Source organism: Lacerta agilis, chromosome 9 (assembly GCF_009819535.1).
Source record: "Lacerta agilis isolate rLacAgi1 chromosome 9, rLacAgi1.pri, whole genome shotgun sequence".
Taxonomy (NCBI): Eukaryota; Metazoa; Chordata; class Lepidosauria; order Squamata; family Lacertidae; genus Lacerta; species Lacerta agilis.
In genome coordinates this window covers 50133547-50277725 of record NC_046320.1, presented here as the reverse complement: position 1 = coordinate 50277725, position 144179 = coordinate 50133547, and the positions used below count along the sequence as shown (strand labels likewise).

General features: G+C 41.6%; 1 long non-coding RNA gene across 1 annotated transcript; it reads left to right on the top strand.

Annotated features, from left to right (window-relative positions):
• The first annotated feature begins 36415 nt into the window (after window positions 1-36415).
• Window positions 36416-112500, top strand: LOC117052998. The gene is made up of 3 exons (XR_004427337.1): window positions 36416-36637; window positions 110829-110920; window positions 112426-112500. It is a non-coding gene; the product is annotated as an uncharacterized LOC117052998 (long non-coding RNA).
• Window positions 112501-144179: the final 31679 nt, after the last annotated feature.

Sequence of the window (144179 nt, the reverse complement as noted above, 5' to 3'; positions counted from 1 at the left end):
TCATCACTGTCCTCCTATTGCACTTTTTTGTTCAACATTTCCATCGACTTCAGACACATCAAGGATTCAAGACGACCTTAACAGATTGGAGAACTGGGCCCAAACTAATGAAATGAATAGGGATAAATGTAAGGTTCTACACTTAGGCAGGAAGAATCAGCTGCACAAATATAAGATGGGGGACTGCCAGTGGATCTTGGGGTCTTAGTAGACCACAAGCTGAACATGAGTCGACAGTGTAATGCAGTGTTGCTAATGCTCCTCTAGGTTGTGTCAACAGAAGTATAGTGTCCAGATCAAGGGAAGTCATAGTACCAGTCTATTTTGCCTTGGTCAGACCACAATTGGAGTATTTTATCCAGTTTGGGGTGCCACAATATAAGAAGGATATTGACAAGCTGGAATACGTGCAAAGGAGTGCAGCCAAGATGACCAAGGGTCTGGAAACCATGCCTTATGAGGAAAAGTTGAGGGAGTTGGGTATGTTTTGCCCGGGAAAGAGGAGATTGAGAGGAGATACGATAACCATCTCCAAGTATCTAAAGGACTATCACATGGAGGATGAAGCAAATTTGTTTTCTTCTAGTTACAGGTAGGTAGCTGTGTTGGTCTGCCATAGTTGAAACAAAATTAAAAAATTCCTTCCAGTAGCACCTTAGAGACCAACTAAGTTTATCATTGGTATGAGCTTTTGTGTGCATGCACACTTCTTCAGATATCTTTGTTTTGTTTGTTTTCTTCTGTTCTGGAGGCAAGGACCCAAACCAATGGATTCAAGTTACAAAAAGGAGATTCCAACTAAACAGCAGGGGAAAAAACTTTGACAGTAAGAGCTGTTTGACAGTGGAACAGACTCCCATGAGAGGTGTTGGACTCTCCCTCCTTGGAGGTTTTTAAACAAAAGCTAGATGGCCATCTGTCATATATTATCTAATTGAGATTCCTGCATTGCAGGGAGTTGGACTAGATGATCCTTGGGGCCCCTTCCAACTCTACAAATCCATGATTCTATGATTCACAGAGAAGTCCTAAGCCACGTATGATGTAGGTGGCAAACACATTGCAGCATATTGTCTCAAGTCAGGACCACACAATGTCTTGCAAACCGGACAAAAAAATGTGCCTGGGCATGACCTGATCAGCGCTTAGAAATCCAAGCTTCATCTTGAGGGCTGAGTAGGCAAGTCTTGGGCTGTTTTATCGAAAAATGATCACTTTGTTCATTAGATACTTTTGAACTTGCTTTCTTTGGCATTTGTGTTTTACTGGCACTGTTTGTTTTCAGCTCTTATCATTGCTTACGGTTTAAACTTTTTATCTGTAAGCTTAAATGCTTTTTAGTTTGTGTGTGTGTGTGCACACTGCTTTGGAGCAGCAATGCAATGTTCTTTCAAGCCACTTTACTCTGAACTGTGCTAGTATCATTTCCAGTTGCGTTGTATACATTAGCTGCGATAAGGGCATCCTCTAATCTCCGGGGTCATCTCTTCCTACAGTAGTAAAATAACTTTAGCATGTGTAAAGTAGTTTGAGTTGTTTCATACAAAAAAGATCTGACAGTCATATATAGAGTGTCTATGCATGCAAAGAAAGAGAGAGAGAGGAGGAGGCAAGACCTAAGCTTTTCTTTTTAGGGAAAGCACATACATCAAATAATCTTTTAAGCATTTGCATTTACTATACTTTCCAAAAGATAAGAAAAGTCACCATTTGGTGGGGATTTTTTTTTTTTTTTTTTTAAAAATGTACAAAGTGTTCATCGTGAAAAGTATACAGTAACTATCTGTGTTGATTCCAAGGGGCACCACATCTGCATTTTCTGTTAAATGTTGTAAAATTGGCTCCCTGCTTCACTCGCAAATGCTTCTAATAATGTATCTGGAACAGTCTGCAGGTTAAGAAGCTGTGTAAGAGCTAAGCAGCTTCTCTAAGGAAATTCTGCTTCCTTCTCATGTCGAGTAGGACCCTAAGGAAAAAAAATTATGATGCTTTCTGCGGTGGCTTTGACTGACAATTCCTGTCTGAATTTAGAATAGCACAATTGATTTTCACAAATTTGTGCATTTTGGAGCTGTGTGCTTGCAAAATGTTTCCACACACCAGTGAAAACATCCCAGCCTGTCTTTGTGATCTGCTAATAAGTACCAAGTGACTCTAATAAACATGTTCTGATGCTCTTTATTTGCAGCATGTGAGAAAATTTTAAGGGGAAAGCAAGGGAAAATGCAAATCTGGAGTGAATTTTCACCACCCATCGTGGGTTGTCCTAAGAAAACAGGCTTCGAACGTAAACAACATCTGTAATTTTTTGCAGTGCCTTTCTAAAGGAGGGTAAAGAGCTTGCTCCTGCTGTAAAGCAATGGGTTTCTTAATCTCCTTGTATTGCTTGGGTTTTGTGCAGAATGCAGCCTTTCCAGTGTAGTTAAGCATACATCTCTCAAAAAAACATTTTGCTATCTTTTCCTCAAACAGAATTTCCAAATGTAGATGACTGTGAAATGCACTTTCATTCTCTGTGTTGGTGCTTTAACTTTAGTCTGACTTTAATAGGCTGGGATGATTTCAGCTTATAAATCTTCAACTGGAGGATAAAGTTCAAGTAGATAAAATCAAACAGATGTTGGTGGGAGGATTTCTCCATGACCCATAAAAGTGCTATCATCAAAGCCTGGAATCATTTGTTTTGAATTATTACATTGTTATCAAAAGGACTGTAGCAGTCTGTTTGTTGAGAAATTGGATCTGTTTATCTGAAAACAGGACCAAGATGCCATGCTAAGACGTTCCTGGGAAAGTGTGGTTTAGCTGATGGCTGACACGGCAGGGTAGCTGTGAGACATACTGATTGACAGCTGTCAACAAAACAAGCAGATCTGGCAAGTCTTCTGATAGAAAATGCAACACACTGCATTAGAAAGAACATATTTTAACCTAAAACACTTAGCGGAAAAGTGTATAGCTGAAAATGCAATAACCATTAATGAAGAAACATTTTCAACATTTCATCTGATATAATATCCCGCATAAGCAGAAATATGTTGTACCTGTGGCCAATTGTGTGTGTGTGTGTGTGTGTGTGTGCACAGTGGGGGGAGAGGGGGTTATCACCCCACTCCACCCATCTCTAGCCTTTGCTTATTATATTAGTGCTTGTTGCTTAAGCAGATCTAAGGCCAGTGCTGAGCTTTCAACACACAACGAGTAAAAATAGGAAGAAGTAGCTCTTTTAAATCCTACAGCTACTATTGCACATATGTTCCCCTGCTTAAAAAATAGTTCCATACAGTTAGAGTGGGGAATCCAATGAAATAGTTCCATTAGTGCAAAGATTAGCACAAGGCCTTCCGTCCCCTTTCCTTGTGTATGTACCCCATCTGCTCCAGAGGGTTGGGAGAACCCCAGAACCATTTGAGAGGGGCTGTGGGGAGAAAAGAGGGTGGGGAAGGTTCTACTGTATAGCCAGAAAATTATTTTTATATATTAAATTTGTTTACCACCCTTCATCCATCATTATATTGTATAGAAATACAATATAAAAACACAAAACACATGATTAAAAACAAGAACAAAATACATAAACCAATAAACCTTCTTCCCCATGCACCTCTCCCACAAACACATTTAAAAGGGGTATTAATATTAATCAGCCAAAAGCCTGTCTGAAGAGGAATGTTTTTGCCTGGTACTTAAAGGGGCACCAGCTGAACATCCCTGTGGAGAGTTTTCTACAAATGGGGAGCCTCTGCAGAAAAGGCCTGTTCTTGTGATGCTGCCCTCTGGGCCTCTCATGGGGGAAACACACAAAGAAGGGGCTCAGATGATGGCCACAGGGTCTGGGTAGGTTCATATGGAGAGAGGTATTGAACTCCTGAGCCATTTAGGACATTATGTCAAAATCAGCACTTTGAATTGGGCTTGGAAACTAGTCAGCAGCCAGTAGAGTCAGGCCAAGATTGATGTAATAATATGCTCAGGAACACGTGTGGTGCTGTAGTCTAAACCACTGAGCCTTTTCGGCTTGCCAATCAGAAGGTCGGTGGTTCGAATCCCCGCAATGGAGTGAGCTCCTGTTGCTCTGTCCCAGCTCCTGCCAACCTAGTAATTTGAAAGCATGCCCATGCAAGTTGATAAATAGGTACCGTGCTGTGGCAGGAAGGTAAACGGCATTTCACTGCGCTCTGGTTTCCGTCACAGTGTTCTGTTGAGCCAGAAGCGGTTTAGTCATGCTGGCCACATGACCTGGAAAGCTGTCTGTGGACAAATGCCAGCACCCTTGGCCTGAAAGTGAGATGAGCACCGCACCCCATAGTTGCCTTTGACTGGGTTTAACCATCCAGGGGTCCTTTACCTTTACCTTTTTACCTAATATGCTCAAACAGTCTTGGTGAGCAACCTGGCTGCCAAATTCTGCACCAGCTGAAGTTTCTGAACCATCTTTAGAGGCGGCCCTACATATAATGTGTTGCAGTAATCTAACTTAGAATTTGCCACAGCATAGACAACAGTCGTTAAGCTATCCCTGTCCTTTCACTAATGAAAATACTTTGTTGGGTACCCAACCACCCATGGACCCCAACAGAAGCATTATAAATATTTGCACTGAAATTCAGAATGAAAACTAAAGCAGGATTGTGCTCATTACTAGCAAAGCATTGCTATACCAAACCAAACAAGGACCGTGGATGTTCAGTGGCCACTGAATGCTGACTTTTAGTGGGGTGGGCAGAAAACCAAGAACAGGAGTAATTGGTTTGAGTGATTGGGATACTGAACAGGGAGGACCCCACACTGCTGCTCCTACACATAAGTATCCTACATATACTTATGTCACAGAAAAAAATAGTAACTTCACAACTGTTTAGCTTTGGTTGTTTGTATTTATGTTTGATCTCTAGAATCTCCCTTTCATGTGACACTGCCAAAACAGATTTTTGCCTGATGCCCCGAAGAGCTGAATTTCCGACCAGTCAACTAAATGGGTCATGGGAATTGTAAATGTGCTTTACCGTTTTCATGGAACTATGCCAAGCAATTTCAATTTAGCCAGGGGCATAATAAAATACTTAAGTTTAGATATGATGCACTTCTCTTTTAGATGGATTCTTTCTTGAGAGAATTGGGGCTTTTTGGATGTATTGTAGTCTTTGGACTCTGCTCCAACTTGAAGTATTCTTGATTAAATTCATGTTGTATATGAAACTCCTTTATACTGAGTCGGACTATTGCTCCATCTAGTCCTATATTGTCCACTCTGACTGGCAGCAGTCCTCAAGGGTCACCAGCAAAGGTGTTACCAATCATTTGCCATTTAAACCATTTAACTGCGGATGCTAGAGAATGAACCAAGCATGCTCTACAACTGAGCTATGGTGCCTTGTATTGTACTTGTCATTTTTGTTCACTAGTATTGTTTCCATCTTGGGTAAGAAGCAAGATATTCCAGCTTTCTGTACTGCCACATTTTGGGCTTGCCATGTGCTAGGTTCATAGAGTGAATGCATGGGAACATATAACATGCCGAACTCTCTGTATTAGTTTACCAGCACCAAAAAATTAAACAGGGTAGGTAGTATATTTTTGCATTTTGAAATAACTAAACTCATTACATTGACCTACATAGGATAGGCCCTACTGAATTCATGGTTTACCTCTGAGCAAACATGCATCAGGTGTGGCTGTATGCATTACATATGAAAGCACTTTTGAAAATTTATCAGGCTGTGCTCTATCTGGCAAAAACGAACTTCTCTGTAAGCCACAGCAAGAGACAGGCTTGGTTTTTAAACAACAACAACAACAACAACAACAACATTGGAACTTCTTTTATTCCAGCGATTCCTATGTGTGAAGCATAGGACTGCATAGTTAACTGTGTCTAGGTTGCTATGATTGTCTTGAAGAATGTCCAAAAGCACCTTAAATCACACCCGCACAGCTCTAAAGTTGACAAGGAAATTGGGCAGTATGGTTCATTGCCATCTCCACTTAAATGCCCACTTAAAGAGTAAATTATTTCCCCTCTTTAATTTGTGATGCCTGGTGCAAACGTTGACAAAATGACAAACGAAAACCCCTTCTGACTGTCTTTGATATCCTAACACCGTTGCCGGTCTAAGCGGAAAACACTGTGTTGAAATACAGCTTGCTGCCTTTTTCTGTGTTAACAAGAGTTCTCTCTCCCCACACTCCAATTCCCTGAACTTGTTGACAATGTGTGCATGCAGTGTTGAGTGGAGAACTTGCTTTGAATCTCATAGCAACACTGCCGAGTTTCTGCTTTCCTTAGCCAGAAACAGAAAACCAGCTGTGGCTGCTCAGATATCTTTTTGCAGAGTATGTGGAAATGATAACTCAGGTCTGGCCCTACCATTTGGCTGCTATAATAGGTTACCTGGCTCATTATATTTGCCTTAGCAGCAAAGGACACAAGCCTTTCCATTTCTGATACTGCCTCACTAATGTTTTATTTTTGGTGAAACAAATGCACCTACTGATATTCAAGGGGAGGGTGGGAGAAGAAGGGAAGTCTGACCTACCTACTTATTTTAGGTTTACTTTATGTTTACTTACATATGAATATAAGACTGGGCTGGTATCTACAAGAGACATTTTAGGATCTATTATGACTTACACCAGGAATTTGGAGTAAAAAAGGTATGGGGATTCTGTGGTCCTTCAGATGTTGTTGGACTCTAGTTCCCATCAGTTCCTACCAGCACTGAGAGATGATGAGAGCTGTAGTCAAACAACCTGCCAGTTTCTCATACCTGGACTAGATGGTCAATTCTTATTCAACTACAAAGTACCTTCAGGTATTCTATGAGATCCAATGGTGCCCAGATCAAATTAACCACATGTGGAGTCCCGAGTGAGTGTTTATATGATGAGTCTGCCGCCTATAATTTTCCTTGAGACTATGGTCTGACTCAGATTTTCACTATGGGAGCCAGAAACAACACATTTCTGTTTGTATTCCATCTTGCTAATCAGGAAAAGATCCCAGTTGAACCAAAACCAATAGACATTAATTGGAGATGCATGCTATGGAAGCTGTTATTCTCCCCATGACAGATTTGCTGTACCCACCATGGGCCAGCTGGATGCGAATTGCTGCAGCTCAGGTAGAATGGCTAGAAGCTCCCAAGATCCTGTGGTTCTTCCCTTTTCCTGGTGGCTTATTTCCAAAATAAATAAATAATAATTTCCTTATGTTAATCTCGGCCCTGAACCATCAAGTTCAGCAAACAGCAGAGCAGTCCAAAGGGCCCAAAATGGGTGGCAAGGATGGAAAATTTGATTTTGTGCCACTCTGTGCAGGTTGCTTGAACCTTTTAGCTGAATCACAGTGGTGGCTATGATTGGCATCATCATGTTATTCTGGTGATAGGATTTATTTATTTATTTAGCATACCTAATAAGATGCTGAATAATGCGGAATCATAACATTACCAGAAATGCTGAAATGTGTCAACGTGACCTGAGTAAAGAACTGCTGGGGTTCTGAGTGTACATTTTGCTAGTTAAATGATAAAGGGACCCCTGACCATTAGGTCCAGTTGTAGACGACTCTGGGGTTGCGGCGCTCATCTTGCTTTACTGGCTGAGGGAGCCGGCGTACAGCTTCCGGGTCATGTGGCCAGCATGACTAAGCTGCTTCTGGCAAACCAGAGGAGTGCACGAAAACACCATTTACTCTCCCACTGGAGTGGTACCTATTTATCTATTTGCAGTTGGACGTGCTTTTGAACTGCTAGGCTGGCAGGAGCAGGGACTGAGCAACGGGAGCTCACCCCGTCACAGGGATTTGAACCGCCAATCTTCTGATCAGCAAGCCCTAGGCTCTGTGGTTTAACCCACAGCGCCACCCGCGTCCCATAGTTAAATGATGGATGCTCATAATTTACATCTTAGATGGGTTTCCCTACGTAACTAAATAAATTGATGTGAAAGATGAAGTATTCTAGTCCCTGATCAATATAAAATATATACAGATAATCTCTTTTCTTATTGTTGCTCATCCAACTCTTCTTCACATGTTCCTTCCAAGCTGTGGGAATAAATGGTCACTTTATTCCAAAATGCTAGGCATGCTAGGAAATTTAGAAATTAGGACATGTGGGATTTAGAAATTAGGTGGTTTGGAAGAAAAGAGTAGGCTAAATCTTCAGCTAGAATAGGAAATAGAAGTCTAAGATTGTTATTCAACTAAGTCTCACTTATTGCTTTGTCAGTGTTGAACATTGAAACATTTGTGCAAGGCAGCTGGAGATTTAAGAATCCCTGCAAAATGTGCATTTGGATTCACCTCAAAATGAAGATATAATTATTCATCTGATTGAAATCAATGAACTCCAAAGGCAGCAGGATGCATGTCTGAATGCATATCTAAACATGGATCCTATCCATACATGCTTTGTATGCAGTAGGTCTTGGGTTCAATCCCTGTCATTTCCAGTTAACAGGATCAGGCCATAGGTAATGGGGAAGACCTTGAAGACCCCGGAGCAGTGCTGTCAGAGCAGATGATATTGGGATAAATCAGGGGTGGCCAACTTCCAAGAGACTGTGATCTCCTCACAGAGTTAAAAACTGGCAGTGATCTACCCCCTTTTGGGGGGTTCAGTTCAAAGTGGTTGAGCTTTTTTTTTAGAAAGGAAAGCCCTGTTTGGGGGGCTTCTTTAGGGAAGAGGAGAGCGACGTTGAGCTTCTTTAGGGAAGATGAAAGCGATATTGAGTTTTTTGTGTGTTTTTTTAGGAAGGAAAGCCCTGGTTTTGGTGGTTCAGGTCATTTTAGGGATGCAGGGCAAAGATGTTGAAATTTTTTGGGGGGGAGCCAAAGTTTTTTAGCTTCTTTGGGGGCAGCCACTGATCTACTGGTGATCTACCACAGACATCCAGTGATCTACCGGTAGATCACGATCTACCTGTTGGACATGCCTGGGATAAATGAACAAATGAACAAATACAAGGCAGGTTCCTATGTTACTATACAGCTATACAACATCCATATTCAAACCCACATCTGATTTATGCCTACAGTTCCCAAAAATGAGGATACCTGAGGCTGTTGGGAAGAAATGAAATGAAGATGCAAGTTTTATACACCCCTAACTTTAGCATGTTTTAAAGCAAAGCATTGCTCTCTGTCTTTGACAAACACAATACATAAAGGTATTACAGTCTTTATGAATCACAGAGAAATTGTCACTAGCTAGACAGTGGAAGAAAGTCGGGTGATAGCCTAATAAATGGATATTGCCAACAAATGTGGACATTTGCTTTAATGGGGAAAAAGCAACTCATCAAATTAAGTTACAGGTAGGTAGTCGTGTTGGTCTGCCATAGTCAAAACAAAACAAAACAAAACAATTAAGGTCAGAAAAGACTTGAGAGAAACTAAAGACAAACTTCAGGCAACGGTTCTTCTTTATCCTGGCAGCCTCCATTTGCTCATAGACTTCTATGGAAAGACAATATAGGATAACTCCTTACGAAAAATGATTCTTACCGGTGAAATCCACTTAACAAGAATATGAGGAATCGTTTTGTAATGTACTATGCTCTAGGTCTGTAGATTGCTATTGTTTTATAAGGATTGTTAATGTATGTTGAAAATAAAATAACAACTTATTTAAAAAACAACAACATGAAAAAAGCTTTCGAAAGGTATATTGTTAATGTGATTTGGTAGCCGCATTTTATAAAAGAGAAATCATATAGTTTCAAAACAGCTTTCAGGCTTTCGGCATGAAACTTGTCATTATTGCATCAAGATATATGGGGTGCTTTTATGTTTGGCCCTGCCAATACTTTATAGAATTGCCAGGGTCTCTGGAGTTGGCCCCAAGAGATCTGCATTATTTTTTATTCTGTTTTGTTATTGGATTGTCACTCTGTGTTGTGCAACTGCTCGAAGGACTTGATTAAGTTGCTACGTTGCTGTGCTATGGTAGTAGATTTTCATAGCGCAATCAGTTCTTTTTATCCATCAGTACATGAAAGCCAAGGACCAAAAGCCCCAGCCCCGCAGCTGTGTTTCCATTGAGTTGGTTGCTGTGTAGTATAGACAAAATGCTTTTGGATGGGGATGGCGGGGGAGTGTTTGGCATTTTCAAGCAGACCCATCAAGAAAATAGTTATGACTATTCAATATGCAAAAAAGAGTGCTGAAAACTTACAGTCTCTCTGGGAATTCGAGCTTCTTTCCATGAAATACTAACAAAAACCATTGTATGCTATGCTTAATTGAAAACAATTTGGAGTTTTGAAGCAGATGGAGGAAGGGGAAGTTTTCTCTTTCAGCGAAGCTTCATTAACTTTATTATATTTTGCATAACTGGAATCCTTTAGGCATTATTCTACAATAACCAAATAATTATATGCTCAGTACTTGCCATGTGCTGGCTTTTGTAGAGGAAGTCAATTGAAAGGTATGCTACATAGGAAGTGTCTTATATTTAGTCTGACTATTGGTCCATTTAGCTCAGTGTTGTCTACACTGACTGGCTGCTGCTCTCCAGGTTTTCAGACAGGGAACATTCTCTGTCCTACTTGGAGATGTCGGGGATTCAACTGAGGACTTCCTGCAGGTAAAGCCAATGCTACAGCCTTTCCCTATATGTCAATACGAAGACTAGGACCTCTGCGGAACACAGGCATTACTCTTCTTTGTGGCTGTCAAGGGTTAGCTGGGCAGCTCCCAGGTCTGACTCTAGCGATATGTCACCAGTTAAGGAGTGTGACTGGTGTCTTCCAAATGTCACTCACTTCCACACCTGGCCCAAAACAACATTAGCAGAATAGCACCCCCTTCCTTTGCTGTTGCCATGAATTCTTAGGGGCGAATGAATGAGGTTGCAACGTCCTGTTCAGATTGTCATCTCTGTTGACCAGGCACAGTACCAGTGGGTAAGGATTAGGGTGAAGGGTGATTCCAGTAAATTGTGTGGGGGTTTGGAATCATAGAATTGTAGAGTTGGAGGGGAGCCTGAGGGTCGTCTAGTCCAACCCCCTGCAATGCAGCAATCTTTGGCCCAATGTTGGGCTGGAAACCATGACCCTGAGATTAAGAGTCTTATGCTCTACCAACTGAGCTCTCCCATTCCCAATAACAAATGTGCTGCATTTCTTCATTTGCACAAGAGCCCAAAGTGAGATTTTCCTGGTACTGTTCCAAATGAAGACTTGTTTCTGACAGCCAGAGTAAGAGTTGAGCTGGGTGGGACCAATTCTAATTTAATGCTGCTGTTTTTGGTATTTTAAGTTATTGAGTTTGTTGGATTATGGCTTTTGTCTCTTTACCAACTCTAAACCCTTGGAATGGAATGGGCTAGAAATCTATTTATACAAACCCAGTTCCCAACATTCCGTCCCGTTCTCTTGACATTCCATCCCACTGTATTGCGATGGGGGTGGGGGTGGGGGACAGGACGAGGCTGCGCATATTGGACTAGCCTTGAACCCTAATGACTAGGATCTGCAGGGCCATGTTTATCCCAGCTGTGTCTCTGAGTCTCTTTATATTTTCCCCATTTGTCAGGATTGCAATGGATGGGAGCAGCGAGGCTCTGTGTGAAGTTTTCAGAGTGCACTGTAGCACCCACTCTCTTCACGAGAGAGCCAGTGTGGTGTAGTGGTTAGAATGTTGAACTATGACCTGGGGGACCAGGGTTCAAATCCCCACACAACCATGAAGTTCGCAGGGTGACCTTGGGCCAGTAGCTGCCACTCAGCCTAACCCACCTCACAGGGTTGCTGTGAGGATAAAATGCAGAATTTAATAACAATAGCAAACCAGCATACTGTACCAGCAAGTGGCAACACAATAACGGGTCTTTTCTGTAGTGGTTCCCTGTTTGTGGAATGCTCTCCCCAGCAAAATTTGTTGGGCGCCTTCATTATACATCTTTAGGCGCTAGGTGCAAACATTCCTCTTCAACCAGGCCTTGGGCTGATAGACATTCTACGGCATTTTAAATGTATTTGGGGGGTGTTGTTGTTGTTGTTGTTGTTGTTGTTGTTGTTGTTGTTTTGTTTTAAATATTTATGTTGTGCTTTTATCCTGTATGTTTATCTTGTCAACCACCCTGAGATCTTCAGATGAAGGGTGGTATATAAATTTAACACATTTAATAAATATAAATATAAATCGTACTTCACCAAATGTCAGCTGGTATTTAAATATCCCAACCATAAAGGAGAATGAGGAGCTGGAGGGATATGCAAAGATAATACAAAGCTGTTCTTGAAGTGGACTGCTTCATGTTGCTTCATGGGAAGGCTAGCCCTGACCTCAACTTGTAACAGCTGGACAAATGTGGTTGTGTGGAATTAATTTGTTAAAAGGGGTGCCAAAGCAATTGCACAAAATGACATTAAACTTGACTCATAAAGACTGCTAAGCAACAATCCTGGAATAATTCCACAGCAGTCCATAGTGTTTCTCCAAATTAAGTAGCTTGATCATTGCAGCTTAACTGGTTTTAAGAATTATAATACCAGAACTAGACTCATAATTCAGTACCAACCATTTAGAAACAGTCGATCCTCTCCAAAGAGCTAAATTTGAAATGTATTTTCTATAAAACAAAAATATGTATCAGCTTAAACTCCAGCATTAGTTTATTTCTTATAGTTTCTGACATATGGGAAACTCAGTGGGATTGCAATGCTTTCTGTTGTTGGTGTATTTACACACCTATTTGTGCTCTCCAACTTGCTGATGGAATATACTGTAATCTGTTGCACAAATTCAATTTAGGGAATATTTATCAGTGCTTTCATAATAGATGCTTGGTTATCTCAGTGAGTCAAATTTGGGTCTGTGTGCACCCCCTAAAAAGGTTGCCCAACTGCATAAGAGCCAACTCTTAGGGGCCATTGGGGCTTCGGCCCCCATAATAAAATATTTGAGGGTGCTGGGCCCCCACAAAGTTGATGGGCATTCTCATTCAACTGGTATGTGTGCAAATCTGATCAGATACTGTCAGCAAGACAGAGAAAGGTGCTTTTCACTGTGATTAAACTGCTAAATCTGATTGAGATGCCATTATCATTGCCTGAACAATCCCCAAATGACTGGGATTGCATCAGAAAGAAGCCCCACTTTTTTAATGTATTGAAATTGCAGATTAGAGTTGGGGGGGGGCCATCATAACACTTTCTGGCCTCCCAAACAGCACTGCTATTCTAAATGTTCGTGGTGATAATGTTGTGCTCAAATCTGAATCCTAACGTTTGCACAGATATCTGCCGCAAGCGTAACACTGATGTTTCCTGATATCACATTAGTTGCAGTGATCTGGGTACATGAACCAGTTCTTCTGAATTGCCCTCCTGATGAAGCTGCAGATTTTAGAATTGCACCTAACTTGCTTGTTCTCAGTCCTTATTACATTGCTTCTTTTATTCCTGGCATTTCCATCTATACTGAACATACGATACATGTTTAAATATCTTCTTAATGAACTGGGAGCATTTTAACGATGTGTCTAGTGACTTCTACAGATTTGCTTAGGATAAAAGAGCTATTATCTGTGAGATTTAGTACCTTTAACTTGAATTAGAAATGGCAAGGAATATGCAGGTTTGCTTCCTTTGCAGTTATATGGCCTTCTCTTCTGACATGATATTTAATAGGTTTTGAAACAGTGCTAAATGTTGGAAGGAAGAAGATAACTAGAAGATAACAGTCACCTTTAAAAAAAAAAACAGAAGCCTTTTACCATTATATGGCATATGAATCTTCAAAAACTTATTTGCCAAACTATCATATATCATTCATCTAGTTTCAATGTTCTTTTCTCTCCCTACACACCAAACTCACACATTTGTTGACCACAAGGCACACAAAGTCCCCATCTTGCTGAAGGTCTAAACCTTGTCAGAGCTTGGCTGGATGGTTCCATGATGGAAGGCAGGTAGGGAATAAAATAAATAAATAAGAAGTAAAATACTCTTACTCCATTCTACCACCTGGGTTGGTGTTTTTTTTTTTTTTTGGAGTGGGGATGGGTGGGCAGTTGTCAGCAGTGGTGAAATGGTCCAGAGTCAAAAACCCACCATTAATTCTGCAGAAGGGTCCCTGTCTCCAGTGTCCAATTTGCATGAAAGGGGTACTTTTCTTTCTTCCTTCCTTTCTTTCTTCCTTCCTTCCTTTCTTTCTTTCTTTCTTTCTGCTGTCTGCCCAGCTTAGCATTGCTCCCTGGGGCTCAGGGCCCGTCACAATGGGCCACAACCTTCTCCCATCCTGGAACTGGACAAGTAGTTGCTCTAGCATTGCCAGCTAACTCATCTTGGCAACGATGAAGCCAATCAATGCCAACACCCAGATTCAATGGTGCATGGGATGGCTTATGCCACCCTTCCCCAAACTGGTGCCCACCAGCTGTTATATATTACAACTTCCATCAACCCCCCAGCCAAGTGATAAGAGTTGCAGTCCAAAGCATCTGGAAGGCACTTGGTTGGGGAAGGCTGGCTTATGTCAACATTCCTGTGTGGATATTTCCATTGTCAGGCCAGCTGTGCAAATCCATAACAATGTTCTGATGCAGCCAGTTCTGCAGTATGACAGTTAATACGATTGCACATGGGTGATTCATCCCATGGAATCATTAAGAAATGTGATTTTAAATTTATATATTCAGCAATGTGGCTTCAACTACAACTTAGATCATGCAAAAAAAAAAAATCTCTTATTCAAATGAACATCTACAGAAAAATATATATATACAGCTGTATATTGAAACTGTGCTTTAAAAATATAACAAAGTTATCTTCTAATTTTGTTCCAGTCTAATCATTTTGCTCATTCCAACTGGTGGTGCAACAGCTTGCATAAAATACAGCCAGTAGCATTTGGCCATTGACCTGCTCCATTTTTCCAGACTGCATAAATTAAATATCCTTCTGAGAAAACAGCCTAGGCAGTATTTTTCAGAAAAATAAAAAAGTCGTATTTCTATCACTGAGCCTGCACATTTTGAAATAAAACGTAAAAGAAAATATTGGCCACTGGCAAAAAAGAAGCAGCTTGAGAGAATGTGTTGGGGGTTGGTGTGTGTGTGTGTGTAAATTAACAGGGTTTTTTCACATAATGAAGATAGATTTTAGCACTAGTTTTGCATCTTAACAGTCCTCATACTAAAGTAGGAGATACATTAGATGTTCCAGAATGGCATGTACTAGGTATCACAGACCCTCCAAGTGTCCCTTTTTTCCAGGGACATCCCTGATTTAGAGAAGCCACCCTCAGTTTCTGATTTGATCCTGGAATGTCCCACTTTTCTTTAGGTTGTCCTTATTTTCATTGGAGAAATGTTGGAGGGTATAGTGTTATCTGACCCCCGAGCCATCTGAAGGCAATCCTGAATAGGGAAGGTTTTTTTTTTTTTTAAAATGTTTTATTATGTTTTTATATATGTTGGAAGCTGCCCAGAGTGGCTGGGGCAACCGAGTCAGATGTGTGGGGTATAAATAGTAAAATTATAATTATGGAATGGGATGTCCCTATTTTCGTCAGAGAAATGTTGGGGGTGGTGGTGTATGGGTGCCATAGTGTCACTATGATGAATTTTCTGGTCTGATTTCTAGAACTCAAGGGGGGAGCAGGGGTGTGGGGGCAGGAAACACCAGTGAGGCAAAAAATAAGAAACCAAAGTTGTGAGGTGATATTGCTAAAGAGGAAGATTCTGCTGCTATTTTTATGTCTCTCTTTACATATGTCATTGCTCAAAAGGCCCCGCTCTGCCTGGCAAGGTGAGCCAGAAGATAGAAAACGAAATCAAGCTCAAAAAATCCCCACTTGGCGCAAAGCAGTGGGCCCCACCTGCTATTCAGCAAGTTTGGGGGTCTCCTGACATTATTGACACCAATCCTTCCTCCACTTCTAATGTAACTGAAGTCTCGCAGTACTGTCCCTATTGAATTGGAAGCAAGAGTGCCAAGAAGATGAGGATGCTACACAGGAAGTTGTGCTGGCCCCAAGGGTTTGTCCATGAAGCGAGGTCCAAGTCCAGTCCTGGGTCTAGGGGTCCAAAGGAGGTCAATCCGGCGGGGAGCAAGGCAGGGAGCAGGTCAAGGTCCAAGGCAGGTTCAGGCACAAGGTTGCAGGTTGAGCACACGCTTGCAACTAAGTTGCTCACGCAACTTGGGCTGGGTCTGGCTGGCTTTTATCTGGCCCTATGCTTAGGGCGGTCCCGATCCTCCGGAGACTCGCCTCTCCTCCGGGCCTGGAGGCGAGCACTCCTCCTGCAGACACTTAACTCCCTTCGCCTCTCTGCCCTGAGCCTCTGTAGCTCAGGAGAGGCTGGTGGGTTACTGGACCCAGGGGATGCCTCAGCTTCCTCTGAAGAGGCTGGGAGTGGAGCACCTGCAGGCAATGGGTCCTCCCTCCCATCAGGAGCCAGAGCAGACTCTGCTGATGCCTGCACCTGGGGATCCAGCACAGGTGGGGATCCTTCAGGCTCAAGCCCTGGCCCCGGCTCAGCTGGTTCTGGAGGCGGGGAATCCTGTGCAGGCTGGGATCCCTCAGGTTCAGCATCAGAGTCTGACTCCCAGGCCATCACACCATCCCCCCTCCCAGGCCTCCCCCTCAACCGAGGGGCCGGACCAGGCTTGCTGGGGTAAGTTGCATGGAAATCACGGAGGCAGGCAGGTGCGTGGACGTTTCCCGCTGGTTCCCATGAACGATCCTCAGGCCCATACCCCTTCCAGTCAATGAGGTATTGGAGCTTCCCCCTGCGGTATCGTGAGTCGAGAATGCGCTCCACCTCGTACTCAGGCTCCCCCTCAACCAAAACTGGCTGCGGTCGTGGATTGTCCGGGTGGAACTCGTCGGGCGGGGCGACTGGACTAAGTAGGGACCGGTGGAATACTGGGTGAACCTTGAGCGATGGAGGTAACTGGAGGCGAAACGCCACCGGCGACACCTGCGCAGTGATGGTGAATGGGCCGGCAAACCGTGCATCCAGCTTTCGTGAGGGCCGAGAAGGATGCAGGTGACGGGTAGAGAGCCACACCCGATCGCCAACATGGAGTTCTGGCCCCTCCTGACGATGTCGGTCAGCCTGGGCCTTGTATGCGTCCTTGGCCTGGCGCAGTTGCTCCATCAATAATTGTTGCTGGGACTGAAGCTCCTGAAGCCAGTCTGTCACTGCGGGGACCGCGGAAGCTGGCAGCACGTCCGGGAACAAACGAGGATGGTAGCCGTAGGAGGCCTGGAACGGGGTCTGCTGGGTGGAGGCGTTCACTGCATTGTTGTAGGCGAACTCCGCCAATGGCAAGTGATCGACCCAGTCATCCTGCTGGAAACTGCAGTAACACCGGAGGTACTGCTCCAGCACCGCATTTGCCCTTTCCGTCTGGCCATCGGTCTGTGGGTGGTGGGCCGAAGATAGACAGACCTCCGTCCCAAGGGTCTGGTGCAGGGCTCGCCAGAAGTGGGATGTGAACTGGACGCCGCGGTCAGAAACCACACGCTCGGGCAGGCCATGCAGGCGGAAGATGTGCTGCAAGTACAGCTGAGCCGTTTCCTTAGCTGTGGGTATGGACGGGCAGGGGGCACAGTGCACCATCTTAGTGAAATGGTCCGTGAAAACCAGGAGGCAGGTACAGTGACGAGATGGGGGCAAGTCCACCACAAAGTCCAGCGAGACCGTGTGCCAGGGACGCGGTGGGACTGGTAATGGCTGGAGCAGACCGGGGGGTCGCCCGGTAGGACCCTTGGCCCGCCGGCAGACGTCGCAACCAGCAACATAGCGTGCCACATCAGCCTTCAGGCGGGGCCACCAGAACTCCCGGCTTACCAGATGGGTGGTCCGGTACCGCCCAAAGTGCCCTGCTGCTGGGGCATCGTGGGACATCTGGAGAACCTCAGCCCGCAATGGTCCTGGTGGGATGTATAGACGACCCTGGTGCAGCAGTAGGCCCTGGTGCAGGGCCAGCCCCGGATATCGAGGGCATGACCCGTCAGACAGTTCCCGGAGCCGTTCCTGTGCCCAAGCATCGACCCGTTGCTGTTCTCGCACCCGAGCCTGCAGCGGCTTGGCCTCCTGAGTGGCCAGGAATGCGGCTGGTGGTAAGATAGTCGTCGGTACTGCCTGCTGTACAGTGTCTGCGACGTCCTCAGGTTTCCGGGACAGGGCATCCGCTTTCCGGTTTTGGGAGCTAGGGATGTAGCGGATCCGGAACTGGAACCGGGAGAAAAACAGCGCCCACCGGATCTGCCTTTGGTTCAACTTGCGGGTGGTCTGGAGGTACTCCAGATTCCGGTGGTCCGTTCTCACTTCCACCGGGTGTCGTGCCCCCTCCAGATGATGGCGCCAGACCTCAAAGGCCACCTTGATGGCCAGTAGTTCCCGCTCCCACACGGTATAGTTACGCTCCGCCGGAAGGAGCTGCCGGGAGTAGTAAGCGCAGGGTAACAGTGGCGCATCGGGTCCGTGTTGCTGAGACAGGATGGCACCGAGAGCCGTACTGGAGGCATCAGTCTCCACCACGAAGGGACGAGAGGGATCAGGGTGCTGTAAAATCGGCGCCCTCTGGAAACAGGCTTTCAACCCCTGAAATGCCACTTCAGCCTCCTCATCCCAGGAGAAGGGCGTCTTGGGGCGCAGCAGTCGGGTTAATGGGGTGGTGCGATGAGCATAATCTGCAATGAAGGTCCGGTAATAGTTGGCGAACCCTAGGAACCGCTGTAAGTCCTTGCGGTTCCGGGGCGCTGCCCACTCTCGAACCGCAGCCACCTTCCCAGGGTCCATCTGCACCCCGTCAGGGGAGAGTCGGTGTCCAAGGAAGTCCACTGACCGCTGGTGGAACTCGCACTTGCTGAGCTTGGCGTACAGGCGGTGCTCCCGCAAGCGCTGCAACACGGACCGAACATGACTCTCGTGACGGGCTGGGTCACGGGAATAAATCAGAATATCATCTAGGTACACCACCACGTATTTGTCTAGCAAGTCCTGGAACACGTGGTTGATGTACCGTTGAAACACGGCGGGCGCGTTGCATAATCCGAACGGCATAACCAGGTATTCAAACTGCCCATACCGGGTCCCGAATGCAGTCTTCCACTCGTCCCCAGCACGGATCCGAATCAAGTTGTAGGCCCCTCGGAGGTCCAGTTTGGTGAACATCTGCGCCCCCTGCACCCGCTCCAGCAATTCTGCAATAATGGGCAAGGGGTACCGGTCTGGGATGGTGATCTTATTCAGGGCCCGGTAGTCATGGCAGAGGCGAAGCTCCCCACACTTCTTCTTAACGAAGAGTACAGGAGCGGCAGTGGGTGAGGTAGAGGGTCTAATGAACCCACGTTCCAGGTTCTTGCGAAGGAAGTCCTGCAAGGCTTCACGCTCTGGCTCCGAAAGAGAATATAGGCGGCTCACAGGCAGGGGCGCCCCAGGCTGTAGGTCTATGCCGCAGTCGAAGGACCGATGAGGCGGCAGCTTGTCTGCTCCCTGTTCCTCGAACACGTCTAAATAGTCCTGGTACACGGCAGGGAGCGTTGACACAGCCTGCCCCATGGGGGCAGCTGCTACTAACTCGGACTGAGCACGGGAACCCGGGTCTGGGAAGCGTACAGTCCGATTGACCCAGTCGATCTGAACATTGTGTGACTCCAGCCAGTCCATCCCAAGCACCAGGGGAAACCGGGGCATGGTGGCAATGTCCAGGGTTCGCACCTCCCGGTGCTGCTGGTAGCACAGGACCAAGGGCTGGGTCTCCCGAGTAACAGCGCCCGAGCGTAGGAGCCGTCCGTCAATTGCCTCCACCTGTACTGGTTCCGGCTTGTTCTGAAGCGGCACCTGATGCTGAGTGGCGAAGGCAGAGTCCATATAGGAGCGGGTTGCCCCCGAATCCACCAGAGCGTGGGTGAGAATCCAGGGCCCACCGGGGGGGTATAGACGCACCGGTATCATGAGGTGTTGCAATTCCACTGGTGAGGGCCCATCATGCGATGCTTGGGTCCCCAGGTAGCCTGGGCCATCGGCTACTGGGGTTGGCAGTTTTCCCTGCGGCTGGCGTTTCTCAGGGCAGGTTCGGGCGTAGTGTCCACTCCCACCGCAGTAGAGACACAGGTTCCCCTCCCGACGCCGAGTCTTTTCCGAGGGGGAGAGGCGAGGCCGCGCTGCCCCGAGCTGCATCGGCTCCTCCAATGACTCAGCTCTGGCCACGGAACTGCAGGGAAGCACCGGCGCCGGGAGCCCGGAGTGCCGGCGGCCCCGGGCCTGGCGACGGTCCTCCAACCGATCGTCTATCTGCAGACTCCGTTGGATGAGGGCATCCAGTGTGGCAGGGCGATCCAACGTGGCCAGCTGATCCAGTATCTCGTCTGAAAGTCCCTCGAGATACTGGTCCCGCAGGGCAGAGTCGTTCCAGGTCAAGTCCTGCGCCAGCAGCCGAAATTCCGTGGCGTAGGTGGCCACTGTGGACTTGCCCTGTTTCAACCGCCGAATTGCCCGATTGGCTTGACTCCCCTTCTGAGGGTTGGCGAACGTGGTTTCCAGATGATTGCAAAACCCCGTATAGTCTGTCAGCAAGGGGGAGTCTTGCCGGAGCAGCGGCAACGCCCACTTGGCCGCCTGGTCCTTCAGCAAGCTGATCAGGAAGTGCACCTTGGTGCGGTCGTCAGGGAAATCCCGAGCTCGCCCCTGAATATACAGCTTGGCCTGGGCGAGAAACATGGGAAAGCTGGCTGGGGACCCATCAAATTTCTCTGGCAGGGCCACTGGGTACTTGCCAGGAGCTGGGGCGGCGGCCCCAGGAGCCGGTAGGGCATCCAAACGCTGCTGAAGCGCCGTAACCGCATTGCTTAGCTGCTGCACGGTGTGGGTCAAGGCCTGGTTCTCCTGGGCCAATGCCACTAGCGCAGCCGCCTGGTCAGCCATGGCTACTAGTTCCTCCCGAACGCACCCCAGCGAAGGGGGAGTGCGGGTGTGGCGTGAGCAAACTGTGCTGGCCCCAAGGGTTTGTCCATGAAGCGAGGTCCAAGTCCAGTCCTGGGTCTAGGGGTCCAAAGGAGGTCAATCCGGCGGGGAGCAAGGCAGGGAGCAGGTCAAGGTCCAAGGCAGGTTCAGGCACAAGGTTGCAGGTTGAGCACACGCTTGCAACTAAGTTGCTCACGCAACTTGGGCTGGGTCTGGCTGGCTTTTATCTGGCCCTATGCTTAGGGCGGTCCCGATCCTCCGGAGACTCGCCTCTCCTCCGGGCCTGGAGGCGAGCACTCCTCCTGCAGACACTTAACTCCCTTCGCCTCTCTGCCCTGAGCCTCTGTAGCTCAGGAGAGGCTGGTGGGTTACTGGACCCAGGGGATGCCTCAGCTTCCTCTGAAGAGGCTGGGAGTGGAGCACCTGCAGGCAATGGGTCCTCCCTCCCATCAGGAGCCAGAGCAGACTCTGCTGATGCCTGCACCTGGGGATCCAGCACAGGTGGGGATCCTTCAGGCTCAAGCCCTGGCCCCGGCTCAGCTGGTTCTGGAGGCGGGGAATCCTGTGCAGGCTGGGATCCCTCAGGTTCAGCATCAGAGTCTGACTCCCAGGCCATCACACCAGTGCTGTAAATCCTTCTGCAACGTAGAAACCCTATTTCTTAAACAGGAACAAGGCGATCGGCCAGTCTTTGTTCTGCTGGGAATCACCTTTCCAGAACTATCCCACTCACAGCTTTGATCTTGTATCTGTGGTTCCATTGAATACTTTATCTGGGCACTCTACTATCCTGACTAAACAATCTGTGTTTGGGTTAAAATATGCTAGTGCTAGAGGAAAGCTCTAACAAACAAGGCAGCAGCCTGTCCTGACATAGAGTCAAGGTATTGTGGGAAATGGTTCCCTTAACACATCAAATTCCATTTCCCCAAGCAATTTATTTTCCAGAAGAACTTTATTACCCTGAACATGGCAAGAGAGTCTGCTGACATACTTAAAGACACATGTTCCTAAGAAGCTTTGGGACACTGGGAAAGTGGGAGACCAGGAAAAAGACAAATTTCAAGGGGAAATGTAGTTAAACGTGCAAAAAGAAAAGGTGGAACTTAATTTAGCATGTAACAAATATCTGCTGCTTTTAAAACTTATTTTTAATATTATGTTACTTTTTTTTTGGAAGGTCAAATGAAACTACATTTCTTCCATGCTGACTAATTCATTGATTTTAAAAGCATTCACAGTAATCTGAAAGAACAAATTGTTCCTTTATTTTGTTTCAACTAAGTCTGGATTTCAAAATATGGAAAGATTAATAATTAGACATGGATGATAAAGAAGGAAAACTGGTGTGTCCTTTGAAGAGGTCCTGATCTGTGTACTTCCTATGTCCTCTCTCATTCATTACCTGTCTCATTCATTGCTGAACTCATATAAAATAGAAGAAGGAATGATGTACAGTATAATCTTATATTTTTCTACCTGGAAGTAAGCCTTGTTGAGTTTACTGTCACATAAGCATATCTCTGATTGCAGTATAAGTTACGTCCAATTAATTTCCATAGGAGAAAGATGGCCTTTTTTTGCATGAGGTTATGTATATGAAAATACACTAAACATTAAAAATGCTAATGTAGTTCTCTTTACTGCTTGTGATCCTAAAATATAAGCTCAAAGATCAGAAAACTATGTCAGCCAAATGCTGGATGTTTGTAATTAAGGCTTTTCATGTTGACAATGAAAGTGGCCAGATTTTAAATTGTACTGGTGGTGCCCATACTGAATTCTTTATGACACTGAACATTCAGCTTAAGAACTGCCTAATACAATTAATTATTTTCTTTAATATATATAGCAGATTCACAAAATGGAATATTTTTCATCTTAAGCACAATAAAGAGTGTTGAACCAATAAGGATGGTAGAAAGCACGTATATATATATATAAACTTTCAGAGTATAAAAGTAAGAATTGAACTACAGTAGAGCTTGCACTTCTGTTTAGATCTCTGTAATGTGTTTTACAGTGGGCTTCTTTGAATACTGTTCATAGCCTTCAGCTAGTCTGGAATGCAAGAACCAGATTTCTAGATGAGGCTGATTCTAGGCATCATATCGCACTTCATCTTAATGAAGTCTACTGGTTACCTTTTGCTTCCCAAGAACAATTCAGTGTGCTGGTTTTCACTCTGAAACCATTTGGGTACTTGAAGGAATGCCCCTATCCCAATGGCGCCCTTCTTATGCAGGTGCTCTTCCAAATGAGTCCTGCTTGACTTTGCTTATTTTCCTACTTATTTCCCAGATTTCTCTCATCATGGAACCCAAAGGGGCATGCATATTGTTCCCAGGCACTCTCCCATCCAGGCACTCACCAGACTTGGACCTGCTTTACCTTAGAAAGGTGGCCAGTTCCCTTACTATCAGAGGTTTTGCAGGTGTCTACAAAATTGAGGGCCTCCTCACCGGTGTTACTCCAGTTACTGAATCCCTTGGCAAAGGAAATTTGGCGGGTCAACATTCTCTGTAGGTTGGTGGAAATTTTTATTTCCCCTTTCGGAATCTGCTGTAACGTATTTGTTGCTGTTGGCTATTATATTTTTTGGATATTTAAGCTGGAAGAATGAGAGCTTGCATTGACACACACACACACCATTTATGGGTTGTGTTTTGCTGTCCTGTTGTGATTCTGCTCTGTTGTATGCAGTTTACTATGCAGTGCTTTGAGAGCTCGGCCAAGAAAAAGCTTAAAAATTGAAACTCTGTATATCAAAAGTTAATGCATTCTCCAAGTGCTGAATCTTATGCAGTCATAGTAGTACCATCTATGCACAAGAGGGAGGCAATAAGCTTGGAGGAACCAAAAGATTTGCAGAGGAACCCCCACAAATGGAGAAAAGCTAAAATGGGGGGTTACAATGAGAATTAAGCATGTTCTGTGACTGTAATGGGGGGACACAGAAAGGCAGTGGGTAAAGGGAAATGGAATGTCTCTTGGTAGAAGAAGAAGAGTTTGGATTTGATGACTAGCCCAAGGTCACCCAGCAGCTGCATGTGGAGTGGAGATGAGAACCCGGTTCACCAGATTACATGACTACCACTCTTAACCACTACACCACACTGGTAAGGGACACAGTTGGTTCACTGGCTGGAATCCTGAACAGGAGTATTTATAGCTGCAACATTTTGTTTCAGGTTTCACTTGCAAAACTTACAATAATGAAGGTGCACGTCTGTAGTAACAATACCACATGCTATTTCAAAGGGCTTGTTATTTGTTAAAGAAATAATAATAATAATAATAATAATAATAATATGGTGGCCCAAGTGTCTGATGAAAGCATAAGAAAAAGCAGTAGTGGCCTCTGGGCAGGACCATCTTAAGCATACCCGGCGCCGTGGTGCAAAGCTCCCTCCTGCACACACCCCTGTTTCCCAGAGTTTTTTTAAGGAGGACGCCACTGTTGGCGGGGCTGGAGGAGGTGGGCAGTGGCTGGAGGGCAGCTCCTCTGGTGGGGAAGAGGCTGAGGCTGGCCACGGCACCTCCTGGCTCAGCTGGCCACTTTGTGCCATGGTGGCCAAGGCAGACGGAGGCTCTGGGTGCGGCACTGCTTTGGTGCCGCATGGCGGAGGCGGGCAAGGGTGGCGAGCTGATGCCAGGAGGCACCGCGTCCAGCCTCCGCCTCTTCCCTGACACCCTCCCTGGGAGCCAGTGTGGTGTAGTGGTTAAGAGAGGTAGTCCCGTAATCTGGTGAACCGGGTTTGCATCTCCGCTCCTCCACATGCAGCTGCTGGGTGACCTTGGGCTAGTCACACTTCTCTGAAGTCTCTCAGCCCCACTCACCTCACAGAGTGTTTGTTGTGGGGGAGGAAGGGAAAGGAGAATGTTAGCCTCTTTGAAACTCCTTAGGGTAGTGATAAAGTGGGATATCAGATCCAAACTCCTCCTCCTCCTCCTCCTCCTCCTCTTCTTCTTCTTCTTCTTCTTCTTCTTCTTCTTCTTCTTCTTCTTCTTCTTCTTCTTCTTCTGGCTTGATATTTCAAAGAGGTAGAATTTCAAGTTTACAGGCACAAACCTTTGATATTCTAGAGGAATACATTTTCATACACTTCTGCTTTGAAGGTGGTGCTGGGCCCCAGAATATGGACCTAAGCACACTAACATGGGACTGATAGCCTTTAAATTATGTGGGATTGGCTTCCCAGGACTGAGCTGCAAATTCATTTTTTCAGCTCAGATATAGAGTATCAACCACCCCATGCATTGGCCTGTGTTTAGTTCAACTCCAGTCCCGTAAGTATAATTGCATATTCTAGCGCTCTGCAAATGCTGTCACTGGAGAGGCTGTGTATATAGTGTGAGATGAAGCAGGAGACATTGTGCGGATGTTTTGTCTTCCATCTTAATGATGCTTGCATTCTTTACCTTCTCTGCTTCCTTCACTATTCGCCCCTCCTTGCAGCCCCAAATACAAAGCTTTAATAGTGTGTATGATGGACCCTGAGAGCTGCAGAAAAATATGGCCTAGATCAGACATTTGTTTGACGCACAGGATATTGGTAAATTTCACCCAGAGGCATTGTGGGTAGATGGGGTTACACTCACACACAAGTATTATAACTTGTGAAGTATTATAGCTGGCGTCAATTTTTAAATATCTGAAAAGGTTAAATCTGGTTTCTTATATGTGAGTGGGAATAATGTACCATCATGAAGAACAATTCTATGAAATGTAAGCACCTCTAAGATCCTGCGACCCAAATGGAAGTGATTTAAGCATGTGCTTAACTTTTCTGTTGAAATTAATAGTTTAAATGTGCTTAACCTTGGCTAGTTGTGCCAGCACTTGGTTATATTAAAAAAACAAAACATTATGTCTGTAAAAGGGGACAAATCTCAGTATAGGTTTGTGTAATGTGAAATTATGCTATGAAATACTGTAGTGCTACATTTGGAATGGTTTCATTTGTTTTTAGAATTGTATATTATGTTGTGGCAGCCTGCCTGGAGAACTTATGGTGAAGGTCAGGAAAGAAATCTAATAAATAAAATAAATGTCAATGTTAATGTATCCTAGAATTGTAGCAATATTAGTATTACGAGCAACAAACAAACAAGCAAACAAACCAACAAACCAAAAGACCTATGTCACCATAAAAACTAACCAATTTATTGGGTATGGGGTCTTTATATATATATATTAATACATTTCTGTCATTCTTTACAACATAGGTGTTCAAAATAGCTAATAATTAAAAATAATCAATATAGAATAAATCTTGAATATTAATTTCAATAAAATCATAGTAACAGCATGAAATACAGAATAATCCAAAAATAAACCCTTATGAAGCTTTCCAAAACGGCTAGGCGGGAGAAATTAACTAGTCGTCTGAAGCGGGGAGATAGTAATCTGATGCAACTCCCTGGTTAAATGCCTTATTATTGAACTTATTTTATTGTTTTAAATAATAAAATTTATGGGATACATGGCATGGACTGCATGCACACACACTGTACACATGCCCAGATTAAGAATTTTTTGGGCCTCATTTTAATTGGAGAATGTCTTAATGTACTGCCTATTGCAATAAAGAAAGAAATCACAGCCATCCAACAATAAAATCAACAATATATTCAAATCAGAAAGAAAACCTTCATGCACAAATTAATGGGCAAAACAAAAGCTTTGAGGTCTTAAAAAAGACACTCAACAGAACAAGTTAGTAAAGACCTGATGTTGTGAGTGGATTGCTGTGGCCCATGTCTTCTGCAAACTGTGGAGGTTTGGGCATTTTGAAATGCTCCTTCATGTTAGCATGCAAATAAAGAACCAAAGCCCTTCCTATATGCATTATGTAGAAAGCAAGGAGAAAGGTTCAGCAGTCATTTTCCTGATGTTTTAGCTGCAGGCTGTCTATAGTGGAAAAAACCACTGTAACCAAGGTTGGAAAAAAAGCTATTGATTTTTGTTTCACTTAGTTTCTTATTTTTCCCAAGGTCACCCAGTGAATTTTGTGGCTGAGCTGAGAAATTGTGGGCCTAGAAGACATGAAGGTCTATAAAGCTATAGCCTTATCAGCTTCATAGCTAATCCAGCCCCAATTATATGCACCATGAATGGACAACTTAATGAAAGAGTAACAATGCACCCTGACACTAAAATTCCCCATTCAATATTTACCCTGAAATGATTGATCCAAATAGAGTTAACAGATCCATTGATATACATTTTCCATCTTTCATTATTGGTTTATCCACCAAGTTCCAACACTATGCATAAATAACTTTGTATAAAGAAGATCCCATGTTGAATCTCTGGTGTCTTCTGGTAGGGCTGGGCACGACACATAGTCAGAACATGCCAGGCAGTGGAAATGAGTGGAGATGGATGGAATAAAGTTCTTTCTTCCAATCCATTGTCATTGGAGCATGTTTGCTAAACCAGATGACTTATTTCAGAAGCAAAGGGTAATTGTAATTCAGTGAATCTTTACACTGAATTTTCTAACGGTTTTAAGAACTCCAGGAAAACAAGATTCAACACTTTTAGTTCCTAATGAAGTTGTTGAAAGTTTCTTACCAACATCTCTAACCATGCATTTGATAGAATAGGGTTACCCGCAATTATGAATTTTACTTGTTAAAATATTCTATATGGGGTTTGCGAATTTTTTTTTTTTTAGGAATTCAAACATTTCTTTTGTGCTCACTGGTAACTGTGCATCTCCACATTTATTGCTTTGTGATCACCTTGGACTAACTTGTTGTGGGGGGGGGAGTGTATGGACCTTTAAATCACTCTTTCTCACAAGAACCATTGCTGCAATTTAGCATTCCAAACACCAGCAGCGAAGGTAAAATGAGTCCACAGAGACTGTGAGATACAGGCATATAAAACACAAAGGACAGGTCAGGGAAAGTCCTTTGTATATTTGCTCTTATGATGATATATTTTTGATGAACTCCAAAGTGTGTTGGGTCTTGCAAACAAAAACAGAGGCAGGTCTCAGCAGCACTCATTTTCCACGGAAAGATCGAACACTGCTGTCAAAGGACCAAGGAATTTATCGTGTTCTTAGTAACTTATACATTATTTTCAAAATACTCGCTGTGATATATAGAAGGGTATGTACGTGTAACCAGGTATTAACATCAAGAATGGAAGCAGCTGGAAGCCTTAGAAGAAATTATTTATGTTATTAAAGGGGTGAAAAGTAAACTTTATGGAATTGAAATGGAGGAATCATAAATACATGAAATGCACACAATATTAGTTGATTTATCTAGTTAGCAGTGAGAACAAATCACACACATTTTAGACAGTGATCAGTAGAGAACTTTAGACTTCCATTTGAGGTGTACAGGACCCAGAAGGGGAGAGTGAAATCCCCTGGCAAATGTTTGAATGGGAATGATGTATTAAAAATCTTGCTGCTGCCCAGGAGAGGAGCTATGCCACCCCTCCCCTCAAAAACCTTCTATAGCAGTCTTCACTAATGTGCCCTCCAGATGTTTCAGCTGTGCTGACTGAAGCTGATGCGAACTGTGGTCCAAAAGGTTTGGAGGGCATTAGGTCAGTGAAGACTGCTCTAGAGTGATGATATAGCATTTTCTGATGGGGGCATCTGGGACAGGTGAATGGCATTCTCCCTCTGGTGGCAATGATTTCTGCCAGCTCCCTGCCCACACCCACATTTGCCCCCAATTGCTGGAATGCTCCACATTTTGCCATCAGCAGATGAGCTTCTGAAACTTGTTTGTGTGTATGTATTTCCAAGTATCTGTATATATGTCACTTACATTCCTCTGTATATTGCTTGATTTATACTTTTTTGGGATTCAGGGACATTGGTGTTTTAAATGGATGATTTAAATATGGTTGTGGAAGGTTGAAAGCACAAAAAAGCAAGAATAATATGGTAAAAGAGCGGCCAGCAAAAATTTGGGAAATTGAGAACTGTGTGGATAAGGTGTGGTAGACAAAAGATTGAGAATTTCAGAAAGAAGCAAGTTAGTTGGTGGTAAGGAAGAATATATGTTTTAATTGCAATGTTTATTTAACAATAATATTTAAATAAGCAAGTTGCTATTAATTACCTATTTAGAAATTGTACAATATCTACTTTTGATATGTATCTAATTTAATGGATTGGTATTTCTTAATATTTATATGAATGATGTAAACTGATGTTTCTTTAATTAAAAAAAACAATTTAATGAACCAAAGATGGAAAAAGAAGACTGATTTTAATTCAACAATCAGTTTATTTTTATTTTTCAATCAAGTTTTCAATTTTGAAATGCATTGATTATGAGCGTATTAACTTGCTGCTATTGGTTGGCAACTAAATAAACTATACTTTTGATCAAGGAGCCCATGCTTTATGTATCAGCCCATGCAGGATTATAGGACTGAACTTTCTTTGTGGGGCTCATTTTCATAGCAGAAGTCCACATTCCGGAATGTAAGGACACAAACATCTTCTTCAGTGTTCTGTTTCCCACTGTGGTCCAACAGTTGCCCTTGTGACCCACAGTAAGGACACAGGAGTAAAATGCCTCACCTGGATTTGTTCCCTAGCAAGTGATATTCAGATGCATGAAAATTTCCCTGAAAGAGCAGAGCCATGGGGTGGGCTGGGGTGGGCAGGGAATTGCCCTTTTCACAGCAAAAGTGGTGTCTTTCTTTTCAGTAGAGAATGGGAGGAATCCTAATGGTTCCACATATCACTGCGGATCATCATCTCTCATAAAGTGGCTCCTCCCAGCCACTTCAAGGTAGACAATCTGCACTGCAGATTAATATATAGGCGATGGACACCACATGCCACTTTGAATTGCTTCCTCTAAAGTGGGGACATGCATGCAAAACAAGGAAGCCACTCCTCACTCACCCTCTCTCGAAAAGAAATTGGCAGATTGGTTTGTGCTTCATACAGCAGGCGGAAGATGAGGCAACCCTTGTTCAACCCTTGTTCAACTGCCTCAAAAATTGTCAAATATTTGTTGCTGTTGTCACTGCTTAGCTTCAGAAGTCAAGTGTTCCACAGTTTCTCCCAACAGAAAAATAGCTTTTAAATCAGGCTGTGTGCTAAATGATAATGATTCAGTTTTATACACTTTAACTAGATGTCTTAACTTAGAATTTCTTTCTTTTTAAAAAAATGTAGATTATTTTAGGGGACTATAGCTGATATTAATAAGCTGTAGTCTGCACCCACTGACCTTGTAGAAAGACCAATTGAAATCAATGGGACTTGCTTTTCTGTAGACATGTATGGAATCACATTGAAAACAAATACCAAAAAAATTAATTTCAATTTTTACCTTTATTCAAATGTTTGTTTGGTAGGACTTTGGCACCACTCCCATGTTCATAATGGTGGTTCTCTGATGGCAGTCTCCCTACCATAATGCCTTCTACAAGTGACAGTTGAATAGGGAACATTTGCAGAAAGCATAACAAAAACAAGCTCATATTTGCCTTTGTCCCAGCAAAGTTATTCTGAAGGTGGGAATTCTACATGCACTTTAATGAACAAAACACAACCCCTTCCCCCTTTCTGTCAGATACATATTTGATATGGAATTTTAATGTCTCTTGTGGGCCAGCTGATTATCTATTTTGGGGCCTGGAAGAATTCTTTGATCTCAGTTTGGCTAAGGGCATGGGAGGATTTCTGTTGCTATTGGCCTTTCTCTTGGAGCATGAAACTCCTCATACTTGTGATGTTCAAGAAGTGATAGTGCCAGAATTTGTAACCTAGGGAGCGGGAGAGATATAGAGTGAAGTGCTTCACTTTGGAAAAGTCAGGTCAAGCCAAACCCAGCTCATAATTGGTACAGCTTGAAGTCAGCCATCCCCAGTCTTCCCAGTGCACAGAGGTGAAGAGCAACCACTTCACACACCACATGACATGTATCTTTGGAAATAGAGTGGAATTTCCTAAGTGGTTTGTGATATGACTTGGAGACCTGCTGTTCAACAGAAAATACTCAAATATTCCACTGGGCATACTTGGGGCACTCCTAACTAGTTCAGCATCTCAATCTTTGACCTTCAACTTGTTAACAATCTTCTTTTTTGTATTTTAAATTGAACACAAAAAAGAGAGCATTTGAAAAAGCCTAAGAAATGCTTCTTGAAAGACTCACATAAGCTTGCCTTGTTGTGCTTGCTTGCTGTTTGGTTAGCTCTCTTTGGCTGTTGCTTCACTGCCATTTGCTGGCAGTGCCATTTCTTCTACTGATTGAATTAGATTTGTCTATGTGACACCATAAAGAATGTGTGCTTTTATTTAAAATGCATCTCTGGGTTATTTGTGGCGCATAGGAATTCGTTCATTCCCCCCCCCCCAAAAAAATATAGTCCGGCCCCCCACAAGGCCTGAGGGACAGTGGACTGGCCCCCTGCTGAAAAAGTTTGCTGACCCCTGCTCTTGAGAGTCCCATGGACTGCAAGAAGATCAAACCATTATCTTTGTTTGTCCTTACTGAGATTGTATTTAATTATTCATTTATTGTTATCTATTGATTTAGAATTAAAGTTTTGGGGTTTTTGAAGAATATTTATTGATCACTCAATCAAAAATGTTCTCTGGGTGAATCACAGTTTACTTAAAATATTAAATCATTAATATTTTCAGTAAGAAGAGCTGCAAATAAATTCATGATGCAGTGCTGCCACCGCCTCCAGAATGCCAGATGCCGAGACAAGTGGGTGCGCAGCTTACCTGGACATGTGTGGTACAGCCATGTGCCGAAGTAATTGCTTTGATAGCATCCCCTTGTCAAAAAAAATTAGCACAAAGAAAAAATAGATGAGCCTGAAAACTCCAAAAGGGAGGAGAAGTTTTCACAGAAAAAAATTATTTGGGCAAATGACAGACACACAACCAAATCCCCCCCCCCCAAGCCCTAATTCTAATAAAGTCACAATGTGTGTTTTTTTTAAAAAAAATGTCCAGTTATGTCCAGTTGTTGTTATGTCAGGTTATTGTTATACAGTACTGGTTCCTCATGTTTTATATTCTTGGTAACAAGTAAAATACAGTGTATTTCTTGGAAACCAGCACCCCCATCCTCCATTGATCTGTGAAAAACTATGTGAGAAATCACTGAGTTCAATACACCGTAATTGAGGTGCACCTATATCCAATTGAAATAAATGAAAGTATGCTAGATAATAATTGCACATTAAATGTATTATGTTACATTCATTTCAGATGGCTTTAGGCACACCCAATGTGCTGGATCACACCCTGTATTTCCATGAATAACACCACTCTCTCACTTTCAAGGACTTGTTTTAAGGTAAAGTGAGTTTGGTTATTCCAGAATTACAAGAAATGGGATTGCACTCTCAGTGATATGGAATGAATCATCTACTTAAGGGTCCTGTTGCATCCATCGTACGTAATCTATACTGAAAATAGAGGTGAAGGCAATGAAAATGAGTATATACTTTTCTTGTGGGAATTCAGTAGGCACTTTAGCACACATTTGCGTGATGGACTATCATCACTATTATATTTCTGCTAAGCAGTAAAATATACGTACATAAACAGAAGGCTTAGTTCATGTAACAAAAAACTGAATTGTAATACACAGATTTTTTTGGGGGGGAGAGGGGGTTGGTGGGATGAGGTTTCCAAAGTTTCTAAAATGGGTGAAGGAGTTTTAAAATAGTGGGGTACAAGGAGGCAATTCCCTAAGGGTTGTTTTAATGCCCTTAATTTGAGATGGAGTGGATGGAGATTTTTGGCTTTAGAACTGGGAATTCCAGGATCAAATCTCTTTGGGTATAAAGCGCACTGGGTGGCTTCAGGCAAGGCAGAGTTAGCCTAGTGCACCTCACAAGGTGTTATAAAGAGAAACAGGATATGCTCTTTGTTGTACACTGCACTCCCGAAATGCTATAGCGTTTTTATAGAAAAAATGCCAAAGCAGGCAGGACTTGGAATATGTTTTCCAGTTTGAAAGGTTCTTATTGACTTAATTGTTGAACTCTTCTGGAATATTTCTCTGTGATCAATACAATTGCAATTAGTATTTTGACAGCAATAAAAAACGTCTAAATTAATTCTGGGGTATTTGAAGCTGAAACTGAGTTTTGCATTTCCAGTTTCCTAGTGACACTAGTTTGCTACCACAATCTCCAGCCAACACTTCCACATATACACAGAAATGGTAGATTTTGAAACTCTGAAACAGTGATCACTTTGAAAGATAGACACACACTAGAAAAAGACAGCAACAAATCACGTATCGAAAGAAAGTAGCTTTTGATAATTCATCTCTTCTGATATTTTGGAATACAGTGTCTCACTTTCTTGCTAAGGAAAGATGTGAAGTCAGCAGACTGTGCAATAATGTTTAGTCTGCATGTTGCCCAGTAAACTAAAATACTGCAATTACAGGGGCTATCTCTAAACTATTGTTTCTGTTTTGCAATATCTTCAAATATTAATTCTAGTGGTGTTTTCTGTCTTAATATTGTTTCAACAACAATTTATTTATTTCTGTAAATCACTATGTGTAAACTATCTGGGAAATTCAATGGGCATCATCTCCCATCCTATATTTTTATGGATTAGGGTGCAAGCCTTTTTTTTATGCAACCAGAATTTTATTTTTCATGGGTGCACGCCCACAAGTACTGTGATTGCATGGCAACTAATTTAATTTGACCCAGCTAATAAAAATAATTCAACTATGTCTAATTTTTTTAAAAGTGAAAATGGTTATTAAAAGTTAGGTAAATGTATTTTCTGAGTAAGGATAAGGCCTTAAATGCATGTTGACAAAATTGATTGTGTTATGATTTGCTTTGAACTGCTGGTTTCATCAGCACTGTTCAGCTGAATAAACACCCTGGGCATTTTATGTTTCTTCGGACTCAGCCAATGTAAGTGGATACACTGAATTTTAGTACTGTTTTCCATTTGTTTTGTAGATGCTAAATGGTTGTTTTTGTTCTTTCAGTCTATATATTTGCTTGTCGGAAATAAAGGATACCTTTGAATCCCCAGCAATTTCCTCTCTTAAAAGTCAGTTTTGTTTCCCAATGAATAGAATTTCTTTTGTCTGTTTTCTTATACACATTAAGATTTTGCTCTGATCTTTCCTCGTTGTAACATTTGTCCATAAATATTTTAAAATACAAGATTTTTCAAAGTGATGATCACTGCAGTACACAATGGAGAGTTTGTTTTGGCAATCAGCAGTACTGTTACTGTATGTTTTTAGAATTTGATTTGTCATAATTTAAACATGTATTTTTGTTCAGTAATACTGTAGAAATCAGCAATTAAAAAGGATGTAGAAGTTATACATACACGACTACTTAAATAACACACTAAATATATACTAGACATCTCTATTTATAATTGCCTGCCATCATTTTATGACAATTTATTTATTTATTTTTTTTTGAGCAAGCTCTATATTAAAAATGGTGAACTTTGGAGTGGATACCTTTTACTTTTGTCTGCTTTGTGTACTTGTCAATTCATCATCTTGGGGACATGAGAAATAGGTTTGGGTTTGGGGCAAAGATAATCCATAAAAATCCCCAAACAGAAATCAGACTACTAAATGGTTGCAGCAATAAATTGTTCTTTCTTACATACTTGTTACTGTGGTTCTTAATAATAATAATAATAATAATAATTCCAAATCCCTTACATAAAGTCACAGGAAATATGACTCTTGGTGGGGAGGGTGTCTTTAAATTAAAAGGTGCAATGATGTGATGTTAAAGATAATTGATAGCAAGCTGAAAGTATGTGACATGATTCCAGTTTTTTATGAATAAAGAAATCTCACATTCTGTAAGCACGAAAAGCTAAACATAAGAGTAAGTCCAAGAGCGTGTCTGATTTTATTTTGTAAAATTATGTATATTTAAAATACTTTAAAAACATAGCATGCAGCCTTTTATTTCTGTAGGTGCAATTGTCCTTTGCTTTCTAACTCTGATAGTTTTATGCTATGGATGCACTAACTCTGCAGATGTGATTGCCATGCATGTAAGGCATACAAGGTCATTCTTAAATCATACTTGAATATAAAGCGTGTTAATTATTTTCAGCAATGAGTTACATGTTCCGCAGAAGCTCATTGAAAGAACAAGTTGAAAGAATTAAAAAAAATTAAAATCTAAAGAATGAAGTCAGAACTACTTATTAGTTCAGCTAGAAGTCTCAGGATGCACTTTTGGAAAGATCAAACCAATCTGTTGGGTGAGTGCATTCAGCTTGTTTTTATTCACCACACACTTAAAATGACTGGTGTGAAATTCTGAATTTCCAAATAAACATTTTAATAAAGTAAGAAAGCAAACATACAACTACACTTCAGGAAAGTAGTGCAAGAGAAGCAAATGTTTCGCTGTGATGTCATTCAGCAATGGCTTCCCAATATTAGTCCAATCATGTTTAAAACACATGGAAGATCCAGTAAGAAGTATGCACATGTGTGATGGTGCAACTTCAATGTTTTTGGTAAATACAATTATGTAAATTACTGCTATATAAATGTATTCTCAAAGGGAACTAGGAAATTTGGTTAGGAAATGTTAAATGATGTAACTTTTTAATTAAGTACCCAATGAAGTGTTTACTGCTGATGCTGCTCTTGTTTATTCTATACTTCCTAAAAGTGTACTTGGTACTCATTGATTGTATAATAAGTTTGGATTTGTGACAGCTTACTCAAGATAGGGAAGGCACATCTGATTTATTACTAGCGTGAAGTTTGCTATTATGCAAACCAAAAATATTTGTTTTAGGACAAAACATGCAGAATGGAAGGTCTTGGTTATTTATTTGATTAAATGCAAAAATGAGATTGCATGCAGGATGATGTTGTGTGGTGGAAGAACTTATTTTACCAGTCACTTTCATAACCTTTAAAAAGCCTTAAATAGTACATATGAAAAACACATTCATATCAGGTTCCCCTTAGGGAATTTTCTTTGGTTTAAGAAAATTTTATTAAAGATTGGCATTGCAAATAACATTTTTCATAACTATATGTAGACCTGTTAAATTTTTTATTAAAACTGGAGTTCGGCCTGTTCTTTTTCATCATTCTATCAGATATTAAACTCTAGAAGCAGCTGTAGGAAATAGAGAAAGGGATTTTCAAAGGGATTTGAGTCTCCCTGTCTCTGTGCCTTTAGTGATCATATTATCATACCTATCACACATAACAAAGCCCTAAATCTGTAATTCAGATAAAGTAGTCAGGACTTTGAAATACAAAAATCCAAACAGATGCTGTAACATTTTTTCCCTTTTTCTCCCCCCTCTTCCTTACGCTGGTTCTTTTAACTTGGAATTTGTAAACCTGAGCTGGCGTTCCACAGATTTTTTTTGTATACTAACATATACTAAAGGCCATTATTACTTGTTTGGGAAGGGGGAGAGAGAGGGAGAGGGAGAGGGAGAGAGAGGGAGAGGGAGAGAGAGAGAGAGAGAGATTTAATTAAAAAGGTACATTTGACTATATCTGCAGCAGCTCCATTTAAAAATCCTAGAAAAGAGTTCAGCTAAACCACTAAAGGTTAATAAGACGGGATGCTAGAAGCTTGTTTTGAAGTGAGTTATGTAAGCTTAAACCCACTCTGAAGGCAATGTCTGGCTGCTCAGCAGTGTGGGGGTCTCATTTCACGAGGACACAACTCAGCATAAAGGAGTGCTAAACTGGTAAGTGTGGACACAATTTTCTGCTGAACAAAAAAGTGCAGTGCGATGAAAGTTGACTAGGGTTAGCTCTGGATGGAAATACAAAAGGAATTGGCTGAAAAGGACTTTGGATCACTTCTGTGAGATTATTTCCATTGACAAGGGTGGTTTGGGAATTGGAGGCTGGGGGGGGGGGGACAACAATCACTGTATTGTGAAAAGTTAGTCAAACTTCCAGTCTCTATTTCAAAACCTGCTTGTAAATGAGAGCAGTAGCATATATATTTATTGTAACAGTGCCTTCTGCTGGTCACACCTCATTTAAGTCAATGTGCCTTCTGGCAATAAAATGCATTTTCTCCTAAAGAATCCTCAGATGCAGAGTATTCCTCATTATTAGCCTGTCTTTTAAAATTGTTGTCAAAAGGAAAGTGATGTGCATATAATATTCCTCAGATTACTGCAATGTATGCTGTTTTTAATTCTGCAGCCAGGGAGCATGTACATTTGATAAATTTACTTTACAGGGGAAAGCATTATCCAGAGAGGAAGTATGAAACTTTCACATTCTGAGATGAATTTAGCTCACGTTTCTTTCATATTGACAGAGATCCAGTGCATTTAACTGTTATATTTTTCATCCAGAATTCTTTTGCCATAGGTGTTACTGGGTTAAGCTTTTCAGCAGAATTAGGTTTGTGAATACTCCATGCCCTGAAAAGAAAAGCATAAAAACCATGGTGATTAGATTTCCCGAAACTTACATTTCTGTACATTGATATAGGAATATCTGTGCATATATTTAAACTATTTCATAATATATTTGATTTATTAAAAATGTTAAGCAGAAAATAGTTACAAACGAAAAGGCCCCTACCATCACTCTACTTGAAATTGGCACCATTACAACTAAAGAGAGAAAATTCTTGAACAGTCAGTAAATTAGATTTTTCTAGGAACATGCTGGTTAAGAAGCCATGTATTTCATAGATATTGGAGCTAAAATTCATGACAGGGAAAAATAGATCAAACTGATGATGGGTATGTGCATAATCGTTTATGTACATCTATGTGTATATGAAATATAGCAGGATATTTGGCTATGTACTGTGTACAACAAATGCAATTTCTGAAGCTGTTAAAGTGATGTAAATGAGGTGCATTTAATGCAGCAATCTAAACTAAAAGCCAAATATTTGGTTGGAATTATCCTGAACAGAAGAGACTATAATGGTTCAACCACAAATTTATTCAGTTGAAAACACAGGCTTATGTATTTGTTTTCACTAACATTAATGACTAGAATGTGCAGTGTGGGAATTTTTTTTTTTTTTACATTTTACTTTGGTTTTTCAAGCAGTCAAATCCTGCTTCAGTTGCCTGAGGCAACATTTTAAAGCACCTTTATTGCAGCACGGTTAAAAACCTAGATATCTGACAAAATGCATTCTACTTTATTACAAAGGATTACTTCAAAAAGCAGAATTCCGTATGTGGTAGGGGATAATTGAAGCAAGAAGAATCCCCTACTGTATGCTATATCAGACATAATTACACATAAATGCATACTGGAGTTGCATTTTAATGAGCCCATCCTGAGAAAGATGAAGACTTTCCCATCTTCATGAAATTTCAGGGTGCTCATTCCGCAACCCAACTAGAATCAAGTCCCAAATGCATTGCTGTTTGATTCTTGACTAAGGAATTGAAATATCCACTCCCAGGGTCCACAGAGGATTGCAAGTGTCCCTTAAAGTCTCAAGTTCATGAATCTTAAGTCATCCATAATCAAAGGCCGAATGACCCCTAGTTAGTGTGTGTTTTAAAAAATAACCAGCAGCTATGTTGCGCGTGACATTAATTAAAAAGTCACTTCTTAGATAAAACACATAATCAATCTTGTGGGTGAATGTACAAATTCAAACATGCAAGCGTCGATGAAGCACCTCTTTTAGAAGGCTGTGTTAAGGATGGATAGAGTAAGAATGAATCCTGCCAAAAGGCAAATGGAACAAGGCGAAATAAAGTGCTACTTGACAGAGAAAGGAATATTCGTGGTGGAATTAGTCCTTGCTTCCTATTTGAATGTCACTATGGCTTGTACAGAGTAAGTCACAAACCCCTTAAGCTCGTGTAGCATTTAAGTGAATCTGGACTCACTGGCTGTAACAACTCGGCGCACAGTTAAGCATGCTTAAGACAATGAATTTCAGTGGTCCTTAAGTGCATTTAATTTTGTGCTGTGCTGCAGCCAGCCTTCTCAATGAAGATGCACTGTGCAGGCATCGAAGCTCCGAAGAGCTCGTAAATACACCAGGGCTTTGGAATTCACAACAAAGTCAGGGACTCTCTATCTGCCCAGAGCTTTCTTCCCACTCTCCCCAATCCAGAGTTTCCACCATCCTCTTCCCCATTGTTGTAGTGAATGGGAAAGCTCATTCACCCTGAATCACCTGTGGAGTTTTGTACTTTGGCCGTTGACTATGATTGGACATGACGAGTTGAACAGACTTATGACTATTGCTACTGAGATAGGAGGGTAGATGCAGCTATATGCACAAAACGGCAATGGCTTTGTGTAATTTCCAAAGCGTCTGCTCGTAACTCTGGGATGGTGGTGGGGATAACTGAATATTATTAAATATAGCATTCATTTTCCATATCCTGGATGTGGATTTCTGATCTGTAGGTAGGCACATGTAGGTTTGATGGAACTCTGAGATAGGTATGGGAGAGAAATTTGGTTTAATTCACATTTAAAGGCAAACCTCTTTAATTCAGACTTTCTGAAATAATATGTGAACTAAAACACAGCAATCCTTCAAAATTCAATTTCTCTGAATTTTGCAGTGCAAAGTAAAGTAATACAAGAATGCATATTCTAGAGTGTAGACTGTATAAAATGTATACCCTGGAAAATAACATACAAAAAGGCATTATATTGGGGGAAATTGCTTTGCAAAAATGTGTATATTATAGAAAAATGCACTTTAGAATGTGTATCGAGAGAAATTCACAGTAAAATGTTAATGAATTTTCATGAGAATTTTTTAAAAAGAAAATAACAAACTGGTATGGAAATGTGGTGAAGTGAACTGAACATTGGAAAAATGAGAAACTGAAAGAAGCCAGAATTTACAGATTTCCCAAGCCCTACTCAGAGCCCTGGTTGGTGTTTTTGGTCAACACTTCTAATGTTTAGTTAAACTGCCCGCCCCCTGGTGTATAAATTTTGCTCATAAAATCCACCAGGACCTTTTCTAGAGGGCAATGCTGGGGAAGGATTGATTGCCCTGGATCTCACATAAGAAAGTGCCACATTAGCATTTCAGCCTTAATGGGTGCCCCTCCACAAGAGGTCCCACCTTCGCTGTGGAAAGAGCAGCAGGAGTCTGCACTGGGGTTGATGGTATCAGGAAGGCCCCTATGAGCTTACCTGATCCAATGGGAGTGACAAGAAGCCAGCAGATTACTGCTAGGCCTCCAAAGGGGCTAGACTTCACTCTGTAAAGGCAACAACTGCATTACAGTCATTCCAGTAGGTTGGGCCACCAGGCTATTTCTCAGGGGCTTTTTTTTTGAACTGCCCATTTCCATCCAAACTGGTAACTATAAACACTTTGTAACATCAAGACATAGGTGTCTGACTTGGTTTATTTTCCTCTTCCCTTCCCATCCCTTTCCCCTTTTGTGTCATGTCCTTTTAGAGGTATGGTTCAAGGGCAGGTATGGTTCTTTGTATAGGTTAGTAAGTCCCTGGGAGCTTTTCCAGATGAAAAGTACGGTATAAATACTTTGAATGAATAAACAAACAACCAGCCCCCTAATCAGGAAACATAATAGGGAACAGCACAAAACAAAACCCACAAGGGATGGTGGTGCCCTTTTGCCATGGCAGCACAAGCCACTGATAGCTGCAGGCATCACTAATAGCAGCAGTCGAGTCCAACTGAACGTTAGTCAGATACCAGGTTGTCCTCCAGGCTCTCAGTGCCTATCACTTCCAAATTCTGATTGGCCAGCAGACTCAGAAAAGAGGCGGTAAGATAGGAAAGAGTTTCAATTGGGCACTACCAGGAAAGAGAAGAGAGGGAAAAGTTCTGATTGGGTGCTACTGGCAGAGAGGAGAGACAAAGAACAATTCTAAGTGGACATTCCCAGCACATGGACATGTGGAGACTTAGAGGAGAGAAATGGAGGCAGCAATGAGAAGCTGTGTGTCCGCTCCTTGATGGAATAAAGAAAGGTATGCTAAGGGAGAAAGGAAAAAAGGAGGGTTAGACCATGAGTTGGAGGAGGAAGATAAAACACAGGACTTGCCAGGAAGAGGGAATAAAAATGGAAATGGGAAAGTGATGGGAACTGAAAAATGTGGGATGAACAAATAACTAACAGGAACATATATAAACACCCCACACAAAAAATCAGGATGAATGTAGGATGGTTGCTCATTAACACATAACTGCCCCACAAACGAATCAGGATGAATGTTCAATAAATAGCTACACATAAATGTTTGCAACATGTAGCCCATTTTCTTTTCTTTTTTACACTTGAAAAGCCATTGGGGGGGGGGGGTTGAGTTCACAGAAGAGGAGGGGAGCGGGTTGCTTACCCCTTTCTCCAGCTGCTGTTTCTCTGTTCCAAAGAACTTTTAAGAAGACAAACACACGATTTAAAACTTGACAGGAGGAAAAGTCACAGGGAGGGGATGTAGAGTAGGAAAACACTTATCCCTCAAAACCACCCACTCCCAATGCAGAGCTTTTGGGCTGCCGTTACATGCATTCTGCATGCAACATACTGTTTTTGGCCTTTAGATAAAGTCAGAAAATATCACACATATTTTCCCAAACATGGCTTATGCACAAATATTGCATAGAAGTGAAAGAGACATTGCTAGTGTATGAAATAGACTGGCTAAAGTATACTGTGCACACAAAATGCCAACAGTTTTATAGACAAAGCATTTAAAGTCACTTGTGCTCACTGCTTTGTGGTGTCTTGAGGCCATTGAGTCAATCTTTCTCAGGGCAAGTCTGCATGGCAAGGGAAGTCATTGCCATTTAGTACAGCATTTTTGTGAGCTAGTGCATACCATTGAACAACCATTTATAATGGCCTTCTCTTGTTTTTCTTTTCTCTGTCCCCCTATCAGTGATGTTGAATACTAATAATAGACAGTAGCCATATAGCCCTGCATGTTATCTGTTTACAGGGAAATTTCCTCATCTGTGAGGTCTGGGAACAATCACTTCTCTTGAACTTTTCTTTCTCAGAAACAATGCTGATGTTGATGGATCTGAGAGACATTTTTTCAAAAGGTCCTGTAAGGAAGATCAGCTCTGATCTTGGCTAAATGTCTATTACAGATCCAGAGTTCTGTTAAACAGTGGTTTTCAACCAATAAGCTTTTCTCCCTTTTTTGTTAATTGCAAGAAGGATGTGAATTCAGAGGGTGGGGGGAAATTCATCAAAACAATTTTGCTTCTTAGATGCATATGAGGGTTGTCACTCACAGAACTGTTGTTTGCGTTTGGGGTGCATATTTGGAGCTATCGATCAGCATTCTTCAGTGCACATTTTGCTAGGCTGGCATGCATATTAGTTGCAAGCAAAGAGTCCTAGGTAGAGCACAGGCTTCCATCTTGTCCAAATGACTTCATCTAATGCAGTTCCTGTGAGGAAACTACATAAAAAAACACAGGCAATATGATGATGGGTTGCAAAACATCAGATTTGGTGGCACTTTGAAACAGTGTCTGTACAGAAGGGAGAGAGGGAAAGAAAGATGTTTTGGACAGTCTTGGAGAAACTTGAACCAAAGTTATGTACCTTACGCAGAGGTCAGCTAACATTTTCAGCCAGGGGCTGGTCCACTGTCCCTCAGACCTTGTGGGGGGGGGGCGGACTATATTTTGAGGGGGAAAATGAACAGATTCTTATGCCCTACAAATAACCCTGAGATGCATTTTAAATAAAAGGACACATTCTACTTCTGTAAAAACATGTGGATTCCCGGACCGTCCGCGGGCTGGATTTAGAAGGTGATTGGGCCAGATCCGGGCCCTGGGCCTTAGTTTGCCTACCCATGCTTTAGAGAATTCCTGACCCAGATCCATTTAATAGAAAATGAGCAGACCTCAGAAGTTTGGGGATCTATTTTACTAGAACCTCAAGGTCTACCATCTGAATCAAAGTACTATGGCTTAGGATGTGGGTAGTGAGGCTGTATTCAGTCCAATCATATGTTTCCAATATCAGAACTGAGCTTTCTGTTTTGCCACATAAAAACCCACTCCTGGTTTTCCTTCAAGCTTTCTTCAGCTCTGGAAACTAATATGGGGGGGGGTGTTACATTGTTAAACTATTGAGAGTAACCCTCCCCCCTTTATAGGACATGCTGACTTCCTTCAGATCTTTTTAAAAATCAGATGGATCCAACTGCTCCAATCGGACCAGGGCTTCTGCTCGCGATTGGTGGCCCTCTACCTCACAAACTGGAAGCCTTATTTGTATTGGATAGAATTGCAAGTTAAAGGCCAGGAGTCATGGACAAGCGGCCAAAGGAGGCAACACCCTTTTTAGGATGAGACATATTTCCTTGGGTTTGTAAGAGCATGTTTCTGCATTGTCTCCCTTCCCTTGTTATGCCCTTGGTTGCAGGCAGGCACCTTTTCAATATAATACAGTGGTGCATGCCACTGAAATAATGTAGCAGTGTGTGTCAATATAATACATAAATATACATAGTGAGAAAACTCTTACAGAAGCTTCAAAAGGTATTGTTTTACCCCCACCCCCTATAAAACTGTATTGAAAGCATGTAACCAGTTATTGATTGTGACATGCATAAACCTGTGTAATATTTGTTAATTTCCCCCCACCTGGATTGTCAATATGTGTGCTCTTGCATACGTAGCTAGTGTGAATGATATGCTATAAATTTATCTCTGGCAAAGAATACATTTTACCCACACTCGGGGGGGGGGGAGTTGAAAAAGGAAATCCCACAAGTTGTTCATTTTCTAAATGGAAAAGTATAATTGCAGATTTTCAGGAAAGTTGTTGCTGTAAATCTCATAGGCAGTGTTTCTGTGATCATTCTTGGGCATCAGACAGGTATTTAACAGTTGAGTTCAGGTTGTCTAGGATAACAGGAATGCTGTTATGCTGAATCTCTCTGCTGCTGGGATGAAATGAGTTGTGACATACCAGTGAAGATTAAATTTGTAACAGAGAGAGCACGTCTGAAACACTAGCTTATGATTTCACAGTGGCATTACAAGTCTTACTGCAGTATTTAAGCAGTTAGGAAGAATGCTTGTCATTAGGGTTTGAATTTTATAAAAGAGGATTTTATTGTCTTTCTAAGAGCCGTGAAAGTGGCTTGCATGAGCCAAGCGCAAACATTTCTGTTGCTGCTATGTTACTGCTGGTGAAGTCTTGCTTCACACTCCTGCATATAGAACTGTAACGCTTAAACAAGGCAGATGAATGTTGTTTCATATCCCCCCCCCCCACCAGCCACTACTGTGGCTGATTTAAAATAACATTGCTGATGAGCTTGCGCATTTTTGCTGGTGGGATGAACAAAGGGGAAGCAACACCCCCCCGCGGCCGCCGCCTGCTGCCCTTGGCCTCAGCTTACATTGAAAGATCATATCTCCAAAAATGGACCCATCTTGTACAGTTATACATAGATTTCCCTCATTTAGAAAACAGGGCAATTTGAGCTGTAGTTTCTGTTGTTATGCTAAAGTTTTCTGATGCAACATTGGCAGTATATGTGTCTTTGCATCTTTTCATGTAAATAAATGCTGCTAGGTCATTAGGTTACTGAAACCAGGACTCCTTTGAACCAAAAGGGGGGGGGGGGTTTAGTTGATAAGCCACTTTTTTAAGATGTCCGGTTAAAAAATCGTATTTGCTGTATAGAAGCCCCTTATGCCTTAATTGCATTTTAATGTAAAGTGTTCTGAGGACCTGGGGGTGGGACACACACACACACACACACACGTGTGTGCTCATTTATTTAAACAAATATGATAGTATGATACTTTCATGCTGCCTAGTAAGATAAATTGCCCTCTTTCTAACATGCATAAATCATGCACTCTTTATTCAGTTGTTGTAAAAATATGGTGTGGATTTAAAGGCATACAAAAGATTGTAGCCCAATACACACTTACCTGGGATTAAGTCCTAATGAACTCATTGAGACTTGCTTCTGAGTAAACAGAACTGCAGTGTTACACACAAGCAAAAGGAGCCGCTCCAACTGAAGCTTGCTTTTAAATCCAAATTCTTGAGCTGCATGACGACTAGGCTAAATTAAGGTTTTAAAAAGTGGCTCTTGTATATGTCCCATTGTTTTTAATAGGATACACATATGGGTAAATTGTGTGTAGGGTACAGCCCAGTTTGTTACTCTATGTACGGATTAATCCAATTAATGGGTTTTTAATCCTAATTTATACATAATTTCCTTTTGGAATAAATTATGATAGGACTATATTAGTACAATTTGGGATTTCCAGAGCTCCTAATTGATAAAGTTTACTTTAAAACACTTTTAATTATTATTATTTGAGCCAATATAATCTTTTAACGACTCCATCTGGACACCAACAGGTTAACTTCTCAAGGCTGGTTGGGTTTTATGCTTATATTTTCTTAGCCTTGGTCAGGAGAAGTGCCTTTGCTTGCTCTTGTGTTCTGCCAAAGTGATAGGGTTTCATTTGTTTGAAAATCTAGCACATCCCAAGAGGTTACCTTGGTGTAGAGTTCTTTCTCTCTGTATTAAATCGCTTATTGTCACAAACCAGCTAGTGCTGCTGGGCTTTGAAAAGAACTTCTAAGAAGGTTTGAGGGGGGAGCAGGAGAGCTTCTGTACTGAAGGGTTTTTCAGCCCTGCAGACTGGAGTACAGTTTGCAGCTGTTTGACTTGCGACAGTGATACGGATCCAATTGTATGCCCTATGCTAAGGAGCCATGGATGCAGCTGGGATAGAAGTTATAAATTTTGAAAGCAATGCAGATTTGGGGCATTAATTGGCCCCTAATAAAAAGAAACTCGGCTGCTTCTAACTGTGGGAGTCTGAAGCTTTGTATCTGATAACAGGAATTCAGTTTTAGCGATTCAGACCACGACTAATTGAAATATGAGGCATAGTGATCAAGTTTAGCTTGACCAGCGTCATGTACTCAGGGTTGGGACTGTGTGGCGACAAAGTAGCATTTATTACTTATTCTCCATAACAGTGCCTGATTGAATTGTCTGGCTGTGTTGTCAGCAGAGGTCCAGCTATGTTCAGAACAGCTAATTAAGTCATTAATAGTGGAATCATATAAATGTCTACTCATAAGTAAGTCCTACTGAGTTCAATGAAGCTTACTCTCTGGTTAATGTATAGGCCTGCATTCTAAATGAGAGGTCAGATCATGTAATGTTTGCCTACTAAATGGCAAAATATTTATGTTATTCTTTTGTAAGTTCTGCATTTTTAAAGAGGGTTGTTTTAGTAAGAAACATGTTTTTATTTTTGGCTCTGGAGTCAGACCAAAGGGGCAAACCATTCTGAACCTGTTTTAAACTGATTTAAATGTGATGTGCTATGCTTAGCTTGCTTTTGATAGGCATAATTTCTATCTCTAACAGTGCAGTCCTACCATGTTTACTCAGAACTAATTCTACTGAATTCAGTTAGGATTACTCCTAGCCAGGCAAATGGGATTAGGATTGCAGCCTTGTTAATATAGCTAAATTCAAGATGCCTAGAATAATTTTGAGTTATGGCAGCATCACTGCATCCCTGGTAGAAATGCCAAGGGTTAATCCTGAGACCTTTTGCATGCAAAGCATGCATTTTGCCACTGAGCTGTCTTGCTTACCCTGTGGTTCTTGTCTGCTAAAGAAAATAACATGAACTGGTGGCTTGCTAGTTAGTTTAGTGTAGTTAGCTGGTTTGTGCCATCTCATGTCTATAAATTGTTTCAGTAACATAAATCAAAACATGATTCAGGGAAATAAAAACAATGCAATCCAAATGGAACCAAGAATAACAACAAAACGGAGAATTGTCAGAAAAGAACAGCAGCAATGGGAAGATGAATTAGAAACTGAATGCATGTCAAAACAGAAGTGTTTTTTTTTTATTAAAGATTTTCTTGGTTTACAAAGTGTATATAATGTCTCTCGTATTTTTCCATAAAACATTTTTACAGATCAATTTTAGTCGTTGAGACATTAGGGAGAGAGGGGGGGGGGAAAGGAAGTTGGTGGGAGGGTGGGGTGGGGAGATGATGTTTCTATTTTCCTTAATATATGTAGGAGTTGGTATCAGCGTCGCTTGTGTTGGTTCTCTGTTGTTTGCTTGTGTTTCTTTGGCGGTGAGAGGTTGCGATCGGCGTAGGGTTTGATTGTTCATTTGTGGTTGGCTGTGGTGATCTTTGGTTTCCTGTGTGAGTGGGGTGGGTGGATGTTTTGGGTCAGGTTAGCCATATTGATTTGTATGCTGTCAGTAGATTTTTGTCATTGTCTTGTTTTGACTGGCCTGAAGAATGCTGGAAGGGAATAGGACAAATGGCATTGCTCAGCTCCAGGGCAGCAGCCAAGATGACCCTCTTTCTCATGGAGACTAGCCTAGGCTCTTAATCTAATGGCACCTGAGGCCAGTCCCCCTCAGTCAATGTAAAACCAAGGAGAGGTTCTTACAGAAGCAGGTGTTCTACAAGGTAGACCATTCAGGGCTTTCACACCCTCTAAGCGTCCCAATGTTTCAAGGACAGTTCTGGAATTATGAAAACCATTCCACTTTTGATTTGATCCCAGAATGTCCCTATTTCCATTGCCAGGGCTGCCACTGGCAAGCTCAGCAAGGAGGATGAGCCGGTGCTTGTCCTGCTGAACCTAAGAAAAGCCCTGCTGGATCATGCCAGATCTATTTACCTCAGCCAGTGAAGGGTCACCATCGGCAGCACCAAGGTTCCGTTTGTAGTTGGTAATAAGCTGAATCCCCTGCCACACCTGCCTCGTATTGTTGCTGCAGAAGTTATCCTCAATCCTCTGTCTATAATCCATCTTTGCCTGTCAAATACAGTACCTCTCTTCAATTTTGCTCTTGCCGCACTGTAAAGCTGCACCTCGCCCAACCTAAAAGCCTTGAGTTCATCACAGTGGTCTTGTCTTGTATCTGAAAATGTAGTTGCCACACCTGTCCAAAGTTGGTCAAAGTTACCGCAGGCCAAAGTTGTCACCTGAGAATCCATTTTTGTTTCACTGGTTTTCAGCTGGTGGATCAGTACCCCAAACTGAATTATGGGTCAACTGTAATAACCATGGGCACATTTATCCTGTCCTATTACCCTTTTCACAATTGTGGTGGAGGCAGAAGGAAAGAGAAAGGGGCTTGAAGAAGGGCAGATATTTGTTTGTTTGTTCGTTTATTGGACATTTTTAATTAAACCTTTTTTTTGCATAAATGCACCACTCAGGGCAGGTTACATCATATGAAATAACCGTCTCATTAAAAACAATATAAAACAATTTTAAAAGGAAGCAGTTGAAACAATCATAACATTGATTGTTATTCACCTGCTGGAATAGAATTGTTTGCAATAACTGGTGAAAAAACAGTGAGGAAAGGCACTTCAAGTGTTCCATAATTTTGGTGCAACCACTGAGAAGATCCTCTCTCTCCTCTCACCCACCCAGGCTTCTACTCCATGGAGGACACAGAGAAGGACCTTGTAGCCTTTGGAAACAGGCATGACGGTATGGAAGGAGGGAATTCCTTCTATTTCATGGACACAAACCATTTAAGGCTTTATAGTGTGTCCAGAAGCAAACTGGTAACCAGTGCAGCTGCCACTGGATCAGTGTAACATGATCCCTTGGGCCAGCACCCAGGAGCTCATAATAAAATAAAAATCTGAATCCCATGGGCTGAAGGCTGCCATTGCATCTAGGAGCTGAAAGATCACTTCTAAATAGCAAGAAAAAGAATATTGGGAAAGATAATTTTTGAGCTGGGTGGGAAAGGGGACAGACAGTTTCTCCTCACCTGTCCTTCCACCATTTACACCAGGGATGGGCCACCAATGGCCTTCCATCATCCTAGACCACTGGACATGCTAGCTGTAGCTGACAGAATTTGATGTTTGACAACAGCTGGAAGGCCACAGATTCCCCACAGCCAACTGGTAGACTCACAACCTCCTTGAAAATGATATAAATAAACAATATGTAATGTGACCATTGGTTTTGTCTAATTCATGCAGCACTTTACATCTCAACACCCATTCATAAAATACAAAGTGAATGATTTTCTGTTTCTTATTCTTCGTTGCCATCTCCCATTCATAGTGCAGACATGGGGGAGTAGGGAGCCAATTCTTTAGAATACCAATTTATTAAACCAGAGGGTATTCCCCCTTCTTCTGGCAGCTAACCCTTTTGATTTCTTACAAACTACAGGGTTGTAATTCTTCAGTGAATACAGCCAGGAGCAGAACACAAAATGACCTTCAGCAACACGACTGGATGTTATGATAAAATATAATGAGATAAATTTTGGAAGAGACAACTTTTGACTGAAAAATTATAGCACTTGTAAGATGAAAACTTCAGATACTTGAACAAAATGTTATCAGTGCTTGAAATCCAAAGGAATATATAATTAAATGCCATTAAGGGGTCTCTTTCCATGTTGTTTATACAGTAAAAACTCTATGGAAATGCTGTTAGTTTCATTTTAAATTGTCAGTTTTGTTCATGAGCTTAATACTTGCATAGAATTTTCTTTCTGCTAATTTTTTTTTTTTAAAAAAACCCAAACCTGCCTTACACACATTGGCTGAGTTGGGACAGAATATACTGCCTTCCAGATATTAGAGGACTACAACTCCCATCAGCCCCCACCAGCATGGCCAATGGTCAAGGTCAAGCAAGACCTGGAAGGTACTACATTGCCTATCCATGGATTAGGTTAGCTGTGGAGAACATTTTAACTACAACTCCTATAATCCCTAGCCATTGGCCATGCTTGCTGGGGCTGCTGGAAGTTGTAGTTCACAAACATCTGGAAGGCCAAAGTTTCCCCACCCTGGCACTAAACTATAGTTTGGTAGTACTGGATTTCCTGAACTTGCAAATTGGGTTCTGAACCATATTTCGTGGTTCCAGCATGCATCCCTAGTGCGAGCACAGAGCTTATTCCTGACCCTCCTAGGAGGACTGGAAACATTCCATATGAACCTTCCCCATGAATGATCTCAAATCAGCTTAACTTAATTGGGAGTCCCCATGTTTGAATAGAATAGAATAGAGTAGAGTAGAATAGATCTTTATTGTCATTGCCCCCTTGCAGGAAACAATGAAATTCCTCGGTTGCAATATCAACTCAAATAAGGCACTCCACATAATTTAAAAATACTGATAAACACAATACGATACAGAAGAATCTAACAAATAAAATAAGATGACTCCAGAGTCCAGAGTTTCCATTTAAGGCCATAATTGCTCTAGGAAAGAAACTGTTCTTGAGACAGCTCGTTCTCGCCTTCATTGTTCTGTATCTCCATCCTGATGGCAGAAGCTCAAAGTAATGGTGACCAGGGTGCGATGGGTCTCTTGATGTATCTAATGCCTTTCTGTGGCACCTGATGGTATAGATACGTTCTAAGGTAGAGAGTGAACAGCCAATAATGCTCTCTGCTGTTTTGATAATCCTTCGCAACACAATCCCATCACTGTACTGATAGATGTAAGAATCCCCCCATTGCTCTCTCTATAACCATTCATAATTTTATAAGCCTGTAGTCATTTTATTCTAATCTAAAACAGCTCAAACTTCACAGCCTTCCTTTATAGAAAAGTGTGCTAAACACCTTGATAATTTTAGCTGAATTTCTGCATTAAGAAAAATCTCTATTTTTGTTTGAATAGAATTACCAAGATTGTACAGAATATTCCATATGTTAACAGACTGCAGATTTATATATTGGCATTATTCTTACTGATCTCGACTGCTCGGAGAAACCTTGTAATGAGCTAAAAATTTTGTTTTTGTTTTGTTTCTGCTGTGCAATTCAACATATAAAGAATATATGAGACTGAAATTAATTCTGTCCATTCACTGGGTTTGATTGACAAGCATTCTAGAGGATGCCATGTTGGTACATGAAAATAGCATAAAAATATAGCTATTCTTAAGTTAAATATTTGTCATTCTATTCATCTGTTAGCAGCATTGCAGAGTTTACAGGAGGTTCAGATGGATTGCACCCATGGATTGATAGAATTTATGCAGACGTTGCAGGGCTGTATGGACGAGCCCCGGGTGGGGAACTCCCCCCTCCCCCCCCCCCCCGATATTGCTGAACTACAGCTCTGGTCATTCCTAGCTTTCTGGAATCATGGAGTTTTTAGTTCAGCAACATCTGGAGGGCCATTGGACTAGCCCCACATCTCCTCTATGGGCTAGCCTCCTATCAATGCATGCAGCAGCCGCGCCCTCTGCCACCCACAAAGAGTGGCTCTTTGTGTTCCAAGTGTCAGGGGCAGTTGGAAGCAGAGAGACATCTTCCTGCCTCTGAGTCCATATCATTGCAAGGCCCGAGATGAGCCATTGGCTGTCTATGACATTGGACTGGGTAAGTTCCACCAGTACATATTTGTAGCTGATAGGTGCATTTGTGGTGTGAGAGTACTTTGCATGCATTGTCTCAACGGGGCCATTTTACATGCACATTTCAGCTCACAGTAGCGTTGTCAGGCTCCTGGTAGATCCAGTCTGAGTTTAGCCCAGCTTGGCTACTTACCCTTTATCACAACTGACAGCTATCAACTATCTTTCTCTTATGGTAATTCTGCTCCAAGACTCATTTTTGAGCTCCAAATCAGGAGTGCTATAGTTTCCATTTTGAACATAGACTCTGGCCTTGTATCAATCAGCACCCTATGTCCAGTCATGCCCAGTTTTGTCTACTTCAACTCAGTGGTGTAGCTAGCCGATTGGGTGCCTGGTGCGGGGGTATGTCCTGCAGCCAGGGCCCATGGGGACAGATCAAGCCTCTCCGATGCTTGGAGCCTCTCCGACACCTTCCCCTCAGCTGTAGGGTGGCTGCGGGAGAGGCAGTAGGCAGACGCAAGTCCCATGCTGCCATTTTAGGCAGCGTGGAACCTGCAGGCACCTAAGCCACCACGTCACTCCTAAAACAACAACAACTCATTTTGTCACACACCCACACACCCCAGTGATGCCACCTGGGGTACAGACCCCGCATCCCCTTCCTCCACCACTGCTTCAACTGTCAATGGTTCTTCAAGTTCTCAGACAGAAGTTCTTCACATCCCCTACTACCTGATTCCTTTTAAAGTAGATATGTCAGGGGATTGAAACAAAGTGCATGCACTAACACTGAGACACAGTCCCTTTCCTGCTACTGTTTAGGGGAATCTGCATCTCACATTTGCCCCAGTATCGTTTAGTGATGGATGAAAATTTGGTTTTAAAGATCCACTGCCCAGTCTTTAATAAGCAGTAGCTCTCAACCTTCGCACACAGACTAGGGATGGGGAACCCTGTGGCTCTCCAGATGTTGTTGGACTACAAATCTCAACATCCCTGACCATTTGCCAAGCTGATGGGAGTTGTAATCCAACAGTTGGGGCTGATGGGAGTTGCAATCCAACCGCATATATAGAGCTATGGGATGCACATCCTTGACATAGAAAAAAATATGCAAAAATATGGCGGACTTATGCAAAAGAGAGCCAGGCACATCTTATTGATGTAGGGAATTTCTGCACAAAGAATGGCCAGGGCTTTAAAATCTGCAATCCTATATATACTGCAATCCTATACACCAAGTGTGTATAGGAATAGCCAATGGGTCTTAGGTCTTACCTCTGAAAAGTCACACATAGGATTGTACTGCATGATACATATGAAAGAACAATATTTCTCATAGGGATTAAATGCTGAACAAAATGTCAGAAGAAGAAGAAAGAAGAAGAAGAAGAAGAAGAAGAAGAAGAAGAAGAAGAAGAAGAAGAAGAAGAAGAAGAAGAAAGCCTCACCTTGCCAATCATTTTGCTGAAGTTTTAACCCTAGAGAGACTGAGTGGAATTTGCAATTGCTGGATGCTAATATAATTGCAGAAATTAGTCAAGCTCCGAAAAATATTTAATCCAGTTTTTAGATTGGCAGCTGAAGGCTTGCTGACATGAAACTTTGAAAATTAATATTGTGATACTGTTTGTGCTTTAGGATTAAAAGTATAAATGTTATAGTGGCTTTACTCTTCATCTCTGTGAGACTTTAGAAGCCTGAAATGTTTAAAATATGTAGCATACACAGTTGCAGTATGAAATTTCAGGGTAGAATTCAGACATATTTGGAATCTGTTGGCTATTGTATTTAATGTAATTTTATTTGTAAACAGTTTTTTTGCTACAGTATTTCACACTACTTTGTAGAAATCAAATCACATACAGCAGCACATAAATTCTTTGTCTGAAATGTTTTTTTTTTTAACTGTCTGAGAATATTTTAAAAAAATCAGCTGTGGCCTTTTCAGTTGTATCGTATTTCAAATACCTTTTATTCAGTCTTTTATGACCAGTTGCTTGACAGCATATAGATATAGTTACTTCATGTGAACAATACCCTTGTGCAATTGGCGTTGGTATGAGGTTCTTTTAGGGTAGATGTCAATATATACAACGGTTCCCAGCTGAAAGACTTTTTAAAAGGGCTTTGATGCAATGAATTTGGCATGGCAAAAAATGATGTTTTCATTGAAACACTTCCATGCTACACTCTTTTGACTGCATCTATTTTATGAGCCTGGTTTTATGAATCTTGAGCGTGCCTATTCTAATGGTACAGTAGTTCAGCATTTAAAACATCCCTCCGTGACCATATGGCTGGCAATATGAACTACCAGGTCTGCAGTGTTTAGCAAAAGCATCTTTACCTAATTTTTTTCCCTATTATGCTGTACGTGGAAACAAGCTTTTAAATAAAATTCTCTTTGTAATGCCTACAGTTGGAGGCAGATTATTGTGTTGTTGTTTTTCCAGGGAGTTAAACATTGTTGGGATGTGAAATGACAAGAGCTATGGTAAGTGGCTTGTGCCTTTATTCCATTTTTGTATGCTTCTGCAGGTTCTGCAGGGTTTTGCGGTGCTTAAACCCCCCCAGTATAAACAGAGTTTTGTGTTCGGTCAAAAGAAATGTGTGTGCTCCATGGCCAGTCATTCTTCTGTTATACCAGAGTCCAATGTGTGCTCTTCATAAAAGAGCAAAATAGCTTCCCCAAAAGTTGCCAAAGTGGTAAGGAAATTTTTTACATTGCAGCCTGCTGTGTAGGTGTGTTCATATATATATGTGGGGTACACTATGTATGTATTTGTGTGGACAGGCAGAGTCCCCCAAACCCTAGGCAACCCCTGAGTGGAATAATGACACAAGACAACGTAATATGGGATTAAAATTGGCCACAACTTTATTAAGATTCAGATGTAGGGAGACCTTGGCTCAGGCATTGGGCGTTTATCCTCCCCAGCCCCCTGCCGGGGATCTGGGAAACGTCAGGGTTATCCAGAATGTGTGGGGATTGGGCTAGCTCTGGAGAACATATGTTCAAGCAGAGAGCCCGCCCTCCGTTTTGCCACCACTGGTGGGGGAGAACAATGACAACCCCTTTAACGGGGAACCCTGTTATCGCCGCCACACTGGGGGCATGGAGTCACTGCTCCATGCCCCCCCCCCATTTAGGAAGATGACTAAAGGATTCCACCCAAGGCCTGAAACTGCCAAAGTTGTGATGAATTGCTACGGGAAAGGCGAAACCTGCTAGTGCAGGGAAATTCCTTTCTGGCCCTTCAACAGCAGCCTTGGCATAGCAGCGCCTGCGTGCCTGTGGAAAAAAGGTTAACCTGCAAAGTAAGCGTTAATTGAGGGAGTGGAGGGTGGGAGCAGCTCTGGAGCTGGCTGCTGCTTCTCAGGTAAGCTACACACTCTATTGTGTGGGCTAGTTGGTCCCTCCCTTTACCTGGCCAATCCCTTGGCAACGCCTTCCCCAGGCGGGATTGGACGGTGAGCTGGGTAGGTGGAGACCCCAGGTATCCCTTCTGGGGGAAGGTGCAGCCAGCCAAACTACCAGGTGTCGCCCAGGAATTCAGGGGGCTGCACGCGACCACACAAACGTTGCCCCCCATTTGATGTGGGGAGCGGTCATTATGTTTGTAGTGTGTAAGAGAGAAAGGCAGAGCTCTTACAACCTGTATGACCTACTACTAATTGTTTACAGTCATGGAGGCTGATATACAAAGACAGCTCCCCACATGACAAGGGAAGCCATTCCCTTTCCTTTCAGTGGAGTGGGCAGCCCCATGCATGCATTCCTCTGAAATGAATGATGTAGCCGGCATATCTAGGGAACTCCACGCACATAGAGAAGTATAGATTATAGTTATTTTAGAAGTCTTAATTGGAATTTAGTAGTCATCCTTAAGCTTCAGAATGTTGTTGTTGTTTTCTTTTCAAAATACAGCACTCAATTATGCATTACTTTAATAAAAACAACACAACCCTATGAGCCTGATGCATATATTTTATTTATTCATTTATTACTAAAGTTCTGTGACAGTAACAGTGAGTGCAATGGTGTGTGCTTCAGCAGAATTGGGGGAACAATTAACCTGACTGCTTTAATTTACACGTGACACATGAGTTCATAGATAAACATTGCTTTAAAGGATTGTAGCAAATTGTAAACAAGGTAAACAAGAGGTTGTGTTTGAGACTGTGTTGGGCTTGCATTTTTACTCCCCTTGGGATTTGTGTTTGTTGTCATAATATGCTTGGAGTTACCCTTAGTGTCCTCTTACTGTTTTCCAAGCCAAACAGTTAAACGTTAGAAACAAAAGTATAATACAGATTTCAGAAGGTAAAATAATCACCAGTTGTATTTATTGAAGAAGGAGCTGTATATTCACCTTATTAGGAGATATATTATTTTGATGAGAAGGATCTCTTATCAGCATGTGATTTCAGCAAATAATTTGAGACCATATTGGTCTACAGAGCTGATCCACTGAAATGCTCCAGATTGTCTGAGCGATCCAGTTTATTTTAATTTCTCTGCCTTACATCTTAAAGTGTGTGGGTAATGGTGTCTTGTTGTTCACCAGAGATTATATTCATGTTAAGGAGATGCTGTTGCCAGTAAGTGCAGAGAGCTGATTCATTTTCAAGGAGGACTAGACTTAACACACTTGTGTAGGTGATAGATGTGTTTGAAATATAATCCTGATTAAAAATGCATGTGTGAAAGCCCTTTGAAAGGAGTGTGTGTCTGATACCATGTTCAGAGCTCTTCTACGTGAGAGGAGAAGGCGAGTTGTAATAGCCGCTTACCCTGTTTCCTCATCATTTCCTGAACACTTTGCTTTTCCAGGAGAATTTTTGTAGCAGATGCAGTTTTGCTGAAGCCCAAAGTGAATAGTTAATTCTAGGCAGTAGGAACAAAGGGGAGGACATCATTTAGTAGGCCTAAAGGAAAGTAAGTTAGAAATTAGAAGTTAGAAGTTAGAAATTAGAAATTAGAAATTAGAAACCTGCCCATTTTTTTAAAAAAAGTTTTTTTTAAAAAAAAAATTTACAGATAAGAGAAAGAACGGGGGCGGTGTGTGTGTTTCTGACCTCGTTTTGAATAATTGCCCCTAATTTTAAATGATGATCTTCACCTGGCAATTGTTATGGCCTAAATTTATATTTGCGCCTCCTGCGTGTCTCCATGGATATCTGTCAGCATCCTCATTTATCTGAGCAACATAAATCAGCTCTTGATTCAAGCCAGGACAATGATAAATATTTGCTGAATGTCTGTTTTGGTGATACAAGAGGCCAAAAGGGGCCAGAAAAAGAGTTTTCATTAGTTTTGAAGAATCATCATGATGTAAATTGATACTGTAAGAAAGTCAAGGGCAAACTCCCCCCCCCACACACACACACCTTATTCCAAATGGTGGAAACTAGACTAGGGTTTGGGGAAGACATGCTTTTGCAGTTCTTCCAGTAGAAACACATTTACTATTGCTCAGTGAAATAAATGCTAGGAGGCCCTGGAAGTTAATATTTGATTTATGTGTGTATATGTGGGTTTGTGTTGGTTTTAGCCTATGGTCTGAAACACTTCAGGGCCAACATACAATAGGGTAGTAGCATCATGCCACAAGTTGCATCAAAGTTTAAGATAGTGCCCTGTGGGTCTGATAGTACATATGACTGTGCCTTTAGTCCAGGGTTGGGGAACTTCAGCCCAGGGGAAAAATATGGACCTCCAGGTCTTGCTCTCAGAAAATTTCCCAGGACACATCCCTGCCCAGTATAAATGTCCTATTCCCAGGCTACATCTCTTAGTGGTTCTACTCTGTACCTTCCTTAAATGCTTTTGCTGGGTGGAATGTATCCTTGAACTGTAATTATGGCTCCCTTGCCTGGTTTGAGGATAGAGATATGTGTGGAATATAGAAACCTTGGGCTTTTACTGTACAAAGGTCACTTTTGTCTCTGGCCCCATCCCAAACTGATATGTGGTCCCCAGAAAGTTGCCCATGAGATAATGTGATGCTTCAACTGAAATTTTGCCCCCCTCCACTAGTCTAGAGGAGTAGTCACCAGTGGACTGTGGCAAAACCGGGACTTGGTAGGCCTGACTCTGCTCTCAGTATCGCCAGAAATTAATTGTATGCTACCTGTGGCATCTGTATTATATAATGGTTATGCACACCTTGAGGACCACCACCACCAGGTACCCCCAGCAAACTCTGAGATCACCTGAAAGCATTTTCTTAATCTTTTTCTGCATTAGAGTGGATATGTGTACTACTTTACAGAGGATGGTATTCTATTTGCAGGGCTGTTGGAGGATACCCACTCTCTGAACGATTTTTCAATTTGAAGGACTTTCCTGTCAAAATCTGATTTAAAAGTAAATATTAAGAAAGGAGAGCAGGGACTTAGAAGCTGCTGGAGAAAAGACTGAGCAGGCACACAGGTCACCTGGTTGTAGTAGTCTTCCTCATTATGGCAAAATGTATTGTATTTCCGTTTGTGAAGCATCATCCATCAATTGCTTCAGATGTCTAAAGACACATTTTTACCCAGGCTTTCCCTAACCCATAAGATCAAACCCCCTTAGTGCTTAATTTTTGATTTACATTGTAAATGTTAGAAATTTTAAATGTCAAGCAGTTAGGTCATGCTTCTAAATAAATAAATTGAATAATTGCAGTGATTTCTAAATTTGCATCTATACATATAAATTGGTATATGTGAATTTTCTGTAAATCTGTCACCTCTTTTGTCCTCTTGGTGTGTGATGTATTTCCTGCTTTTGTGTAATAATGTACAAGCAGCCACCAACCTCCTATACGTCATGTTTTAAAAGGGAGCTTGTTTGAATGGCTTCCGCTTTCATGCTAGATTTGACAATTTCAGTGACTCAGTATCTTTCAAACACATTGAAGACCTATACCTTTGAGGGATAGTATTAAGCCAGGCTTATATTAACTGAAGTATAATATGACAACTGAATATAACTGACTGTATCTTCCTCGTAGGCCAATGATCTTTCTTAGGCTGACTACTGTCTAAAACTTCCATCCAGTTGAGAAATGGAAAAATAGACTCATCACATATTGAGATCAGCGAAAACTAACTGGGAGTCACAGTAGGTGCCTGGAGAGATGGGCTTGATACCTTCTAGGGCTGGCTAGAGCTGAAGATAGATAAAAATTCCATTCAATTGGTGTACTGGATAGGAGGCTATGCATCCTTATGTCAGCAAACCCTTATGCCTGAGCCATTGCCATTGCCTTCTACCCTACTAAGCGAAGTTGGAGATCATGAAAGGTCAGCCAAGCAAGCAGTAGATCAGGCATAAGCAAACTCAGCCCTCCAGATGTTTTGGGACTACAACTCCCATCATCCCTGACCACTGGTCCTGTTAGCCAGGGATGATGGGTGTTGTAGTCCCAAAACATCTGGAGAGCCGAGTTTTCCTATGCCTGCAGTAGATCTTTGACTGCCTCATGTTCCACACAGGGAACAATGAATGGTTCATCTAAGAAGATCTTCCTGGTGACAAATAATTGAAGAAAATGAGGAAGAGATGGCCAGTCCTCATCTTCTTGGAAACATTTTCACTGCACTCTACTGTAAAAACTGTAGAGCCAGTCTGAGTCGCCAGAGCATCATAACAGATTGTGGCAACCAACCCTGCCTTTCTTTTGAATCTGCTAAATGCCAAAGCTTGTGGCTTGGTACCATAGAAATTGACCTACATTTATTTCAGACCACCAATCTTGTCCACCCCTTGGTTGCCTAGTACCTTGTATTCCTCCCTGCTGGGCCATGAGCCTTAGTCCTGATCCAGGAGGAATTACCACTAGTCCCTTCCAGCTCAGTATATGAAACTGACACTCTCCCTTGTGTTGATTATCTTTGTTGAAGGGCTCTGTGGATTATAGCCCTCTCTCGAGCTTTTGGCAAGCTTTTCTACTTCTTCAGTGTCCCTGCCAGCAATGACCTTAAATCATGCACTAGGTCTGTTTTTTTCTTTCATCTGCTTGCACCTGGTCCGAGGACATGAGAGTGAATGCTGAGTGGCAAACCAGCTGCCTTTGTTTTCTCTTACTTACTGCTGGGGAGACCAAGGATTTTTTTCTACCTAGTGGAAGCCACCTCTGCTGAAGTTTGGGATGGGACCCACCAGTGAAGAACAGGGTGCAATCTCCCTTGCTGTATCAGAGTACCACTATGTAGTCAAGATCTGAGATAAGAAAAGACACAGGGATATCCAGTTGCTTCCTTCATTCTTCCTTTATTTGTTAGATTTATGACAACAGGTAGGCAGTGAGGCACCCACATAGTTTAGAAGCCTACACTTAAGTAAATGATACAGATCTGGCACATTACAATTAATTATCCTACAGTTTGACCCTGTGTATTACTAATGAGAAGTAAGTCTCGTTGGGAGATATCCAGTTCACACATTCCATTAGGGCAAGGATTTACACATGCACAATGGAACTTCTTCCCTCATCTGTCGCCTCTGCATGTACCCTGTACCCCTTAAAACTGTTCTAGAGGTCCCTCCAACCTTTTGAAACAGACCTTGGGTACATGCACTATTTTGAATGCTACCCATTGAGTTCAAAAGGGCTTGCACCCAGTTAAGTGGAAATAAGATATCACCCCTAATTAACTTAGTTTGTGCCAGGTGGCCATTTATACCAGGGATGAAACCTCTAGGCCTCTTGGATGCTTTTGGGCTCCAGGGCCCATCATCCAGAGCCAGTATGGCCAATGGACATGGATGATGGGAGCTGGGAGTCCAGCAACATCTGAGGGCGCACAGGTTTAGCCCCTTCATAATGTTTTGCATTTCTGATTGGCTTATTTATTTATTTATTTATTGCTACAGATTATGGTGAGGAATAATAAATAGACACAAATCTGAAATGTGAGAGTGGGAAAGTAACATTATTTATTAATTTCATTTTTCTCCTCTCAAACGAGCTCAGAGCAGCAAACAACAACTTAGTATATATATATATACTCCAAATAAATGTGGAACCATTTTCATGATTCTGTTATGCTCTGTAACTGTGACCATGGATTTACTGTCACCTTGACCAAGAGACTGCAGCAAAAAATGATATATGGCAAATTTGCTACTCATTTAGTATAATTATGCTATGCATAGTGGCTGACAACCTTCAATTAACTTTCATTTTTTTGAAATAGAGAGGAACAAAGAGAACTGGTCTTTATCACTTGCAATATACTTTTAATGAGTTATGGAGGTTGCAAGTTATCAGATGCTAGAGGCCAACACTAGTAGGTAGGAACTGTGCATGCTTACCTACAGGTATGTCACACCTTATATACTCATCCTTAATACACTGAGCAATTAGGATTTCATTTTTTTCAGTTCAATAAATGCCCCATGTAAGAGACAATATTTTTCTGCTAGGTTTGAATGGGCAAGGGGAGATACCACAATCCAATATTTCTTTTAAACTATATAAATAAAGTAGTATTGATTAGTTGACTGATAAATGTCTTATAGTTTCTTAGCTGTTTCTTTTGTGCAGCCTGAGTGCTTCTGTGTTTAGTCATAGTAATGCCCAGTAACTCAAATAGGACACCTCAGCCTGAATTTCATTATTTTAAAATTTGTGCGCACAGCCTAAAATACATTCTCAATGTGTTGTTTTTTAATTTTTTTAAAATGTTATTATTTAGATCACCAACAACCCAGACAAAAACAGTGAATCCCCCCAGGCGGCTGATACATCAGATACACATGAACAATGAAACATATTCAAATCAACCATATGTACAATTCTATATATATTAACAATCCGCAAGGTTTATTTAGCTTTTAACGTTTTGATTACCCCAAATTGTTCAAACCTACCCAAATAATTCAGTAGGTTCTCAAGCTAATCCTTCTCTTTCTCACTGACCTTAAACCCTTTCATTCTGCGTATCTTCGCAGTTAGGTATTCCAAAATTACAATATTATTCATTTTTTTCCTCCGTTGGTTCACCCCTAGCTCTTCTGCATTTTTCCAATTACTCGCTATAACCTGTCTGGCTACAATTACCATCAAATTTACCCATTTGCATTCATCTTTCGTTTTTAACCTGTTGCTACCCAAGCTAATGAGAACCATTAATTTAGATATTTCCACTTTTCTACCCACAATTCCCGATATTTCAATACCAATCTGTTTCCAAAAATTATTAACTATAGGACAATCCCACCACATATGACTGTATGTTCATATCACTCCACATTTCCTCCAGCAATTTTTACTTCCTGACTTTGTGATATGATACAAACAAACTCAATGTTGAGTTTACATGTGGGCATAAAAACATCAAAGAGAATGGCTACAGTGCTGATACATGGATTATTATTATTATTATTAATTAAAAAACATTTTTTTCATTCAAAAACCTCATATGCTACTTTGAGTTCCTCCAGAGCAGTGGTTCACAAAGGATGTGGCAGGAGAGGATAGCAAGTGTGGTGGGAAGATTTTCAAGGGCAATCAAAAAAACATTTAAACATTTCAGTATAGTATAGTATAGTATAGTATAGTATAGTATAGTATAGTATAGTATAGTATAGTATAGAAATATTCTTTCTTTGGAGAATATACATGGGTATCTTTTCAAAATCAAGCACTGCTAGGAGTTGTTTCTTTTTGTTTTCCAATGTATTTCTTATCAATAAAACTTTGGCACAAGCAGGTTTCTACTCTTGAAGTGTGGCCCAAAGGGAAAAAAAAGTTTGAGAACCATTGCACTAGAGGAAGAAAAGTGGGATAGAAACTTGCAAAACAAGGAAACAAATATGCCAGTGGACAATCACTTTCAGCTACAAGTCCCGCCAGCTTCTGTATGTGGAATGGAGGGTGCGCCATCTTGTCCAGGCTTGGGCTACCCCTGCAGCTGTTAATACTTCCTGGTTCCATGGGAACCCTGAAACCGATGTACTTATCAATGCAGCGTGATACTGTTGATTAGGTGTTCCATCAATTTACCATGTGATGGTGGTCTGTAATGCATTTTTGGATATTAGAGTGGGAAGAGGGGCTTGCAGGACTGCCCCATGTATTCAAAATATATGGTGTACATACATCAACCAAGTATTTCTGCTAGTGCAAGAATTTCTGCTTGCAAAATAAAACATTCATTACCATGTCTTTCCCTCCGCACTCCTGAGCTTTCTCCAGAGTGCTGGGGAAAGCCCCGGAGCAGATGGAGAGGGAGCGATAGACGATGCAGGGGAAGTTCTGTTGTATAGCCAAAGGTCCTTGCACTAGAGCAGGATTTCCCAAACTTTGGTCTCTGGCTGGTTTTGGACTACAACTCCCATCATCCCTAGCTAGCAGGACCAGTGGTCAGAGAAGATGGGAACTGTAGCCCAAAAGCAGCTGGAGACCCAAGTTTGGGAAATCCTGCACTAGAGGAAGTACCAGGTTGGATATTGCCTAAAAAGGTAAAGGTAAAGGACCGCTTGCAGTTAAGTCCAGACTTAGAATGCTCTGGGGTTGCGGCACTCATCTTGCTTTATAGGCTGAGGGAGCCGGCGTTTGTCCACAGACAGTTTTTCCGAGTCATGTGGCCAGCATGACTAAGCTGCTACTGGAGCAACGGAACACTGAAACCAGAGCAGTGCATGGAAACGCTGTTTACCTTCTCGCCAGAGCGATACCTATTTATCTACTTGCACTTTTGGGCATGCTTTCGAACTGCTAGGTTGGCAGGAGCTGGGACCGAGCAACGGGAGCTCACCCCGTTGTGGGGATTCAAACCACCAACCTTCTGATCGGCAAGCCCAAGAGGCTCAGTGGTTTAGACCACAGCGCCACCCGCGTCTCTTGGATATTGCCTACAGTGTCAGAACCATACTGCCCCAAGTGGTGCTGTGATCAGAAAAGGAAGGCCTGGGTTCTAATTCCAAATCAGACATGAAATTCAATGGGTGACCTTGAGCCAGTCACCGTCAGCTCATAGGGTTCCCTACTTCACAGGGTGCTCATGATAATAAAATGGAGAAAACTCAATGTACATCCCATCGAAAACCTTAGACCAAGAGCAGCCAATGTCATATCCTCCAGATGTTGTTGGACACCAACTCCCAGCAAGTATAACTAGAGGTCAGGGATGCAGTCCAGCCACATCTGGAGGGCATCTTGTTCACTATCTTTGTGGCACACAAATAGGATTTTTAAAGAACGAAACAATTTAGGCTATCAGTCACCTTGTGCTAACTCAAGACCACACAGCGTGGTCGTCAATGAATTACTATGGCTGTACTGTTATCAGTATTCTTTCTTGCATCTGACTACATGACTCAAAATAATATCAAAGAGAAGAAGTATGTTTTCCTCTTTTTTCATGCTGTCTCCTGTCATTGCTGGAGGCATCTAGTTTTGTCATAACTTATACAATTATCAATAGCCCTTTTTTAATTTGACATTTTAAGAGCTGTGTAAGGTAAGGGATAATTAATAGCACTTACTTGCTTTAAACTTGAGCTTTGATTTATATATAGCATAATTATGTCTAAAGCCTCTAACTCAGCGCTTACTCCACTAGGTATTTCATGTGTGTTTTGCTTTAATATGTCTCCTTCCGTATAGCAGGACTAATCCTTTACCTGGCCATCTTAAGCTCAGAAACACTGATTACATATTGTGATCTTCTAGCAAGCACCTTAATTATTTCCTGATGTTTCTCCCTTTCCTCAGTTATTTTGTGTTTCAATTCAATATAAAATAAAATAAAATGGTGGATGAAATTTCATAACAAAATTTGTTGCAGGTAAAAAAAATCCAATGCATAAAAATTACTGTGTCTTCAAGACCAAAACATACCAATCTTCTAAAACCCTGAATAATTTTTCCACCTAATCCCTCGGTGCCTTTTAACAAGTGAAACTATTTTTTATTTTTTTTAATAAAATTGTCAATGGCTTTTCTCTAGATTTATTGTGGCTTCTGTTCTGCCTCATTCCTTGTCTGTTGTATGCCAGGATAGGCACAGTAATTCATCTGTATGTGGGGGTGCATTTTCCCTTTTTACTTTACTAAGAAAGAATAATTAAAAGTTTGAAACTCCAGTGTAAATTGGCTAGCCATAAACCAGAACAATTATTTATTCATTTGTCATGCTACAGAAAAAAAGCCTTACAATAAATTTGTGCCTATCAGTGGTGATGAAATTTAATTCATCTTTAACATTCTCTATATTTTCTTTTGCAATTAATACTAGGTTATATTCATATTAATATATGTTTCCTCTCAAATTCTAAAGAGAGTAGTGTCTCTAATTTATTTCCCATCTAGGAGCAGTTTTAAGCAGGGTCTTAATGCTGGTGATCTCTTCCTTAGTTACAAATACACACTGTGAGCGTTCTGAGATTTATATAAGCAACTAGAATCCAGATCTGGGGCTTTAATCTGCTTCTGCAGTTAAGATTAATTAGCCATTATTAATAACATTCACAAGGTGGGTAAAGTGTTGTCTTTGTGGTCTCGCAGTCTCTCTTATTTGGATTTCAAAATTGACACACAATGAAGAAGCTTTATTTCTGTGCTTGAAAAAATAGTATTATGTGAAGGAGAAGCATGTGCTGTTTTAAGCCATAAAATCTATAAGGTTAATAACTGCTATCATATTTGGGGAGACAGGGGCTGGATTAGAAAACCCAAGAAAAACAGAAGCATTGTGTGGGTGTCAAATTTCTATGTCCAAGTGTTTAGTATTAAAAAATAGTATAGTATTAAATATAAAATGCAACTTTAAAAAACTTTTTTAATTCAGTGCAAAATGTGTTTTTAAAAAGAAGGCAATACCTATGTTGACTTCTTTTCTTCTTTTGTGATTCTTAGCCACATCAGAGTATATAAGTGGACACAACTCTATTTCCCCCCTCATTTAAATGAACAGAATAAAGGCAAGAGAGGGCAAGGAAGGAAGGGTTAAATTAAATTCACAACGAACAGTAACAAGGAAACTCTTACATTGTTGAGTAGATTCTTAGCTACTGTTCCTTGTTTAAACAACATCTGACTAGATATCATTGGAAACTCTATGTTTGGGTAGCTGTACCTTTGTTCTGACTTATCAGCAACTGGGCATTTTTTGTGTCCTTAATGTGATCTGCAAACAGATTCAGGCTGGTTACAGAAGATTAACAGTGCAATTCCATCTATGTCTACTCAGAAGTTGAGTTCAGATGAGTGTATATTGGGCACAGCTTAAAAGTCACAGTTTTGATTTTATTTTGAAGACTTCACACAAACATGGTGGAGATTTTACTAAAGGTAAAAAGTCTTATCTAGAAATTTCTGGAAATAAATTATGAATAACTGCCTGAAATTAAGCTTAATTCCCCCCCGCCTTATATTCATCACATCCCACCATATTTGGAAACTGTACATAAGCAGTGTGCTAATGTTTTGTGCTCACAGTACCTCACTGTCTCATAAAGGCATGTGAGTGGTTCTGTGTATATTGCAAATAAGGGTCAGACCCTTTTGGTTTTGATTAACCTTTCTAGCATGAGCTATGGAGCTTGGTCACACGCTGTAAATAGCTTTATATACCCACCCATTTATAGAATAACACTTCCAAGCCAACATGTTTGGTCTTACCCCTAACCAATACCTTTTGGGAATGGCAACCCTACCTACTAGTCCGCAGTCCTTAGTTAAATCATCAGTTTGTTAACTGCTGTTTGCAATCTAAACCCTCCCTCTGGAATGAACTTCTTTAAAGCAAAATGAAATAAAATAAAGGTAAGTAAAAGTAAATAGATTTTCCTATTGAAAGTTATTACTTCAGGAATGAAGAAGATGGATATTGATCTGCCCCATTCTTTGCCATTACAGTCAGGTTCACACAGATAGCTCAGACACTTTATTGTAAGCAAACAGCCATTTTCTCTTCTGACTTGGATTCCAGTGAGAATTGAAAAAAGTAAAAGGTTTGCAAAAACATTTTTCTGTCCTTCTTACAGGGACAATTTAAGTTGAAGTAACAGTTTTCTGAGATACCTGCACCGGTTATTGATTTATTTCTTCTATGTCACAAACAATCTCCTGTTTTATAATACCCTTGTATGCTGCCCTGAGGTAGTTAATTAGAAATAGTTTTGGTTGTGTGTGTGTTTCTGTGTGTGTTTTAACTCTGGGAAAAGTGGGGGAAGCTCAAAAGATATGGAACGTTCTGAATAAAGCAGATACATGGGCCTGGATATGTTTATATTCTTATGTGGTCTCCGTTGGTGCTTAGGCTTCCAACTATAATAAATGGTAGAGAATCTGACTGTCATAACACTGCAAGTGGTACTTGAAATCCATAGGTGCCCATTGTTCTGTGGTGTATTTCCAGCTAACCCTCACAATATGACCTTGAGCATCTCTTGTACAGGAAAAGTGTAAACCCTCCCCCCTCCAGTCATGAATAAAGTTAATATTCAGTGCCCCAACACTGTTCTACTCCTAGTAGGAGTGAACACGGTTGAATAAAAGTGTGTATGAATGAAGAAAATGCTGAGGTGTCTTTCTGAATACACAATCACTTCCTAGTTTGAATACAGTTTTTGTTCTTTCTTTGTAGCTTACTGTTTTATACTTGAGGGTTAATATATGACCTCTGGCTTTTCAGGAAAAGCATGCACAGCCTGGGGTGGGGGACCTCTTTCTGTTTTTACTTTTTATCGCATCTTTTGACATTTTCGCAAATAAATATTTGACAGCTATGAACATCTGCAAAAGTTATTGTTATCATAACTTGAGCTCAACAGAGCTACTGGTGCTGGTGCTTGGCAGATCATATTGCAGTAAAGACGAGGAGTCCATTACAGCCTCTCTCCTCTTTTTAAAGTCCTCTCAGGTTTACAGGAATAACTTCTTTTTTTCTGTGTTGAGGATTTTTGTTTTGTTTTCTTCAGAGACATTTTGTAAAAAGCACGACTTCTGTTGCAATTATGTTTGCCTTTGGGCCTCTACTACTTTTCCTTTATAAAATATATTTCTGTGTCAATTCTGAATTTTGTACAAATGTGATGTGAAACAAAGTTGTTGTTGTTGTTGATGATGATGTTTAGGTCAATGGGACTTAGCCAGCCTTAATCCCCAAAGTAGCTTTGAACAGTATAGACCTCTAGTTCTATTAAAAGCATCCCACTTTATTATTTCTTTCTCGTATTCAGTATGCACCCAAAGGACTGAATGCATTATGTTCTCATTGAAGAAAGCAATAGAGACAGAAATATGCAGTTAGTCATTTATGTGCATATTACAGTATAAATCGCAAAGATTAAGGGGAATCATATTTGGGAGCACTGCAATTTTGCAACCAAAAGCACTTAAATAATTACCTTTTAAAGCAACTTTTATTGACTATGCAGGAGGATAAAAAGTAATCTTACTTGTTTTAAATGGTATAAAGTGTCCAAATGCCATTAACATAGTGTTACAATTCTTATTTCGCTAAGATTCTTGAAGCTTACCAGAAAGAGATAAAAAATGTATAAATTCAGGAGCACTGGCTAGTAATATCCCAATTTCCCAAACCATTGTCAGTGGACTCCTACTTTCCCCAGCCAAAATATGTGGAAGCATGCATGGATTGTACTAGATTAGTAAGAGGGGCTTGTTTCCGTGGCATTAGCCAGGTATCTTAGCAACAGGATCATACCAGATTCTAGCAGTGCTCTGTGGTGGTGCATGTAATATCCTGGACATAATCTGTCTTTTAATTTTCTTTGGATTGTCGTGATATTACAGATACATGTGTTCAGTTATAGATCTTTATTTAATAAGAGGAATGCTTTAGCTGAAGATTTGTACTATGTCAGAAGTGGGCAACTCACAATAATGTTACAGGAGGTTTTAGCCTCAGCACAGCCTTGTCTCACATAGCAGATTGACAGGAAAACTTACTCCCATCATTAAGATGTGCCTCGTAGTTCATATCTTTATGCTGTAGAGTGGAGCGTGCTGCCTGAATTCATAATAGTGAGAACGTTATTTAATGTCAGATAGAATGCAAATAGCTTGTACAATTGAAATGTCATTCGAAAACATGCCACCGTATGCAACACCACTTTATTATAAGTCACTGAGAGCAATATCTTAAATTTGGAATTGCACTAATCCTTCATCTGCTTTTGTTTACCTTTCATCTATAATAGAGATGTTGAATTTCCTGCAAACTTCATTTGCATGGTTTATCTGCTAGCTGACATAGTGGGGATGTGTGAGGCAAAGCACCGGCTCAGAACTTCCTTTTCATTTTTTGGTTGTTTGTCTAATACAAATTAATAGGTAAAAAATACAAGCTAAAATGCCCTGTCAAGCTTTTTTAGGGAATAAGCAAAAGCTTAGATAGGAGCATTTCATTATTTAAAGGACAAATTGCAATACAAATTTGCCATCGGTTTATTGGTAATTGATTTTCTTGGTAATTTAGTCTCATGCAAGTAGTTTGTTTCATTTAATTGAAACAATAACCAGAAATTTGCAAGATAAGCTCGCTTCACAGCATAAAGACAAAGGAATGTATTTAAAATAGTTGGCATTCCTTGCATACAAAAACATATCCAGGGTCCTCCCCCCCTCAAATATATATATGTTCATGTGGAAAATATTGCATGTGAGCCATGACTCTGCTGTCTTGCATATAAATATCCAGTGGAATTGGGAAATAACACCTAGTCCTGCATAGATTTGTACTGGTAAATGAAAATAATAATTGATATACTGCTTAATGCCAGAATAGTCTTCTTAGCAGCTTACAAGTGTAAAAATCACTTACATGCATATTAAAAAATGGCACTTATACTATCCAAACTACTTTCTTCCCACCAACAGTTGGTACTCTGGTATGGTAATAACTCAAGACTTCATGACACCATGGGGCTGTGCCAGTTTGTTTCCTCACAACAACTGTGGCAAGTCCCTCTCTCAATCTTATTTTCTGTACTGGACAGGAGTAAGATGATCTGTAGATGGAGGAGTGATTAATGACTCCATTATCAGAATGAGAAAGTTTGGTTTCCTGGATTCTCTCTACCTCTGTAGAGCTGGTGAACTAATAAGCATGGCCTCCCTTTGAGGGCTGGTGGATCCATGTAGCTTCCAGGTTGCTCTAGAGTGGGGGTGAGGAACCTCTAGGCCACTGGCCTACTTAGGCCCACCAGGACTCCTCATTGGCCCCATCAGACCAATTTGGTCAAGCCACACCACGGTATATAAAGCTGTCAACAGCTTGGGACCAGATTACTTAAAGGATTGCCTTACCCCATGTGTACCCACAGAATGTACATTCCAAATTTACAAGGAACTGATCCTTCAATGTGACACCACCTATGCTCTTGAACTTCCTGTACATTAATATAAGGCAGGCACCTTCATTTTATTGTTTTTGAGACATGCCTGCCTTTATATTCACAAAGAGAAATCCTTTTCCAAAGCTCTTATTCACATTCCAAGGGTCAGGACACCCCCCCCCCCATCCTTAGTCCTTTCTCTTTAGCTTGCAACCTCTGTCCTAGCCTGCATTATCTTCCTCTGGACCATAACCACCCTGTTTTCCCAGACCCAAAGATACTTCTGGAGCAAGGCACCTCCAGCTTTCTATAGCTCCTTTTCATTTCCTGATCAAAAAGTCCTTCTCAGGCCAGGCTCTCACCCACATGATACCCTTCCATGTTATACCTTCTTTTTGTTTGCACTATGATCTGTATTATGTAGATTACTGGTGGGTAGCTTTTGGCAATTTATTGGACTGCCATCATTCCCAGACACCATGGGATGTTGGGAGTCATAGCAGCTGGAAAGTCAAAGGTTTCCAAAGGTGGGTTGATTCGGGAAGACTGGTGGATGGTTACTGTTTCCTGGTGTGTCAGAGTACAAACATTCCTCTTGCTTTATTCATCAGTAACTGTGGTTTTAGAGTTTTGAATAAAACAACTCTTTTAATCTAGATCAGGGTTTCCCAAGCTTGGGTGGTTCTCCAGTTGTTTTTGGACCACAAATCCCATCATACCTAGCTAGCAGGACCAGTGGTCAGGGATGATGGGAACTGTAGGCTAAAAACAGCTGGAGACCCAGGTTTGGGAAACCTTGATCTAGATAATACTATGGGCTATGTAGCCCAAGGCTAACACAATAGGTAACTGTGAGGGATGGCGTACATTGTGGAGAGATTGAATATACTATACCATGACTAACACTAAAGCACTGAACAAGAATGAGGCAATGGGAGATGGTGGGCACTATACTTGCTCCAAGCATTTCAGTGAATGATGTATACATGACGCTACTTCCTTGTGGCCATATCCATTCAATTCCTTAATCAAATCGCAAAGCTTGCTACTGAAAGCCAGGTACTTTTCTTTACAAATGGAGAACATTAGTGTAGATAAACTGCCTCACAGGATTAAATGATGCTTTGAAAAACGTATTATTTGAGTTATCTACAGTGAAACACATTGCCTTCTTGGTTGTAGGAGTCCTTTATAACTAGGCTGTTCTGTCTACTACCTTATATTTCCAAGGTGAGGATCATTGTATCAATCACTCTCATGCAACTGCCTTAGAGCAGTTATTATAGTTGGCCTCACATTGGAGCTATGAATGGATTACTTGGTGGGCCCTGTAGAACTCTGCAGTGGTGGTAGGTGGCACCAGTAAGTGCTCTGAGCAACATCCAGCAGTTGCTTCTGTCCACTACTTAAATAGCTCTGAGCAACATCCAGCAGCTGCTTCTGTCCACTACTTAAATAGCCCACAACCTTGCATCAGTGGTGTTGAATTGAGGGTTCTTTGGGAAATTAAAATGGTGGTTGGTTGTACCACGCTCAGAGCTGGTGAAGAAAACATTTTAAGGGGAGGCCTTGGCGCAAGGGTTAGCCGAGGGTCCTGCCAAAGTGCTAGGCAGATTCCTAGTGATGTTGTGAGATGACACCATCCTTTCCTTGTGAGGGCTGTTTTTGTCTTTTTCCTGTGGTGGCTCCCTAATAATCCATTCACCACAAATGGTAACTGCAAATATGTTTGCTGCAGTTAAAGTATTGATGAACAACGGCATGCAAAATTGCAATTTCAGCTGGTGACAAAAAGCCTGGTCACATTTGCAGAAAAATTGGCCATTTTTTTTAAAAAAGAGCATTGGATGCATTGGTCCTTTCTTCTAAATGTACTTCCTAAATCAAATATTTACCTTTTTTGTATATAGACCTTTATGCCTCATTTGTTCCATCTTTCATGGCAACACAGATAGAAAGTCAATAACAAGTAGATAGAACTGCCAATGTTTTGAAAAATCATGCCCTCCAGTTATCTTGGAACAGTCCCACTTCAGAATGTGGCCACATGATTGCATGACTATTTCCGAACTAGGAGTAATTGCTGGTTTGCAAAGGTTCTTTCAGATTAAAAACAACAAGAATCCAGAATTCCTGTAGGTGGAAAGCTAACATATCAAAGCAAAGACTTGGCTAGAACCCTTGGGCATGAATCCCCCCCCCCTGTTGAACAGGACTTTTTTTTGGGGGGGGACATCAATATAGCAATGCCCTTGTATAAAACTATACTGTAACATTATTTGGAATACTATGTACAGTACAGCTCTAGTTGCTGTGTCCCAAAAAGGATATTGTAGCGCTAGAAAAGAGCAACCAACACAGTCAAAAAGTTGCAGCAGCTATAGTTGAGGAAAGGTTACAATCTTTGATAATGTGCCTGTGTGTGTTTCTGGATTCTTCATTGTTCCTGAAATTATTTGCCTCAACATTTTATTACTAGTAGGACCTACTTGATATGGATATTAGATATCCTGTCAGTATGAGAGATGAATCGATAACTGGAACACATTTTAATACTATCAATTCAGAATTGTTTGAACTTTCTTTTATTGTTTGTTTGTAAGACTCCATAACCTCCTAGGGTCTTAATGTAGAGATTGCAGTTGGAAGCATAGAAGCATAACAAAAGCACACTGGGTAATATAATATTTGTCCATATTTTCCTTCTATACCATTCTTTTATATCAAGGCCTAATAGAATAGAGAGTTCAGCAGCATTCAGGATACACCTGCATAAATATAAAAGAGCACAACTGACCATTATATAAATGGTGCTAAAACATTATTGTAACCATCAACATACTCATTTGAATGATGACTTGCTTAAAGCTAGAGGTGGCCTATGAAACAAAGTCTAAGGCATATGAAAGCCTGGTTCACATACTATGTGAGATGAGAGCCATTTTCACATGATGGAGTGTTAATTGTGCCAGCCATGAGTGGCATCCAGAGCAGTCCTAAGACACAGAACAGTGGGAAAAGGGCTGTGGTGGGCATAGCAAAGAGACAGTGTGTAAGCTAGGAAGGGGATAAAACATGGCTGGGGAATGTTTTTCAGGTCACTTTCTGTTCTGGGCAACCTCCCAGTGGGGGCATGCCAGTGGTGGGTGGGGCCAGAGGCAAAGTGGGCGGAACAACAAATGTACTTTTTATCTTTGTAGAAGTAGTTTCTTTTTTGTGGTATTTTTATTAAGTTTTCAACAAAAGTAACAAAAAAGAAAAAAAAAACATTAACCAATGCAATAACATCCATAAACAAAGGAAATTATACACAAACCATATCACTTCCATAAAGTGATATGACCCCCCCCCCCATTCCTGGTTCCCTAAATTTCTTACCAACTGCATATCATTTCTACTCCAAATTTTTCCTAACCTCAGATTCCTTATACTATTTCTAAAATTACAAGTGTTCTTAAAATCCTGCCAATGCATTTATCTGTTTGCAATACCTTAGAAGTAGAGTTTCACACACAGTCACACTTATCTATCCTCCATCCAGACAAGTAAAAGCAAAGTTCAAGGATATGTTCTAGTGAGGCAAAAACACTTGAGGAAGCTACAAAACAGGACAAGTGTTGGGCATGGGCTGGGGAAGAGGGTGTGGAGTATTTCTGCATTTCTGTTGGTTGAATAAAATACGTAACTTGCCAAACTGCGTCTTCCATCTTTCTGTATCACGTATACGAGCAACTAAGGGAAAGAATGTGGAACCTTTCTTGTGTGTTTGTGTGTGAGAGTGTTGGACTGTGTATCTGCTCCTCTGGCATGTGGAGAAGATTTGCCAGGCCAAAGTTTCTCAGATAATGGTTCTTGGTTCCCTGAATCATTAAAACCACAGGAGAACAGATAACTGTGTAATCTCTGCCTTCCAGAAGCAGCTCTATAACTAATAAACACTTCAGAAGACTATCCAAGTTAAAATCAAACACACAAACTAAGTGTAAGCAGAAGGTGATCATACTGTTCTACTCAGATTCAGATGCCTTTGCCACACACCCTTTATGAAAAATCAGTTTTTCGTAAATCATTTTTAAACAGCAAAGCTCCCTTCTTTGCCACTCCACCTCACTCGAATAAGTCATTTGTTCAACACTGGCTATTTGACACTGAATGTCAGTGCATATTGGTTCCAATACAATCATCACACCTGCTGGACTTTGTAAATCAGTGCTCTCCCCTCTTCCCTCACCAACACTGTTCAACAAATACCAACCTGAAAAGAGATGACCCTTTTAATTCCTTAATATAGGCTACAGTTTGGTTTGATTTATGGAAGACAAGCAGCCTGTTCATAAAATATGAATTTGCGAGATGCAGTTTATGAGAAACTTGGCTTTTGGGACACATTAATTCTAAGTGCAGATCCAACTTTCATGTTTTATAATATAAACTCTGACAGCTGTAATTTCAGATTAAAGATTTTTCATTCACATTCCCATCCTGATTGCTCTGCATGGACCTTGTATTACCTTATTGTCAATAGCAAGTGTTCGTCCTATTGGGAGTCATTTAATAACCAGCTGCCATTTAAAGTGGAGACAGAATATTTGTCTCAGACGGCTCATCTCAAGGCTAGTTTCTCTGCACAGAAAGCTGGGACTCCTTCAAGAAAAACAACAGCTGGACACTCACCATTGTCCTCCCCTTTTCCTTTGTAAAGAGCCTAGTTAAAACCAACACCAACGCTCTTTGTGAGTTTTTTCCCCGGAATGCTGTCGTTAGCTGTGGGTTGCTTAAAAGTTACTGACTAATACTTTTGTGTTGAATGCTTTCATCTTCCCTTAATTGTACAACAGGGTCGTGTTCATTTTGTTTTCTTCCCACATATGCTTAAAACAATGGCTAGTTTGAGGTGTCAACAAAACCCCACCCATCATCTGCGTTTCCTTCAGGTTATTAATTTAATTTTGCATTCTGCATTTTTAAAATTGGAAACAAACAAACAAACAAAACAATGAAGCAACAAACTTCTTTCAGAGAGGCCCTGTCTCTGAAAAATCAATACAATTGGTCTGTATAAAAATAGTTTCATGAGTGGCAATGCCTTTATTTAGAAGCTGCTGTTTAAATTTTCTTAACTTGACAGCTAGGGATTATCCTCTGTGGCTGTGATCTGTAACAAAACAAGAAGAAAGGATGTTTGTGTGTGCAGGAGATCGCAGGAAAAAAATTGGCCTCTTTCATGGCTAATTAAGCTAGAAAACAAATCAATCAGCAGAAATAGCTGATGAATTTATTATGTCTTCGGAAGCTTACTCTATCCTAATGTTCTTGATGTGCACTAAAAATTACTATTCCTACCATCTTATAGGATAAGCATTTACCTTTAAGCTTTACATCTATCCATAATATTGATCGGAGAATCTCGGGTAAGTAATGGAAGCTTGGGTTTATATAAGTGTGTTGGATATAAACATGAGAGCTGTGAAAACTTCGACAACCGAACCCTGGTGAATAAATTCACCTCCCCTTTAGATCATTTTTTATATTAGTGCAGGGTTTAAGAGCCTGTGGAAAAGCTAAGTGAAAGTTAATGGCACTGTGGAAGGAGAGGTGTAACCGCTACGTCCAGACCATTGTCATGTGTTCACAAGCCACACATGCCTATTTATCATTTGCCAGTTTGCAAGTGCTCATATGCTTTTTGAATACATCATGAGGTTTTTGAATACATTAGTAAGATAGCCTGGGAAAATATTCAGCTTTTGCGGTTTGCAGTGCTAAATATACTGTACACCACAACATTGATGTTTCCCATTGAAATGTGAATACTTGAACCTGGTTGTTTTCCAACACTGGAATATTGTGGTCCTCTCAAAGCCAACATGTCATTTGCTGGTTGGTTAAGTATAATGACATACTTTTCAGAAAAGGAAGATAAATATTTCACAGATGAGGTGAGTGTTTCATTCTAAGCCTTGTAAACATGCATTGGATTGCGGTTCTTAGTTTTTAAGAAGTCCACAGATCTCCAACCAGGGAAATTATATCTGCTGTATCTTACTATTTCTGGTTTTTCCTATTTATTTTAATTTATGCTAACCGACTGCTAACCGACAGGCTGTGCATCAGTTCATGAGTCTCAATAACCAACTAAAAATATAGTGAACTTAATGCCTCAGCATAGTGTCTACATGGGTTTCCTGAATCTCATCATCTTAAACAAATGATTCCCTCTTTGTTTTACCTTTATAATTAGCCCCCACCAATCTGACCATCTCTGTGATCTCAACATACCCTTTTCTTTCTCTCTTCATATGCCCAAAGAAATACATTTCCTTACATCACCATGATTAAAACTGCAATTCCTAACAATGAATTATAAGATATTTCAGGGAAATGCTTTTGAAGGTGCTTTAAGGTTTGTTTCACACACGGACAACCACACACCCCTTTCTTAATATCGGGCACCCATTTGCTGTTCACCACTATGCTGTGTGTCACACAGCAAGTCTAATAAAGAATCAAATCGGCTGCTCGCTATGTAAATATCTTAGGATATGAGGGACATCTGCATTTCAATTACACATATGTGTGAAAAATAAATTATGCTGTCTTCATTATCATGATAGAGATGTTGCCCGTCCTGTATAACTGAAGGAAATAGATCAGTTTAAGGGACTGACACCAAGGATGTATTTTGAGAATAGTTTGTTTATTTCATGGATTTTCTTAGCTGCCTTTCATTACAAGGACCCAGGGTGAGATACAGCAACACAACAATACTATATTAAAATCAGTTAAAAGAATTTGCATCAGAAACATATAAGAATATGTGCATTATTAAACATTATATGCAATACTGCATATTTTGTGATACAGTTATTTTAATGTATGTGTTTAAGACTCTTCATAACAGAATTGTCACATATGATGTAGAACCTCAGTACATGCTAGTCTGTAGTAAAGGTTTCATTTTACCAGTTCAGAACTAGTTCTTTGTGCCCATGAGGATTTTTCCAGACATGAAAAAGCTATGGTAGATGCTGTATTCCAAGAGCACAGTCCATCCTACCATAGCCACATTGTCAATGGCATGCTGTCCTTGACTACCATCTAGTGTGGGAGCTGGAGACAGAGCAGGAACCAAGTCAGAGTGTTCTGGAGCTGAGCAAGTTACCTGGACATTAAGGAGCTCAATAAAGAGTTGTTAATGCAGCAGTAATCCAGAGGAGAAGAGAGACGATCCTCTGTCCTCCCTGTCAATTCCTTGTTTTCTTGGTCATCTGTTGTGTCATTGTTAACAGCTCGATCTTCTTCCACCCCTGTAGCTACTTGCTCCTGAGGAGACCCTTATTGGTAGAGCCTTCTGTAGCTCTATGCCATCTGTTGGTTTCCTGCTGGGTCCTCTTGCTATCTTCAGTGTTGAGACCTGGGTAGCCAGGAAGGAGAATCAAGGTTCAAAATGTGGCTAGATGGGTTAATTGGTGGGGGCAAGTGAAACATTAATGAGCAGTGGCCAGTCTGCCTTGGGACTTTGGGGAGTTTCTCCAGGTCCTCAATTACACAGGGGTTCTCTGCATTCTCATGCTTCTTTCTCAAGAAGGAGTCTCAAAACAATCTCTCAGAGAACAGGCATTGCTTGTTTGCTCAGGTTTTTAGATATCTCAAAATGGAATGCTTCCTCTATAGACGTTAAGCTTCAAGTCCTTGTTTCAGTGGTGGGTGTGCCTTGCTTCCTAGATCCTTCCTGGCATGCTTTGAAATCTTCTCCATTTGATTAAGATGTAGAGGCTGCTTTCTCAGAATAGTCACTGGGTTCTTGTTCCATGGGAGAAACTGCTTCCCATGTGTTTATCCTATTGTGAAGCTCTTCATTTGAGAGCAGTTTCCCAGATTTGTGGCGGGGTGGTGGTAGGCTCAAAAGTGTCACACTTTCAATAAACAGAGCTGCAAGCTTTAATTTGTTTAAACAATAAACAACAAAATATTTATTGAACAGTGGGGGCTAATTTTAATTGGCATGGGGAATGTTAATCAGTACAGTTGAGGGTACAGCAGTGTAGCTCAGTGACAGAGCACATATTTTTTCCATGTGCATCAGGCCCTATTGCATCCAAGTAGAGCTCACAAGTAGCCCAAAAACAGTTGGAAGAGCTCATTGGGTTAAGTCATGGGTAGGGAAACTAAGGCCCGGGGGCCGGATCCGGCCCAATTGCCTTCTAAATCCGGCCTGTGGACAGTCCAGGAATCAGCTTGTTTTTACATGAGTAGAATGTGTCCTTTTGTTTAAAATGCATCTCTGGGTTATTTGTGAAGCATAGGAATTGGTTCTCCCCCCCCTTCAAAATATAGTCTGCCCCCCCCCCAGGTCTGAGGGACAGTGGACCACCCCCCTGCTGAAAAAGTTTGCTAACCCCTGGTAAGTCATTCCCCTGTGCATGAGGCTTAGGTATAAGGTATATATATAGGTATAGGATATAGGCCTGGATCATACACTTACAACAACACAACCTTAATTGTTGGAAGGAATGGAGGAATGCTCATCTTCTTTTCAGTATGAATATAAAGTATGAAGTCCATGTGGAACAGCTGCATGAAACAGCTGCATGAAGTGAATTTCCGTGTGTGAATACGCAGGGGCGTCGTAGGGTGGGGGCGGTGGGGGCGGGCCGCCCCTCGTGCCGCCCCTAGGCGGGTGTGTGCAGTGCTGCTGCTCCCGGGGTGACGGAGGGAGCGGCGGCGCGTGGGGTGACAAGCGGCGGCCCCTCCCACCACTCCCATGCGCCGCCGCTCCCTCCGTCACCCCGGGAGCAGCAGCGCTGCACGGACGAGGCTCCCGAAGCGGCGGTCCGGCATCCCCGGGGGCGGGGCATCGCCGCATGTGTGTGCGTCATGACGCACACGCAGCGATGCCCCGCCCCGGGGATGCCGGGCCGCCACTTCGGGAGCCTCGGTGGGCTGCAAAGAGCCCCGAAGCCGCAGCCTGGCACCCCTTTGTGCTACGGCAGTGGCTTCGGGGCTCTTTGCAGCCCGCCAAGGCTCCCGAAGCCCCCGCCTGGCATACCCCGGGGGCGGGGCGTCGCCGCACGTGCGTGCGTCATGACGTCATGATGCACGCACGCGCCACGATGCCCCCGCCCCCCAGGGGTGCCTCTTGGCTTCCTGCCCCGGGCAGCCAAGGGGCTAGGAACGCCCCTGTGAATACCCATACTCATACATACGGTTTTGTCTGGATGTTTACATGTTCCAAGGAGGTCCTTCTCAGTTTCCAACCATCAGTGACATGGAATTGGGCCTCTTCCATGGTGGTTCCCCATCTGTGGAAGGACTTCCCCTTCTGGAGTACAGTTGGCTCAGACTCACCTTTTGGCACCAGCTTAAAACAGAACTATTCTCAAAAGATTTGGAAATTGTTAGCTGTTCAGCTGAGTCTGAAGTAGTTATTGTTCTGCAGTTCTAAGACTGATGTTATTTATTGATTTTACCTGCTTCTGATTATTATAAATTTGCTGTTCTAATTGGAATTTTATTGGACTCTGTCCTGTGATCATGGCAATGAACTGTGAGATATTTTTTAAACATAAAAATATGTGGCAGAAATAGGTGCAGCACCTGTGTGCTGTTTCACCACATGAGGAAGTTTGCTGACTCAATAAGTCTTGGGGTTAAGAGAATCCACATTAGATCTACTTAAGCAACCCATATGTTGATATGCTTGTATATATGCTATGTCTATATTATAATTAATTATATTATTGTTGTTCCAGTTTAGGCTGATTTTTTTTTTTATAGAAAGCAAAGGACTTTCCTCTTTGTCAGGCCATGTTGTAGACTGTCACAGACTTAATGAGGTTCTATAGGAATATGGAGCTAGGCTTCATTTGAAGGTCCCAGAGTGGACTGAAATGTTAGATTGCCAGGGAGATAATTATCCTAAATCAGAAATGGGAACCTATTGCCCTCCAGGTGTTGTTAAACTACAGCTCCTATCAGTTCCATCTAACATGGCCACTGCTGGTCAGAGAAGATGGGAGTTACATTCCAACATCTGGAGCACCAGAGATTCCCCATTCCTGTATTAAATCATAAGTACACCCCAAACCTAGTCACTTTTACAGAGCTTTCAGTAGAGCTTACCTTGAAAATGTGCTTTTAGGATGGCAGCAATTTTAAAAGAGCCTTGGGAATATACTAATCTTATTGATAATCCCCTGTGTGTTAATTCTGTTTTCATGTCTAGACTTTCTCACGTCAAATAACAATAAGATTCACAGTTCCTTGTTGTTCAGTCTAATTCCAGTATGGAGCTCAGCCAGACATTTTCTGAAAACCAGGTATGTCGTGTCCTTAGACTGAATTGGGAGTGAATGAAAGAGACCACTAAAAATGAAATACTGCCCTTAAAGTTATGTACAGCCAAGCTTTTGACACACACACAAGTACACACACTCCTACCATCTGCAAATAAATAAATGCACACATACACTAAATGGCAAGAGCTGGTGTTTCCTATTTAAACACAAAGTGGAGCACATTTGAATCAAGGAAAATTTGCAGAACCTCCCATTCATCCCTGCCCAGGCTGTGCTTGAGTATTTACTGTAAACAAACTTAGCAGACCTCTGGAGGCTAATGGGTCTGTTGATTGGTGTTTGTTCAGCACAGCAGGGTCTGGTGTGCGATATCTGGGCTTCTGTGTATTGATGAGTGTGGGCTGCTGGTGGGAGGTAATAGTCTGTTTGAGGGTTGGAAGAGGCTTGTTAGCTCTTGGTGGCTGTGTGGAATGAAAGACTCTTGTTTATTTAGAATTCTTAAGTCCTCCAGAACTGCTGTGAAGTCTGTTAAGAGTTTCTCTTCTTCCACAGTGTTGCTCAGTGGAAGTATCAGGTGATGAAAGGACTAACATGATTTATCTGTGCTATAACCTCAGACATCTACAGTACCTTTCTTTTCAAAGTTTTCCTTTTTAAGTTTCTGTAATCCACAAACTATGAACTCCAGACACTTGATGGGGCTATTCCAAAGCAAGCAATTTAAGGGGTACCAGCAAAGATGTCCTTGTGAAGTAGTGTGTGTGTGTGTGTGTGTGTGTTATCTATTTAAGTATTTTAGAGTAATGAATCAAATAAAATGCAACATTTATGGTCTGTAGACCAAATAAACTGAAGAAAATACAGAATTTTCCACAGGTACAAAAAAAAAAATGTGCCCAATTTTTTTATGATGCAGAAGTGTGTAATTATAACCAGAAAAGCAGTAAAGGAAATAAGGGGAGTGGTAACATGCACTGTCTGTTTTGTTGAGCTTTCAAGAAAGTATGTTGATACCTGATGAACTTTTGCAGTGGATGCAAGTTTACTGCACCATATTTCAAATTGAACCAGTTGGAATATATACATGGGCGTAGCCAAGGCGGGGTAGGGGGGCAGCTGCCTCATCGAATGAAACAATAGAAATACTTAACAAACTGACCAATCACAATGGTTCTGCCCCCTCCCCCACAAGAAAAGTCCTGCCTTCCCCTAACAAAAATCATGGCTACGCCCATGCATATATATGCATTTATAGTTTTCCTTTCTCAAGAATCAAACCATTCCTTTAGTTGTCTAAATGTGTCTTCCTAATGTGTTAATATCTAAAATCAGTCAAATGCCCAAGGTCATTTTACATTTATACAGAGAGATCTGATCTGCTGAAGCCATTCATTTTACCTAGGAAAAATATAAGAGGGCGGGGAAATGAAAGCTTTTATTCTTACTATTTGAAGTAGTTTTCTGATCAAAATATTTTTCAAACAAAATGAAAATCACATTGTCTTGTACCCTTCATTGTATTCTGTTACATTCATTTTTATTACAGGTAGGTAGCCGTGTTGGTCTGCCATAGTCAAAACAAAACAAAATAAAAAATTCCTTCCAGTAATTTTTTATTTTATTTTATTCATTTTTACGTTTACCATCTTCTTAATACCAAGTTCATTTTAAGCAAGATTTGGATAAATCTACTTAAACTTTTTTAAAAAAAGAATTTAAAAGGTTACTTACAAAGTACGAGATGCATTTATTTAAAATCGGGTGTAGGGCAACTCACAGCAATTTCATCTGGAAGATGTACCCTCAAAAGCCATCTCATTTTAATGAAGACTTGTTGACCTTGTTGATGTAAACCAAATGTTGTCTGCAACTTAGTTCACTCAGGCAAAAGTTTGTGACCCTTAACCAGCACATTAACATGTCTAATTGTAACTGACAAGGCAATTTCCTGGTTGCCATTGTTTGAGACAAGCAGAATCCACAAGCTACCAGCAATCTAAGACCTTTGACTGTCATTTTAACACTTTTAATTCTAATTGACAGAGCACTTAGGCAAAAACTATCCAAACACAGCTAGGTAACAAAATGAAAAAAGAGGAAAAATAAAACCTATTGTTCTGCTTATTTAATAAACACATATTCTTGCTTGATATTCAGCAATTCAGAACCCAAAAAACTTGGGCAATCAATTTTTTTTTCTGAAAGCAAAGAAAAATATTTTTCTTCTTAAAGTTTCCTTAAAGCAAACTGTTGACAATTATTTTCAGATTCTGTTTTAGTATCCCCATAGCTGTTTTTCGTATAGCATTTGCAGTTGCTGCGTTGCTGCTGTAGATGTAAGGCTTCTGTCACAGGTTACCTTTCCCTGGAATTACTTAGTCAATGCATTCAGCCAGTCACAATCAATGGGGGAAAAGTTTGCTCAGATAAGTGAAATGGAATTCTTTAAATGTATCCCATAAGAAGCTATTCTGATGATTTCCTAAACAGAATAGATAAGCTCTGTATTAAAAAAAAATAAGAGGGTAATCCATAATACAACATAATGTTGACTTGTACAACATTTTCATGCATGTCAATCATGGCGTAAAACATGAATAAAATTGTGTTTGAACTGTCACCTTTTTTGTTTGATTATTTGATTAATTGTTTTGTTATAATTTCCAATATGTTTCTATTTCACTGAAGGACTTTAGAAGAGAGCCCTCCCATGGCTAATGCAAACCCAATAAACTCCTTTGGTTGTAACCAAACATTGAGTAGCTTAGCGGATAAGATATCCACTTAAAATGGGGGGAAATGATACAGTTCTCTTTTCAGGTTTACTCACACAAGTAGTCTCAATGATTTTAATGCAGCACAAGATGATTCCTGACAATGAGGTACAGATGTCTTCCCATCTACAAGCAAACTTAGCATTATTAATTAACACAGCTGGAAATGTTTAATGCAAAGGACCCTAAATCGGGTACCTGTTCTCTTATTGCCAGTGCCCTAGCTTTGCTTCTGAAATATGATCTAGATCCAAATAATCTTGATGAAACTAGTTCTGCTTGCCCACAGGAATTTTGGACTTCAAACAGCATAAGTTCTTTTGATACTGATGTGAGTTTTTAAAGCATGATAGGACATGACGTTATGAACATAAGTAAAGCCCTGTTGATTGGACAAAAGGCCTATCTAGTCCAGCATCCTGTTCCAATAGTGGCCACCCAGATGCCTTATGGGAGGCCAACAAATTGGTCATGTGTGCAACAGCATTCTGCTCACTTGTACAGGTACTCTCCAGGAAGATGCCTCTGTAATCGGTATTCTTTGTGATCACCATTCCTTTGAATGCATCATTATTATTTGCACTTATTATTGACTTCTTCTTCTTTTACAAAAAGTAACTCAGAGTGAATTGCAAAATAGTACAAAGATTAAAAGCAGACTAAAATGAAAACAAAAACCTTCAGACAGATCAGTACATATAAAACGTAGATGTAAGATATTGTACCTACTGAGAAGAGTCCACAGATATCCAAAGACCTCCCAATGGAAAGCCAAATGCCTGGGCAAAAAGAAATGGTTTTTTCTGGCCCTAAAGGTAGGCAGTGATGGCACCAGCATGCCTTCCTGGAGTGAGCATACAGCAAGCAGGGAGCCACCACTGGAAAGGCCTGTTCTTGCATCACCACCCTCTGCACTTGACTTGGAAGGGGCACATAGAGAAGGGTCTCAGATGCTGAATGCAGTGCCCAGGTTAGCTTACTTGGAAGAAGCACTCTTTGGGGTCTTGAGCCACATAAGGCTTTATAGGCCAATACCAGCACTTTGAATAGAGCCCAGAAACTAATTGGTGTGCATTGCAATCCTACCAGAATGCCTATATCAGGCATAGGCAAACTCGTCCCTCCAGACTACAACTCCCATCGTCTCTGACCACTGGTCCTGTTAGCTAGGCATGATGGGAGTTGTAGTCCGAAAATATCTGGAGGGCCGAGTTTGCCTATGCCTGATCTATATACTCAGACCATCTTGACCCGGTCAACAATCTGGACACTAAATTCTGAATCAGCAGTAGCTTAGTATGCACAACCCCCAAATGTTCCAAGTAAAAATCTAAACACAGCTTTTATTCTTCCTTGATGGGAAATCTCTTGTTCTGTGTTACCAGGTTGTATTTATCATGTTTGAATGGAAAACAATCAAACTTGGATTAAGGAAGAAAGGAAGTGAATACAATGAAGCATTATAATAAGTATTTGCAAGGCAGGCCAACATTTTTGCCTTCAAAATGGAGAGCGTAATATTAGGCGGCAAGTGACCAAACATTCTCTGCAGTCGGGCTTTGATGTGCAATGGTGGGTGGGCCCCCAGCCATCTCAAGTTATGTCAGTGCATTTCCTTTCTAACATTCTCCCTCCCTAACGCATCATCCTATTTCTTGAACCTAGAAATACCCAGAGGTCACATATCTCTGGATTTTGATGGAGTGAGCATTTTTAATTCTTTCTCTCTGCTTTATTTTCTGTCACTTAGACGTTCTTGCACTGACTGTTCTTTTGAAGGGCAAGATTTCCTTGCCAGGTGGGTATTCCCAAATTCTCACAACTCTGCTCATATGGTCTTTTATCAGAATGTCTCTGAGCAGTGAGAACTCATAACTCATATGAATGGGAAACAGTTGGGGGCTTGCCACACTTCATCCCACTTGATTGTTGACATTGTTAGCAGCTGCTACTGTCGATCTATCTTTTACCAACTGGGAGCATATAAAAATGTTATACATACAGCACCAGTCCCTCCTCTCTGTCTCTCCGTTTTAAGCTAACACAATCATGGCTACACATCAAGGGGAAAAATACATCCTGAAATTGTTAAGTTTTCCATTCATGTTCATTGAAAGCCACTCAAGTGTATTATTGGAGTATTGAAAACTTTGCACCAGTCGAAAAGCCCGGTATGAAAAACATACAGTGCAGTCTCATTTAGAGACCACCTCCTTTCCTAGGACACTTGGGGAGTTCTGAATCCCCAGGTCTTCACAGTGTTAATCATCTGTTAAAATTGACAGATGGGGGCCTCATGGTATCTCTCACACAGAACAGGGAACTGCTTCACGTATTAGCAGTGGGACAAGAGGTTACCAAACCTCATCAAGGCATCTCTATAAATGATGGGAAAGGCAGAAGGGGTGCAGAAAAAAATATTTCCCATCGTACTGGGGATACATCACAACAGGAGGTAGGCAATGCTCCTTTCTCCTCTTCTTTGGAGTAGAGGTGGGTAGCAAAGGCTTATCTTCCATCTTTGTGTAGACTACGGTGGCTTATCTTTCACAGTTCAAGCGCTACATTTGCCGTTGTTCAACACTCAGAGGGTGACATGCCAGTGGATAACATGGCCAAACATATTGGCTACCTCACCCACTGTCTCTTACACTCTCACACATTCACAAACAGATATGCAGACTCACCCATGATCATATACCCCCACACAATGGTCAACAGGTGGGGTTCTTCCTCATCACAGCACTTCAGTGGGGAGGGAAATGGCTCTCTCAAACCCAGCTGGCTAGGAGGCTAAACCGCTACCAAAGAGATAAAGATGGAGAAAGTGAATTAGCAGCTATTCTGCTGGAAGGGATAAGCTTCATTAACTACAAACCCTGAAATTTAGGATCCGCTCTGAACCCCCGTTTTGAGAATCAGTTGCTCAGTTTGTGGGGCACTGACAAATGTGAGAATTTTGCTGCAAAATGCTGCAAAACTATTGAAAAATGTTGGCACCGGCTTGGAGTGAATTAGACAATGTTGGGTTTCAGGGTGTTAACTACAAATCCTGGATTGATATGTAAATTATTCAGTTTGGGGGTCGCTATAACAAGTGGGAGTTTTGCTGCAAAACCACTGCAAAACTTAGGCAGTGGTTTGGAGGGGATCCCAAATTTTGAGGTTTGTAGTTAATGAAACCGAAGGGATGCATCCTTCCCTGGATGTACCTTGATGTTACTGAAAACGAAGAGGCAAGAGAAGCTGCTAACTTGCTGGATATTCTAAGCAGGATCTCATCTTAGTACTTTTTACTAAAAACTCAGGACTAAACTCACATTCTGCCAAGGATCCAGTAGGATCATAGTCATGCTGCTTCCCTCACACCCAGCAGAGCTCTTTCAAGTGGCAAAGAAGGTGGTACCACCTGGCTTGTTTTATTGCATAGTTTAATTAAGGATGTTTTAATGTTCTGATCAAATTATTATCATATATTTTAATGACACCTATTTTATACTTGCTTTTACAGCTGCAAACCCCCTAGAGGCTATTTTGGTGCATAAAGCTGTATATAAATCACCCAGGCAGTAATGTTGCTGTAGGAGAAAGACACCGGTGTGTTTAAAAGGGCAGCTGCAACCTGAACATCAGTTGATTATTCCATTCCAGTGGCCTCTTTAAACTTGGCTGGGCTTTCCTTCCCCCTTCGAAATGCTTTGTGGAAATCTTGGAATCCCTCAAGCATCTAGTATAGAAGAGAATTTATTGTCAGCAAATTAGACACACCATCCGTGCACTGTGAGTCTTCTGGTTTGTTTGTTTTTAAAATTTTCTCCAAGGTGACCACAAAAGCATGGGGAAGAGTACTTGGAACAGCTTTGCATTTCCCAGTTTCTTCCAGATGAATTCATGTTTGCATGAGACTCCATTTATCCACACTGGAAATGTTCAAGGCTTCTCAGCAGTCCCAGCTCCACTGGAACCCCTTGCAGGAGGGAAAAACAAACAACAAAAACCCCAACCAATTAGCAATCAGTTACATTAATTAAGAGGTTTGCCTATTGGAAAAAGGCAAGCCTTAAACAATTAGCAGCTAGGGGTTACCTTTTAATAAACAAAGCTCTTTAAAACAAACAAACAACACCTGTATGAAAATGTTTGTTTTCTCAACACAACCAAGTCCCGGCTTTTCCATCTTTTCCTAACCCATTTCAGATGTTGATGAGGGACACATTAGAACCCCTTTCCTAAATAAAATCTCTTCACTGGAAAGGGATGCAGTATAAAGAACAATTGTCTAATGACTGAAGTATGCTCATTAAAATCTGATATAAAAGAAATGCCAAGCAGCTACAGCTGCTGTTGACATCACTTAGGCTGCAACCCTATATGCATTTGCCTGGGAGTAAGTGCCCTTGAACTAAGCTGGTTTACTTCTGAGTAGACACACATAGGAGTTCCCTGTAAAAGAGTTAGGCGTTTGGCACCTCTGAAATTGCATAGGTCCTCAGGCTGTTCGTATTAGCCTGGGAATGGGAAAAACAGTAGATTTAAATCCAATTTCATTTTCATTTTTTTTAAAATAAGAAATTATCTAATTCACACTAAATGAAGCCAAAGGTATCCTTTGAAATCTGCACTTCCCCAAATTTTCTGATCCAGTTCGCCAACCAAACAATGTGTATGAAACTGTATATATTAGGGGGATGTGTGCATAAAGGGCATATATTAGTAAAAACAACAAACATATTACATAAATGCATTATATCAGGGGGAACTGTATGTGTGTACAAACTGTGCGATAATGTGCATTTGGTGTTGGACGGAGGTCCTGTGCACATGATGCCATCTCCATGTTGTCTCTCTCCCACACTCTTCATTGCTCTCAAATGCATTCTTCTGGAATGCTTGTAATCTCTTTTCTGCAAATAATGTACTTTACAAGCACTTTTTTGCCTACATGTGCACACAGAAAGTGCTTTCACTGGGTACCTCCTATTGGGGCAGACCTCTTGCTGTTACAGGGCTGTGCTACTTCCCATCACCATGTTTAACTTGTCTATGGATGAAATAGGCAATATAGGAAGTGGCACAGTAACTTAGTCACCTCTGTATACCCTCTGTATATTAGTATATCCATACAGCATTTTCCAGGCCCTCGCTTTCAAAAGGCTGCAAAATAAATTAGTTGTTTTTTTAAAAAAAGGCTTGTGGAATTGTTTGTTTGTTTGTAATGAGGTATGCACTTTTAAAGGCTTAAAATTATGGACACAATCTGGCCAATGTTAAGTGCTCTTGGGCAGTGCTTTTTTCAGGGCTTACTCAAGGGTAAGCAGTACCCTCTTTTGTTGTTGTTCAAAAGTGTGGCACTTACTGTAACAACTTCATGGTGAGTACCGGCACTTACTTTTCTAGGAAAAAAAAGCACTTCTCTCGGGTCTTCTGATGCCCATGCAAAATTCAGCATGAACTTAAATCTGTCCTATTGCAACCAATGAGATGGAAAATAGCTCCTGTTAGTTTTGCATTGAGGGTTTTGTGTTTGACGGCAATTTTTTGGTACCATGTTGAAATAAAAGAGAGCTGTGCGATAATTTATGCCAGTCATTTCCATCAGTCTTGCATGAGAACTGCTCCCCTAGTGAATTGCACTTATATGTAACTTCAAGCAGACCCGCTTACAGAGAACAGAAGTACAGTAGTACAATAGGCAGCAAATGCTGCCTGTGTACAGAGGCAGCTTCAACGGGCCTTGGTGGTTCAGAAATGCCGGCACGCTGCCAAGCCTTATGCAGGGAAACATTTAACACCTTTATAACTCGGCTAAATCTGGATGGAATTATATGGGGCAAAGAAAAGGTTCTGCTGTAGCCAGAGGGACATGGGGAATTCCCTCGAAGAAATATCAAAAACAGGCTGCGTTTAGAATACAAAAAGATCCAAACTATAAAAGTGTGTGTGTGTGTGTGTGTTTGTGTGTGTGTGTGTGTGTGTGTACACTCACAAACATACACACACAGAGAGAATGGTGTGATGTATAAATTGTTACTATTAATCATCATCAATAATAATAATAATAATAATAATAACAATAATAATACAAAAATTATTTTATAATGATAGAGAACACCACTTGACTGCCAGCTGCGCCCACAAAATCTGCTTCAGAGGGTCCACTAACCCTCTGATAGGGATGCCAAAAAATTATGATGGAAATGGAAAAGGGGATTGTCAAGGTTCACTGATTTGTCCTATATCCAGAATGGAAGTCAGTCCAGCAAACATAATCAATATTCTCAGTCCACAAAGAACATGTAATTTATAATTTCATCCCATTTGCACTGTCCTTCCTTTGTGTTGAAATGACTGGTGTGGAATAACATAATGCTAATGTAATTAATAATGTAAAATTCTACTACCATTAACATAGTTTTTTGTTGGAGGGTGTACTGCACTGGAAAGGAAAGAGGGCTGCATGGAATGAATAAAAATCAATGTATTCATAAATCTCTCTTTTCCAGAGCCAAATGTGAGAGTTCTGAGGTGATGGGGAAAGAGAGACTGGAAGAGGCAGGAGGAAAATAGGAATTTTTCCTGCTCATATGGAATTCTGTTTCTCAAGCAGAGCTGCAGCATTGGATAAAGCCAATTAGAAACATTGCAGACTAGAAAGGGTGACCCATAGATCTTGCTGGGTTGTTTTGTTTGTTTTTGTTTTTTTTTAAAAAGAAATCATATTGGCAGAAAAAAATTAAATCATAACTGATCAGAAAATCAGGTATTAAAAATGGGAGCAGAGATCCTTTTCATGCTATGGAAACCAATAAGAAGCTTAAAGGTAAAGGTAAAGAGACCCCTGACCATTAGGTCCAGTCGTGGACAACTCTGGGGTTGCACGCTTATCTCACTTTACTGGCCGAGGGAGCCGTCGTTTGTCCGCAGACAGCTTCCGGGTCATGTGGCCAGCATGACTAAGCTGCTTCTGGCAAACCAGAGCAGCGCACAGAAACGCCGTTTACCTTCCCACCGGAGTGGTACCTATTTATCTACTTGCACTTTGATGTGCTTTCGAACTGCTAGGTGGGCAGGAGCTGGGACCGAGCAATGGGAGCTCAACCCGTTGCGGGGATTCGAACCGCCGACCATCTGATCGTCAAGCCCTAGGCTCTGTGGTTTAGACCACAGTGCCACCCACATCCCAATAAGAAGCTTAGGAGGTACTAAAAAGTTCATAGGTATAGCACAAGCGTGTCTGGATAAAATTGGTAAAACAAGGACACAAACTCAGCGTACCTACTTTGGAAGATATTAGAAAACACACAAAGAGCCTTTACAAACAATGCTATCAGTAAAAGGAAGACAAAGGATCCGTTGGGTCAGCTCAGAAGGAAAGACACAGCAGAGCATTAACAATAAGCTGAACTACTTAATGCTTCTGATGCCTTGTAGAAAGGGAAACATGCAATGAGACTGACAGAACAGTGGCAACAATGAAGATGGGGAAAGGTCACAGTTCTATATAATGAAGGAGCATGTCAAGGAATATTTCGACACACTGAATGAATGCAAGTCGGTGGTGCCTCATGACGTTTGTTATTTAACCAAGAGACCTGGAGGAGTTAACTGGGTGAGTCTCAGAATATAAGAACTCATTAAACAAAAGTGGCGTGACCTAGGCCTGTTGAATGTATTGCTCTCACACTTAGTGCCAAAAATATCCTTGCAATAGCTTCTGAATAGCAATGTTCAAAAAATCTTACAGCACAGATCGTCTTCACTGTGTTGGGTGGTCACACCCTGACTCCATATTTCTGGGCACAGACTCTGGGCAAGCCTCTCCTGCCAGGGACAGAACTGGGACAACCAATCACAGAATCTCCAGCAGGAAACTGTTGCAGCTTGCATCGTGTCTGCCGGGAACAAGACTCTCTGAAGCAGTAGGGACTAGTAGAACTGTGCATGTGGGGCTGCATTGCCGATCCTGCTTCCAAATGCCGAGGGCCACTGCCCGTTACTGAGACAAAGGAAATGCAAGGCAGTGGGGAGCAGCTCAGTGTAGGCACTGCATCAGAGCAATACAATGTTCCTGATGCTACACCTGCACCATGCCAACCTTCCTGATGCCTTGTCCCTCTCTCTTTCAGTAATTGGCAAAGGCACATGGTGCTGGGAAGCCAAGACAGCAGCATAGTCCTGCCTACCCTGCCCCACAAGGCAGTACTACACTGGAGGCCTCAGGGGGCCTTCTCCTCAGTGAAAATGAAGGGTATAACAGGGGATTCTGGGACGAGCAATCGCCCAACTTTTGCAGGTAATGTTCTGGGTCATTGGAAAGCAGCTAAAGGGAGAGGTGGTTCTGGGCACTTTTCACACACCACCTAGCTTTTTCTCAGGCATTTGTAACAAAGACTGGGATCATAGGCATAGGAAGGGGGCTGCGGTGGGTGCGGTCTGCCCCGGGTGTAATGACTGAGGGGGGTTACAAAATGGCAGGCGAGTGGGCAGCACAGCTCGTGCCCACCGGCAGCAGCTCTTCTGACCCAGCTGCAGAGAGCAGGAGGAGAGTGAGCAGCAACTTCCCCGCCCGTCTCCTACCCTGAACTGTGGCACCCTGCTCTCCTCAGGAGTGTGCCCACCCTGGGCAGTGCAGGCATATGCTCCGTCGCTTACTGGGATACTTAAGCCTTCACAAAAACATGACAAGGATCCCTAACTTAGATTACTGTTGTGGTAGGTAGGTAGGTAGGTGGATGGGTAGTTATTGGATTTTCATCCTACCCTTCTTCCCAAAGGAGCCAAAGGCAGCAAGCAACAAAGCAATAAAAATTCAAAAAAGTTCAAAAATTATATCCTCACAACTAATGTTGTATCCAGTGCTGCTGTTATGCTTATGCAGCATATTTCTGCTTGTGCAACATGACTTGCCCATTCCCTCACTTCCTGCAGCCCCATGTGCATTCTCAGCATCTGCTCCAGAGCATATTTGGGGGTGGGTCACACGGGGAGAGGCATGGAAAGGGAAGTTCTGTTGCATAAGTGGAATGTCCCTTGCACAGCATTGGCTACACCCAGTGCTTTTTTTCTTAAAAAAAAAAGTTTAGAGGTACTCTTATATTGAAATACTGCCCCTCAATTAGGCCAAACTTAGATTCACAAAATGTTTAGGGATATGCGTACCCCTGTGTCCCCCCCCCCGAAAAAAAACACTGGTTACACCCCCAAGTTGCCAGATAAATCAATGGCTTTACTCAGTATAAGCCAAGGGTAGGCAACCTAAGGCCCGGGGGCCAGATGCGGCCCAATCGCCTTCTCAATCCAGCCCACGGACGGTCTGGGAATCAGCGTGTTTTGACATGAGTAGAATGTGTCCTTTTATTTAAAATGCATCTCTGGGTTATTTGTGGGGCATAGGAATTCGTTCATCCCCCCTCCAAAAAAAGTAGTCTGGCCCACCACATGGTCTGAGGGTTGGTGGACCGGCCCATGGCTGAAAAAGGTTGCTGACCCTTGGTATAAGCAGTTTCACATGTTCATATGAAAAAAGGAGAACAAATAGGGTGAATAAATGGTATACTGTAGTTTCCGGCTATTCAGCTACAGAGTAAATTGGACTGATATGATCTTCAAGTTGTAAACAAGTAATGCAGGTGAGATGGTGGCAGGGCTTACTGTGTTAGCTGTTATTAATGGACTTAAGCATTAATTTGGTTCTAACTGGTTTAGCATCTCATACATAGAATTGTAGTTGGAAGGCAGCACAAGGGCCCTGTAGTCCAATCCCTTGCAATGCAGGAATCTTTTGCCCAATGTGTGGCTCGAACCCACGTCCCTGAGATTAAGAGTCTCGTGCCCTACTGACTGTATACTTGAGTGATGACTCCAAAACACACATTTCCTTTGGCAAGAATGGCTCAGATTGCACAAGGTGATTTTATTTCATTTCATTACATTGATACCACCTCCTTTCCTCCCTTATGAAACACAAGGTGGTGTACCAAAGGTTCCTAGGAACACTCCCATCTAGGTACTGGTCAGATTCAGTCCTGCAAAGCCTTGGCCTCACATGTCTTCAGCCACATCCTGAAATAGTCATGGCTTCCATAAGTAAATAAATATTCCGCTGTGAGGACAGGACAAATTAGGAAGGACCTAGACATTCAAACAGTGCAAGCTCTTCAACTGTGTACCCCATTTTTACTATCTGGCTATTGACGTTTCCTAAAGAGGAACAGCCACAAGTGAAAATCAGTTTTTACTTCTCCCAGAGCATTGTTGGAGGTAAAGAAGAAACAGTCTAGACATGACAGTGGATTAAAAAGTAGCAACAAGAAGTTAGAGGATTATCACAGAAGGCAAGTATAATCTTCAAAATCCTTTGTTGGGCTTACTTTGTATCAGATGTCATTTCTTCTTCTTGAATACTTTCTTAAAGACAATGCCTTTGTTGATAGTCTTCCCCGAGCATTTGCTCAGGTACTGTGTTGGGGCTGGTTTGCGCTTGGCATATCTGGGTGTGGCCGCAGTCTTAAATATCGGAAAGGAAATGCCAAAGACTTTTCTTCAACATCATGTCTGTTTACATTTTTCCCCTTCTGAAAAAGTGATGAGTTTAAACCATGAAAGAAAGCACTAAAAATGCCCATACGTCATAAGAGGTAAGTGTCACACAAGTAGAAGCTTTATATTGTCATAGTGATGAGTTAATGCTCTGTTAAAGATGTTTGAACAGTCATAGCACCTTGGGCAGCGATCTTGTCAGGACCTATATAAACCCAAGTAAGGTCAAGCACACTTACTGCTTCATTTGGCTGCCTTCAGAATGGTCAAGGTGCTACAGTAAAAGGATAAGCACACTCATTAGCCATCTTTATCAGTGCTGACCTCACACCCTTTTGCAGTGATACAGGAAATGACATTTCCTGGAGCAGGGTGAGATGTTGGATGTGATGGCTGCTTCCCTAGAATTCAGTGAATGCTGTATGTTCATCCTCTCTAAGGAAGCTGTTTCTGCATTTCATTCACAAGTCATTGAAAGTGCTGGTGCATGTCTGTTAAACATAGGGATGGGCAAATCAGTCAGTTTTCTACTTTTTCTGTTCTTATATTCAGTTGCCCACATTTCTGCATCAGTTTGCGGTTTAAAAATAAATAAATAAATCAGCATTTCTTTCTTTCTTTCTTTTTTAGAAACAGTATTCGCCAGCAATTTAGGGCAAATTTTTCTAAGACACACATTTTTGTGTACAATTTTGCCTAATAAACACATTATTATTTTTTCAAAGAAGTTTTCCCTAATAGAATTATTTTTAGCATTTTATTGCCCCCAGTATATGGATTTTCATGCACACATTACCTTAATATATATGCATTTTTGTACACATTACTTGGCTGGAAAACTCCACTGCCCAGTTTGGGGATGGGGAAATTTTGAAGAATGACTATATTTCCAATTTGCATATTGATTCAGAGGGATCTGTTCGCTTTTGCCCAGGTAGGCGCATTATCTGACCCATGAGAGCAGCAAAATAACCAGACTGTACAACAGTGATGGGATAAAAGCAGGCCAAATCTTTATTGACAGCAGCAAGCAGGGCAAGGGTAGGCATGGCATGGGGTCCCAGGATCAGTTCATCATTCCACAAGCCCCATGTTGATGGAATGGATCCACTGGGTTTGGATCATTCCAAACCTGTACGACAGGAGTTGACCAGTGTTGACCTTACCATGGTGCAAGCCAAGCAAGCAAGGTCTCACTAGTGGACCAGGGTGCAGATTCCAAACAGGCAGATACCGAACCCACGCTTGGGTTTGCCATGCTCAATCCTCCCCTCAGGCCCCTTATGGGCCCCCCTATACTTTGTTGATCCTGACCAATGCCATTTCCACCCTAATACAAACAATGTTTTCCCGCCTAACAAAGGAAAGCCATAATTTTGCTGAGGGAGAGGCGAAAAACCCCCAATCAAATGCCAGTCAGGTTGTGAGGGGGGGGGAATCCTTTCTGGCCCTGTCAACTAACGACCCAAATTGTTCAGCGAAGGCTCTAACCCGAGGGTGGGCGGCCAGGAAGCTCTCAAATCAAAATGTCTGTGAGCTCCTGGGGAAGCAGCCTTATATAGGCTTCCCCCTCCCCTCATCAGCAAGGGCTCATGGGAGGGCTTTTTCCCATGAGCCCATCACACAGAGAAGATACTGGGCAAAAACCTTGCTCAGTATTTTGCTGCAGTCTATGGGCCATAGCTCTGCTAGCCAAAGGCGCCCCGTGCTTATCGGGCACAGCAGAACAGGGCTTAAACGCAAACTGAATCAAATCCCTGCCTTGAATCGCTAGTAAAAAGCAGCACCAACAGTTTTTAATATGTGATTTATGCCATGTCTACAGGAAGAAGGCTTCTTTAGGTATTGTGCCTCTCCTAATTGCGCCCCCTTTCCCCCGACAGTGCACTTCCTACCACTGTGCTTATATGTTGGAGGACATTCTGAAGTGCACCACCTGCCCTAAGTCTGAGGTCAACAGGGGTAGCATGGAATCAGTGAGCATGGAATCCCCTATTGCTTTACACAATTGTAATTCCTTGAGACTTAAAGCCTGCAGAGAGATAGAAACTCTTCCTAAAAACCACCTCAGTGTTAAAAGAAAGAAAATGCTAGACGAGCGATGTCACTGCTAAATACTAATGATGGAAAATGGAGAAAATATAGGTACCGTATATTTTAAACAGCCATTTGTAATGTATGTTGTGTCATAACTTTTCACTAAGAGAGCTTTTGAGGTGACTGTCTCCGCGGGTTGGGAGTTGGAAGCCTATTGTTTACATCTGGATCAGTCTATGCAGAAAATGGAGCTGTGTAAGCTGGACAAAGATTGGTCTACTTGACCCAAACTACAAGATGTTTGAAAGGAGGTGGCTTAAATTTGTCAATGTTCAAATAACAGAACAGAGCAGGAACATAAGCTCAAAGTTCTGGAAGTGATTTACAAAACCCTATACAGATTGGGACCAGGTAACATTATATACCCAACTGAGCTCTGTAGGAGAGGACCTCCTGCAGATACAGTCTCATCAGGTCCCTCCTGAGTAATGCCTAGGTACAAGCCACTTCTATTAAAACTTCCAGAGTTGCACTGTGCTTCTCCCTTCCATTTTCTTCTATGACTGGAACCCATGCAGATCAGTGGACCACCCTGTTGACATTATTATACTAAATGTAAAGGCACAAGGAAAGCATTATGTTTTTGCATGTTTTTATGTTCAGTGTGATATTTAATTTGTGACTTTGTCATGGTGTTTCTTCCCATCCATTTTATCCATTTAAAATTCAGATGAGCTGTAAAGTGTAACTTTTTATTACAGAAAGATGGACAACTCGCAATTGAGTTAAATCTTTGCAGAGACCCAAACTTGATGTTTATCTTATTGCTCTACTTTCCTAATGCCACGATGACTCCCCCCCCATTTTCTTTCTTTTCAAGATGTGCTTATATGTTTTAAACTATAACTTTCACTTCGGAGAGCTGTGGGATGATTTAGCACGCACCTTTTAACAATGATGACTTCATTCGACATGAATTAGAATGTGGGTTTCTAAACTCAATAGCACTTACGTTCTCCATGTTAAACATGAAGCCTAACTTGTCTGCCCTGTGAAATGAGTGAATCTGAACACATTAATCATAATTATTAATCTGAAGGCTGTGACATCCATTTGAAAAGAAATAAACAATGGCTCTTCTGTAGCATGAGTAATTTCAGCCCAGTAAAGAATTGTTTTGATAATGCAAACCAGAAATTGCTCAGGATGTTGAACATACATTGGGCCATTTCACATGGGGTGTGTGTGTGTGTGTGTGTGTGTGTGTGTGTGTGTGTTCTACTTTGCAACTTACAGACACGATTTGGAGACTGGAATCATTTGTTCCAGATCACACATTTCTACAAGCATTTGTCAGCTTGCTGTTGTCTCTTTTTCTTTTCTTTTTTCGGTTGTATCAGACAGTTAAGGAAAAGGTTGGTGCTAATGGAAAAAGATTGTTATGTGAGGGCAGTCATTCTCGGACAAAGCAGAACTTCAAAGAGGAAGCACATATGGTTTAGACTTCTATAGAGATGGCAGGTGGACATGAAAAAGGTTGATTTCAAAATTTATTTTCATGATAGCAGGAACTTCTTAAAAGTCCAGGGGGAAGATTAATTTTCAATTTGGAATTCCTAATAACTGAAACAAGATCATGGTTTTACAACTTCCTGAGGTAGAGTTTGAGAGAGGCTAGGTCATGTTGATATAATAAGCCAGTGGTAGGATAAAATGTAAGAGCCCAGGGTAAGCAATGTTTGGGGGGAAAGCTGTTCTAAAAGCAAAGCATATGTAAAGGCCAAGTCATTCCATTATTCTTTCTCCTGTAATATACCTTGAACAGAAAACAGACTAGTTCAAATGAGTGTTCACTGCAGGAACAAGCCTGGAGAATGCCTTGTCTCTTTAATTAAAATACAATCTAAATATGCCTAATTTTGTTTGTCACATTAAATAAATTTTGGTTTTAAGAATCCCCCCCTTTATATTCAGCCCATCTGTTAAATGCATTATCCAATACTTTCCAATGTCTACTTGCACCGGATGCAAAGCATACATTGGGAAGGAGGAGAACTACCGGTAACCTCCACATGACAGCATTTCATTACTGTTTTATGGTCAGACTATTGGAGTAAAAATTGTTCCTGTGAATTAATATGCATGTTGCATAGCTTATTTAGGTATTATATGTTCACATTTTCTTTTTAAAAAAAATGTAGAGAATTAAGACAAATACCTTTTCACAGGAAGAGTCCATGCCACAATGGGTGTCAAATACGAGGATGGAAAGGAGTCTGCTTGGTGGTCCATTTGCAATGCATTCCTCCAATTGTGGTAGTTTTGAGAGCCAGTGATGGTTATTTTTCCCTTCTGAGATGCAGCACCAGGAGTGTGAACTAGGAATGCAGCCCAAAGAGGTAGCAGTTTTATGACCCAAGTGCTGTCTTTCATGGGTGCAGTTTAAGGAATGGGAAACAGGTATCAAAGCTGCATGAAGCTTGGTGTATTAGGCTACACTGGCATCATTGTGGGGCTTTAAAAAAAACACATTGTAGCAGTTCTCAAATTTGCATAAATTGAAGTCAGCAATGACTTTGGCATAAAGTGCGTTGGGAAAGCATCTAGTTGCCATGCCACTTGGAACTATGCATATTCCATTGCTCCAGGGGACTACTGCACCAACCCAAAATACAGTCGTACCTTGGAAGTCGAACAGAATCCGTTCCGGAAGTCCGTTTGACTTCCAAAACATTTGAAAACCAAATTGTGGCTTCTGATTGGCTGCAGGAAGCTCCTGCAGCCAATCGGAAGCCGCAGAAGTCCCATCAGACGTTCAGGTTCCAAAAGAACGTTCACAAGCAGGAACAATCGCTTCCGGGTTTGCAGCGTTCAGGAGACAAAATGTTCACGTTCCAGGGCTTTTTGGGATTCAAGGTACGACTGTACTGATACATGATATCCTGTGAAGCTCAGCTTTCATTTTTCAATGGGAGTTTCTGGCTCTTCTAGATATGAGAAAACATCTGAAAATGTGTTGACTGTTGTGGAATCTACACACATAATATACACCATTCTGAAAATGCTTAATTATTAAAAATATATAATTATTTGCTTTGAGAAACTCCATTATTCACCTACAGGTACAGGTATATATATACCTGTATATGCATCTTGAGTAAGGAGAGTAGAATATTTGATGCAAAGTTGACACCAGAATCACTGCTTAATTTACAAAATTCTGGTTGCAGAATTTGGCTTTCCTTGGTTCAGCAGTTGGTATTTTCCCAGTGCAGAATTGCAGAAACTTTACACTCCCCTGCTTTTGGCATCCCCTTTCCTCGTCAGTGGTAGAAATCCTCCCCCTTAGGCATCATTCCAAAGAAGACACTGGGGAATATCATTTCATTCATCGCTTATCATATCCTTGTGGCCCGTGGCAAATGCCAGCAACAGATCCTTCCTGTGCTCAGTGCACTATTTCTTCTTTGAAGCTGCTCTGGAGATGGTGCAATCTTGTGTAAAAGGGACTCCCCTGCCAAAGAGATATTAAGTCAGCTTTTCAGCTGCTGCTTGCATATCCCTTGGCTTTTGATTTATTGGGCTTTTGCTTTGAAGCTCATTTTATTTCACTAAAGCCCATAGGAATCTCAATTACTCTGCTGCATTTATTATTTTCTTTAAATGTAGCTCACCCTGTCATTAGGGACAGGTAACAACAGCTCCCTGCCCTATTCATCCGTACTGTCATACTGCGAAGTGCCATGCTGTTGTTCCCATTTAGCAGATTTGCAACCAATACCAAGAGACAGAAATAGGATGGGGTGAGACCATCAGATTCGTTTCACCTCAGTTTCCATTTTTTTGCAATTTTACGTTCAGTCTACATCAGTTTCCATTTTTTTAAGTGCTCATGAAAATTTGTCAGCGTTTTTTGTACGTCTCCCCTAACACACACATTTTTGTATGCATTTTGGCACATTTTTACAAGCACCCCCCAAATACAATGCATTTTGGTATATTTTCACTAATATATGCATTTATCCACACTTTCCCCCAAGCATATGCATTTTGTTTTGTTTCTTGTTTTGTTTATTATTAGGTTGGAGAACTGCATTAAAAAAAATTCAGAGAAGTGTAAATTTCAAATGATGGTTGTGTTTCAGTTCATATATTGTTTCACGTAATGTGAATTATGTTGATACACCTTTATATGCAAACTGGATCAAATTTCTTCCCCATTCTTGGGCAGAAACCTATGTGAACCATCCACAGTGAATGCATGTATAAGCTGCAATTTGAATCCAATTCTTCACTGGAAAGCACTGGCTATGACATCCAAATTCACCTGAGCCCAATGTTCAAGTGGGCATTAACGAGGGAAGCTAAACACCAAATGACCTCATTCAATGGGCAGTTGCTACACCCCGAATATTTGGGGAGGCTGCCACTACAAATGTCACAAACCTTTTGACAAGATCTATTTTATCAAATGGCCTCTGGCCTTCAGAGGCCCCATTCTACCAGCACCTTCCATCCACCACATTTCGAGCCAAACATTATCAGTGAAAAATGTTTAGCATAACCTTAGTCATGACATTTTCTGGGTGGTGACATGCTTTGCATGTTGATGAACAGGTACAGATTTATCTGGTGGTAGTAATGTGTGTGTGTGTGTGTGTGAGAGAGAGAGAGAGAGAGAGAGAGAGAGAGAATCAGTAGTGGCTCTTAAGAAGCAGCAGAGGCAGTCACATGTTCTCCTAGCAACTGGAGAAGAGGTGTGGCTAGCTATGGGTTGGCTATCCCAGAGCTCACTTGGACTTGCCCTTCTCCATCCCTTTCCTGATCCTGAGGACACATCTATATCCACTCCTTCCTTGCCACAAGCCACTCCTGTTCACGATGGAAAGGGCTTTGTTCATGGCACATGGGAGGACATGTTTGAAGGGTCCCGATTTGCATTTCTGAAGGGTCCTGATGTGGTAGCATTCTAGAGCATGAGGCCTTGCCCACCACCAATGAAACCAGTGCCAGTTAGCTTAGAGTGGGAAATGCAAGGGAAGCAGACTGACCCAAGTGCCAACTCCATTATGAGTCATGCCAAACTTTGGGTATGGTGTTTAGCTCACAATGGGCTCAAGGATTCAAAATACTCCCTGCTCTGGCATTCACTGCTATCACTAAATCTATGATAGTTCTCTGCCCCCTTATCTACTATATTATATGCAGACATATTACCAAAAGGAACATTTGTATGAACTGCCTTTCATATTATTTGTGTGAGAGCTGCCCCACCAACCTTTCCAAAGGATGATTTTTGTCATGCAAACAATTAATTTTGTGTTTCATGACTTTTTCCTGTTTTTAATGACTTTTTCATGCTGCAACATAAATAAAAAGTATGTATCTGTTCTTGTAAAGTGATAGCTCTTTGGGCAAATCTACACCATATATTTAAAACATGTGGCTTCTCCTAAAGGATCTTGGGAAATGTAGTTTGTTAAGGGTGCTAGCGATTGTTGCTCTGTGAGACGAAAACCGTATGCTTTAAATCTTCACTGAATGAGCTTTAAATGTGTGTGATGGATCTGTACTTTCTCTGTCTTACAAATATACTGTCTTGAAGGTTTCAGAAAGTGACATCATTGGAGAATATGGATGTGATGCATTTTAGTACCCTGTTCTTCAACACCTGTTAAAGTATTTAGTTGAGTCACGGGGCCTCTTTCCCTATAATAGCAGGGTGGTTTTTTTTTTAAAAGCCAAATAAAATTATTGGTTATAAATTATCAAAATGATTCCTGAATGGAAAACTACTTACTAAAAATTATTTCATAAATAATCTTGGGATTAAATTAAAAGAGTAGTGTATGGGGGCCATTAAAAAGAAAATCAACCATAAGATATTAACAATATGTTCTCTTTAAACCTAAAAAAATATTATGCAAGCTGGAACATTTGCCTGCCCTTCCAAACCTTATTCCCTCCATGCCTGTTCCAAGACTTAGCCATTTGCTTTGGAAGAGAAACACACAGTGTTGCTGAAGATTGGAAAAAGAGCTTGGGGTCAAGGGTCGACACAGTAAGGGAGTTTGCTCTTTAAGAGGTTATCTGTGGATCTGCAAAGCCAAAGTGTAATTGGGTTCTGTGATGTGATTTTAGTGTGTAATTGTATATGATCTTGGCTAGTTTCAAAGACAAGCTTGGAAGATTTTTCTGGCTGGTTTGCGATAGCAATATTGGGCAGTCTATGAAAGCCTCTGATGGACAATTCAGCTACTTTGGGGCAGGGGGAGGGGAGAAGTATCTCAAATCATAAGGCCAGGGCTCTATGTTAATTATAAATTTAGCAGGCAATTTCTAATACAGATTGTGCTACCATCTGAAAATGAGGCAAACGCTGCAAATTAAGACACTTGGCTTGGTTTAGAATGATTGCAAACAATGTAATCTCCCATTTGCTCCTGAGCATCAGCCTGTCCATTACACATGGGATGATTTTGCATCTTTATTAACACTACATCAGAGTTAACTGAATTGGTCTCCCTGGTCTCTTCCTCTTGCCTTTTGGGTTTATCAGATTTCAAGTTCCTGATTTTTTCTTCTTCCCATCTTGTCCTCCCCCTAACAATGTGAAACAAACATTTCCTATTGTTTTAGTTGTTTAGGCTTTCCTTGATTAAGCTGTCACTGCTGTCAGTTATGCTCTTATAAGCCTGGTTGGATCTATTTCATGTTAAGAAAAAGCTCAGATAAATCCAGGAAAGCTTAATGTTTATCCAATGTGAAAATAATTACTCAAAAGTGTTATTCTTAATCCAGATAATTAGAGTGAGGAAGGAAAGATCAGTGTCATTGTGAATTATGCCCTGGCAATTGACTCTTGGTCCTTGTAAGTTTCAGGTGAAGATGTGAATGGATAAAGGTTAGATTAACCGTAATCCAAAGTATCTGCAACCTTAATCTGTTATGATACAAGGATGATCAGTTAAAAAGAGCTGGATTGTGGGATTGTTTCTGGTTGGATAAGATGCTGCTCAACTGGGACTCATCTTAAAACATGCTTAGTACCATGTCACTGCAGCTGTAAGCACTTCTGCACAACGGCAGACTGTCACACAGCTAAAACACAGCCAGCCTACTGGCCTCATAGGCAGCACTTGGTAACATTATCCTGCACAGTAGGATCTGTGTTTTGAATTAACATGCCTTAATGTTGGTCGTATGGAAAAATGGACAGGGATAGTTAGATAGAAAGGCTTTGCTTGATGACAATTGGAGTGTGTTTTGTAGAAAAAATGACATTCGGGACTGATTCCCACAGACATAGGCATAAATAAAATAATTTGTAGCATTGCACATAATCTTGAAAACTTTTTTTTTTTTTTAAGTAACTTGCAGACTGAAATTTTACTTCAGGGAAAGGTGCTCTTCTGAATGAATGAATGAATGAATGAATGAATGAAATTTATTACAGTCCCAGATCAGATTCACATACCGTACTAAGCAAACTTAAAACACAATAGAATTAAATTTGAATTAACAATCAATATAACAATAAACAATACGAATATGACAGCCATTAGAAATGTGGTTTAGGTCTTAGTCTTGGCAGCCGCGCAAAATTTGGCTACCCTTAACGTGATCTCTGGATCCTTATCCTCTATCAGGGATTTTAAGCATTGAGGCTCAGACCCACTTGGAATTTTCTGTATAACGGGGTGATAAAAACTGAATTATTTCTTGATAATTTGTTGAGCAATTCATTAGGCATGTTGTTAGCCATGTTGTTTGGGGCTGGTGAGAATTGGCATCCAGCAACAATTGGAGGGCACCACTTTGGCAAAGAGACCAAGCTGTCAACCAGTGAACCCCAGCTTCAGATCTCACCACCACACCAGACTCCCTTTCTCTCAGCCATAGATCCCTCATTCCATCACTTCCTCCCACCTGCAATATGGGCATAATAATACTGGCCTATCATAAGAGCGGTTGGCAGGAGCTGGGACCGAGCAACGGGAGCTCACCCTATCACGGGGATTCGAACCACCAACCTCCTGATCAGCAAGCCCTGGGCTCAGTGGTTTAGACCACAGCACCACCCGGGTCCTGCCAACCTAGCAGTTCAAAAGCACGTCAAAGTGCAAGTAGATAAATGGCAGGAAGGTAAACGGTGTTTCCGTGCGCTGCTCTGGTTTGCCAGAAGAGGCTTAGTCATGCTGGCCACATGACCTGGAAGCTGTCTGTGGACAAACGCCAACTCCCTTGGCCAGTAAAGTGAGATGAGCGCCACAACCCCAGAGTCGTCTGCGGCTGGACCTAATCGTCAGGGGTACCTTTACCTTTTTTATCATAAGAGAGACTTGTAAGGTTTCCTGAGATATGAATGATTGGGAACCCTCTTGCTAAGTATTACTGAAATAGGTAATTAACCCGTTATCTGCATTGGCTTTGTTTGCATTGTCCATTATATTACTCATGCTGACACAAAACCATTTAAAAACTCTTAGTGTGAGTTACTAACTACAGCATTAGCTACAAAAAGCCACTTATTAGTCATTTAATATCTGTGGTGATATTGCTTCTGGTAGCAAGCCCAGCATGTGGGACCCAGGAGGTGCCTCAGTCAAGGGAATGGAATCTTCTGACAGTTTCCAGCTCCTCTAGGCCCTTGCCAAACATGCTACCTTAATGTTCGAGGGGTTTGGAAACAGAATGAAGGAAAACATAAACTTGCTGTGAGAAATCCTATTGATAGCTGGACAGAATGATCATTTAATACCCACAGGGCACTAGGAAAGAAGAAAATGTCCAAGACAACCATGGAAAACTGTACAGATTAGCACAGATTAGTCATAGTTCCATCTATCAGGTGTCTCAGATGTTTACTTTTTTGTTTCAGACAGGACGGGCCTGAATGGAATTCTGTGCATCACATTTAGTTTTCCACTTCTTCTTTTTTCTTTTTTAAAAGGGTACTTTTCTAAAATGATTGTCAAACGAGCATTAGAAAAATGAGCGAGATATAATTACCTTTCACATTTCTTGAAAAAATTGTAGCATTACTGTGGAGAAAGGAGGAAATGGCCACTTATTAAAGCCTAATGTACCTAGTAGTGGTAATAATCTAAGGTAAGTTTTCCTCACCTGGTCTGTTCCCCTCTCCCCAGGGATTGGACTACAAAACCCATCAGCCCTAGCCAGCACAGTAAATGGATAACAGGTTTTTCTTCTTCTTCAAAGAAGAGCATCTGCTGTTGGCCAAAATTATGAATGGAGGGCCAGTGGGTATGAGGCAAGGAGCAATAGCTCTGTTCAACCTCCTGGATTGTGTTTAAATATATAAAAAATAAAGTACAAAATAAGTCATGTGCACTTTTGCATTGAGTCGATTTGGAGCTATTTCCTTGAAATCTCAGAGAAAGTTTAAAAACATAGGAATAGCCTCCTAAATCAGGCCAAGGGTCCGTCTAGTCCAGCATCCTGTTCTCACAGTGGTCAACCAGATGCCTATGGAAAACCAGCAAGCAGGATTTGAGCACAAGAGCACTCTCCTCTCTAGTGGTTTCCAGCAACTGGCATTCAGAAGCATTGCTGCCTCCAACTGTGGGGGCGGAGCTTAGCCATCATGATTAGTGGCCATCAATAGCCCTCTCCTCTATGAATTTGTCCATCCCAGTTGGTACCCATCACAACCCCCTGTGGAAGCACACAGCTCAGGTATCAGAAAGATGCTTTGAAAAGATAGGAAGGAGATTTAGCAAAGCAAAGGGGTGTGATGGGTTCCTTAGTTTTTTTCAGAGTTTGGAAAGTTCATTTTTTTTAAAGGAACTAATTTCAACATGCTCCAAAAGGAACTAATTCCAGTTCACACCCATCCCTTACAAAGTGAACTAGTTCAGGTCATGTTCAGTTCGCAGTTCAGTTCAAGTTCATCCAAAAGATCCTTGGCATTTTTTGGTCAGCATACAGAATGTTACAAGCTGGGGTGCTAAAATATAAAATATACCAAAAACAAACAAATCAAACGTACAGGTGAATGTGAATAGTTTATTTTAATTCTCCCCAATGATTATGATCTTTAAACTGAAAGTCCCAAAGAGTCTAAAAAATAAAAAGTAAGAATTAGCCTGAAGATGAACCCCAAAATGAACTTAATCATCATATTCACTTCACCCAGCAATTATGGGAACTACTTTGGGGTGTAGTCCAGAGCTTTTTGGACTTATTCAGTGAACATTAAACCAAACTAGTTCATTCCCCAAAGCACTGCATTTTACTTTTGCAGCCCAGAGATGTCACAGCCCTAGCTTCTTTCTAAAGGAGAAGTCTATCATCATGAGCTGGCTTACTTAAGAAAAGTAGATTTGAATAAATAATGGGAGGTGTTGGCCAGTATGGAGCAGAACATGAGTGAAATATTACCTTAAGCGGTTTTTAGCTAGAATAACTGATATTGCCAATTTTTGACAGCAACTTGAATCAGATGAATGTACTGGTTTTGTCAACACATCGCTCTGTTTGTGCCACACCATCTCATTCTTTATAGTCCCCCCTTTTCTCCCTCTATTTTTTACATTTACGTTGCTAATGTATAAAACACATGCACCCCTTGGACTGATGCAGGGTTTTTTGTGTCTTTGTCTAATGGGGAATCAAAACTTTAGTTGGAGACAGAAAATATTTATAGGGTTGTCACATTAGAGAAGTGATGACAGAAAAGTCCCTATAGTCACAAATGAATGTGACATATCACACTCAATTTGGTGGTCTCTTTGGCTCCTGCCTAGCTAGTGTTTCCCTTGACATATATGTTACCATGCCCAGATTCTATTACTATTACTATTTTAATAGTTCTTTGATATGGAGAAAAAATGGTAACTAGCCTAAACACTTGAAAAATGAAATCAGCTCTATGGAATATTCAATATGCTGGGTTATATGTATTGGCATTTTTTTTAACGTCCATTTAGACTTATCCCAGTCAAAGGTCTTTTAGCACAATATGAGTCCAAAATGGATTTAACATTCTGATAATGTAAAAAATAAAATAAAATTACATGTTGCGTGTATATCCCACATTTTTTCCATGATAAAATGAAAGTGGTACACAGTATGTCCAGGTAGTCTCACATCTAAGCAATGATCCGATCCAGACCCGCTTGGATTCAGCATAGTGGCTGCATCATGTGCCTGTATACCAGTATTTCCATTCTCAATGCAGCCACTTAAAAGGAAAGAGTAGTTAATGTGACCAAACAAATGGGATGGGTGGTGGGTCTTGTGCAGCATTAAGGCCTGTTCACATTATTATTATTATTATTATTAGTAGTAGTAGTAGTAGTAGTAGTAGTACTCTGCCCATCAGACTGGATTGCCCCAGCTTCCAGCATGTATAAAAACATAATAAAACATTAAGCATTAAAAAGCTTCCCTATACAAGGCTGCCTTCAGATGTCTTCTAAAGGTTATATAGTTACTCATCTCCTTGACCAACTAACACATCCCATCAATGCAATGTTTTCTTTCTTTTTAAATTTCAGTAAACAAAAACAAAACAAACATCAAGCTAAAAAGCAATAATAAAAAAGTCATAAACACATGAAGAATACAATTACAAGATGAGAAAATAATAGCCACAACAGTAATAGAAAGCTTAAAAAAAAGAAAAGAATGGGTAGTGTAAAATATATCCATAGTGGAACACAAGGTTCATATTGATACCAGACATATAAAATAATTATGTATGCTGCCAATTAAACTCTTATTTAGTGGGAATATGCCATCTGTAAGATTGTTGAGTTATACAAATCACAAATGGTTCCCAAATAGAAGTAAAATTGGTGGGGTCTGCATCACCTCTGGCAGCATGTATTTTATGAGTCAGTTTCTCAGAAATGGCAATGAACATGGCTTTTTAAAACCATCATTCCATAGATCAATGCAAGGATTTCCACTTACACGATTGAACTTCCTTCCCTTTCCTCCACCTGCATCTCACCTAGATCTGTTCTAGGCATTTTCCCAACCCCGCAGAACAGGGGAGGAAGTGGGGTGCAGGCATGGGGAGGGTAGAGGGAAAATTCCACTGCATAAATGTTAAGTGGGAGCCTGCCTACAGTTTACATTCATTTGTTGCTGGCTTTCAGCCAACCTACCACAAGCTGGGTAAGATGGGTAAGTGTCCCATTGTTATGCAGTGTACTCAGTATATATTAAGCTCTGACAGCTGGAGGGAAACGGCAGTTGCAGTCAGGTGCAGCTGCTGCAGTGCCAGGCACTCTTCTGGCTTCGGCGTGATTGGGGAAGGATATCACTTCCTCCTCCACTAACTACACTGGCTGCTGGGGTTTGCCGCAGGTAAGCTAGGGGGTGTGGTTTGGGGAGGGGACCAGAGGGAAAACTTCTTGCCTCTAGTCCACTCCCTGGCTATAAAAGCCACGTGCACCCAGGACTCAGTCTCAGCTGATTCCCCACCCACCCTAAGCATTATGTTGCAGGAATTACCATGGGTAAGACCATGCTGTAGCAGTCTTCAGTTGCCATATTCAGGACCAGGGAGGAATTTAAATCGAACCTACTTCATAGCAACTGTCACAACTTGATGGCGGATAAGACACTGGGTTGGATCCTTAGTCAAGTGTACGGGGGAGCCCCTCCCTCTGCTCTGAGGAATCAGGGTATCCTGTTAAAGGAATGAACTCCCAATATGGTGATCTTGAAGGGGTCAACCTGATTTGATGTACATCATGGGGCCATCCTTAACCTTGGTTAACCTTGGTTTGGTGATTAGTTGCAATTCAGCCACTTCTCTTTCCAGTCTATTTCTGAAATTTCTTTGTATTTAATTGCTCATCTTCCAACATTGTGTATGCAATCAAATGCCAACAGTGCCCTTCAGCTCTCTATATTGGACAAACAGGCCAAACCCTACGCCAAAGGATAAATGGACATAAATCTGATATCAGGAATCACAAGACAGAGAAACCAGTAGGAGAACACTTCAATCTCCCAGGACATTCTATAAAAGATCTCAAAGTAGCTGTCTTAATACAAAGAAATTTCAGAAATAGACTGGAAAGAGAAGTGGCTGAATTGCAACTAATCACCAAACTTAAAACCATGGAGAAACCTGGTTTGAACAAAGACATTGGATTCTTATCTCATTATACATAACAAAGCCATCTTTAGCCATCTCACCCCTTGCCTTCCCTGCAAGACTAATTGCAGCCGTTTAGAGTCGTCAACAGGTTTTCCACACTTATCAGCCTATCACCCATTCCCACCACCCTTCTGAGTAATACCCCTCCCCACTCCCCCACTATATTTAAGGATCTGGTGACTTCTGTTTCAGTGTATCTGAAGAAGTGTGCATGCACACGAAAGCTCATACCAGGAACAAACTCAGTTGGTCTCTAAGGTGCTACTAGAAAGAATTTTCGATTTTGTTTTAACTAAGGGCAGCCACACTTCAATATCCAAAAGTTAAAACATCCAACCTCTCAAAACACTACAGGGTGATCCACCATTACAAACAACAAATTAACAAACCTTATACCAACCACTGAGAAAGCACAAGTAAAGATAAACTCTTCCTCAATATATGGAATCCCTGTTCAGCCTTTGGCTTTATTTTTTTCTTTCTTTCTTTCAGAGATACATTAAAGAGTTTAATAGTTCACATTGAAAGTCAGCATGGGAAAGACAAAATACTTTTATTGTATTTCACACTGTGCTTTATGGCAATTTATCAAATTAAGAGCATAGTTTTCAAGTGACCCTTCTGGCCTACCAAATAGTGTAAGTTACATTGGAAAAGCCCAGCTAAACTTCTCATTTTTAATATCACTTTCCTACCAAGGGGCAGCAAAGTCTGAGAACTCCACTGTTAGCACCCGCTGGGCAGGTGTTAGTTATTGACTGTAAATATCAGTAACACATAATAATCTAGAAGCACTCTGTAAAATCACTTCTTTCCCTTTGTAGCTATTCCTGTGGATAGGAACATAAAACGGTTACACCACATAGAATTATAATGTGCGTGTGAGAGGCACCAAGGTTGATTCCCAGACCTATTCCACCAGAGCCACCAAAAGAATGCTCTTTGTTCAGTACTGACCTGTGGTGCTTAATTTCAGCTGGATCTCAGCACGGCTTAACCCTGGAACACCATGGAAAATATTTCAGGATCAAAAACCCATCCCTGGAAATGTGTGTCCTAACCAAAATGGGAGGTTTGGGAAGACTAAAAAAAATAAAATCCATAGGGTCAACTTCCTTTGTCAATTGAGCTCCGTATGTCTACTCTGCTTGGCAGTGGCCCTCCAAGGTGTTAAACAGAGATCTTTAACATTGCATCCAAGTTGGGATGCAATGCAACTAAGTAATACTACATTTCTAGCACTTGCTGCACAGTTAAAATTGGGGAGAGGGGCTTTCAGGACTGTAAAGATTTCTTATAAGCAGGTTCGATTCCTAGCATCTTATTATTTGAGAGCATTTTATTAGTAGGATGGGTGCCAGGTTGTAAGTTCCACTTCCTTTGCCTGTTGCAGTTGGGTGGGATCTTGGCTGCCTTTTGAACAGCCAGTTATGAGCCCAGATGTGGAGGGCGCATGGGATTTCACATCATTATAGATAATCTGATTGGCTCCTGGCAGTGGCTTGTTGTGCTTCTGTACACTGACTTCATTTCACACTGAAAATATGTTGCACCAGGATGCTGCTCCATACACATTAGTGGACGCCGTCCACAAAGACTATTTAACAATGTTTACCCCTGAAAATATTGCTGCTATTTTTAACAGGAGGGTTCGTACATAAGGTTTCTATTGTCCATGCAAGAAAAAGAGGGAAGCAGAATCAATTTCCTCTTTAACATATTGATAAACAACTCCAGATATAGGGTCTGGAGTCAAGGGTGGGGGAGAGGGACACTCGATTTACCTTTGTATGACCTGCGTAGGAATGCTGGAAAAATTAATTCCAGAATATTATGTCAACATTCCTTGAAGTTGTGGATATGATTTACATAGTAGGTCTTCTCCCTTTGTCCAGCTTCTTTCATCTTGATACTGTAAATTGCTTTCATTTCCCCCCACCTCACCCCACCAACCACCCCACCCCAATCTGTATGCTTGAGGTATTGTTGTGATAAATTATAGAGGTACAGAACTGAAAATGGTGTGTAGATTGTCTAAGAAATTGAGTGCAGTCAGCCTTAAAAGTGGTGAATGATGTGCTAAAGCAGCTACCTTACCCTGGTCATGTCACACATGTCGTCAATGAGCAGCTGCTTTTAACTTTTGCCTTTGCCCAGGGGCACTCAAGAGCAGCTGGATTTATTGAATTAATAACTGCTCCATTTGGGGGTGTTTTGTTTTCCTGTGACCGTGAAATCTGGCTATAATGTTAGCAAAGTGTAAGACAGGGCTCCTTTCACCCAAACAAGGTGATGTCTTCTCTTTTCTCATCATTTACCCCTGATTCTTCAAAGTGGAAGATAATTGGGAAATCCCTGATGAGTTGTGGAATGAAATCATCCCTGGAATCGCGGGAGGATGGAATTTAGCGTGGAGCAGTATGTCCACCAACAAGCGGGAAGCGATTACGCAGAACTCAAGAGTTAACTGGTTTCTCCAGCAGGTTTCCAGAGACTGTTGTACCTGTTTGAACATTCCCACTTTGTAATCGGATTCTTCATGCTGACCTCCTCATATCCCCCAAGTCTTTCGATGGTAAGTTATAATCAGCTGTACCCTAATCTCTTTATGCGATTTGGGCACATTCTTCAAGGGGGAACCAAACTGAGCGGGCCGTCTGGGAAACGGTGGCAATATGCCGCACACATGGAGAAGGTTGAATCAGTGACCTCTCATGCCTTTGACCACAGAAGAGTGAGGTAAGCGCCCTACCGCAGCGCAACAGGGCAATTGTGATTAATGGGCTTTTGTTTTGAGTTACTATTATTCATGGCGGCTCATTTTTCAGAAACAATACATGAGGTAACACTTTCAGATTTCAGTGACTATGGTGCATATTAAAGCCTGCACCACTTTACATGGTTCTTATATCTCACCGAAAGTACTGGCATCACCTTCGTTTTATGAAGGAGGGGAAACCTAGGGAGATTCAGTTTGCTTTTTTCTGGTCTGTAACTTGTTTTATTTACACACGGGGCACTGATTTTATTCTATGTGCGGTGGATTTTGTTTGTCTTATGTATGCGCTCTAATTCCTTTATTTAGTCTGTCTCAGCAAAGCAAGAGGTCTACCGAGGCCACACCTATTTGATATTGAGCAACAGAACAATCTGTCTGGCACAAGAAAACTACGTGCTTGGTATAACCATTTTCAGTGTGGTCCTCCTTGTACTATGACAACTTATTTAAAAGATCTAAGAGTTTGCAGAAACAGAAAGGTTTTTTCAAGTGTGCAACTGAATGTACTGCGTTCAGCAGTACTTGAAGGCTCTTTGAAGAGAATTCCTTTTTTATAATTTTTTTTATTAAATTTTATAAAAAACATTACAAACACACTAATAGAAAACAATACAACCATAATAGACAAAAAACAAAACTACAAAAAACAAAAAACTTATACCTGTAAACATCTATCCTTAACATTGTATCCTGATTTTCTCCTATCTCCACTTCCTGCGTTCCTTGTGAATCATCTTTAGTAACTTCTTACCATCATTAAACATCTTACTTTACTATAAAATATCACTAATCTTATCTAATATCTTAACTCATACCTTCACAATTCCTACAATCATAACCAAACTCTAAATCTACAGTCTAGCTTTTCTTCCAAGTTATATCTAGTTTTCAATCATACAATAGTTTTAAAAAATATAATTTAAATTTCTTCCACTCTTCTTCCACTGCGTCATCTCTCCAGTCACGAAGTCTCCCGGTCATCTCAGCGAGCTCCATATAGTCCATCATTTTCATCTGCCATTCTTCAATCGTTGGTATTTCTTCTGTCTTCCAGTTTTTAGCCAACAAAATTCTAGCTGCTGTTGTGGCATACATGAATAAAGTTATATCACATTTTGAGAATTCCATTCCAGAATTGAGTCTGTCCATGTGGAAATGGCAGTGTTGAAACACAGGTTCATATACTGCTATTTCACTCTTTTTTTTTTTTAACAGACATGTCCATAAAAAGGAACTTATTCCATTATTGTTATCTTATGCAGCACATGCCTCTCATTTTTATGTGACCTTTTCCCTTGCAGACCACAACAAGCTGGTGACAGAAGAGTATGCAAAATGTCTAGCAGTTGCCATTAAAGTAAGGGTGATGATGGTGCGGTCTGATTCTTAAATTTGTATAGTTTTAAATTTGTGAACTGTGGGTGGTATTCACCACTAGCCCTCTTCAGATTAGACCCTTTGAGGTTAGCAGACATAGCTAACTAAGGTTCCTAATTTCAGTGAGTCTAATCTGCAAAGGACTTACTGTTTATTTATTTTTATTTATCAAATTTGTATACCACCCTTCATCAATAGATCTCAGGGCAGTTCTCAGCGTACCTACCACTCTGTATCTCTTCAATTCAGTTTTTACATGTTTGAAGTACTCTCTCTATAAATTGCAGTAGCTGATGTAAATACATTGTATGTCTATTTATTTTCCTTATTGTCTGCATTCGCGATACATTATGTTTGTTAGAAAATTTTTATATGAATTTTTTTAATGTTTAGAAATAATAATAATAATAAAAGTTTTGTGAGGGTTGCAAAAGAAGGGGGGGATTACACAGCAGATGTATCACCAGGGCTGACTCCTAGTGATTCTTTCCTAAACCTTTATTTTCATAGCATATTTTCTGGAGGAATCAAAACTGAAGAATGGAGAGCTTTGTGTTAATGTTTGTATCTGTTTGTTTTGGGGCCATCTGAATTGGCTGAATACTTGTTGCCAGTGGCCAGTTGCCATATCAATAATAAAGCGGGATGTATTTATTTTTAAACATGTCCAAACCTCTTTGTCTTGGGACTGACTTTAAATGGGGTTCACTTCCTCCTTCTGTGGCTTCCCAGACCTCCCTGCTGGCCACTCCTTCCCTGTATTTTATTCTTAACCACACCTGAAACCAAGCTATGTAAGCCCAGTTCCAAAGTTGGCTTGGTTATGCATCCATGATGGCTATGCTCTGCCTCCACAGTTGGAGGCAGACAGCAATGCTTCTGAATCCCAGTTGCTGGAAACCACTGGAGGGGGAAAGGCTCCTGTGCTCGAATCCTGCTTGCTGGTTTCCCACATGCATCTGGTTGGCTGCTGTGAGAACAGGATGCTGGACTAGATGGGTCAATGGCCTGATCCAGCAGGCTCGCCTTAAGTTTGAGAATAGCACATGGGTACTCCTAAAGCTCTAAACTAACTCAAAAAAGGGCCTTCTCCATGTTGTGGAATGATCTCCCATCGAAAGTGTGTCTGGCACTCACAGGATTGTACTGCTTATTAAAAATATCCCTGTTTTACTCAGGCATTCTCAGGTCCTCATTCGTAATACCAGTTTTCAATGAACCTCTGGATATATTTTTGTCTATTTTGATTCATTTTAGCTCTACAGCCTTATTGCATTGCTGTTACTTTTGCAAAACACCTTGTAATCTTTCTGTTGGAAGGTGGTATATAAGTGATTTGAAACAAACAAATAATAAGTATCTGGATTTGCCGTCTTTAGTGACAATGCAAAGTACAATTTTTCATTACTTACGTTTCCCTCTACATTTCTGGCAGGCTAAAGCAGCCTCCTGCTAGGGTTGCTTGGATGTTCTTGGGCTACAGTTCCCATCAGCTCCAGACAGTATGTCCAAAGGACAGGGATTATGGGAGCTATAGTTCAAAATATCTGGAGGGTACCAGGTTGGGGAATGCTGCTCTTGAGAAACACTGGTGAGAACTTTGATTCTGTGAAATAAGATGGCAGATAGTTTAAGGCTGATTCATGTGAAGAAAAATTGCTGTGCTGGTTTATCACACCAGCTGTAACCACAAAACAAAAATTGAGAAGTTAGAAAACTGGGACTTACACCTGGTTAATACATTTAGAGATGAGAGTAGAAATTTGTTTGAGTTCACCTTTAAAGGTGAACTTACACAATTCACACCCTCTGAAACAGGCATAGGCAAACTCGGCCCTCCAGATGTTTTGGGACTACAACTCCCATCATCCCTGACCACTGGTCCTGTTAACTAGGGGTGATGGGCATTGTAGTCCGAAAACATCTGGAGGGCAGAGTTTGCCTATGCCTGCTCGGAAACAATACAGAAGCTGAAGTGCAGCCACAACCCAACACCACCCTTCAAGATTTGTACATATCCAAATTTTGCAATACAGTTCTCCAGCCAAGGAACGCATTCCGAAATGCAATTGAAAGTGGATATACCAGGTAAAAGTAATATACATAAATGTATTGTATTGGGCAAAAATGCTTTGCAAAAATGTGTACATTAGGCACAACTGCTTCAAAAATGGGCATAATAAGAGAAACTCACCCTTCAATGCTAAATGAATTTTCATGAGGACATGTTTTTTAAAAAAAGAAAAGAAAAGAAAGAAAAAATATATCACAAACTGATATGGAAATGTGGAGAAGGCAACTAAGATTGGAAAAATGAAAAAAACTGACAGAAATGGACATCTTCAGCCATCTCTGAATAAACGAATCAGAAGGGGGGGAGATAGGTAAGTGTTCATTCATTTTACAACCCACCAAAAAGAATATGTAACCACCCCTACATCTGTGATCTTTTCAGGGGTAGAGATTTTGCGACACAAGATACTGCAGGTGTGGGCTCCTGTGTGGAGGCCTCATATAATACTTGTTTCTAGGCACATGGAAGCAAAATTCCACCCCACCCCACCCCACACACAAAGTGATACTGGGGTTGAGGACAATGGACGATGACTCTCCTAATGATAAGGCCATCAATGGTAATGCAGTCCTATATATTGGATCTCCTGAAAATGAATGTTGTTAGAAAATATATTCATTTCAAAAGGAAAGAAGGAATCATATCCCATAAGTATAACCTATACTATTAGCTGCTGTTTTCTTCTTTCCCTTTTTTCAGGACAAAATGATTTAATCCTTAGTAGTTATAATAAAATGATTCGCCTGTCCAGGGTATAAATGGATTCCCTTCTATCCGCCCTGGATTTATATATAGAACCAAATTCTACATGGTCAGGCAACTGATTTATCTTTTGCATCTGGCACAGAGCAGTAATGATTCACTCCTTTTCAAGACTAGTTTGGCAAGTTTATCTTGCTTGCCGTTTGCATTTCTGAAAATGAAAATATATTCCACCGCTTTTGATGTGTCGATTGGGAAGAAGGTAAAGACAGCTGCACACACGTCCCCAGAGAGCCAGCTCAGTGGCTAAATGAAGACCTCGAGTGCTTTCTTGTTAGCCAAGATAGATCTACATCCAGATGAACCAAAAATTAGTCAATAGTGAAGGCTCTTAGGAGCAGGCGATCAGAAGCCACAAATCAGTTTTCCTGGGGACTTTGTTATTGGCAGATTGTGCCTTAGGCTATGCCCTGCTGCTGCTTGCCTGGCCGTAATTTTTCCCCGAGTGAAGTTTTAAAGTCACAGGCTGAGGCTATAACGGCAGTCTCTTGACAATGAGGCTGTCACCAGCCCATCAGATATCAATCTGTTCTCAGACAAATGGTCTGTGGCTTTAATACAACCACCTTTTCGCTATTAGCAGGTTGTAATGCACATAGGTGATTGTGCAATGCATGCTCATTCCTAACATGACCTTACAGCCCAGGTTTTCGAATGTTTACTTAGAAGTAAGCTGGCATAAGGTGATAGCCTAATTTCTCTAGATGTAAATTCATGTATTTTCTTATGCAGTGGAAAGCACTTAATATGTACTCTTAGTTTGAACTGGTGACAGTGTATGGAACCTGTCCTGCGTGGGACAGAATGATGGGCCCATCTGTCTCAGTCAATGCACTCTCCAGTACCTGGATAGTAATAGATGCTGCACAATTCCCAAAAATGTATTAAAAATACCAAGACTGCCACCTCATACACCATGGATGGTTGACTTTAAAAAGTGGTATCATAGGGCTTTAATGCATGGTGCGAATGTGGCCTCTGTCAGGCGCATAGACTGTGCACTCGTTGAATATTCAGTGTGGATTACTGTTGACGTATACAGTTCAATGGTTTGCGTGCACAGACCATATACAGTGGTACCTCTGGTTACGAACTTAATTTGTTCTGGAGGTCCGTTCTTAACCTGAAACTGTTCTTAACCTGAGGTACCACTTTAGCTAATGGGGCCTCCCGCTGCTGCCAGTGCGTGATTTCTGTTCTCATCCTGAGGTAGAGTTCTTAAGGTACTACTTCTGGGTTCGTGGAGTCTGTAACCTGAGTGTTTGTAACATGAGGTACCGTTGTACTCACTGAATGCAACATGTGAACACTCCTACCATGTTATGGCACAGAGCATCCTTTTTGTAGGGGAGCACTCAAACTTTCGTTCCCTTACTGAAGTAGGTGCAGTTTAGCAACAGGTACACCATTGTGTATCCTCCTGGCTTTTAAAGTGCATACTTCAAGTTACGGATGAATAGCTCAGTTGGTAGAGCAGGAGATTCTTAATCTCAGGGTCATGGATTCAAGTCCCACACTGACAAAATATTCCTGCATAGCAGTGGGTTGGACTAGATGACCCTCGTGGTCCCTTCCAACTCTACAATTCTGTGATTCTATGCGTATGCAGCTCTCCTTTTGTTCCCTATCTTCTGACATCAGAGAAAAGAGATCTGGCACTTTACACTTCGGGCAAAGGTGTTGTGATGGTATTGCCCCTTTAAGACTTTTTGTGGGAATGGGTTAGCACCTCTGAAATAATGAGCTGTCTCCCATTAAGGCTTCAAGGCCAGTGTCACAAGGTAATTGGGTGGAAGAGGTGAATGCCCATGGTCTAAAAACCTGGATTGATGGGCGCTCTTAGCAACCAGCCAGCCAAGGTTAGTGTCTATTTGGGCTTTTGACGGCATCTTGTTCTGTTGCTCAGCCTATTGAGATTTAAGCGTAAGCGTTTATGTTAATTAGCTGGATAAGTTAGTGCTTGTTGTTTTCTTACCTTCTGAGCTATTTTAATCTGTGTCATTATTAGTTTTTCTCTTTTGTAGAGTTTTGTTTTAGTAAAGTCTATGTATAACTTTAGGACATTTGGTCTGGTCTGAGTACCTGAACCCTTTAATTTTGACCACGCTTTTTGGAGCAAGGGTCATCCACCACAGGTGTGTACGGATTTCATGCCAGTGCAGGGGAGACTTGAGGTGTCCTCTGTACTAGCCTTTAAGTGACCTCCCCAGTACTCTAACCTAAGGCAGATTCCAAAATGAAGGCCTTTCTGGGGCAGTACATCAGCTGAATCAAGTCACGCATCTTTTTCAGCACAGCTCTGCAAACAAAGGAGAAATTAAGGCTAGCCAGAAGCAGACGTAATTCTCCTTAGGTGGTTTGAGCGTATCTCAGAAGTGCTGCATAATTTTTTTGCAGCACCCTGCAGTGATAGTGATTAGTTAAAGTAACACTATGGTCTTGTTATTATTAAATCTATCTCCCCCCCCTTTTAAAAAGAAACCATTTAAATTATACAGATAGCATAAGGAATTAATTAAAATGTTGGACAATAACATAATCAGGGATATCTCTATTTGCAGTCTTTCCCCTGTGCTTGCATACATCTTTTGTCTGTCAAGTACAGCAAATAGCTAATTAGCCCCCTTTTAAGTGCTTCACTGCTTACATTGGTTGGAAGGCCTATTTTAGCCCAAGAGAAAGAGTTTTCAGATAACTTTGCCATGTGCAAGTGCCTATTATACATAGGCTTTCAACCAACCGGGATGATAAAATCCAGCTTTACACAACAAAGGAGAAGACAGATAGCTCAGTGGGTAGAGCATGAGGCTCTTAATCTCAGGGTCTGTGATGGTTCTGTGATGGTTCTCAATAATCGGTGATGGCCCTGTATGTGAGTGGCTCCTGGCTCCAGGAATTGAGAAGCATGCCAATTGTGAACAGGGTTGCATTCCTTCTGAATGAATGCTTTCAGCTGCACAATCTTTGCCTACTGTAATGGTGATATGATGTTTTTATTGGATTGGTTTCTGTTGCAGATTGCCTGAACGCTACTGCTCCCAGCATTCACTAAAGCAGGTAGGCTGCTTGGCACATTGCAGAAAATAAGCATATTGTCTGACTTCGGATCTTTGTCTGCATGCCACACAATTACTTTCTGGAAGCTTTACCAGTCGAAATTGTGGCCTGCTTCATTCTGTTTCTGCACATCTCACTCTACTCTCTTCTGCACGCTTAAATGCCTCCTGCAGGCACAAAGTTTGAGGTGCTGACACGTGGCCAGATCCTGAGCTAGTTAGTCCTTGCTTAACATCATGCTCACCCAAGTCAATAATATGTTTTACTAAGAACAACTATCATTGCAATTGGTTTCAAATGCTTTCATTTCTAACATTTCCATGAGCTGTAATTTCAGAGTCCTGATTTTTCTTCTTCTTCACAAAGCCCAGATTAGTTTAAATGTGTTTAGATGCTTCCATCAAACCATGAAGCCTTATTTCAACATGATGCCCACACATTTTCTCAAGGTACCATTATTGGTTGCAGCAATGCCAATAGCGGCAGTCAAACAAGAAAAACGAACATTTAAGAACATTAGAGCCCTTTGGATCAGGCCAGGGGCCAACCTGTTGCCTATGGGAAACTGGCAAGCAGGACTGAGCACAAGTGCTCTCTCCCCTCCTGTGGCTTCCAGCAACTGGTATTCAGAATCATTATTACCACCAATCATGGAGGCAGCGCATAACTATCATGGCCAATAGGCAACAATTTGAACAAACATTTGCAGGGCAGGTGCATCCTCTAGCAGTTTGCAGAATCGGCACAGTATAATGTCCTAAATAATGCATTTTGCAATGAAACCAAGCCTTTTTGTTACATTTATCCCATGTGTTAAGTCAACCAAACAAACCCATCATGAAATCGGCCCCTGACTAGGCCAATATTAGGCTGATTTTGGGCATGCAAAAGTCTCCTGACATTGTCGGTGCAGCACTATTCCTATAAAGCACAGTTGATTATATATAAATACTTGTGCCTACAGATTAAAGCATCGGGGAAAGATATTTATGTAACCTTTCAGGATGGAGGAGGCTCCAGAACAGAAAAATTGTACTATACAATGTCAGATGTCATATGGAGCTGACCACAGAAATAGCTCAGGGCGCCACTCTGCTGAAATTAACAGCTGTGTGGTGGTGAAGTTTCTACACAGGTGAAGAAAAACATTAGAGCACAAAGCAAAAGGAAGGTTAAGCTACTGAACCATTGCCTAAAAAAGTAATTATTTCATAGTATACAAACATTGCACTTTTTTCCTCTTGACGAATATAAATCGAAAGAATTAGGGCTATTGTATCTGATCCTATTCAGTGATGGCATTCCTGACACTGAGAAAATCAGGCTGTAAGGTTTTATTTTATTCATTCCTGCTGCTAAGACAGATTTGTGCTTTCTTAAAGTATCACACATCAAGATTTCCCAAAGAAAAGGATGACTCATACTTGAGGAAATCATTTAAATGTGCATAAGTCACAGCACATCCCTTATGCATGTTTACCCAGGAGTACTTTCCAGTATGTTCAGTGGGGTTTACTCCCAGGTGACTGGGCACAGAATGATAGCTGCAAACATTCGTTTTTCTTCATTTACAAGCAATAATCAAAAGGTTAAGGTGCATTTCTGCCCCTGCCAAGAATCTCTCTCCCTCAAAAGCAAAAATGGGGACAATGAGCTGTCAGGGACAGGTACCAGTAAACAGGAGTTGACCCTGGTGCACAGAGACGGTAAAGGTAAAGGTAAAGGGACCCCTGACAGTTAGGTCCAGTTGTGGATGATTCTGGGGTTGCGTTATTGGCCAAGAGAGCCGGCATACAGCTTCTGGGTCATGTGGCCAGCATGACTAAACTGCTTCTGGTGAACCAGAGCAGCGCACGGAAACACCATTTACCTTCCCACCGGAGTGGTACCTATTTATCTACTTGCACTTTGACATGCTTTCGAACTGCTAGGTTGGCAGGAGCAGGGACAGAACAATGGGAGCTCACCCTGTCGCGGGGATTCGAACCACTGACCTTCTGATTGGCAATCCCTAGGCTCTGTCGTTTAACAGTAGGAGCATGTATAAAGAGAAAAACACTTCCTCACTTCTAACACTGTCATGCTAGTAATGTGAATGCACAACTTTAAGATTAACATTGGAAGAATCTAGGACACTGGGTCAGACCACTGGCCCATCTAGCTCAGTATATTCTTCAATGATTGGCAGTGGCTCTCCAGGGTTTCAGGCCCCTACTTGGAGATGCTGGGGATTGAAGGTGGGAACTTCTGCACACAAAACAAGTGCTCTGCCAATGAGCTGGGACCCTTCTTGTAAAAACCAACTGCGTTTATTATGACATCACTCTTTGTGGACTACAGATACATGAAGAGGAAGAGATCGCCATATAGGATCTCATTGAAACCCAGAAGTTCGTAATGCAAATGTCAAAGCTTTATCAGCTTAAATGTCCGTTTGCTCCACAGATGGCTCCTCCCCACATTCTCTTCCATGGGAACAGCAGACCTCAAAGACTCAAAAGTAATCTTAGTACATTAAAGCAACCATGAGAAGGAATTCACTGTTGTGCTCTTCTGATCATTCCATCAGAACAAACATTTCCGCTTGCCAGAGGCTCTTCTTCTCCCATGCACTGTTCTGGGGGGTTCTCCTGACCCTCAAGAGTGAATTAGGGGGAAATGTAGGGACTGCACAGCAAGAGGAAGGGTGAAGCCCCTTTGTACTAGTGGGAGGGCTTCCACTAGCATGCCTGGTTAGATGAATCTGGGCCTGGGCACATAGAATAACACTCAGCGAAGACTTTTGTGCCACTGCTCTTATTTTCTAGAGGCATTGTTTGTTTACTTTATTTATTAATTAAATTTGTATACTGCCTTCGTCTGAAGATCACAGGGCAATTCACAACATGAAAATACAAAATGAGTACCCAAAATACATAATAACACAAAAACAAACCAATAACCCCGCTCCCAGAAAAACAATTAAAAGGCCATAGAATGTAGATCAGCCAAAGGCCTGGTTAATCTACAGAAATCTTGTTACAGCTCTTATTTCCTCTAGATAGTCAAGTTTGACTGTCTTCTCAGTGCTCTGCCAGGGCTCTGGCTGACCCCAGTGGAGATGATCCAAGGACCTCACTTACACCAATCGGTAGCAGCAGCAGGCGGCACATTCAAAGGGCAGTACAAAACATACAATTGTGATATTTAGTTGTTCCAGCAGGCTCTTACAGGCTGAAGTTTTAATTACCTCTGCTGTTTTATAACAGTTTCGTGACTGTTGAGCTTTAGTCTCTCTCCCCACTAGTGACTAATTTGGATTTTAATTTAATAAACTATTTTTAATAGGCCTTTAAAAATATATATAAATCTGTATGTGTTGTTAGCCACTCTGTTCTTAAGAATGGTGGTAGGTATAAGATTAAAAAAATAAACAGAGATTAAAAGCAACATAAAACTAAAGAAATAGCCACTTGCCAATTCTGTTCATGCAATCTAAGAAGTCTTGTGGTATTTACAATGTACAAATGTTCTGCATTCTAACGACCGAATTTCATGGTCTCATATTTTCTACTTTTGAATTTGTAACTGGATCTCGACATTTTCCAAATATCTGGAACACACACACACAGCGTTCAGGATGTGATGTGCAGTGTAACTTTATCTTCTGTTTTTAAATTAGCACAAATTAGTTTGCATTTGTTTTAACCAGTTGTGCAGTTTTTTTTTATATTCATCCCTTACAAATGGCATCATTTAATGGTATTGCATGTCCGTTTACACAAGTAAAAGCATCACAACTGCTTCAAATATTAGATTAAAATATTTATGATCAGAGAGGTCTGATCACTGATTATAGGAATTTATCTGTAATAATGCCATCTCAGTGTATTAGTAGTTTATTCTGCAAATAAGTGGGTCCTATTTTTTAAAAAAGAGTTTCAGCACTATTATATACATGCCTGCTTAGAAGAACTTACTTCAACAGTTATAAGATTGCAACTTTAACCCAATTGAATCACCGGGTGGTATTCGGCAAAACTGTTCTCTCAGGCTTAACAAGAGGGAAATAATATTTAATTTATAAACCTTTGAGCAGGTCTTTTTGTTTTTCTTAGTAACATACTTATTTATAGATTTATATTCCTGCTCCTCACAATTAAATTGACAACTCCAGCTTTAAACATCGTAGAATACCAAAATAAAATGGAAGCAGCCTTAAAATACCTCCAATTCGGAGCTACTAATTTCTTTGCTTTTAAGATGCCTGGGGAAAATGCAAAAATATTTTCCTGACACTGAAAAGATAACAGGGAAGTTACAAGGTGGGGAGAGAATTCCAAAGGGGAGGGTACCACCAGGGCCAGCCCACCCATGAGGCAAGATGAGGCAACCACCTTGGGGGGCAGGATCCATAGGGGCAGCAGATCCAGCCTCTAAGGTATGCATAATCTGCTGCTGCTGCAGTCCCACCAACCACTGCAGCACACTCTTTGGAGGCTGGATCTGTCACCTCCTCAGCAGCAGCAGCCCCCATGCTGCCTCTACAATGGCCTTTTGGTGAAGAGGAGGTGCTGCTGGTTTCCTCACACTCTTGTTCTCGATGCAGATATTTACTGCCCCCGTGTTCTTGATGTAGTTCATCACTAACTCCTTCTTCCCTGGTGGAGTGTGCATGTGTGGATGCGCCATTTTGCAGTCCACCTCAGTTGCTTCCGTTCCTTGTTCGGCAGGGAACCTGGAGAAGATCCTCTGGTGTGACCTTAATGTTCAGGCAGGTCAATGTAGCTGAAAGTGACCCTCGGGGTATGCTGTCCCAAGTCACATAAAAGCAAATTCATTTTTCTTTAGGACTATGGTCATAAGGGCCATAGCTCAGTGGTAGAGCATCCACTTTGCATGCAGGCGGCTCCAGGCTCAAACCCTCAGGTAGGACTGAGAGAGGACCCTGCCTTGAAATCCTGGAGAGAGCTATTGCCAGGATTGGACTAGATGGACCAGTGGTCTGACTTGGAATAAGGCAGGGTCCCTTGTTCCTATGCTTTTTCTCAAATGCATATTTATAAAGAGTTTAATTAATTGATCTACCTATTGGCTAAGATTCATTTAATTGGTAGCTAGCCCTATTATTGAAAGTCTAAAAAGTTAGAAAGGCAAGGCAGAGAGAGTAGGGATGGAGGCCATAAGCATATGTATTTTGGTGCGCCCAGTTATGTGAAACTGGCGTGAACTGGTGTGCCCAGTCCTGTGAAAGGAACTGGGAAGAAGTGTCAGAAGTTGTGTAAAGAGATGACAAAATGTGGGTACTCTCAAAGGCAGATCCCATTGCAGGTAGGAAAATGAATCATGTTGGCGAAGGGAATAGGAAAACTACAGCTTGGATCAGAGGAATACTAAAAAGGAAACACATGAACACAAGGAATGTCAACAGTTAGGATGGGGCACAGTTTAATTTGGCATGGTGTCAATGTTTACAAGGCCTCTCAGTGAACATTGCAAGAGTTCCCTCCTGGCTCGAGGGTTGACAGGTGTGCTGATGGTGTCACACATATCATCCGAAGGCCCCCTGGAAATTATAGTACGGTAAGATTAAGATAACATTGCACAAGCACCCATTTCAGTGCAGCTGGCCTTATAGTTCACAGTGTTTCGCAGCAATAAACTACAGACTGCTTGTCAAGATTCTGCACCTGTGTCAGGAAGAAGATGACTTCGGGCACCCAATCTGCTGAATGCAAATGGCACATGCACATAGAATCACTTTCAACCTTCCATGCTAGAAAAGCACTTTTTGGGGAAATTGCGCTTGATAACAGAGCTGAGCATTACAAGCTGGCTAAATTAAAACACCAAACTGTGAGATTATGAGTATCACCAATTGGGGCGGGGGCGGGGGGACAGGCAGGCATTGGTTTGAAACTGTCAAAATCTCCTTGTACAACACAAACCTATCTGTCAGAGGGGAGGCCTTTGCTCTTGTTTATCAGGAGAAGAACAGTTTTTCTGCCTTGCAGGCCCTTGTCAGAAAAAGCTTTACTAAGTATGCCATAACTCTGATCTTTGTAAATGCCATTAAAAGAAAGAGAGAGTTATTGGTGTGACCAGAACCCTTTATATCCCCTCCTTTTTATTTTTCATAAACTTTTCCTAAATGATAAATACGAAGCGTAAAACACCTATTCATATAAAATATAGCTATATTTAGTGCCTTATAACCATATATCACGTCCAGTCGTATCTGTCTCTCTATCACCAGAGAAGAGTTTTCTTTCATTATGTTCCTTTGTTTGTGACCTGCCACCAGATTCATCTGTATGCATCATCTCCAGTAATATTGAGAGTTGTGTCTTCCATGATGCTTTGCCACTGCATGATAAAGCGCTCTATTTATATTAAAATGAAGAAGTTCCTAAGGGAGACATAGAAGCGAATGAAACAACAAACAGAGCTTTAGAGACTGAATATGTGAAGCGACAGTGACAGCAAAATGGTAGCTCTTGTTACAGAGTGGCCCAGAGGACTGCAGGAAGACATATAGTGTGAGCCATAGTGCCTCCAGCTTGGCAGCTCTTGCGGGCTTAAGTACTTGCCAAGAGAAAGATGTTTTACAATACACAAGCTAATCAAACAATTTCTCAGGACCGGCATGTCTTGGCATGCTGTGTCATTGTCATAATATGTTGCTTGAGGAGGATAGGTGTGTGTTTGTACATAGAACCAGTTAGTATTCTGCAGGGGTTATACAGTCTTAACTTTAAGCTACCTGGTGCAGCTTTGGTTGCTCTTAGATTGCCAGGATTTTGCAGGTGCATATTGGAAATTTGGATTTGCACAATTAAAGTGGATCGAACTGCTCAGTAACCCTGGTGCAGCAAATGCACACAAAAATCCCGAACATTTTGCAGTTAGGAAAGTGACAGGGAAATGCACTGAAAAGTGTGGGATGAATGAATGACTCGCGAGAAGTTGTATAACCACAAGGGAAGCAAATCCAGATGAATTCAGGGTGCATGTTCATTAATGTATCACCTCTCGGCAAACAAATAAGAAGAAATGCTCTATAAAGACTGGGCATGATCTAACTTCTGTGTAAACTTTGTAGAAGCAAATCAAAATTAATGATAAATAAAACAGAGAATTGAGGAAGCTCCACAATTAAAAACCAAGAACAATTCAATGTTGTTGAAAATGCTTAGTAATTAAAATGTGCACTGTTCCCATGACTGGTTGAGCCATGTACACAAGTGCATTTTGTCACAAGAATAGACAACCATTTTTTAGGACTTGGAAAGAGGCACTCTATAAAGAGATACCCAATGACAGGCTGTGGTGAATTTCACCATGGGAACCAGATTGGGGATATTGCTGGACTACAGTGCCCATCAACTCTGACCATTGGCCAAGCTGTTTGGGACTGATAACAGGAGTCCAAGTAATCTTTATTTTATATTACTTCAGTTTAGATTCCTGCATTGCATGGGGTTGGACTGGATGACCCTTGGGGTCCCTTCCAACTCTACAATTCTATGATTCCATGAACATCTGAAGGTTGTTCCTAATCCCACAAGGGATTAGGCTCACTTCTACTTGGTCTTGTGTGTCCTGCATATTTGTTGCAAAAGTAAGAGAAGAAAAGACCAAAGGTGGGTTATGTGAAGTATATTGTTATAAAGTCCTGGAAAACTCTGGACCAGTTTACAAGAACAATTTTCCCTCTGGTTCTCAGCAAAGGCATTGATATCAGCAGATGGAACCTGGTTAGTCCTACACTGCCCTAATGCTAATATGCTTATGGTGACATGGAGGTGGGCCTTTTCATGGATGGCACTGATGCTATGGAATGTTTTCCTTCCTGGATGATGAAGCCCCCTGTCTGTATTGGCCTTCCACCTGTTTTTAAAGATGCACCTGTTTACACAGGCTTACCGTTGATGGCTTGACCCGAGTCTCCCATTTCAATTGCTGTATTGTTTCAATGAGATTGTTTTATTGTGTATTTTAATAATGGATGTTTATATTTTAATGCCTGTATAATGGGTCTTTGTAAACTGCTTGGAAGTCATTATGGCCTAAAGCAGTATATAAATAAAATAATAATAGCATACCTGTAACTTGATTAAATTTACCATGTCAAAATGTTTAAAACAATTAAAACCACGACACTGGAGAATACATTAACTGGGTATAAATTATAAGACTTTTCCACAACAGATAGACAGCTGGAATTTGGTATACATACAGTCCAAACATACTGGTTGCTATGAAGTTCTGTAAAAAGGATATGTCTCTGTCCAACAGATGTAATATGCTTTGTCCCAGCTGCTGTCAACCTGGCTGTTCGAAAGCCCACCAATGCAAGTAGATAAACAGATACCACTGCGGAGGGAAGGTAAACAGCATTTCTGTGCACTTTGGTACTCATCACAGTATCCCGTTTGCCAGAAAGACGCGGAAAAGTCATGCTGGCCACATGACCTGGAAAAGCTGTCTGCAGACAAACACCAGTTCCCTCAGCCTAAAAGCAGAGATAAGTGCTGCTGCATCCCATAGTCAAATTTGAATGGACTTATGTCGGAATACGTTTCACGGATCCGCCATGAATTCATATTTATTTGGTTATTTTATAAGTTTTTCGAGGTCTACTTTTGGTATAATTGCGCGCAAAAGTGAAAGTGAAAGCATGAATGAATAGTGTGATTCACTTACAAGATTAATCCGCCTTTATTTTGTAGATCCGGTCATGTTCAAAGTTGTTAATGAGCGTTAAACTTGCTTCCCGCCCTTTTGGAGGGCAGCAACAGTGATTTTATTGGTTAAAGTACTAATGATGATGTCACGTTTGTTCCCTAATAAAAGGCAGAGGCACCCCGCTTAGGCACGAGACGTAACGTACAGTTTTGGGTAGGAGAAGTTCGTTTATTTCTTTTAGTTGGGTTTTAGTTGAAGTCAAGTTTAGTTTAAGGGACTAGGAGCGGGCTGGACGGGTTGGATGGGTTTTTCTTTAGTTAGAGTTAGATCGCGGAAGATCATTCGGTTTTAGTTTTAGTTAGGTTCTTTTAGGTTAGCCTAGGGTTAGGCCCGCGGAAGATATTTCGGTTTTAGTTTATTTAGTTAGCCTCGCGGAAGATCGGGCGCGCAGGGTCTTTAAGCTTAGGAGAACTTAGCTTAGGGGACGAGCCTACGCGGGTTCTGCCGAAGCCACTAAAGATACAACCGGTGTCTGTCTTCCTTTGAGGTTAAAGGGGGGAGTAAAGTAAAATTTTTAATTTCTTTAATTGGGACCGCCTATTCAGAGTCAGGGTATATATTTTATTTCACGAGGCAACTTTTCTTTAAAGAAGGCAACTAGAAACTCACACACCATCAGAGTCTTCAATTGGCTTACTCATTATCCTTCAGACTGTGAGGCTTGGCCGGCGACCGTGCTCAAAAGCACGTGGAACGCTGGCCGCTTTCCCCGCAACTGGTACCTCGTGCATAACCAGTCCAAGGCCGTGCACGAGGAGCTCCAGCACCCATACCCCGACAAGTGGTGCCCTCTCTGAGGCAAAGCGTAGTCAAAAATCGCTTCCACGAAGACTCCGGTTGAAGGCAACATATCGGAAGTGGCTCGGAAACAGACATTGAGAGGTGAGGTATAACGGCCCGGTTTATCCAGGATTTCGCTGCAGTAGCGCGAATCCACCGCTTGCCCAAAAATAGTGTAAATAGAAATTGCGCGCGTGTATTTTGCCCCAAGGGGTCCCCGGGTAGAGCGGCAAGGAGTTTAGTGTAAGCCTACGGGCAGGATAAGGTCTTCCCTAAAGCCTACGGGTGGGAAGGGTTCTGGCAAAAGCCTACGGGTGCCAGGGTCTGGCAAAAGCCTACGGGTGCCAGGGTTTTCGGTCAAAGCCTACGGGTAGGGCCGGTGTCTCCCGAAAAAGCCTACGGGTGGGAGGGAAAGGTTTTCTGGCAAAAGCCTACGGGTGCCAGGTTTTTCGGTCAAAGCCTACGGGTAGGGCCGGTAGCCCCTAGTAGAAGCCCACGGGCGGGGGCGGAGGTTTTCTGGCTAAAGCCTACGGGTGCCAGGTTTTTCGGTTAAAGCCTACGGGTAGAACCGGTGTCCCCTAGTAGAAGCCTACGGGTGGGGGAGGAAAAGTTTTGGAAAGGTGTTAAAAATGGGCTCCTCACTCTCAACTGCTCAAGTAAAATTTTGTGAAGATTTATTGTACCTTTTGAAAAGAAATGGTCACCCTGTCTCTGAATCAGAAGTAGAGCTTTTAGTTAAAACCATTGGGGAAATTTGTCCCTGGGTCCCTAAGGAAGGAACGAAAGATTTAGCCTCATGGGAAAGGATCGGGTTAGAATTTATGGCCAACCCGAAAATCGGAATTCCTGTACAATTAGTATGGAGCAAAGTAAGAAACTGCTTTCAACAAATCGCTCCAAGAAATGTTTTGCTTAATGGAACAGTGAATTTAGGAAATACTGCTTTTAATAGTGCCCCTGTGCTGCCGCTTGCGGTTGTGCCATTTTCGGCCCCCTCGCAGCAGCCAGTTCAGGCCCCGTTGTCGTACACGCACTCGCCCTTGTCCAATTTGTCATTGCCAGATTCATTGCCGCCTGTGCCGGTGCAGCAGACGCCGTCGGCCTTTCAAGCCCCGCCGCGGACTGCCCCACCGCCAGTCGCTCAGCAGTCATCGCAGGCCTTTTACCAGCCAGCGATTTCAAGTCAGCAGCAGCCGCGGACCTCGCTCCAAGCAACGGTCCCGCTTCCTCCATCGCAAGCCGCGCTTTTGCCAGCGATCCAGCAGCAGCAGCAGCAAGCAGCTTTTTTGCCAGCAAACCCTGCTGCCCTGCAGGCCGCGCTCAAGCCAGCAGCTCCAGTTTTGCAGCAAGCTGATTTCCAATCAACAGCAATCCAAGCTTCAATGCAAGCAGCACAACAACAATTTACCAACCCTTCAGCACCTCCAATGCCAATGCAGATTCCAAGACAAGAGCAAAGCCAAACAATGATGATCCAAATGCCAGGACTTGCAGTACAGAGCCAACAACCTTATGCTCCAACTCCAAGTCAGCCATCTTGTCTTCATCCAACTCCAAGTCAGCCATCTTGTCTTCATCCAACTCCAAGTCAGCCATCTTGTCTTCATCCAACTTTAAGTCAGCCATCTTGTCTTCATAGTCAGCCATCTTCAAGGCATCCAGATGTCAAAGACTCTTTAGCACCATCTAGTGGCTCATCATTTGGAAAGCATCAAGAAGATTTAAACTCACTGATGCCACCTACAGATCCAACAGCAATGCAACCCATTTGCAGAACTCAAGCTTTGGAAGCAGCTTTGGGACAAATAGACTTTAGTGCTGATCCAATGCACATCTTTCCAGTGATTCGTGCTAATGGAGGACAACCTGCAAGATATCAAGCCATTCCTTTTGAAACACTACGTGAACTGCGAAAAGCCATACGCGAAAATGGACTTCAAGCTCCTTATACTAGAAGTTTACTTGAAGGACTGTCCACTAGTAGACTTCTGCCATCTGATTGGAAGTTGATACTTCGCACCTTCCTGTCGCCTACAGATGCTCTTCTGTGCCTGCAAGAGTGGAAAGAAGTAGCAGCCAGACGTGCAACGCCACTTGCCACAGAAGATATGCTCACAGGATCAGGACATTACTCCAATCTCAATCAACAGCTAGCCATACCTGATGCTGCACTTGTCACCATAGCAGACATTGTAGTCAAAGCTTGGCGCAGACTACCCAATCGCACAGATGCTAGCTCAGTATCAGGATTCGCTGCAGTTAGGCAAGGTCCAAAGGAGCCTTATGGGGACTTTGTGGATCGCCTGATTGTTGCAGTGGAACGCCAGATAGAAGATCGTCATGCCAGAAACATGCTGACAAAACAACTTGCCTTTGAAAATGCCAATGATGACTGCAAGAATGCCCTAACAGCAGTTGCAGCTCGTCCAGATGCCACATTGACTGAGATGCTACGCGTCTGCCAGAATGTCGGTACCCACTCCTACAAAGCACAGCTCTTGGCAGCTGCGGTACAGATGCCACGTCAAGACAGCTCTACGCCAGTCAAGAAGTGCTATGGGTGTGGAGGCGATGGGCATTTCCGGTCGCAGTGCACAACAACGCCAAGGCCTTCTGCCAAGCCGCCAGAGAGATGTCCCATCTGTCAGAAAGGATTTCATTGGGCGAACGATTGTCGTTTGAATCCACAAAATACATCACCTACCTCATCTCCAGTTCAGGGAAACGGTTCTGCGGGCCGCGCCCCGGCCCCGGTAAAACAATAGGGTGCAAGTTCAAGAACATCATGAAGGTCAATCGTCCCAGAAAGGTGAACAACGCTACTCCTTATCCAGGTCAACAGGAAAAAAGAGTGATCCAAAGAGATATCTACTCTCCAGATGTCCAGAGAAAAGATGTGACCTCATCAAGCATTCAGGTTCCAGAGGTTTCATCATCTGCCTTACCTATTCAAAGGGTTCCAGTAGAGAACACAGCATTCAGTTCACCTTCTGCTGACCGCCCTTCAGTTCCTGCTGATGTTGATCCTGCTTCACAGCAAGCAATCACAGTCAAGTCTCTGATCGCAGAATTGCCTTCAACGTTGAGAAGACATCCTACTGAAGTCAACCTTGCAGCACCTGAGCTTTATTCACCTTCGAGTCAAGGTCAATCTGTCATTGAAGGACATTTGCCCTTGATGAAACAGCAGTGTTCAAGTTGCAACCCAGCTGATGATCACTTTCCATGTGGCCAAAGAATGCAAGTGAGTGAGCCAGCTCCCTCTTGTGGAAGCTTCAACATCACTCCAGTTAACAATGTCCACACCTTTGTGTCACCTTCAGCTTTTAAGCTCAGCCCGCCACAACCAAACAACTATCAAGAACAACAACTTCTACTGCCTCGTGTCAAAGAAGAAGTTCCATCCTACCAGTCTGATGCACAACTGACTGAATGCCAGCAAGTTCAACAGCATCAGCAACTCTTACCAACGGAAGAACCTCAAGTTTGCCAACTCAACACCAAGCAGCTTCAGAGTTGCCAACTTCAGCAGTGCAAAAAACCCGAAGCCAAAAAGATATCTTCAAACACTGCCAATGAGGAACAAGAAGAATCTTCTGTCCCAGGTATACCACTCTTCTTAACAGAGGACTGTTACTTTTCAAATCCATGGTTTGCTCAGCAATTGCCAACATCCATTCGTGGTCCATTCCCAGACACCTCAATTTGCCTTATTCTGCCTAGGATGGATCGCCTCCCTGCCACAGTCACATTAACTGCAGGCCTAGTTCGAATCACAGATTCATCGCAGTTGCTGATTCCAGGATTTTCAACTGTTCCTTGTGTCCTAACAAAAGGTTTGGAAATTGCCAGACTCTATTTGCTTACTTCTACGCCTACAGCTCCTGTAGATTCTTTGCCTCCTCAGGCAGCAATGGCGCTAATCAAGATTACAGAAGAACGCCCTCATCTCGTCTTAGAAATGGGTGGACGAAAGATCAAAGGTCTTCTTGATACAGGCGCAGATGTTACAGTGATTGCCAGAAAAGATTGGCCTGACCAGTGGGCAACGACTGTCACCCAGGAAGTCTTCGGAGTCGGAGGTTTCGAACCCGCCCACCAGAGCGTGCATCCGATTACCTTCCAGTCAGACTCAGGCTCCATGGTGCAGCTCCGTCCACTTGTTATGGATGTGCCTATCACCCTTTGGGGTAGAGACTTATTGTCTAAAGCAAGAACTGTTGTCCATACACATTTTTGATGTGGGCCTTTGCATCAGCGCCAGTACATGCTCTTCCACTCACATGGAAGGAAGGACCCCCTGTATGGGTCGACCAATGGGCGCTGACGTCAGAAAAGCTCGCTGCAGCAGAGGCCCTAATCAAAGAGCTACTACACCAGGATCGTGTGCAACCCTCTAATAGCCCTTGGAACACTCCAATTTTCGTCATCAAGAAGAAAAGTGGAAAATGGCGTTTGCTTCAAGACCTGAGAAAGATCAACGAAAGAATTGTTCCAATGGGTCCCCTTCAATGTGGACTTCCTAACCCTAACCTCATTCCTAGAAACCATCAGCTTGCAATCATCGATCTTAAAGATTGTTTCTTTACCATCCCACTGGCACCTGCAGATCAAGAAAAATTCGCTTTCACTTTACCTGTGTTCAATAACACCAGACCAGCTTCCAGATACTCTTGGAAGGTACTCCCTCAAGGAATGGTGAATTCGCCGACTCTCTGCCAGAACTTTGTGGATAAAGCATTACAGCCTTTCAGAGCACAATATCCAGCCTTGGAAGTTTGTCATTACATGGATGACATCTTGATCCATGGAGAAAAGGTCTCAGAGCATCATATTGAGCATCTTACGCGCATCCTGAACTCTTTTGGGCTTTGTATTGCCCCAGAAAAGGTACAGCGCACTGCTCCATTTCATTACTTGGGTCACAGACTGCTTCAAGATACAGCCCTGCCAGAGATGCCGAGCATAGTCATTCCAGAATCCTTTACTTTAACACAATTGCAGCATCTCTTGGGACAGATAAACTGGGCTCGAAAGTCTCTAGCAGTTCCAACATCTGAACTCTCGCCATTGTTTTCTGCTCTTAAGGGACATACATCTCCTTCAGATGTTATTCCATGCACTTCTGAGATGCGTCTTGCTTTACAAGGGGTAAACACAAAACTGCACCAAATAGCTGTAGATCGTGTGCCAACAGCCAACTGCGCTCTTTCATGTGCTATCTTCACTACACCAAGATTGCCGACAGCAGCCTTATACGTTCCGGATACTTCCTCAAAGGTGGCAATCGTGGAGTGGATTCATCTTTCGCACACGCCTCAAAGGAATGTGTACCCCAGTATGGACGCTGTTGCTGATCTCCTTGTTAAGTGCAGAGGCCGTGCAATTCGCCTGAGTGGAAATGATCTGCTTTCCATCTACCTTCCTTTCTCTCAAGAACAAGTACTAACTTTGATTCAGTTTTCAGATAGTTTCCAAATTGCTACTGCAGATTTTGTCGGTTCATTCTTGTATAATCCTCCTAAGGACAAAAGATTCACTTTGTTGCAACAAGTAAACTATCATCTTTCATCCATGTTGGTGCTTCAACCCATTCCCACTGCAAAAACTCTGTTCACAGATGGCTCCTCTTCCTATGGTGTCCTTGCTTGGCGGGAGGATGGACAATGGAAAACTGTGTTTACAGAGAAACAACTTTCAGCACAAAGATCGGAACTAGCAGCAGTGATTCTCGCTTTTCAAACTTTCACTACAGAAGCATTCAACCTCGTTGTAGATTCTCAGTATGTATATAGACTGTTATCATCGCTTCCAGTTGCTTATCTGTCTCCGTCCATGGACGAAAATCTTTTTAATTTGTTCGCGCAGCTTCAAGAACTATTACAGAGACGTTCATTTCCCTTTTTTGCTGCACATTTGCGCTCTCATTCTAACCTTCCAGGATTCCTGGTGGAAGGAAATGCAGTAGCAGACGCTGCCCTCAGGACTCTAGCTTTCTCCTTGTTCGACAATCCTGTGACAAGCCATGAAACTTTCCACCAATCAGCAAAGGTTTTACACAAGACCTTCAACATTCCGATGTCACAAGCAAGGGACATTATTTCATGCTGCCCTTCGTGCTCCAAGTCTCCTATCTGCTTGCCATTTGACGCTGTAAATCCTCGAGGCACGGAGGCGAATCAGCTGTGGCAGATGGATGTGACACATGTCCCAGCCCTTGCTCCAATGTCTAAGTTGCATGTCACAGTGGACACCTTTTCAGGTTTCATTTGGGCTACAGCACTGAAGGGAGAAACTACGAGGCACGTCATACAGCACTGCATGAGAACCTTTTCAGTTATGGGAAAACCTCAAGCCATTAAAACAGATAATGGCCCGGCCTATGCTTCTCAGGCCTTTAATGACTTTTGTGTGCAATGGAATATTTCCCTATCCCACGGGATTCCGTTTAATTCGACAGGCCAAGCTCTCATTGAAAGGACACACCTCACTTTCAAAACTCTGCTCCACAAACAGACTGCAGGACGTCACCTTCCAGCCTCGGAGATCCCTTTGGCAGTTGCAAAGGTGCTGTTCACCTTAAATTTTCTTCTCTTTCCACATAACAAGCCTCATTCCCCAGTGGATCTCCACTTCAAGAAAGAGGAACAGCTTCCTCGACCTTTGGTCTCTTATCGCCTCTTGCCTGACATCGAATGGCGAGGACCAGTTCCACTCATCACTTGGGGTCGTGGATATGCTGCAGTTGCCCTTGAAGAAAAGGCTGTTTGGGTGCCTGCCAGGTGTGTGCGCCCTTGGAGAGCTAAGGAACCAAGTTGAGAATATCCACCTCGTTGTTTGACTGCACTAGTTTCCAGTGTCAAATGCAGCAACTCTTCAACTATCCTTAACCCATGCCTTTTGTTTGCCTCTGGGCAGCCCCTTGGTTCCTGGCTGCCTAGATTTGTTCCAGTTACTCTCATACCTGCATTCACTAGCAGATCACCTTGATTTGCTTGCTTAACCTCCTTTCTTCTACAGGTATCGTTGTTTCTTCAGAGCTCGATGTTTCAGTACTTTCCTGAGCTCCATGAACTTTTCCTGAGTTCCAGGACTATTTCTTCTACATGGTCGTGTGTAATCGGAGAAGAAGACGACCGGCAACTCATTCATCGTCTTCATCCTCCTCTCCAACACCATTTTGCAGTTCTAAACCTGTCTTGTACTTTATATTGTACTTGTAAAAATTGCATATTTACCTTTGTATGCTTCTTGAAATATCCGCCTCGCACATTACATGTGTTTTCCATATAGCTTGGTAATTAATGATATGGATGTTTATATATGCAAAGCTTTTCTGAAATGGTTTCCATTTGGAGCGTCACAATTTTGATGATATGGAAATGTTTATGTAAGGTCAAAGCATCGCCTTTGTGCAGTTCTAGTCATAGACATATTCATGCATATATATTTTATAATCTTGAATCTCCACGTTGTGCTTGCAAAAGTTGTAGTTCAAAATGTGGTAACATTTATATACTTTATTTGAAATGATTTCCTTTGGTCCAAGTATTGGTCATTCTCGGATTTGTTCAAGATATATATGTCAAGTCTGGTGGCGTCCTACCCTCTTGGTACCCCTTTTTCTTTGAAAAAATTCCCCTCTATATGCTACCTTTGGCAGTAAACCAGGTTCCCAGCTTTTCCCTTCACCTTGTTTCCTGCTGTTGATGGGAGACCTTTATGTAGTTGGTTTAATTCCCATCCCGTTTCGCTGGAAACCCTTGCGTAGATGGTTTAAATCCTCATCCTGGCTGGGACACCTTTATATAGGTAGCTTAAATCCCCTCTTGTGGCGAAAAACCACTTGTACTTAGGTGCCTTAAATCCCCTTTCTGGAATCGGACCCTAGTTCCCCGTTACCTGTGGTCGCTGTGGTAAGTCCAGAATCTGCCTTCCTGAAAGTTCCTTCGATTCTGTAGCCTCAGTGCCACACACCTTTTATGTTTCCTTATCCATTTTCCTTGGTTTTCCAAATAAAAAATTAAAAAAAATGGGGGAGGGGTCTGGGTAGGCTATATAGCCCCAGCTCTAGTTATACTTTAATTTTGGGTCCCGGATCGGGACCTCTCTTATGTTTGGGCAGTCGTTATTCGTTATTTTTAATTTTGGACCTGTATCAGGTCCTCTCTTGTGTTTGGGGAGTAATTTGTTGTTTTACGCTGCACGCGAAAGTATACATGTTTATGAGGTGATTTGTTGTGTTACACTACACATTGATATATATATATATGCCTAAAAGGTTTACAGTGTATCGGATCGATCACTTTTTATGTTCGGCTAGTGGTTTGTTATTTTCATGACTTTATTGCTACATTATTGTACAAGTATTTCCTCTGATGAAGGGGATGAATATTGATGGTGTTGCTAGTGTTTATATCACAGTTTTGATGTGGACACTGTTGGCACTGTTGATGCTCTGCCCTTTCATGTCGAGTTCTATATCTAAACAAATGGTAATGTTTGTGTCAGATAAATGCTTATGATATTTCTAACCTTCCTTTTTATATAACTAAATCAAAAATAATTTAATTTAAAACAAAAAAAGAAAGATGATATGTCGGAATACGTTTCACGGATCCGCCATGAATTCATATTTATTTGGTTATTTTATAAGTTTTTCGAGGTCTACTTTTGGTATAATTGCGCGCAAAAGTGAAAGTGAAAGCATGAATGAATAGTGTGATTCACTTACAAGATTAATCCGCCTTTATTTTGTAGATCCGGTCATGTTCAAAGTTGTTAATGAGCGTTAAACTTGCTTCCCGCCCTTTTGGAGGGCAGCAACAGTGATTTTATTGGTTAAAGTACTAATGATGATGTCACGTTTGTTCCCTAATAAAAGGCAGAGGCACCCCGCTTAGGCACGAGACGTAACGTACAGTTTTGGGTAGGAGAAGTTCGTTTATTTCTTTTAGTTGGGTTTTAGTTGAAGTCAAGTTTAGTTTAAGGGACTAGGAGCGGGCTGGACGGGTTGGATGGGTTTTTCTTTAGTTAGAGTTAGATCGCGGAAGATCATTCGGTTTTAGTTTTAGTTAGGTTCTTTTAGGTTAGCCTAGGGTTAGGCCCGCGGAAGATATTTCGGTTTTAGTTTATTTAGTTAGCCTCGCGGAAGATCGGGCGCGCAGGGTCTTTAAGCTTAGGAGAACTTAGCTTAGGGGACGAGCCTACGCGGGTTCTGCCGAAGCCACTAAAGATACAACCGGTGTCTGTCTTCCTTTGGGGTTAAAGGGGGGAGTAAAGTAAAATTTTTAAATTCTTTAATTGGGACCGCCTATTCAGAGTCAGGGTATATATTTTATTTCACGAGGCAACTTTTCTTTAAAGAAGGCAACTAGAAACTCACACACCATCAGAGTCTTCAATTGGCTTACTCATTATCCTTCAGACTGTGAGGCTTGGCCGGCGACCGTGCTCAAAAGCACGTGGAACGCTGGCCGCTTTCCCCGCAACTGGTACCTCGTGCATAACCAGTCCAAGGCCGTGCACGAGGAGCTCCAGCACCCATACCCCGACAGACTTAACTGTCCAGGTATTCTTTATCTTTACCTTTTTAAAATATGTGACATAAAAGGGGGATGATTTCACAGAGAGGGAGCCACCACACTAAACAACTGGCACTAAACAATCCTTCCTAGAGGGCTTTATCAACTGAAAGGACTCGTATAGGTAACCATTAAAGAGTATTAAATACATACCCAGTTTATAAACACAGTTGTTGGTAAGAATTTGGTCTATACTCCCCCCCCCCCAAGCTCCAGTGAATCCTCTCACAGCCCAATTTTCTTGTCTGGATTCAATTGATCAGTGCTGTTTCTTGCCTCTCATATTAAGTGCTAACTTTGGCTGAAATGTCCCTTTGTACTCAAATGATAATGCACTCATGGAGGTGGTGGTGGTGATGACGACAGTGATATGGTTCATGGACATGTGCATAAGGCCTTAGATCCTCCAGGAGAACCTCTAAATAGAAGCAAGGAAAACTCATCAGCATTACTAATGGAATGCCTGCTTTCACATCAGTCTCCCTGTGTGCTGAGCAGGTCATCGGAAGAACTTTTCTGGGTAATTACCAGTAAATGTGCAGCTGGTTACTAGAGAGAAGTGCCCTGCTTAAGAAAGTCTTGTCCTGTGGAAGCTTGCCCCCCCAAAAGCTATGCGTTACTGAAGTCCTTCTATAGTGGCCTCTGGAAAAATAAATATATTGATTCCCTTTCCCTGACAAGCCAATACTGGTTGCTATAGTGGCAGTAATACATGCATTAGTTTCCAAATCTGAGAAGTGCAAGGAAACAATGCATAGAGTCCCTATAGGTTATAAGGACATTGCAAATTATAGGAGGCATATATTTGAACACATAGCTTGGGATTCAAAGAACTGCTTGGTTAATTCTGCATACCTAAAATGCATTTAGGAAGGCAGTGCCCAGTGCCACAGAGCAAACAACATATGAAACTGTCAGCTCTGGCAAGCAGTGTGGCAGTTCACTCCCCAACCATGACGGGGAGATGGCAGGGCGGGCAGAGGGTGCTAGCACCATGCAGGTGCATGTCTTCTGATGGCTGACATCAGCAGTGTTTGCCAGTGGAGAAGATCCACCTAATGAATATATCCTTGCACAATGCTGGCTGAAGTAAGCCCTGATCTCACTGCTACCTCCTGGCACATTAAGGTATGGGTGAGAATCCCCCTGCCTCTTGATCACCTCTGGTGGTTGCAACTATGAGAGGCAATGATGACCACCAACTTGGATGGCTTAAAAATAGCATTATACAAATTTATGGAGGGCAAGGCTGTAAATGGCTATGCTCTAGCTCCACTGTCAGGATGCCTCTGAATACCAGCTTCTAGGAATCACAGCTGGGCAGATTCCTGTTGTGCTCATGTCCAACTTACAGACTTCCCACAGGCATCTGACTCCCTAGTGTTGGAACAGGATGCTGGGCAAGATGGGCCCTCAGCCTGATCCGGAATGCTCATCCTATGTTCTTATGAACCATCCCCTCAGCCACCATTGACCATACGGAGTTTCAAAAGTTATTGATGTAGCTTGCTGCTCAGAGAAAATAAATTAGTGGGGGAAATCCCATTACTGACTGCTAGACAAGCATAAGTAGTTCTTCAGATCGCTGCCACAGATTGCGTATCTGAACCACAAATGTATTTTTTGCTCTGGCTGGATACTTCTGTAGATGAATGGTTTGTAATTATTATTATTATTATTATTATTATTATTATTATTATTATTATTATTACCCCGTCCATCTGGCTGGGTTTCCCCAGCCACTCTGGGAAGCTTCCAACAAAATATTAAAATACACTTTTAAAAATGTGTTCATAATATTCTACATTTAATCCCCCCCCCCCGGATTTAGGAGTTACTCGGTCTTGTTTCCAAACTGGAAGTGATATAATAGGACCATTGCATCATAGGACACATGCTTTGTTTTTGTTTTTAAATCCAAATTTTGTACAGAGTTCAGTTTACTGAAGCTTTCTATTTCCTTCATCTTGTTTGTATCTTTCCTCCCTGCCCCCCCCAACTCCCATGTGGCATATGTATGTGCATTGATGAAACACTGCAAAAATGTGGGGGAACCTCATGGACATGATTGTATCAAGGTTCTCATTGGACAAAGTGTTTCGGATGTATGTATACATTTTGCTAAAATAATCTAAAAAAGCAAAACTGATGTAGCTGTTTATGAGGCTGCACCACAATTCATTTTGTGCAGTGTTTCCCTAATGTTTAGAAGCACTGGTGTTCATCAGTAAATGTCTCAGAAAAATAGAATCCTTGGTCACATCATCAAGTTTGCTTTTCCCTTTTGGGTATGTGTGTGTACTATGAAGGGACAGGTAAAAAGAATATTCATGCAAATGGAAGCTGTGGCAGAATGTGCAAGCGCCAATTTATGGTTAATTTCAGCAATGTATTTATTTATCTGCAGCCTTTATCCAGGCCACCCATAACATTCTTCTTAGACAGCTCACCACATACAATTTCCCTTGTTGAGCCAGAATTATTGAGGTGTGCACACAAGGCAGAATTAACTCATGGGAAAGGAAAGGACTAGGTAGGGATGGGGAGAAGTGGGATTCTGTTTGCATTTTATTGCAAAACTACCTGCTTTGCACTTTGTGAACCAACATGCAAAGTAATGCATCATTATCCTTTGAAATGACATTTCTCAAAATTTTACAGCAATGTTCTCTGATCAAACAATGTGTACAAAAATGCATATAGCCAGGGAAAGCATGCATAGAAATGCAGATATTAGTGAAAATGACATACAAAAATGCATTCTATTAGGGAAGTTTACACATTGCAAAAAAATGTTTATTCATTAAAACGGCGTGCAAAAAGGTGTGCATTAGGAGAAATTTGCACTAAAATGTTGATGAAATTTCATGAGGTATAAATAAATAAATAAGATTGCTGCATTTAAGACTGAAAATGAGTAATAGGGAGAAACTAGAACTGACAGATTTGTCAATCACTAGGACTAGGTGAAATCATCCAGCTAACGAGAGAAATAGGAAAGGAACGGACTGGGTGAAATACCAGCATCCTGTCCCTTTTTGTGGTATCATTTGAATGTCTCCATGGTTATTATTAGATCTCATCACATGAGTAGCTTGATTACTGAGTCACTTAATTACTGAAAGGTTCTGTGTATGCCTTACATGGTGCAAATCTCTATCCCCCCCCATTGTTTGCTCATTTGCATGATAGATAGAGGGGAGATCTCTTATTTAATGTTTTTTTTAAAAAATGGGTATTGCATGGGAGGTCAACAGATAAACATTGTGCACATGATGACAAGCCAAATTTGTCTCTGTAGTACCAAAAGAAATTAAGGTGCAAAAACATGCCTGATGCAATTGTTGCATACTTATTAGAAGCTTTCCCTATCCAGAATCTCTTGGTATTTGTTACCCATCATAATGTGCATACTTAAGGGGGAAGTGTAATTAGCAACTGTGTAGTTCATTCAGTAAACATTTCTTTGCTGTTTGATGTGACTGAACTGTGCATCACATATAATTTTACACTTTTATCCTACCAAGCAACTGACAGGTCTCTAATGTCACTCTCGGAGCTTTTGCTCAGCTTGAACTTTGCCTCACAGAGGTCATTTTCTCGCCACTTGGGGAAAAGGAGCCACGTCCGTTAAATCCCACAGAGTCGATAGATACGATAATAGCTTTAGGCACATTTTCTTAGAACGCGGGAGGAAAGAAAGGGGGGGGGAGACAATTTCAACGAGTGTAAGACTATACTATCTCCAGTCCGCAGAATAAGTAAGCAAATCTTCTCGGAGCAAATTTCCCCTTGATTTTATTTGTTTGCTTTACCTCCTGGCAAGAATCCCTTTTTAATAATAGCAGGCGCTGCTTATTTTGCAATAGAACTGTTAAGGGCAAAAGGAGATACTAAGCGGCGCTGGGGAGAAAAATGAAATGGATGAAGTGAAACAGGAAAATCTGTTCTAGAGCGGCATCTTGCATAGTGATTATGTGCCCCTTAGCCCTGCACACCAAGTCAGACGGGGAGATACTAAAAAAAAAAAAGTTGTTATCCAGCCTGGTTTCAGCAATATAAGGAATCCCAGTATAATTAACACAGACACAAAAGAAAGCACTATATGTGTGTATTGTGTACATTTATGTGTGTTTACACACACACAAGCACACACCATGCACAGACAAGCTATTTACAAGAAATTATTAGCAAAAGATAGATAATATAAATCTGAAACATATTCATGATACAAAAGTATCAGGATATTTCCCTCTGTGCCATCCATTTCTGAAACCCTGCTCTCAGAGACTTATATGCATGTTGTATCTGTCAGGATAATTAGCAGATGACTTGTCTGTAGCAGATTCTGAAATAAGTTGCAAAGGGTCTTTTCATCCAATCATACAACATCAGAAGGGCAAGGGGTACGAGGGAATATTTTAAAAAATAAGTTAACGTGAATGCTATTATATTACTCACATATGCCTAGCATTGGGGGGGGGGGGGCTTGCACAATTGGTAAAAGCAAAACAAAATCCCAAAGCCTTTAAGAATATTTGATTTTTCTGTTTTGTCTTTGATTCTCTCCCCCGCCCAACCCTCATCACTCCTTTAGTATATTTCTTATGCAAAGGAATGAACCTTGAAAGGAAAGTATCCCCTCCAGCAAAATATTTTAGCCCGTTTACCTTGGAGAATTTGGCTGCAGGGAGGGGAAAAAAACTGAATGTCTGGAACAGCTTCAAACTCAATAGGCTGTGAGATCTTCCTTCAAATGATCTTTCTAAATATATCAGTTCAATAGATCAGTGGCAACTATGCATGTTATCTGCAAAGGGGGGCTCTTAAATCCTACAATCTCGCTCTTTAATAAAAAAATGCCAAATGGTACCCAAATGTTTCATTCGCAAGCCTTATCAGATGTGCATTCAGGTATGCTGTTTACAGAAATGGGCACCTTTTCTTGATGTGTGTGTGTGTGGGCAGGGGGTGGAGGGTACCCAGAATTTTATTGTTTGCCATTTTTTTTTTAAAAAAAACCCTCTAATGTATAAAGTGGCCACCCCCTGCCCCTGCGGCAATGCCCTTGTCCCTTTAGCAGCAGCATTGCCTCAAAGTTGAGCATCTTTTGCCATTACAATACCTCCAACACTGATTTCCCCCCACCCCATTTTTGTGTTTCAGTTTGCCGTTAAAAGCATAGGAGCAACGTCAGTAAATCAAAATAAAAGCCCAGAAGCTCGAGTGAGTTCAGAAAGCATGTGGAGGCTGGATTTTTTTGGGGGAGCGGGGGCGGGGGGAGAGAATGTTCATAAAAGAGAGCGAGGGATTTTGATAGGCAAAGATGAAAGGGAGAGGGGTATGAAAGCATATAATACCCAGGAATCATTTGCCTGCCTGTAATACTCATAATAAGGCATGACAAATACACAGAAGCATCTGTCTTACACTGAAAGGTCAAGGGCCTAAGGCCAAAAAAGATTTTTATTTTATTTTTAAATTTCCAAAGTGGAAAGCATATCAGTCCTTGGTAGAAGGGCAGAGCTGGGACCTGCCATGAGCTCCTGGTGCCTCACCAGATGCTGTGCTCATTTACATACCAGGAGGAGCATTCTTCCATTCCTGACTTTCAGAATGACAAACTCTGAGAGATATGCCAAGTCTCTTAAAGACCCACATGCTTTCAGGTCAAATAGGAACCACAATTCCACTCTTGATGAGAGATTAGGATAAAAAGAGGTTAATCTCTGCCCACCCACCAACTCAGATTGTATACATTGGCCACATTCACACCATACAGTTATGATAACACTTTAAACAGGCATGGCTTCTCTCAAAGAATTATGGGAGCTGTAGTTTGTAAAAGGTGCTGGAAGTTATTTGTTGTTGTTGTTCAGTCGTTCAGTTGTGTCCGACTCTTTGTGACCCCATGGACCAGAGCCCGCCAGGCACGCCTATCCTTCACTGCCTCTCGTAGTTTGGCCAAACTCATGTTAGTAGCTTCGAGAACACTGTCCAACCATCTCATTCTCTGTCGTCCCCTTCTCCTTGTGCCCGCCATCTTTCCCAACATCAGGGTCTTTTCTAGGGAGTCTTCTCTTCTCATGAGGTGGCCAAAATACTGGAGCCTCAACTTCAGGATCTGTCCTTCTAGTGAGCACTCAGGGCTGATTTCTTTGAGAATGGATAGGTTTGATCTTCTTGAAGTCCATGAGACTCTCAAGAGTCTCCTCCAGCACCATAATTCAAAAGCATCAATTCTTCGGCGATCAGCCTTCTTGATGGTCCTGCTCTCACTTCCGTACATTACTACTGGGAAAACCATAGCTTTAACTATACGGACCTTTGTCGGCAAGGTGATGTCTTTGCTTTTTAAGATGTTGTCTAGGTTTGTCATTGCTTTTCTCCCAAGAAGCAGGCGTCTTCTAATTTCGTGACTGCTGTCACCATCTGCAGTGATCATGGAACCCAAGAAAGTGAAATCTCTCACTGCCTCCATTTCTTCCCCTTCTATTTGCCAGGAGGTGATGGGACCAGTGGCCATGATCTTAGTTTTTTTGATGTTGAGCTTCAGACCATATTTTGCGCTCTTCTCTTTCACCCTCATTACAAGGTTCTTTAATTCCTCCTCACTTTCTGCCATCAAGGTAGTATCATCAGCATATCTGAGGTTGTTGATATTTTTTCCGGCAATCTTAATTCCGGTTTGGGA